The sequence below is a fragment of the Dipodomys merriami genome, unplaced genomic scaffold (assembly GCF_024711535.1).
Source record: "Dipodomys merriami isolate MVZ:Mamm:240054 unplaced genomic scaffold, mDipMer1.0.p SCAF_19, whole genome shotgun sequence".
In the NCBI taxonomy this organism is placed as follows: domain Eukaryota; kingdom Metazoa; phylum Chordata; class Mammalia; order Rodentia; family Heteromyidae; genus Dipodomys; species Dipodomys merriami.
The window spans coordinates 10,851,347-10,960,880 of NW_027203270.1; the positions used below are offsets into that span (position 1 = coordinate 10,851,347).

The 109,534-nt window shown below is 41.2% G+C and overlaps 2 protein-coding genes across 10 annotated transcripts in view; both read right to left on the reverse strand.

The window, feature by feature from the left end:
* Positions 1 to 12,017: 12,017 nt before the first annotated feature.
* Rhot1 (ras homolog family member T1) lies at positions 12,018 to 96,866 on the reverse strand. 8 transcript variants are annotated; one of them, XM_070027234.1, is made up of 23 exons: positions 96,630 to 96,688; positions 86,921 to 86,984; positions 79,656 to 79,714; positions 75,357 to 75,438; positions 69,796 to 69,839; positions 66,505 to 66,558; positions 65,357 to 65,409; positions 59,508 to 59,616; positions 58,552 to 58,653; positions 54,800 to 54,898; positions 54,198 to 54,306; positions 52,821 to 52,941; positions 46,886 to 46,970; positions 45,760 to 45,905; positions 43,006 to 43,106; positions 39,378 to 39,508; positions 38,245 to 38,328; positions 36,450 to 36,569; positions 33,479 to 33,681; positions 32,344 to 32,439; positions 30,588 to 30,710; positions 15,137 to 15,280; positions 12,018 to 13,697 (listed from the first exon to the last, which is right to left on the reverse strand). In XM_070027234.1, the coding sequence occupies exons 3-23, from the start codon at positions 79,686 to 79,688 to the stop codon at positions 13,580 to 13,582; spliced, it is 2,157 nt and encodes a 718-aa protein (XP_069883335.1). In that variant the 5' UTR covers positions 79,689 to 79,714; positions 86,921 to 86,984; positions 96,630 to 96,688; the 3' UTR covers positions 12,018 to 13,579. The 8 variants fall into 8 exon arrangements, with proteins under 8 accessions (XP_069883335.1, XP_069883333.1, XP_069883334.1 ...); XM_070027232.1 differs by lacking the exon at positions 86,921 to 86,984 and having other exon boundaries at positions 96,630 to 96,866; XM_070027233.1 differs by lacking the exons at positions 32,344 to 32,439; positions 86,921 to 86,984 and having other exon boundaries at positions 96,630 to 96,866.
* Positions 96,867 to 107,191: 10,325 nt separating this feature from the next.
* The window catches only part of Rnf135 (ring finger protein 135), a 13,562-nt gene continuing 11,219 nt past the window's right edge, over positions 107,192 to 109,534 (reverse strand). For both annotated transcript variants that reach the window (XM_070027242.1, XM_070027241.1), the window contains exon 4: positions 107,192 to 109,534. This exon is cut by the window's right edge and continues 1,376 nt beyond it. The gene's annotated coding sequence lies outside the window, so the exon portion shown is untranslated.

Genomic DNA, 109,534 nt, shown 5'->3' on the forward strand with positions numbered 1-109,534 from the left:
CTTCCCAGTCCCTTGGCATTAGGTTCTCCATGGTCCTGGCATGTAAGACACTACCTGCGACAGGCATCTCTTAATTATTTCTTACTGGTTGCTGGCTAGGCAGAGCTTTATTTGGACTTGGTCATTTTTGGCATCACTCCCCAAATGTGGCTGGATCCTGATGCCAATGGAAAGTGATATTATGTCTGCACATGACTGGCAGCAGTTGTAATCTATGTTTCAGCTGCCACTTAAACATAACAGCTGAACACAGCTTCCATGCTGCTGGAGATGAACACCTATTCTGTTCCAAGCATATCATTACACAGTATACTTTCCAAATTCAGCTGCTACTTTGACAGATTCTTGTAGAAGTGTGTCTCACGTTTTATATGCCAAATTGAGGTGATTCCTTTTATGAAACGGTTACTGAATTCCAGCCACAGAAGATACCTGAACTTTTTTTTCTTTCTCCATACTGGCACTTCAACTCAGAGCTTCCTGTTTGTCAAGCAGAAGCTTTACCACTTGAGCCACAGCTCTAGCTGCATCCGTTATTTTCAAGCTAAGTTCTTGTTTTATGGCCTGGCAGGACTATGGACTGTGATCCTCCTATTTGTGCTTTTTCTGTGACAGGTGCATACCACTGTGCTCAGCCACTGATTAAGATGGAACACCTCAAACTTTGATGCCAGGGCTGACCTCAAACCTCAATCCCCTGATCTCCACCTCCCACATAGCAAGGGTTATAGACCTAAGTTTTGATGCCTGGCTTGAGTTCTTTTTTTTTTTTTTTTTTTTTTTGTCGGTTGTGGGGCTTGAACTCTGAGCCTGGGCGCTGTCCCTCAGCTCTTCAGCTCAAGGTGAGCGCTCTACCACTTGAGCTACAGCGCCACTTCTGGTTTTCTGGTGGTTTATTGGAGATAAGAGTCTCACAGTCTCTCCTGCCCGGGCTGGCTTTGAACCTCGATCCTCAGATCTCAGCCTCCTGAGTAGCTAGGATTACGGGCGTGAGCCACCAGCGCCCAGCTTTGGCTTGAGTTCTTTAGCCCAAATGAAACTAACTACTCTTTATTATAAATTACTCAGAACATAAATTGAACATGAACTCATCAGAAAGATTTCTAAGATCTCCTCAACTGGAGAAAATCTCTCATTGTTTGAATCCCTTTGCACTGGATCTTATCTTCTACAGTTTGATCACAGGGTAGATATTTATGTACATATTATCTCTCGATATGGTAATGGAAGATCTTTGAATCAGGCATTTACCTGTAACTATTTCATCTTTACTTCCTACCATACCAAGCCCAGAATCTTATATAAAGGAGATTTCAAATACACATTTCTGGAGGGACAAATGACTGAGTAGTGCAGAATCGCTTTTGATAACTGAGTATAGCAGGAAGTGTCACTGTTGAGGAATATAAATGGGGAGAAATGATGTAAATAAATGGGGGAAGCCAGGAGCATTGGCTCATGCCTATAATTGTAGCTACCACTTGGTGCTCTAAACATGTTCCAGATGAGAACCACTTATAAAAGGAGCATTCAAGGGCTGGGAAGGTGGCTCAGTGCTAGAGTGCTTGCCTTGCATGCACGAGGCCCTGGATTCAATTCCTCAGCACGACATAAACAGAAAAAGCTGGAAGTGGTGCTGTGGCTCCAGTGGTAGAGAGCTAACCTTGAGCTGAATTGCTGAGGGACAGCACCCAGTCCCAGAGTTCAGGACCCATGACCAAAAAAAAAAAAAAAAAAAAAGGAGCATTCAAGCTGGTGACTCATGCTTGTAATTCTAGCTACTTAGGAGGCTGAGATCTGAGGATCACAGTTCAAAGCCAGCTCCTATTAACCACCAGAAAACCAGAGGTGGTGCTGTGGCTCAAGTGGTAGAGCACTAGCCTTGAGCTGCAGAATTCAGGGACAGCACCCAAGGCACAGAGTTCAAGTCTCATGACTGGAAAAAAAAAAAAAGGAGCATTCACCTGGGTGCTAGTGAGTTATGCCGGAGTAATCCTATTCAGGCAGCTTCGACCTGAGAGTCGTAGTTCAAAGCCAGACGGGGCAGGAATGTCTGTGAGGCTCTTATCATGAATTAACCACCAAAAGGCCAGAAGTGGAGCTGTGGTTCAAGTGGTAGAGTGTGAGCTTTGAGCAAAAAAGCTCAGGAACAGTGCCTAACCCCTGAGTTCAAGCCCCAAGACCAGCCCAAAATAAAGAACATAAATGTGGAAAAGAAGACTTTTCTTTTACAATATAATTCATTTAATCAAAGCAGGAGGAATAAGTGAAGTAGGAAATTTGGTAAACAGTATAGTAGTAATTATTCTGGGTTAAAATCAGCATTGGTTAAAATTACAAGACTATTCCACACTTACTAAAATGATCACTTACGGAAAAAGATATCTAATGGCAAGTGTTAGCAAGGATATGATGAAAATAGAAATTGATATGCTCCTGATGGAAATATAAAAATAGTGTGGCCACATTGGAAAATAGTTTAGCAGTTCTTCAAAATATTAAATAGGATGAGAGGTGTGGCTCATGTGGCATAGACATGTTATCATATGTTGTTGTAAACAAGAAAGCCAAGACAGAGTTCGAGGCCCTGAGTTCAAGTCCAGTTGCCAACACACACACACACACACACACACACACACACACACACACACACACACACACACAATGACATCATGATCCAGCACTTCTATTCCCAAGCATATATACTCAAGGGAAATGACAACATATGTCTACACCAAAACTTGCACATAAATGTTCATAGCAGCATTATTTCACATAAATGTTCATAGAAGCATTATTAATACCCATAAAAAGAAAAATATTCAAATACCAATAAAGAATATGAAGCAGTGAAGTATTATCCAGCAATAAAAAAAATGAAGCAGGGCTGGGAAGGTAGGGTAGAGTGCTTGCCTTGCATGCATAAGGCCCTGGGTTTGATTCCTCAGCACCACATAAAAAGAAAAAGCTGGAAGGGATGTGTGGCTCAAGTGGTAGAGTGGTAGAGCGCTAGCCTTGAGCTGAAGAGCTGGGGAACAGCTCCCAGGCCCAGAGTTCAGGCTCCACAACTGCCAAAAAAAAAAAAAAAAAAAGCAATGATATAGGCTGCAATGCAAATAAACCTTGAAAACACTTTTTGTTTTGTTTTTGTTGGTCCTGGGGCTTGAACTCTGGGCCTGGGTGCTGTCCTTGAGCATTTCAGCTCAAGGTGAGCACTCTACCATTTGAGCCACAGCACCACTTCTAGTTTTCTGGTGGTTAATGAGAGATAAGAATCTCATGGACTTTCCTTTCTGGGCTGGCTTTGAACTGCAATCTCAGATCTTAGCCTCCTTAAGTAGCTAGGATTACAGGCATGAGCCACTAAGCGCCTGGCCTTGCAAAGAAAGCAGTCACATTGTGTAATTGCTTTTATTAAAAATGCCCCAAATATAGACTTACTAATTTTGAAACTATTTTTAAAGTTTCAAATTAAGTTCATTTTAAGTTAAAAAAAAGTCAAGATACCGAATAGAATCATGTAGGGACAAAACAGAGATAGAAATGACTCATGGAAAAGATAGATTAAGGTATACACCTATAATTTCAGCTACTCTAGATTTGGAGATCAGAAAAATTTTAATTTGAGCCCAGTTGGGCTGGGAATGTGGCTTAGCGGTAGAGTGCTTGCCTTGCATGCATAAAGCCCTGGGTTCGATTCCTCAGTAGCATATAAACAGAAAAAGCTGGAAGTAGCACTATGGCTCAAGTGGTAGAGTACTAGTCTTGAGCAAAAGCAGCTCAGGGACAGTGCCCAGGCCCTGAGTTCAAGTCTCAGGACTGGCAAAAAAAAAAAGTGCACAAGTTGTCATTTCAATCAATGGCTAGGTCCAGTGGTACACACTTGCCGTCCCAACTATGTGGAAGGCTGTGACTGGGAGGATCATGGTTTCAGGGAAACCTGAGGAAAAAATGTTCGTGAGACTGTGTCAATAGACAAAGCTGGAGTGGTGCACACCTATCATTTCAGCTACAGAAGAAAGCATAAATAGGAAGATTTCAGTTTGTTCTGGCTCAGGAAAAGACAAGACCCTATTTCAAAAAATAATCCAGGCAAGAGCTGAGGGACTGGCTCATCGATAGAGCACTTGCTTAGCCAAAGTGAAGGCTTGAGTTCAAACCTTGGTACTTGAAGAAAAAAAAAAAAGCAATGAAGAAACTAGAGACAAAATTTTGGGGATACACTAACATTTTAGAGTTTGAGCAGAAAGTTCAATAGCCAATAAAAGACTAGAAAGTAGCCAGTAAAACAGGAAACTCAGCCATCTGTGCTGCCAAAAAGGGACAACTGGTTGGCCCTTGCTATTATCTAAATGTTCCCGCTCAAAATTCTGTGTTGAAATACTAACCTGCAAGGTGAAGGCATTAGGAGGTGATTAGACCATGAAGGCTGAGTCCTTTTAGCTGTGTTCTTACCAAATAGGCCCCGAAGAGCTTGTTTCCCTTTCCACCAAGTGAGGAAAGAGCTAGATAGTCCTGTCTATGGAGCAGGAAATGGGCTCTTAAAACACCAAATCTACTAGCACATTGACCTTAGTGTTCCCAATCTTCAGAACAGGGAGAAATAAATTTCGGTTGTTTACAAGCCAATCAGTTCCAATATTTAAGAGAATGGAAATACTTCTCAGACACACTGAGAATTGCAGTTCAAAGCTATGGCAGGAAAGTCCGAGACTCTTCTCTAATTAAACACACACACACACACACGCGCGCGCACACACACACACACACACACACACACACATGCACACACACACACACACGGCCAGGCACTGGTGGCTCATGCCTGTAATCCTAACACACACACACACACACACACACACACACACACACACACACACACACACACACACACACACACACACACACACACACACACACACACACACACACACACGGCCAGGCACTGGTGGCTCATGCCTGTAATCCTAACTACTCAGGAAGTTGAGATCTGAGGATCACAGTTCAAAGTCAGCTTGGGCAGGAAAGTCCATGAGACTCTTATCTCCAATACACTCCTAGAAAATCGGAAGTGGGAGGCTGGGAAGGTGGCTCAGTGGTAGAGCGCTTCCCTTGCATGCCTGAGGCCATGGGTTCGATTCCTCAGCACCACATAAGCAAAAAGAAAAAAGTCAGAAGTGGCGCTGTGGCTCAAGTGGCAGAGTGCTAGCCTTGAGCTGAAGAGCTGAGGGGCAGTGCCCAGGCCCAGAGTTCAGGCCCCACGACTGGACCCCCCCCCTCAAAAAAAAAAGAAAATCGTAAGTGGCGCTGTGGCTCAAGTGGTAGAGCACTTACCTTGAGCTGAAGAGCTGAGGGATAGCACCTAAGACCAGAGTTCAAGCCCCAGGACTGACAAACACCTAACCCCCCTCCACCCCCACAGAGCCAGACAGGGAGCTGCAGCTCAAGTGGTAGGTGATAGTCTTGAGTAAAAATGCTCAGGGAAAGCCCTGAATAAGCCCCAGGACAGGCACCCAAAACAACAAAATCTTATATACATGAAGGAAAAAAAGTATCTAGCAAGTCTCTCCAGTTTGCCTAGATGGTGGTTCAGTTCTGCTCAAGCACAAGGAAGGAGAACAGAGGCCTGCCATTTTGCAGGGCTCGCTATGGGGACACAGATCATTCTCCTAATAAAGAAGGTAATCACAGGCAAGAGATGGATCTCAGTGAATGTGCAACACTAAGCCTAATCCTCATTTTATAAAGAGGGACATAGAACCAGAAAGGTTGAGTCATTTGCACACGGAACACAGCAAAGTCAGAACTCAAACTTGGGTCTTGCTCTTAAGCTCAAGTTTGTCTACTCCCCCACCTACATACAGTCAAATATACTCACAGTATCAGTACACTTTTGTTTTCAGTATTGCTAGTCAGTGTTTCCACAATGGCTTGGTGATTGAAGACAGCTGCTTTTTAAATAAAGGTTGCATAAATCAAGGAAATTTAGCAAGCTGCTGGTGGCTCATGCCTATAATCCTATTCAGGAGGCTGAGATCTTAGGATCTGAGGCTATAATCTGAGAATCCTGGTTCAAAGCCAGCCCAAGAAAACAAATCCTCTTTCTCTTATCTCTAATTAGTTAGCCAGAAAGGGAGGAGACAGAGTAGAGGCATGGCTCAAATGGTACAGTGGTAGCTCTGAGCAAAAAAAGTGGAGCAAGCCGGGTGCTGGTGGCTCACGCCTGTAATCCTAGCTACTCAGGAGGCTGAGATCTGAGGATCGCGGTTCAAAGCCAGCCCGGGCAAGAAAGACCATGAGACTCCTATCTCCAATAAACCACCAGAAAACCGGAAGTGGCGCTGTAGCTCAAGTGGTAGAGCGCTCGCCTTGAGCTGAAGAGCTGAGGGACAGCGCCCAGGCCCAGAGTTCAAGCCCCACGACCGACAAAAAAAAAAAAAAAAAAAAAGTGGAGCAAGGCTGGAGACCCAGAATTCAAGCCCTGTATTGATAATAAATAAATAAATAAAAACTGAAAACAGAACAGTACCTGCAGTCCCAGAACTTGGAAGGGTGAGGCAAGAGAATCATAAGTTTGGAGTCAGCCTGGGTTTTACATATGAGTTCGAGCCAGCCTGGATTATATTGTGAAATAATCTAAAATATAAAAATAGTCAAACAAAAATTAAGAGCAAACAGAAAGGTAAAAAGATCTGGTACTCATGGCAGGAAGATAAAAATCTGGTACTCAGTTGAGTGCTAGCATTCCTCACTGGGCAGGATGCAAACTAGTTCAGTTTCTGTAGGGTAAAAGGAAAGGACAATTTGCCAATATCTGGCTAGTACATCACTACTCTGCTTTTTACTCTATGATGCAGTCTCTAGAAAGGATAAGAGAAGTGGACATAAGCACAGGTGAGGGCAGAGGTGCCATACTCAGTGAACAGGGTTGTGAAGTGACAGATATGTACCATAAGCCAAGACTCAGTTCCTGGATGTTGGCAGCCAATCCTCGACTTAAAGGATGAAGAGTTGGAGGACAGAGTTGCATCTGCAAAGGGCCCAACAGAGAATGAGCAAGGTGCACTCTTCGAGCTGAAACAAGTTCTCTAAGATAAGTGTGGTCAGACTGGGGAGAAAGTATAGATTTTGTTGCACAGGTCTGGGACCAGGTTTGAGGAGACTTGTCAAACATTTTTAAGATTTGAATTTTATCCTATGGGGAAGGGAGAGATATTGAAGGGTTTCTTCTAGTCATTTGTCAAAATGATATATATATATATATATATATATATATATATATATATATATATATACACACAAAATGTAATTATTATCTTTGTACTACTAGCAATTTTCTGACTTGGTTGCCTAGATTGTAGCCTCTTTGAAGGAAAAGGCTGTGTGTTGAACAGAAATATTTCTGTCTACAGAAGCTCTCAGACCTCAGTTTGCTACAGAATCAAAGGGCAGTTGGCAGGGTAGAAAAGGCAGGGAGTGGTGACTGCGATTTTGCTGGCAACTCTCTGATTTGGTCATCATGGATGGGAAGTGGGGGGTGAAAATTGTATCCTTACAAGTTCCCACGCAATGTGAACAGTTTGAGAATCTGCCAAAAATAAGTAAAAGCTCCACAGAGGAGTCAGTGAGAAGAGTAGTGTATATGTTGCATTCATGAACTGGATGGCATACAGAAGGGGCTGAGATGGAGGGAGCTAGAAATACAGAAAACTTAGGAGCAGATGGGAGTTAGTGGCTCACACTTGTAATCTTAGCTACTCAGGAGGTGGAGATAGGTTTGAAGCCAGCCAGGACAGGAAAGTCTCATGGGACGCTTAGCTCTAATAAACCACCAAAAAACCAGAAGCAGAGCTGTGGTGGCTCAAAATGGTAGAGTGCTAGCCTTGAGCAAAAGAGCTCAGGGGCAGGTCCAAGCTCCACAACTGAAAAAAATTTAAAGACAACTTAAAAGGCAGACTGCAGAAAGAAAGATAAAAAAAACCACTTAACTCCTCACAAGATACTATGTTGGAAATGAACTTTACAACTTGCAGGGGGGGGGGGGGAAGGGGGGGAATAAAGGGAGGTGGGAGAAGGGAGACAGGAGAAAAACAAGGAAGAAAAACAAGAAATGTACTCAAATGTACTCATACAACTGTAACCCCTCTGTACAGCATCTTTACAATCAAACAAAATTTAAATAGTGACAAAACTTACCCCTCTCTCCATTTATAAGTCCCCTTTTCATTTATAATAGGTGAAATAAATATTTTTTCAAGCTAATAATTTAAGAGCAATTAAACAAAATTCATAATGCGCTTTAATAGTTCTATCTCGCCATCCCTCAATTATCTGTGCCTGAACACTCTTCACAGACATCATCAATTATCTAGTAAGAGCCACCAGAAATGAAAGAAAATGCCTAGAGAAACAAAAGGCTTCTAGAAATCTGCTTTGTCAATTTTAACCCCTTTTAGTAGTACATAAATGTCAAGCCAGGTGCCGGTGGCTCACGCCTGTAATCCTAGCTACTCAGGAGGCTGAGATATGAGGATCTTGGTTCAAAGCCAGCCTAGGCAGGAAAGTCCGTGAGACTCTTACCTCCAATAAACCACTAGAAAACTGAAGTGCTGCTGTGGCTCAAGCGGTAGAGTGCTCGCCTTGAGCTGAAGAGCGCAAGGATAGCACCCAAGCCCAGAGTTCAAGCCCCACAACCAACCAAAAAAGCAAAAACAAAAAAAATAAGTCAAAACTCTTGTGTTTTTTTTCTTCCCCTTCAACCTGGCTTTTTAGAATGGCAAATTAAAATCAGAAATACAACAGCATGATTGCTGTCTACTATAGTTAAAGGGGAAGTGGCTTGGGAGTCAGCACCCATGGGCTCCCAGTCACAGGCTCAGCTCACAGTAGTGGTATGGCTCTGGCTAATTGCTTCCATGCGCGCGTGCGTGCGTGCGTGCATATGTGTGTGTGTGTGTGTGTGTGTGATTTGAACTCAGGGCCTGGAGCTGTCCCTGAGCTTTTCTGCTCAAGGTTAGCACTCTACACTTTGAGCCACAGCTCCACCACTGGCTTTTTTGGTAGTAAACTGGAGGTAAGAATCTCATGATCTTTCCTGCCTAGGCTGGCTTTGAACTATGACCTTCAGATCTGTCTCCTGAATACCTAGGATTACAGGAGTGAGCCACCAGCTCCTCATACTTCCATCTTTTGTGTCTGTGTACATATAGAAAAAGTTTGCAAGTTTTGAGCTAAACTATAGCATATGTATTTGTATCATTCTAGTAAGTTAGTAATAATAAACCTTCTCTGTTGGGTTATTTGATTATAAGACACAAATGTAAACTATGAATAGTAAAATACTAAAAAAAACTGTTCTTTCAGAATTTGGATTTTTGAACACAGAAAGATAATACTGGAAATGCTTTATTCAGTTTGAAAGCTGACCCAGATAAACTAATCATCTTCCAAACTCACAGCAGGTCCTCTACAACCTCTAAGGGAAATAGTAAAATCTATAGAAAAAAAGTACTACTGCAAAATATCACTGAGAACCAGAATAGTACTGTGAAGTTAGGCAGTGTTTCTTAATGATGTCAAAGTCTCATTTTCTAGTAAGGTGTTCATACTTTCTGAACCCAAAATAACAATTGGGACAAATGGTCTGACATGCCTGAGTGTGTCACCAGAGCAGTGGACCTGTTTCTGAAATTGGGACACACTGCAGCAACCTGAGACACACCACAGTAATACTCCCAGTGATACTCCCAGGTCAGATGGAGACTTTCACAGAAGGCCAAACAGGCTAACAGACATTCACTCTCAATGACAGACGCTTTGTACAAAGTTAAACAGAGAAGTACTACTACAACCTTCAGGGTTTAAAGAAGTGGGTTACTGCCAGGTGCTAGTGGCTCAGACCTGTATTCCTAGCTACTGAGGAGGCGAAGACCTGAGGATCACATTTGAAGCTAGCCTGGGCAGGAAAGTTTATGAGACCCTTAATCTCCAATTAACTACCCCAAAAAGCCCAAAGTGGAGCTGTGGTTCAAATGGTAGAGCACTTTGAGCAAAACAGCTCAAAAACAGTGCCCAGGCCCTAAGTTCAAGCCCCAGGACCGGTATTTAAAAATATGAAAAAAGCCAGGCACTGGTGGCTCACGCCTATAATCCTAGCTACTCAGGAGGCTGAGACCTGAGGATCAGGGTTTAAAGCCAGCCTGGGCAGGAAAGTTTGTGAGACTCTTATCTCCAATTAAACACCAGAAAACTGGAAGTGGCACTGTGGCTCAAGTGGTAGAGTGCTTGCCTTGAGCTAAAGAGCTAAGGGACAGTGCCCAAGCCCAGAGTTCAAGACCCACTACCAGAAAAAAAAAAGGAAAGAAAAGAAAGAAAAAGAAGCTATTAAAGCTAGATAAGCAGACTGAGAAAAGGCTAGTCTGAGCCACATATAATATGGACTAAAAAGTGGGTTATTAAGACTGTAGACTGTGAGTCTGGGCATCAAAGCATTTGAAATATCAGGCTTCCCGAGTAGAATACTCTCATACTGTGAAAATTAAATTTATATTAAATTTAGCATTTACATTGTATTAGGTATCCTAAGTAACTTAGAGATGAGTTAAAGTAATTTGCATGTATAAGGGACTTCAGCATCTGAGGATTTTTAAAATTCATCCAGGGTACTAGAACCAATCCTCCATGAATTCAGGTATTTTAAAGATGCCTTATGTTGACTTATGCTAGTATAATTCAGACAAAAGAGGCATCAAAGTAACCTTGAGTGCACCCTGAGGGCCCCTTTAGAAAACACTTATGACTGAGTTTGTACACTTACCTGTTTCTTCTCTGCTACTCATTTTTTGAGCTGCAGATTCACAGATCAGAAGGGCTTTCATTTCACTTAAGACTGGCTCTTCTTTGGTTCCTTTTGCTACCAGGTGATATGCAGATATGCAGAGATAAACGTCTGAGTGTGTGTATGTATGTATGTGTGTGTGTGTGTGCGCGCGCGTGCTAGTCCTGTGGCTTAAACTCAGGGCTTGAGTTCTGTCCCTGAGGTTCTTTTTGCTCAAGCTCTACCCACATGAGCCACAGCACTACTTTTGGCTTTTTTTCTGAGTAGTTTATTAGAGATAAAGCGTCTCATAGACTTTCCTGCCCCAGCTGGTTTTGAACCCTGATCCTCAATCTCAGCCTAAGTAGCTAGGGTTACAGGCATGAGCCACCAGTGCCTGGCTTCATAGTCCTATTTCTTTTATAGATAGTTCAAAGTGATTGTGCGTTCCCCAAATGCCTAATATCACAGCCTACCCCTATTCTGTCATTTATCAGCACCAACAATGTCTGAGATCACTCATTTGTTTTGGGCATATGTGAAGGAGAATAACATGAATAGCAAAAAAGCAGAAGACTCTTGGATTAAATAAGACTAAATTGCTGCACGATGCCTACATAAAGATTACGCCTTCAAAGTGATGTTGCTTCACAAAACCATCTCAGTACAACATCATAGCAAATAGTTTCAGATTGACCATTTACAAGATAATGCAACTGGTATAAAGTAAAAGATCTCCATTGGATACTCAAGTTCCCATTTTCCTCAACATTCTTACAGCATGCCTATCTCCAACAAGTTGCAAAAGCCAGAGAAGCTCATTATTATATTTCACCTATTAACTAGTCCCTAATGTGGATGTGAATAAAGGAAAATATGTCCTCAGGCCTGCAGGTAGAAGAGGAAAAGCAGTGTGCTGACAGACAGGAGACAGAGCAGCAAAGCTACACAGGGGCAACAGGCCACAAACAAGTACACGATGGGGCAGATGCCATTGTGTCTCCTTGTGAATCAAGCTCACTGTTTCAAATGAGATTACTGAGAGAGATAAGCTGAATATATAAATTTATCACTGTCACTTCTTGGCAAACTATGCTCTTTTCTCTGTTTCTTACAAACACAGCATCTACAAGTCATATTTGTTTAAAGCAATAGCAATCAAAACAGAAAAAAACAAGAAAGGAATAACTGTCACTGAAAGCTGTGTAACTGACACAAATTTATTTGGTACATGAGGAATTCTCAGAAAACAATAAAAAATAAGTATCATTAGAGCTTGCCTTTTCCCTTTCCCTCAAATTTAGAATGAATGAAAATGGGGCAGGGGGGGGAAAGGAGAGGGAAAAGGGAAGGAAAAAGGAAAGGATGGAAGAAAGAGACAGATACGGTGAAATATGCAAGTAAATACTAGCTTCTAGTTAGGAAGTTACACTGCTACTAATAGTTCAAGAAGTGTGATCTTAAAAAAAAAAAAAAAAAAGAAGTGTGATCTTGTGAGAAATGTACTTGTGAGAAAATGTGAAAATGTTGCCCAGAACACAGGGGGAAAAAAATCACGTTACAGGAGAAAATAAACCTGTAAATCATAGCAGAAACTACATGACTTAGAAATACATGGGGGAAACAATATGCATTTCCTTTTAGACATATAAATCATACTGGACTTCTTTCCTATGGAATATTATCTTTTTGTATAAAAATAATTTCCAAAACTAAGAAAGGTAGAAGCCAGAGGACTTGACTCACATCTGGGCACAAATACATACTCTATAAGACAAGAAACTCAAGATCACAGTACACAGCAGTTATTTATTTAAATACTTGAAAAGGTCAATGATGGAAAAAATAGGTTTATCATGAGTTTATATTCATTAGATTTATTTTACCATTTAAAAAAGTGCTGCCTCTAGGTTATCCTAGCCAGATATAGAACACTTCATGACACATGCAGCTACTGCAATATACTACAACAGACATAGCCATTAGTGAATGACTTATACTCTGGGAGGAAATTCAGCAGTAGTAAGGATGACTTGTTTATTTAAACTAAAAACATTGATAATATACAAATTGCTTTTTTCATTTGATTGAAGGGGCTATAAAATTCCACATACTGACAAAGGAGGCAACATAATCATGGAGATAATGCCTCTGCTAATTGCTTTTACCTTATTTCTTCCTTAAAGGGAGCTGCACATTTAGCTATATCACTCTCTAGACTTCAATGCTGGCCTACCATAAGTGACTACAACAAACAGGTTGATAAGCTGATGCAGGTTCAGATGAGTTCTTAAGAACAAAGAAAACAGCAAATTGTGTCTCATGTACTTACAGAACCCAAAGGATATTTCTGAATAAGTGTGAAATAAATAAGTGATCCACGAGTAAATACAATCTCTGGGCTGTTTTAAACCTAGAAGAGTGAGCCAAGTGAGCACTAACAATACCATGTAGAAATGTCTAGAAACATCATTTCTAGAACTCAGTTTGAGAGACCATATTTTGCCTGAATATGTACATTATTTACAAATTCCCTTTTGGCCTCTGAAATTTAGCCATTTTAGTTTGGCTATTAAGCTGTTTTTCTCCATATACTAGCCAATACTGCAGTTATTATCATTAAAATACTCTTATGCATGAATTACAAATATTAATAAAGTAACTCTGCATGTATAAATATCTCAACATTTCCAGCAGAATTTAAAGCATTCATAATGTACATAAAACATTTTTTGGTAGGCCGGTATTTTTTTGATTTTTAGATCATCGCTGTTTCAATAATGCTCTGTACATAGCAAAGCCCAAGACTGCAAAAACAGTAGCACCAAAACTTGCTCGAAGCCAAAATGTGGAGCTCTTGAGGTCAGCTTGTGTCACGTGCCTGTAGTCAGAAAACATAATTAATATTTAAAAATATGATTATTAGCAAAATCTTATACCAATTATATATGACAGTTTACTTTGAAGAAAGTATTAGCACACTTGTCAGGCTAATTGCATACAGTAATGCTTACCAAAAACATGTATCAATATAGCCTTGTACATACTGCTTAGACAACCACTGTCTTAGGAAAACAACATCATGTAAACATTAAAGACATATGTTTTTGCAATTAGCTGCTACTTGAGAGTTGATATCTAAAATTTTATACATTTACTTCACATGGGAAATGAAATTAGAAAAATCAGCCCATAGCTTTTTAGTTATACCACAGTCCTTCAGGCAGGGTTCTTAGAATTTTGAGGATTATATTAATGGAAGGTAACTAAGGTACAATCTTCTGTCTCCAGAAATCAAAAGCTACTTTGTAAGCAGTTAAGTGACAAGTGACAATACTTTTTAAAGATCAATGACTAAAGTCAACTGTGGAAACACTGAGTCCCATAAAAAATTTACCTTCCCCCCAAAAAAAACCAAAAGGGGAAGATTTATCAGATTGCATTAATTTGGTTACTGCTAATTAGAGAGAAAAAAATAAACAAAAGAAAAACTGAAACCCTGATGTTAGTCATACAGGCAGTGATAATGGTATCAAATAAAGGAGGACATAATGTAACATGATGAATTGAAAGGTAATGACATAAAAGCTGTATTATACATGACAAGTAACAAGGGCAGCCTGTACCACAAACGGAGTTTGTGAGCATGCTCAGTTAAAAACACTGCTAAGCACCCTCAAGAGTCTCAAGTATGACAGCTTTCTATAAAGAGGATAAAGCTTTACAGCCAAGGCTGGAACACTTTATTTCCAAGTGTCACTAAGTCCTTCATTAGTGAACACAAGTGAAGTAATATAAAAAGCTTCTGGAATTAAGAGCTTAGTAAGACTGTCTAGTTTAGGTGATTTTACAACTGAGTTAAATAGATTTGAAACAGAAGTCAGATATTCAAAGACTAAGACATAGGCAAAAAAGTTAAAAGATTTGAACGATTTCAAGAGCTTGAGATTTCAACTTGCACAAAACTACTTTGTCTCAGTTAATAGTCACAGAATGACTGGATTAGTTACCACAAAATATAATTGGCATATCCCTTATTAACAAGCCTACAAGCTGGTGTTCCATGCTTATCACCACTGCCAAACAACACATAACACACCAATTTCTCACCATCACCAGTTTCTATTTAAAAAGTCACTTCTTACATTGTATTTTTTTTTTACAAAGCAACATGACGACACAGATGCATTCTACCTTGCAAGTTAGTTCTTCCAACAGGCAATATTTATTTAAGTTAGGAAAGAGAATATTTAGATTTTTTTGGCTTTTCTAGTTGGAAGGGTTCCAACAAGGCCAACCACTGGTCATGGAAACTGTTACCTGGCTTCAAGAAAGAGTGGACCATGAGATGACTCCATGAAGATGGAATCTTCTACAGAGCTGACGGCGTGCACCTGGTGAGTAATACTGCCTTCGTCGTCGGCTAACAGCATGGCACCCCACTCAGCTACCCGGACTCTTAACCTTTCATACATATGCACACAGTTTGCAGTTCACAGCAGAGCTCAGGAAAGGGGACTCAGACAAATCTCTCTCAATTAAGTATCCCACATATACAGAAAGAATTGCCACCCCCATGTTTTCGACATTTCACTAAAATAAATGTATTCTACAGAAAATTACTAGGCTTAAAAGAACATCCACAATACATTTGCTTCAACACTCACACATCAGACAAGGAACCTAAAATTGCTATATAGCAATATATTCCCAATATAGCCTGCTGAGCCTGATCTTGGTATATTTGAAACACTGGGAGAAATCCTTGAAACTAATACTAACAGATACCAACAGGTAGCAATAGTATCTGACAACACCTGATAACCATGGTATGCATTTGAAATGAAGTTAACAAGTACTAACTATGAAGTTTATAGACGTTTATAATTTCAAACTATTACAAACTACAAACAGACATCTGTGAAAAATTGACTCCAACATTCCAAATTCCAACCACTAAGGATCTATGATGAGAGTAATCAAGTTTCTATCCCAATATAGAAGAATTTAAAGTGAGTCTATAGGTTTGCCACCCTGTACTGCCCACACTTGTCCAAATTTAAAGAGAGAAGCCAGGCTTAAAACAGTATTAAAGCTTTTGCTTCAGCTTTGGTAATCATTTTGACCGATAAGAGGGTTTTGTGTTTTTGAATTTTCACATTCTTTTAATCTATGGGGAGAAAGGAATTAACATACAAGCTAGCCAATACTCAAATGACAAATATTATTCGAATATGGATGTCTGTTTCACACAGCTCCCTTTGTTAAGGTTTTATTTTGTTTTGTTTTTGGGATAGTCTAGCTTGAAGCACAAGCTGGCCTCAAACTTTTGATCCTCACGCTTCAGTCTACCCACCATTCCTGACTTTCCTTTTGCTATGTTTTAAGTACTACCATTTATGAAATAATATATTCTGACACATGTATTGCTTGCTATTCTTCTGCATCTCAAGATGGTAATTATTATTTTCCCTAAACAATAGTACAGCTTTCATAGGCAAAAAAAAATTACTACAGATACATTATCAAGATACAGCTCGTGGCTCACACCTGTAATCCTAGCTACTGTAGCACTCCACCACTTGAGCCACAGCTCCACTTTGTTTTCAGGTGGTTAACTGGAGATAAGAGTCTCACTGGCTTTCCTGCCTGGGCTGGCTTCAAACCACAATCCTTAGATCTCAGCCTCCTGAGTGGCTAGGATTACAGGAGTCTGCCACCAGTGCCGGCATAACAGTATATATTCCATTATTAACAAAAACTGACCTATGTTTCAGGTCTCAAAAAGAACACAGGGTAACAGTTCTATTTTAAAATATGAACATAGTTCATCCCTAAACCCAAGCAGAAATAATCCTTGCATGTTCAAAAATGTAATACTTTCAAAATACTGACTTAAAATACCTTCTTAAAATAAATGATACTATCTTCTTGCATAGATTTCCTTTTTAAGTTTACTTGCTTTGTAACTATAAAAAAAGTAATGTACAATCCTTAGGAAACGCATGGCCAATAAAAATGGGGGGAAGGGAATCACAGATTCTCCTTATCTGAGGTAATTAATCAAAATTTCCAGTATTTCAACACAGGTGTGAGACAATTAACATATATGGACTTGGCTATTATTAAAGATACTTTTTAATAACACAGAAAGAGGGTGACACTGTTTAAAAAGAAATGTACTCATTACTTCACTTATGTAACTGTAACCCCTCTGTACATCACCTTTATGATAAGAAAAAAATTTCAAAAAACGGAGAGAGAAAAATGCCTCAAAATTCAGGCAAAAAGAGGGTTGAAGGAAAAGCTTCAGCACTTAGGGGGCTGAAGCTGAATAATAGTGAATTCAAGCAGGGAAATAAATTAGAGATTTCCAGGCAACCCTAGCCTGTATAGCAAGATCCTGTCATCAGGAGGGGGAAAAAAGTTAAATGAAGAACAATTTGTGCACAGTCACAGATCATATACATAATCATCGAAATTCTTTTTTTTTTTTTTTTTTTTTGGGTCCAGTCGTGGGGCCTGAACTCTGGGCCTGGGCGCTGTCCCTCAGCTCTTCAGCTCAAGGCTAGCAATTTACCACTTGAGCCACAGCGCCACTTCCGGCATTTTTCTTATGTGGTGCTGAGGAATCGAACCCAGGGCCTCAAACATGCAAGGCAAGTGCTCTACCACTGAGCCACCTTCCCAGCCCTAGCCATTGAAATTCTTATGCGCCCTGGTACTGAATATCACAAAGAAAGCACACAAGCCAGAGGCATATTGCAATGCTTTTTGCCAGTGCCAGTGCCAGAAATTTAACTCTAGCTACACAGGAGGCTGAGATCTGAGAACTGTGGTTAGCAACCAGTACAGGCAGGAAAGTCCATGAGATTCTTATCTCCAATTACTCAGGCCTACTCCCCCCCAAAAAACAAAAAAAAACAGGAAGCGAGCCAAAGTGGATCTATAGCTCAAGTGGTAGGGTGCCGACCTTGAGCACAAAGCTCAGGGACTGCGCCCAGGCCCTGAGTACAAGCCCCAGGACCGGTACATGCACACATGAAAGCTTTTTATTTACTCAGCAATTTCTAGTGATATAAAAATATGAACTAAAATCTTCATTGGCATATATATGTAAATATATATAGTAATTTGTCACATCCCTTTATTGTTATTTATATACATTAAACCAGTAAAGATTTCAGTTCATATGTAGATATAGATATAGATGTATATTCCCATACCCCTTTGTGAGGTTCTGGGGCTTGAACTCAGGGCCTGGGCACTGTCCTTACGGTTTTGTTCTCAAAGCTACTGCTCTACCACTTGAGTTGCAACTCCACTTCTGGCTCTTCGGTGCTTAACTGGAGATAAGAAGTCTCATGGACATGTCTGCCCATGCTGCTTTGAATTGTGATCCTAGATCTCAGCCTCATGAGTAGCTAGAATTATAGGTGTGAGCCACTAGCACCTGGCTTCAAGCATGAGTTTTCAAGAGAACACTGTAAAACAGTGTTAAACAGTAGTCATACTCACTTACTAAGACATGGTTACAATTTTTTTCTTGATTGTAATTTTTTGAATTTTAATATTTTATTAGACTCAATGAGCAGTATGCCACAATTTACCATTTGAGCAATTCAAAAATGAAAACTTGAGATGCTTAATATTCTCACTGTATGTATTCTATAACTGTATATATTATTCTGCATTATATTTCTGTACTTCTCTGGTATGTGTTTTCCAACTACAAGACATTTCCATTTGTTCTATTATATCTTTTTTTTGGTCGGTCATGGGGCTTGAACTCTGGGCCTGGGCGCTGTTCCTCAGCTCTTCAGCTCAAGGCAAGCGCTCTACCACTTGAGCTATAGCGCCACTTATGGTTTTTTGGTGGTTTATTGGAGATAGGAGTCTCATGGTCTCTCCTGCCAGGGCTGGCTTTGAACCGCGATCCTCAGATCTCAGCCTCCTGAGTAGCTAGGATTACAGAAGTGAGCCACCAGCGCCCGGCCCTATTATTTCTTTTTTTCCCAAACTGTCAGGTTTAATAACCTTTTCTTCTTTTTCAGTTTGTACTTTTTGACCTTTGTGTACTATCATAGTATATTAAAATACAAAAGGGAAAATTCACTGTTGCTGGTAGAGTACAATTTTTTTTTAATGCACAACTGCAGCAACATATGTTAAATAATGAAATAATTCACTTGAGGAAATAATATAAAAATTTCCTTAAAATATAAAGAACTATGAATAGGGCTGGGAAGGTGGCTCAGTGGTAGAGCACTTGCCTTGCATGCATGAGGCCCTGGGTTCGATTCCTCAACACCACATAAGCAGAAAAAAAAAAGCCAGAAGTGGCACTGTGGCTCAAGTGGTACAGCACTAGCCTTGAGCTGAAGAGCTGAGGGACAGCGCCCAGGCCGAGTTCAGGCCCACGACCAGACCCCCCCCCCCAAAACAAAACAAAACAAAACAAAACAAAACATGAATACTCTATAAGTCAGCATGAAAATATCAGATAATAGTATGGGTACACTAATATAGAAGTACTTTATAAAATAACATCACTATATGCTGGGGATGTAGTTTAATGGTAGAGTGCTTGCCTAGCATGTATGAAGCCTTGGTTCGATTCCTTAGTACCACATAAATAGAAAAGGCCAGATGAGGCACTGTGGGTCAAGTGGTAGCCTTGAGCAAAAGCTCAGGGACAGTGCCCAGGCCCTGAGTTCAAGCCTCAGGACTGGTTAAAAAAAGGTCACTAATGCAATAGTGACTAGAAAACTATGCCATCCATCCCTCCCCATCTTCCTTTGTAAAGAATTTACTCTTTGTAATAAAATCACATGGGCCTCTTCACTGGATTATTAGATATTCCTAGAGTTTGGGCCACTTCCCAGCAGCCTCTTGCCCTCTGTGGCCTGAATGTAACCCCCATTATAACAAGGCTGGAATTTCCCCAAAGTTCATGTAAGAGGACAGGAGCCCCCTTCTTCTCGAGGCAGTGGCTGCCAGGTCTATAGAGAGTAATTATCTCAAACTTATCATTTGCACCGGTCTGGAGAAGAAAGGAAGGGAGCGCTTGTTGCCAAAGCTTGCAAGCTCTTGGTGGTGCTAGATATTAGGCAGCAGTGGCACGATCTGCTCTGTGGTTGTACAGGAGGCAAGGTACCCCAGCCCTTCTTGGGCATCAAGTTGTACCTCTTCAATACCTTGCTGCTCCTCCATAACTTCCATCTTCGTGGGGCACTACAGGTCTGAGGTGACCTTAGCAGCAAGGGTCTGAGTGGCTGCCAGCATCTTATCCTGGCACTTGGTGCCTTCACCTGCAAGATGTAACAGCAGCTCCTGCAACTCCTTCTTCTCCCTCTTCTCCTGGGACGGCCAATTGACACACTGGTCTGTCTTCTGATATAGCTCATCCAGGACTTCCATTTGTTCTTTATTAAAAACTCTGGACTCTTCAATGTGTTCTGACAGCTGGCTCATCAATGTTGGGGCTTATCTACTTGATATTAGTAGTCTACTTTGTTGGGCAGGTCGTGGATGAAGCAAATTTTTAGCTGTTTCGTGGACACCTGTGTCATGCTTCCTGCCCCCCCAGACATACCATAGTTCCAGCTCTTAGGGAAAAGGGCCTGGTGCTCTAGCTTTATCTGGCACTGGGCTTCCAGGTTGGTCAGAAACCCACAGAGGTCCTGTTGCTTCTGCAGCTGCCATCTGTTTCACCTTTTTTGACTCAGCAACAGATAGTGCTATAAAGTAAAAAACCCACCCACATGATTTACTGATTGTCTATATCCTCTGGGATAGTCATACCTGATGAAGTCACCTCCTCACCCTTTTCTTCTTTTCTAACTCCTTCACTTTCTCTAGGGAAAGCCAGGAAGCTCAGCTGGGCCTGTAGCTCCTCATTCTCACGCCTTGTTGCTTCTAGGTACTTCAGTATGCCCTGTAACTTTTGTTTTTGTTGGTCCTGGGGCTGGAACACTGGGCCTGGGTGCTGTCCCTGAGCTCTTCAGCTCAAGACTAGCACTCTAAAACTTGAGCCACAGCACTACTGTTTTTTTTTTTTGGTGGTTAATTGGAGATAAGAGTCTCATGGACTTTCCTGGCCAGGCTGGCTTTGAACCACAAGTCTTCAGATTTCATTCTCCTGCGTAGCTAGGATTTCAAGCATGAGCTACCGGCACCCAGTTTGTCTTGTAACTTTTGAGGCACTGTCTGGTCTCCCAATTTGTTCTGCATCTGCTCCTGCTTCAGCTACTCCAGCAAGTGGGTCTGCCTCAGCAGGTGCTGCTGCAGGGCCTCCTTCTCTTTGGCCAGCTGTTGACTGGAGGCCCTGTGCTGTTCATAGGTGGCCCTGAGCTCCTGAAGCTGGGCCAGGTACTGATCATGCAGCTCCTGTAGCTCTTTCCATTCTTCTCACTTCTCCTCTCACTGGTCCAGCTTCTTCTACAGATGTTTCTTCATTTTCTGCTCTGAGTGCAGGATGCTGGCGAGCTCTTCCTCCCACAGCTGGGCCAGCTGATCTTTCAACTCTCGGATGTGACAAGAGTGCATCTCATGGTCTCGTTTTTCTCACTATCTTTTCAAGGATCTTATGTCATTCTTCAGCATGTTGATCCCACTCCTCAGCCTTCTGCTCCAGTATCCACAACAACTCCTTCTGGTCCAGGTTCTGGTCTTCCTGTATCTGGATGTGAAATGGTTCCCACAGGTTCTTTGAGCTCCTGAATCTTCTGGCCTGGGCCTTGAGCTGTTTCTCAGCCTGAGATGGTCCTGCAAGGGGCTGTGTGGGTGGCAGCTCTGCCAGGTGCCTTCTTAGTTCTACCAGGTTTGTCTCTAGGTCCAACACCTGCCTCACCCCTTGCTTTTTCTCCCCTCTCAGTTGGCTAATCTGCTCCAAGTGCTGCTGGAACTTCTCTTGTTACCTGGAACTCTTCATCCTCAGGTCCCCTGCAAAGTTGTCTCTCTCCAACTTTAATGTTGTCACCAACTTTTTCATGTTGTCTAGCTGTCTTGGTTTCCAACTCTGCTCTGAAGCTGCAGCTTCATGTTATTCAGGTCTTTAATGAGCTCTAGGTTGTTCTGGTTTGTCTCATCCTGCATGGTGGACACTGCAGACAACGTCAGCTCTAGCTCTGCAACGTGTTGCTGTGAAAATGCAAGTAGCAGTGGCTCACGCCTGTAATCCTAGCTACTCAGGAGGCTGAAATCTAAGGACTGTGGTTCAAAGCCAGCCTGGGCAGGAAAGCCCGTGAGACTCTTATCTCTAAGTAACCACCAGAAAACCTGAAGTGGCACTGTGGCTCAAGTGGTAGAGCGCTCACCTTGAGCTGAAGAGCTCAGGGACAGAGCCCAGGTCCAGAGTTCAAGCCCCATGACTGGGAAGAAGGAAAAAAAAAAAAAGATGCAGGCAGCTGGCACGACCTTCATGCACCATTTCTCTTTCATTGACCACTTGCTGCATGTGGGCCAGGGCAAATTGTAAATCAAAGTTTTCTGAAACCAATGTCTGTATTGATAGCTTGTGGAGCTCCAGCTTTGTTTTTAGTGCTTCCTGTGCACAGGCCATCTTCTCATTCTCTTTCCCCTGTTGATCCTGAAGGTCTTTCTTTTCCTGCTTCAATTGTTCACTCTCACTCCAGAGCTACTGGTTTGTATTCTGCTGAAGTCCGGTGCAAGCACCAGGTGTTGATAGCACCTTAGTGTTATTGGGGACCTGTGACACTCTTGACCCTGGCAGCTTTGACTGTGCCCAGAGGTGGGGAATGCTCAGGATCAGTGTGATTTTTTGCCGAACCCTCAGTTGAATTACAGTCCCCAATGGTGTTTGTCTTGGGATTAACTCCCTTTTTAGTTTTCTTCTTGTTCTTGGATTCTGCAGGTCCATCAGGACAATTCCTCTCGTGGTATTCCTGCAGTAGTTTCTTTCCTGAAGCTAATTTTTTTCCATCTTGTTTGCTCAGACATCTCAGTGCTGGGATAGAGAAGAGCCTGGCCACATTGCCAGGCTCTCTGAAATCACCATTCCTGCAATCACCAGCTGTGTCTACTTCCTACTCTATCTCCACAATCACCTTGATTCTCTCACTTACTTCTCAGCACCTCTGCCTCCCTCAACTGCTGGTAGTGGTGCAAGTCAACAGAGGCGATAGCAGTGCTACCAGGCAGCATGGACGTGAACATGGCCCTAATTCTTGGTATCTCACTGGTCAGAGAGAAATATGAAAAGTGGGGGCATGGCCAGAATATTGTGATCTAAGCAGAATGGGTGGTCATATGAGAGCTGCTCGTGCAGACCAATCCTGCATTCCCCTCCTCCCCCAATACAACCCTGTCTAGTTTGGTTGGGAGAAGGGTGGGACTTACTCTTGCTGGACAGGGGCACTGTTTTACAAATCACCTTTCTTGGCATCCATAACACAACTGTAGTTACCAGAGTTTCCACCAGACTTCCAGCTGCCCTTTAACAGCAGCACCAAGAAACATAGCTATCTGCCCATGTCTTAAAGTCTTTATCCTATGCATAATTACCTCTATTGTTCTGACCATATTTGCTGACACTTGTATTCTGATCAGGGAGTTACTGAGGTTCATAATGACTTTGATATAATCTGCTCTTGCAGTTGTTCTGGGACTGGAAGGCTCACGACATCACGGGTCCAGGGCTCCTCTCCATGAATATTGGCCATGCTGTATGCAGCACACACAGGCCATGCATAGCAAGTATTTCCTAGACTAATGAGAATCTGAGCAGTAGAGATTCATCTTCTTTATACATTTCAATGAAAGCTAGCTGGTGATCTCAGAGGATTCAGAAACAGTCATAGGAGGAATGTTGTCTATTAGCTGAGAAGTCAATTTTCTAACCAGCTACATCCAAATGATGTCCAGTGTGTCCAAATCCAGGAGCCTTCTACCACTCCAGGGCCCTTGAATATCTACTTCAACACTGGAGTGAGTGGTTGTCTTCCAGTGACCAATGAGTCTCGAACTAGGAATGTGGTGGCAAGGCCCAGGCATTTGTGCTGCATCACCATTTGCTGGTTGCACTCACCACACCTCCTCATTCCCACACAAGACACCATGACTCACAACGCATGCTCTCAGGTGTAATTTCATATCTCAAGTTGAGATATGAAACTGAGCAATGCAGTTGAAAATTGTATTGAGTTCACCAAAACAATAATCAAGCTTTTGAATCTGTAAATGTGAGTGGAAGGTTTATATTGTTTTTGGCAGTACTAAGGCTTGAACTCAGGGCCTTGTACTCTACGACTTGAGCAGCAACTCCAGCTCTCAGTTTTCTGTTTCTAGATACTTTCTTGTTTTCTTTTATTAAGATTTCTGGACCTCCTTGCTTTTATTCCTTGAAATGTTTCTGTTTTTTTCTGGGTTTACTTCTCATAATAATGCCATTTTTCCCCCCTTGGTGGTACTAGATATCAAACCCAAGGCCCCTTACATGAATGTAAGGAAGTACTCTGCAGCTGGGTGACATCCCCAGCCCTACTAACACTACCATTTAGTGTTAGTACTCTGCAGCTGGGAAGGTGGCTCAGTGGTAGAGCGCTTGCCTTGAGCTGAAGAGCTGAGGGACAGTGCCCAGGCCCAGAGTTCAGGCCCCACGACTGGACCCCCCCCCCCAAAAAAAAAAAAAGAAGGCATGAAACATTTTAATAGAAATTTCTGAAAAACGATTGAGAAATAAATATATAGTGTGTAGTAAAGATGAATTAGAACACAAACCATAAGCAAGCTATTAACTGAGCGTGACTAAATAGTAACATAGTTTGGAAAAAGACATAGTCAATGCACCAAAACCCAAAAATGCTTCACTGAGCAGTTAGAAGAATCCAAATTTATAGAGGATCACACATAGGAAATGCTGCACTATCAACATGTATACTAGTGAAATCAAATTAGGCAAACTCTACTTTCTCATATCCTAACCAAATACCAAATTTTTTTATAACATATAAGGAGTAACAGCAGCTTACTGATAATCAGTAACACAAATTCTTGCATAATTTTAAGCTTTATGTATACAAATTCAAAGAGTAATCTGAATTCAAAGGAAGGTATAAATAATCCCTTGAATTTAAGGGAAGGTATAAGTTTCCCAAGAAACTAAACCAGGAATTCTTTGGATATGCTACTGTATTATAACCTAGTATTCTAAAAAGTCTTAGATTTCCAGCATTTCTAACAACATTAAGATATTAAGAACTCAATCTCTTCATTAAACAGTCCTATGAAAAAAGTAGTTAATTTCAGTCTGAAAAGGTTCCTGTGCAAAGTAACATGAACTTAAACTATATAAAGAAGGAACTTAGGTAATTATTAAGGAAATATGAATAAATTAAGGACTCATTAATGAGTAGCTTAGTGTAAATGTCAACACATACCATCTAAAATAGTATAAAAATACAATAAGCACAATGATTGTTCACTAGATTTTTAGATCTCTGTAAGTATTCTGGGTGAATTATGTACTTACTTGCCAAAATGCTGCTACTGAACTTAAGAAAAAACATTAACAAGTAACTTATATGGAAAATGCAAACAATTAAATGGAATGAAAAAAAATTCTAAAGCAAAAATACGTGCTAAAAGAATTACACCAAAATAATAAATCTAAAACAATTTTTGATTAAATTATAGGTTAGAAGTAGAAGGATTATATATGTAAACCTAGTCATGAAAGAGATCCAGAGGATTAAAAAATGACTAGCACAGACAAATGAAAACAAACACCTAAAAAGGATAAATTTTTAGCACACTATAGTGTAACATTCACATACAAAGTAGGAATGTAAGATATACTTAAGAAATAATAATCTTGGGTAGTTCAAACCAACAATCAAGCTCATCCTACAAAACCAGTTTATCACTTTCATATTTAAAAATTAAAAGTTTCAAAAGGTGTTTTTATACTATTGGAAACGAAGTTAAGTCCCAAAGATTAAAAGTCATCTGACCACATGTTAATAAACCTCCTAAATACAAATAATTCTAGTTATTTACAAATTATTCTAAAGGAAAACATTACTCAGATTTTTGTGAAACTGTAATTACACAGAACAGTTAGATGCAAGATAGATGTAGGTATGATTTAACCCTACTTTCAAATGTTGAAGTCAGTATATATTCAATTAACTGAAAACTGATTCAAACTGGGGTCTGAATCCCAGACTTTGGGCCTGCTATGCAGGTGCTCTTACCACTGAGCCACATTTATTACCACTTTACTGTGCTGGTAATTTTTAAGATAGAGTCTCATTTCCCTACAGAGAACATCCTGGACCACTGTCTGGTTATTTTAGGCTTCTCATTGTTACTAGGATAACAAGTACCACCATGTCTAGCTGATGCTGGTTCTGGGGCATGAACTCAGGGCTGGGTGCTGTCTCTGAGCTCCTTTGGCTCAAGGCTAACACTCTACCACTTTGAGCCACAGCCCCAATCCTGGCCTTTTCTGAGTACTTTATTAGAGATAAGAGTTTCATGGACTAACAAATGACTTATTCATTCAGAATACTTAAGTCCTGTTTTGGACAGAACCCCAGTATGAATTGAGCCAATTCTAAATATGTTATGAAATTTTCTTCTTTTAAAACTTGGTTATATTTTCAGTGACATTTGTCTGTCATGCTAAAAGTCTGCCTTCTTGAACTCAGGGCCTGATCACAGTCCTTTACTACTACTTGAGCCACACTACCACTTCTGGTTTCTTTTGCTGGTTAATTGGAGATATAAGAGTCTCACGGACTTTCCTGCCTGAGTTGGCTTCAAACCATGATCCTCAGGTCTCAGTATCCTGAGTAGCTAAGATTACAGGGATGAACCACCAGCATTCAGTTTCAATAACATTTTTAACTGACTGAAAAAAATCTTCTCAAGAATTCTGAACCAGCCAATGGTAAAAGTTCTCTAACGGAATACTATAGGGCTTGAACCCTTTTCTCTCTCCAACTTATAGGTACTCAACATTATTTTTTATGAGTAACTTGAAAGATAAGACATACCTACCAAATTTAGAGAGAGAGTATATAATGGGACAAATGATAGAAAGCTTACTTGTTTTGGGTACTGGGTTTGAACTCAAGGCCTATGTTTGTTAGTCAAATGGTTGCGCCACTTGAGCCACACCCCCAGATCAACTTTGCATATTTTAAGTAGAAAGTACTAATAATTTTTTTTCTAGCCATGTACCAGTGGCTCATACCTGTAACTCTAGCTACTTGGGAGGCTGGGAGTAGGCAGATCTTGGTTTTGAGGCTAACCCATGCCCAGGCTGGCTTTGAACCATGATCCTCAGATCTCAGCCTGAGTAGTTAGGATTACATGTGTGAGCCACTAGTCCCTGGCGACATTTTCATTCTTTACATGTCCTTTATTTGCCTCCCTTAAGACTAGTGGCCTGTAAATATTTTGATTACTTTTAAAGCTTTAAAATTGCTATTCATCAATATCAGGAAGTTTCACAAAGAAATCTTATTTTCTAGTCTTTTGCAGACAGAGCTGGTCACAGCCTACAGTTCTACTGGTTTCTTACCACAATCATTTATATCATTTAGAAACTGAGTTTCTGGCCTCCACCCACCTACTTTGCTTACCTACTTCCTTTCCTACCTGGAATAGACTTCAATATAAAACCCCCCAAATTCCACTTCTATCAAATAAACAACTGAAGCACCTACAGGGATAAGAAAGGCATTTTGTGAAAAGTACACTGGTTTCCCTGCTCATTTGTCTATTCCTGATTATCAGATATTATCAGATGTGTGCTGCCACTACCATCAAGTCACTTCCAGTTTATAAACAGATATGACAAAATGTACTGCTTCCTCTTTGAGGAACATTGTAGAGTAATTTACTAAGAGCAAGCACATCAATTTAAGGCACATCTAACCTATTTCATCTGGAAGCTGATTAAACCAACTTAGGTAAAAAAACTGCCACCAACAATGAAGAAAACGAATCAATCTGTTATCATGAGCAATCAAAAGTTTCTAGAATAGGTATTAAAATTGGTAGTTTGTAATCAGCGATTACTGGGAGCCAAAGTATGTTTACCAAGATAAGACATTACTTTCTATGCCGAGTGTGGTAAAAATTATACAGTACTTTCAGAAAACCCTTCCTGAAATCTCTCATAAGAAAATAAAATTGGCTCAGGCTCATCTGGTGATTCTCTTGCCACAGCTTTCCAAGTGTTAGGATAACAGGTATATGGCACTACATGCCAGGCCTCAACAATCTGTATCTATCTGTCTGTCTGTGTGTGCGTGTGTGCACACCATGCACGCGCACACACGTGCATACGCTAGTACTTGGGCCTGAACTCAGGGCCTGATCACAGTCCTTTACTACTACTTGAGCCACACTACCACTTCTGGTTTCTTTTGCTGGTTAATTGGAGATATAAGAGTCTCATGGACTTTCCTGCCTGAGTTGGCTTCAACCATGATCCTCAGGTCTCAGTATCCTGAGTAGCTAAGATTACAGGGATGAACCACCAGCACTCAGCTTCAATAACATTTTTAACTGACTGAAAAAAATCTTCTCAAGAATTCTGAACCAGCCAATGGTAAAAGTTCCCTAATGGAATACTATAGGGCTTGAACCCTTTTCTCTCTCCAACTTATAGGTACTCAACATTATTTTATGAGTAACTTGAAAGATAAGACATAGCTAACAAATTTGCAAGTAACAAAATGCAGAGAGAGAGAGTATATAATGGGACAAATGATAGAAATGTTTGAAATGACTGCGCTAGAACAAATGAATTCAAAAGAATATGACACATAATAAATTATATATGTATCTGTATTTACATTCAAAAAGTCAACTAAAAATGTTTAATGCACAATTATAGAAGAAGGGACACCTGCCTTATTAGCAGTTCACAGAAAGAAAAAAAATCTGATTCAATTAACTCCAAAATATTATATGTCACAGTGTGATGGCCTGCTAAGAAGTGAGTTCATGCACCAGACAAATGTCCTCATTGCAGGACATGACTGTCCACTATTCTGGACTTGTCAGACTATATACGTAACACTGTTCTCTGTTCTGGGTGGCAGCTCTTAAGAGGTACTCTGGAAAGTTAATAGCTTTCAGACAAGGACCACCAGGAATAATGAGACCACTAAAGCATCTAATTTAAGAAAAGGCTGAAAGAAATGGGGATGTTCTACCTGGAGAAGAGAAAATTAGGGGAGACATGATGGTCGTCTTCAAATGTCTGAAGGTTTGCTATGTTGAAGAAGGGAGTAGAATAGTCGTATGTTGTTCTAAAGGGCAGAACTAAAACTAAAGGAGAGAAAGTTACAGGGAAAGCATTTTAGTTTAAAAAAAAAACAAAAGTAAAAACCCTCTCCAAAGAAGAAAGTCACCAGCAAATAAACAGCACTCTCTCAGGAAGGCTTGCAGGAAAGCATTCTAATAGGAGGTTAGGCCAGATGAATTCTAGAATCTCTTCCAACTGAAGATTCCCAACAACAGAGCTCCTGAATATTGTTTGGTTTGAACTAGCCTTGCATTTTCCCAGCCAATCATCATGAGGGGAACTGTCTGATTATTCCTTTACAAGAGTCATTAAAGGTCAGAGGCAGAACTTTACTACCAAATGAATGTAGTAATCCCTTCAAAGCAGTCCTGAGATGGCTGCATTCTTACTCCAGAGCTGCTAGTGCTCAAACTCTTTCGGAATGCCTTCAAAATCAGTATCTGACTCACTTCAGAAACAGTTTCATTATTTAACAGACCTAACTCTATTGGTGGACTCAAACTATGATTATTTGACATAGCTAGAGTCTAGTACTAAGTGAGTATACAGTGGTGGACCAAATATCTTCAGTCATTCCTAACCAAAATCTGTTATTTAGCTTGAGCATCCATTAAATCAAACCCAGCTGTCAATAAATGATTTTAATTCACCCTTAAACACCTGAAAATTTGATATCAGACACAAATTAACATTACATGAACTTTTAAGTTCTCAAAAAATACTGATTTACAAAAAACAACATGACACGAATAAGAATGTAACCTTCCAAGTTTGTTGCTTTGAGGGAATAAATGCATTCTTTCCTTTTTTTTTTTAAGCATTACAACTTTACAGGAAAATTTCATACTTTTGATCAAGTGTACAGAGCTCAAAAACCAGTGTTATAGATCTTGTTTTTTCTTTTTCATATACCTTCAAGTCCTTAAAAGTTGGTTATTATCCTTGTATCCAGAAAGCATGTTCTTTCAAGTGAATATTCTAGGTACTTTTTAAAAAGTAAAGGCAGATTAGGTTATAAGTGTTTTCAAGAATAGAAGGTTTTTAAATTCAAAACACTGTTGATATTAGTATGATTTTAATAAGATATATCAGGTGAATATAAGTGGAGTACAATGTAACACATAAGAATTTTTGTTTGGAATCCCTTTTTCTTACTAGAAAAGCTCTTATCTATTTCTACAATGCATAGCCAAAAGAATTTAATTTTCCCTACACATATTATCTTCTAATATAAAAGATAATTTAAGCTCTCTAATAAAAAATTTTTAATCTTATTTTGCAATCCTCAAACTAACTCTATTAACTGAAAAAAACATTATGAAGGATGCTTCCCAAAATAAACATTTCATCACAGTGAGGATTTTAGTGAAAGTTAGTTGGGCATCAGTTGGCATGTTGGCTTGGCAATGAGTATCTATATAATAAATATTGTTTTCTTTTGTATTTTAACAGAATGCCTGGTACCCAGTAAATAAAGTTAAGAACCTGTTAAGAACTGCAGTGAAGATTTTGTTCTTTACAGATTGCAGCAAGTCTGAGTTGAGGAAGTTCTGACAGATGCAAAATGTACACCTGTTGCAGGTGCACATACAGCGTAACCGGGCATGGCTGCGAAAACACACAGAAGGACAGGGTTGAGTTCTTACAAATATGGCACAGGTCAGGTGTGCCAACTTAAAAAAAAAGATTTAGGCATAAGCAACACTCTTTGTAGAAAGGAAAAGGACAGTGTGGGGCATGCTAAAGTTGTGCAGAATTCCACATTTATCAAAAACATAATAAACAGCAATAGTGTCCTCCTTCCTCCCTGTAGAAAATCTAGGGAACTTTATCTAACACTTATGTGTTGTGGTTTTTTTTTTTTTTTTGGAAGGGGGAATGGAAAAATTATTAGAGGAGAATCAGTGGAATAAATATGCACAGCAATAGATGGCACCCTCATCTAAATTAATAAAAACAAAAACTGAGTAAGCCATAGCATCAACTAAAAGGACAAGGCTAGCATTTAAATAATCATTCCTTCCTCCTTCTCCTCCCTCAGCACACACACATGCCTGGAAACCAGGAAGGAGAATAGTGACAAATACACAAAAGAGTCAAAAGACGAGTATATTCAACCCTGAGAAGATATGAACAACATCGTCTTTAATTCATCAAGCACCCTGGCTCCCGCAGGAAATCAAAGTGCTTCATAAATTTCCACTAGAACAAAATACAGGGTTAATTTCATCAGCTACCAAAACATAGCAGCTAAGTATGATAGTATGAAACTTCAGGTAAAAATGTAAAACTCAAAAATGGATCCAATTGAAATTGGTTATGAAATTTAGGGAGATTTCTGACTCCTTTCTGGTTGAGTGGAGGTGCACTACTAAGTACAGCACATAGAGCAACCCATTTCACCTAGGCCCTGACTAACAAAGTGGGGAGTCTCCATTGACTATTCAGTGGTCAGAGCCACTCAGACATACAAAGCCATCACACCACCCATGAAGAAGTATTGGCGCCGAACCCACTCAGAAGAGCGCCACCTGATGAATCAATGCCACCACTTCCTGTAACACCTCATCATTTAGAGGCCTCTCAGTCAAAGGACTGGCTCAATCTGACTTGGCTTAGCTTGTGAGATCTGACGACCACAGCACACGGTGCATGGTTGTAGAGATTAGCAGCATCCCAATAATGCCTAATTCCCAACATGAAGAAAAACAAGAATTAATTTTGAGAGTTAATGCTCAAGACATTCTTTTTTAAAATCTGACTTGTGATGATAAACGTTATCACTGCTACTAAGTCACTGCCAGCTGTCATACTGGAATCCATCTGTTATTTTAAAAACTGAATCTAACTTCAACATACACAAGCTCCACCCACCAAAAAGGAGAGATGCAAAGTATGCTTAGCAACAGCCAGATGCTTCATGAGAAGTAGTTTGGGATCAATTATATAAATAAGTGTCCATGTATGTACATTTATCATATATACACACATACAACAATAATTATAGTAAAATACTTTAAAGATATAGATCTAAAAACAGTTGGAGTTACTTATAGGGCTTTTAAAAGTATGTTTACATAGTAAAGAAGATAACACAATATACAGTTAGGCAGTAAGTCTGACCAAGCAGTGCGTTTCTAGATAATTACTAATGTAAATTATAGCAACAAAGGAGATTTGTTCATCCTATAAGAAAATGTCAACAAAGTCCCACAGAAGTCATAAAGAAAAAGTAACTTACAAAGCAGTTTTTAGAAAGACCCAGATTTTTCTCAAATTCTCTATTCTATCAGTGTTGCCCATGTCTCGGGAGAGTCTGCCTCTGTAATGATCCTCTCTGTAGATAACATACATGAGAGTTTTAAAGCAAAGGTAAAACATAAATAAAGTTTTGCTTATCTTATACTAATAGGTATGACTTGTTTTCCATTACAAATAAAAATTCAAAGGTTTGCTGCATATTTTTTAAAAACTATTAGCTAATGGAATACCAGTAAAGTTAACCCTGATTTAAAAATCTGTACAAATTAACATCTTTCTGGGAAGTCTCAGTCTTGGTTTCTAATAATGTTTGATTATTACTCTATTTGAGCTACAGTTATCATAAAAAGACAATTATTTAGAGAATAACCTAATAGTAATCAAAACAAGCTATTTGGTCCTGAGAAACGCACTGCCTGAAAAGCTATTTTGTTATAAAACAGAATTTATACATAAGGAGAATTTATTCTTGAGGAGAATGTCATTGAGAATCATGCGATTTTAAGGCTGTTAGTAAACTACAAAGGTAAACACAGTTACATGCTTATACATATGCATGTATAGATATATAATAAATGTACATGAAATTTGTGACTCATATAATGCAAAACGTTCATATGTGGAAATTCTGATCACAGCTACTTTTGATAGTACTTAAAAAAATACCATATTCTGAATTCAAACATAAAACAAGATAAATTTACAAAAGATATTTAAATCCTTCATATGCCCAAGCTCAATTAATCAGCAGAAAAATTGAAAAATGAATTTTGAGTTCATAATCAAAAATGCCTTATAAACATAAAATAATATGACGCCAAACCCATTTTATTGGTATGAGGCTAATTTTAAATTCTGAGTGGGAGGCTGTGTTAAAAGGAGAGCTAAAGCTTGCTCAAAAATACACAAATATTGCCAAAAGCACTCTTTACATTGTTTTATTATGACACCCAAACCAAACTTGCAGCTGCCCAAATTTGCACCTTCTCATTATGAAGTCTCTTTCTGTTGCTGAACAACTTCTAAGTGACAAAGAACCCCCTCATGGCTAACAATGGCATGCAATGTTATTATGAACCATGCAACATTAAAACAAAGACAGAGCAAGTACTTACGGGTACATGGCCATGGTTGTCAACTTAACAAAGATATCCTTACTGGGTGCATCAGCAGTATTGCAAGTGAAGGCTTGAGGTGGAGGCATTTTATGTTTCCTGCAGAAATCAGTAGGTGAGATACTGTATTCCTGTTTAACTTCATGCAGGTCTGACTTGGCAGCTACGATTAAGCAGGGTATTCTGCTGTCCATAAAGTGTTGCTACAGAATAAAAAATAAAATCAAAATTTGATGACAAGCCTCCAGGTTACTATTTTAACTAAATGTCAACTAAAAACTCTTAGGGGAAAACACAAAGGCCCAATGTGTATGTATCTCTAATCATATAAAATAATACTTAGTGAAATGAATTATAAGGATATGGAATGAATTATAGGGGAAAAAATAACAGAGTGGCAGCTCATTCAATAAAGTCAACTCTACTAAAAAAACAACAAAAGAAAAAAAAAAACCTTCCTCAGGATAGGCAAAGCAATAATTGTTTTTGTTTGCCTGAGTACTTGGCCCTGAGCTTTTTGCTCAAGGCGGACACTTTGTCACTTGAGCCAAAGATCTATTTCCAACTTTTTTGTGGCTAAATAGAGGTAAAAGGCTCTTGGACTTTCTTGCCCAAGCTGACTTTGAACCCGTATCCTAAAATCTGAATCTCCTGAATAGGTAGGATTGCAGATATGAGCGCCTAGCACTATAATTTTAAACAGGGAAAGTGAACTGAGAGGCAAAGTTTGTAGTAGGGTAAATCATTCTCATAGTAAATATGACTAGGATCACTTTTTTGGAGGTAGAGGTATAGTTCAAGTGGTACAGTGCCAGCTTTGAGTAAAACCACCAAGTGAGAACATGGACCTGAATTCAAGCCCTAGTACCACCCCTGCCCACAAAAAACATCACTTTGCTAACAAAACAGACCAATTCTAATTCTTTAGATTCACTGTATTTTTTTAAAGATTTTTTTAATTAAAAAGAAAAAACACGATGAAACAAAAAGTCCACCTTATACTTAACAAAGATTATTTTGACTATTTTTTCCATGATACTTCTAGTGTTTGAGTATATGTATTTATTTATATGTTTATACAGTCATAGTCATGCTGGTAATAATATTTAAAATGTAATACTGTATTGTCTATATTCATCAGAATTATTTGGAAATTCATTCTTCTACTGTTAGATCTCTGGTTTGCTACCTAAAACTATGCTAGATTAAATTACCTTTGTGCATACAGTTTTTCTTCCTATTGACTTTTTTTTTTAATTGTGAAAATACCGTATAGGGGGGTTACAATTACATGGGCAAGATAATGAGTACATTTCTTTGTTTTTTTTTTGTTTTTTTGTTTTTTGTTTTTGGTCTGGTCGTGGGCCTGAACTCTGGGCCTGGGCACTATACCTCAGCTCTTCAGCTCAAGGCTAGCGCTCTACCACTTGAGCCCCAGCGCCACTTCCAGCTTTTTTCTTTTTGCTTATGTGGTGCTGAGGAATCGAACCCAGGGCCTCATGCATGCAAGGTAAGCTCTCTACCACTGAGCCACCTTCCTAGCCCCAATGAGTACATTTCTTATCAAGCATTGTTGCCTCCTCCTTTGTTTCCCCTTCCCATCCCTTCCTATCTCCCACCCCCCTCACCCCCCTTCCTATTGACTGTTGTTGATAATCTAAAAAAAAAAAACATAAACTGATAAACTTTCCAAACCTCTGGTTTATTCCCTTGCCCTGGAGTTATTCTTGGAATAATTGGTAAAATATAATCCATATGTATTTCTAACAGCCAAGAAGACCTTCCCATTAATGCAAAAGTTGTTTGTTTTTTTTTTCCTTTTTTTTCTGCCAGTCCTGGGGCTTGAAGTCAGGGCCTGGACTCTGTTCCCGAGCCTCTTTATACTCAAGGCTAGCGCTCTCTCTACCACTTGAGTCACAGAGTCACCTCCGGTCTTTTCTGTTTATGTAGTACTAAGGAATTGAACCCAGGGCTTCATGCATGCTAGGCAAGCACTCTACCACTAAGCCACATTCCCAGCCCCAACAGTTCTTTTTCTCTTTTGGCAGCACTGCGATTTGAACTCAGGGCTTCACGTTTGCCAGGCCAAGTGGCCTACTGTTGAGCTATGCCTCCAGCCCTTTTGTATGCTGGTTATTTTGAGATAGTTTTGTTCCCTGCCCTCCCTAGGCATGAAGTTGGACCTCATGCTGTCTATTTTAGGCTTTCTGTCATAGCTGGAATGACAGGAGCATGCCACCATGCCCAGCTCTCCATCTTCCCTCCATTAAGATTGAGTCTCATAGATTTTTCTACCTTTGATGGCCTGGCACCATAATTCCTACCCCTCCCCCACTCCCACCCCCAGTATAGTCTGTCTCCAATGTAGCTTGGTATGATGGCTGTGCACTACTATGCCAGCTATGGGTTGAGATGAGGATCTTGTAAACTGTTTTGCCCAGGCTGACTCTGATCAGCAATCCTCCTATTCTTAGCCTCCCAGATAAAAATTACAGCCATGAGTCACAGATGACTATTTGGACATTCTTAACCAGGAATATATGAGTCATGTGTGGGAGGTAGGGAACCCCAACGTGATATTCTACCATTGTAGTATGAAGCAAGAAGGGGGAGGGTAAAGATCCAGGTTTTTTGTGGGTTTTTTTCTTTTTTTTTGGGAGGGGGGGTCTAGTCGTGGGGCCTGAACTCTGGGCCTGGGCGCTGTCCCTCAGCTCTTCAGCTCAAGGCTAGCGCTCTACCACTTGAGCCACAGTGACACTTCCGGCTTTTTTCTTTTTTTTGCTTATGTGGTGGCTGAGGAATCGAACCCAGGGCCTCATGCATGCAAGGCAAGCGCTCTACTACTGAGCCACCTTCCCAGCCCCTTTTTTTTAACTGTAGAAATGATTTTGTTGCTTCTTTTTGGGTAGGAAACATTACATTGCAATTCCATTAAAACACCACATATTATGTTTAGCGATAATCTACAAACCTTAAAAATCCTGGCACAGTACTCAAAGGACTTGGGATTAGTGACATCATATACCAGACACACAACATCACAAATGATTTCGGCCTCAGTTAGAAATTCCGATTCTGAGATATCATGCAACTTGTAAAAAGAAAAAGATAATGAAAATCATCAATACCATAATTTTAACATACAACATCATGATGTATTATGACTTGTTCAACTAGACTTCCTAATTTAAAAAGTGCTGTTAAGCACTATTATTACAAGCATAGTCTGAGACATGAAAAATATGACTTGCAAAGAATAGTGCATGAATTAGAAAAAAGGAAAATTAACATTCAACAATATTTACTGAATACCCAATATTTAAAACTACAAGAGAATAGGAAACTAACAAGGTTTACAACGAGACTGACAAACCTTTATCAGAAAGAGTAAAATGTTTAAAATATCCAATGTGATCATCTGGCAAAATAAACTATTTTTAAAAATTTGGAAAAAGAACTTTTTTCCAGTACTTAATATTTGTTAGAAACTTTTCACTGAAGAGTTAACAAAATAAAAAAATTTAGGCTCACAAAGAGTAAGTCCCTTGGTGAAAGTCACACAACTAACCAAAGGTGGACCAAAGTTGAAAATGCAATGACTAGATCTAAGGACAGCATATTACCATTTTCAACTATATAGCATGGTATCTTTTCAATCAGATCATTCTGTCATATATTCTTGTTTTTGTTTTTGTTTTTTTTAGTCAGTCGTGGGGCTTGAACTCTGGGCCTGGGCGCTGTCCCTCAGCTCTTCAGTTCAAGGCAAGCGCTCTACCACTTAAGCTACAGCGCCACTTCCGGTTTTCTGGTGTTTTATTGGAGATAGGAGTCTCATGGTCTCCCTTGCCCGGGCTGGCTTTGAACCGCAATCCTCAGATCTCAGCCTCCTGAGTAGCTAGGATTACAGGCATGAGCCACCAGCGCCCGGCTTTCTGTCATATATTCTTTTTTTTTTTTTTTTTAATTTTTTTTATTGTAAAGATACTATACAGAGGGTTACAGTTACATGAGTGAGGTAATGAGTACACTTCCACTTCCTCTTGAACATTGTTACCCCCTCCATTGTTTTCCCCCTACCATCCCCTCCCTCCCTCCCTTCCCCAAGGTTCTTTTTTTTTTTTTTTTTTTTTTTTGATTGTGATTAAGTGATTACTTAATTTCCGGAAATTCACAGTATTGTGGAATAATGATGCTCATTTAAAGTCACAAGTTCATTCTAACTTTCCTGGAGCAAATTGTCTATCACAGTCTGTAATATATAACGGTGCTCATATGTTATATACCATATATGTGATCAGCAGCATGGGGTTATTTAGTAGTGGTTCAACCAGATGAGTGGGGGTTCTTTGTTTCTGTCATATATTCTTAAGTTATCCTCTTCCCTAATAGATAAACTTGATTCAGATTACATATAAACTACCAAGCACAGCACTGCTTTCATGCTGATTTTTAGTCAATAGTGATAGAATTTTTTTTTTAATCCAATAGAACTTAAACTTTATTTTTGTCTTTATTACTGTGGTATAGCTACAATCAAGTATAGCTAAAACATACTATTAAGTGCATAAGTGTACAAATAGATGCATTATTGTTTCCATACCTGTTCAATAATCACGTAGATTGAAGGAATGAACATTACAATGAACAAACCAGGTAAAAAATACTGTACACAGTTTCTACAATATAGATGTTATATTAAAGCCAGTGTTTCAGTCATGGAAAAATAAGTTCAACAAATAAAATCTTTGTATCACAGAAATTCTTACCAACAAATATTTTTCTTGTCCATATACATAAACAGTATTAATTGCATAATAGGATTTATGATCATCATGAATTTTCTTCTGCCTCTGAAAACAGAACCAAAATCTCAATTTACAATAAGACATCACAGAAATTAGTTTTCATCAACACACATACCTTTGTATATGTACAAGGATAAATTACAAATAAAGGGCATTCTTTATGCTTGTATACAGTTCATCAGTACAAAAGGATTATTTATGTTTCTTAGTTCTTTGGGTCTTAACACAAAAGATGCATTTGTCTGCATAAGGTGAAAGCAGTACTGAAGAGAAAGTATACACTAGAGACACCTGCTGGCAATTGTCATAATTTGGTTACACATGAAATTATTCTGAAAATCAATCTTCTTATTGAACAAAGTAATCAGAACTAATAGCTATCATTACTAAATTTGAAATATTTTATACATAACAAAATACTATCATTATTAAGCTACCAGTACTAAATTTGAAACATTTTGTACATACATACATAAAATTATACATTTATGGCAAGGATTGTGTTAGGTACTTTCATATGTATAGTCATTTAATCCCCACTAAACAGTGAAACAAGATATCCCACTCTCAACCCATCTTTCCCCCTGTCTTGATAGGGTCTTACAGTGTAGCCTAGCCTGGTCTGGAACTTGTGATCCTCCTGCCTCAGCCTCCAAACCTTGGATTTCAGATGTAGTCCACGATGCTTGGTCCTATATTTTAGATGTATTTCTCTAATATACATAGGCCAATGAATTCTATCAGTCATCTAAAAAGATTCATGACTATAAAAACTAAGTAATCCAGCTGGGCACCAGTGGCTCATGCCTATAACCTTAGCTACTCAGGAGACTGAGATCTGAGGATCACGGTTCAAAGCAAGCCCAGGTAGGAAAGTCCATGAGACTCTTATCTCCAATGAACCACCAGAAAACTGAAAGTGGCGCTGTGGCTCAAGTGGTAGAGAGCTAGCCTTGAGCTGAAGAGGTGAGGGAGAGTGCCCAGGCTCAGAGTTCAATCCCCACGACCAACAAAAAACAAAAACAAAAACACAAAACTATGTAATACAATTACTATAAAATTTGATGAATGAAGTTTATATTCTGAGAACTCACCATTAAGTTTCTCCCAAGAAGAGCCTGAAGAACTCCACTTTTCCCACAGCCTTTCATTCCAATTACATTACATCTGAACACATTTCTTTGAGTTTGTTTTTTCTGCAGGTCTATTTTTTTATCTCTTGTCACTAAAAAGAAATACACAAAACAATAAATACATAAGACTGGGCTGGGAAGGTGGCTCAATGGTAGAGTGCTTGTCTTGCATGCATGAGACCCTGGGTTCAATTCCTCAGCACCACATAAGCAGAAAAAGCCGGAAGTGGCGCTGTGGCTCAACTGGTAGAGCGCTAGCCTTGGGCTGAAGAGCTGAGGGACAGCGCCCAGGTCCAGAGTTCAGGCCCTACAACTGGCAAAATAGTAATAATGATAATAATAATAATAACAACATAAATACATATATAACACTTAAAACTCACTATGCTTCCATTCCACCTTTTGCAAAACTAGGTCTTGCTCTTTATCACTTCTGTTTTTGTTTTTGTTGCCAGTCCTGGGGCTTGAACTCAGGACCTGAGCACTGCCCCTGAGCTTCTTTTTGCTCAAGATGAGCACTCTACCACTTGAGACTGTGTGTCTCTTCTGGCCTTTTCTGTTTATGTGGTGCTGAGGAATTGAAACCAGGGCTTTCTTTGTGCATGCTAGGCAAACACTCTACCACTAAGCTATATTCCCAGCCTCTTTATCACTTTTATGAAGTGTTTCATCTATACACATACTATCTAACACTCAGGCTGTATGTGCTATTAACTACTAAATATAATGCATATGGGAAAGTTGACTTAATGTAAATGTAATGACATTTATTTTACCATAAAATAAGTAATATACTTTCACTAAAAACAAATCCTAAAAAATGAACAAAGGGCGGGAAGTGTAACTCAATGGTAGAGTCCCTTCCTAGCAAGCCTAAGAGCCTGAGTACAAACCTAGTGTTGCCAATAAAGATAAAAATTAAAAAGATAGAAATTTTAAAAAAACTGTGAATACAGTTAACATTATACCACAATTATTTTTTGTGGTGGTCATTCATTGAGAATCTCTTATTTTTTGCTGGTATTGGGGCTTCAAGTCAGGGCCTCAAGCTCTTGCTTAGCTTTTCTTTGCTCAAGGTTGGTACTTTACCACTTGGGCTATACCTCTACTTCGCCAGTTAACTGGGGATGAGTCTCTTGGATTTGTCTGCCAGACTAACTTAAAGTTGAGGTCCTCAGATCTCAGCCTCCTTAGTAGCAATGATTATAGGTGTGAGCCTCCAGAACCTGGCCTGAGATAGGGACTTGCTTTCTTTACTGGCCAGCCTTAAATTTAATCCTCCTATTCTCCTATTTTTGCTTCCCTGTGTTGCTGGGAACACATACACACTCTCTCTCTTTCTCTCTCTCTCTCTCTCTCTCTCTCTCTCTCTCTGTGCTTCCTCTGTAACTGGGACTATAGGATTATGCCAGTGTGCCAAGAAGTGAGATGGAGTCTAGTGAACTTTTTTGGGCCAAAGCTGGCCTTGAATTGAGATGCCCAGATCTCTACTCCCCAAGTAGCTAGCTAGTATTAAAGGTTTAAGCCACTGTTCCCAGCTTTCCATCTAATTTTATTCTATGATGAATTACTGTCATAATAAATTAAAAATCAAGGCTGGGAATGTGGCTTAGCAGTAGAGTGCTTGCCTAACATGCATGAAGCCCTGGGTACGATTCCTCAGTACCACACAAACAGAAAAGGCCAGAAGTGGTGCTGTGGCTCAAGTGGTAGAGCACTAGCCTTGAGCTGAAGAGCTCAAGGACAGTGCCCAGGCTCAGAGTAAGCTCTATGACTAACCAAAAAAATAAAAAGAGTGAAAACCAAAAGATGTTATTTGAAAGTCTGTACCTTTTTGGGTGCTGTATCTATAAGTGGAGAAAAGATATAACATTAGCAGGCCTTTCAGATATACATGTAACTGGGAGGTAGTGGCTCATGACTGTAATCCAAGCTACTCAGGAGGCTGAGATCTGAGGCTCCTGTTTCAAAGCCAGTGTGAGCAGACAAATTCAAGGAACTCTTATCTACAATTAATCAGCAAAAATCTGGGAGTGGAGGTATAGCTCAAGTGGCAGAGTACAAGCTGTGAGTAAAAAAGTCAAGTAAGGCATAAAGCCTCTATTATTAGCACCAAAAAAAAAAAAGGCAGGCTAGAAAACAATGCTATATTTATTTATTTTGTCAGTTCTGAGGCCTGAACTCTGGGCCTGGGGGCTGTCCTTCAGCTCTTCAGCTCAAGGCGAGTGCTCTACCTCAAGCCACAGCCACCACTTCCTGTTTTCTGAGTGGTTTATTGGAGGTAAGAGTCTCCTGGGCTTTCCTGCTAGGGTTGTCTGAACCATGTTCCTCAGATCTCAGCCTCTTTAGTAACTAGGATTATAGGTGTAAGCCACCAGCACCCAGCTCAACAATGCTGTATTATCAGCACAATAGAATAATGGGACATCTCGTCTTGAGTTAAAGATATCTCTTTAAGATGTACCCTAAGATCCAACAGCAGACCTCACTAGAGACATTATTTATTTTATCAAGAACTGAAAATGATTTTTTAAAAAATACTACCCATAAGTATGAGATAGTTAAATAGTAACAGAACATCCATGACAACACACATGTAAGATGTGTAAAAGTATACTTATTTATATGTAATAAATTCTGTCTAACCAGTTAAGTACTTTTTTAAAGGGTACTTGTTCTATCAGTTTTAAAAAGGTTGTCTTCTTGGGCTAGGGTTTCCTGTAAAATATAGCAGATTTATAACAACTAGGATATAAGAAACTCCTGAAATAATTAATTCCCTAATTCATTATTTCCATAGCTATGGGTTTCTTTGAGTGAACACACTCAAGAATATATAGTTTATATTCAAAATCTATGACAGACAATAATGCCCATAGTTCCCCCTCATTTTCATCAATGGAGTACTCCCAGGATGTAGATTAGAAGTCTTCTTTTCTGTTCTAATGAACAATAAAATTGAGCAAGGAAAGCTAAAAGAGCATAAACACAAGAACTAATGAGAATGAATTTACTTTTATTCTTCGTAACATCTGAAACTGGAGTCTTAAAAAGCAATATTCCAGTTGGGCACTGGTGGCTCATGCTTATAATCCTAGCTACTCAGGAGGCTGAGATCTGAGGATCGAGGTTCAAAGCCAGCCCGGGCAGGAGAGACCGTAAGACTCCTATCTCCAATAAACTACCAGAAAACCGGAAGTGGCTGTAGCTCAATTGGTAGAGCGCTCGCCTTGAGGTGAAGAGCTGAGGGACAGCGCCCAGGCCCAGAGTTCAAGCCCCACGACCGACAAAAAAAAAAAAAAAAAAAAAAAAAAAATCCTAGCTACTCAAGAGGCTAAGATCTGAGATTCCCTGTTTGAACCCACCTTGGACAGATAAAGCTCTTATTTGTAACCACCCAAAAGCCAAAATTAGAGCTGCAGCTCAAGTGATAGGAGTGCTAAGGCTTGAACAAAAAAGTTAAGGGACAATACTCAGGCCTTGAGTTCAAGCCCCAGGAACAGCACAAAAAATAAATAAAACAAAACAAAGCCCATAAAGCCCCAACAATATTCCTTATCACAAACTGACTGAGTATCTAGACGCTTACCTGTAATGGCTGAAGCTTGAGATTCTTGTTCAGTCAATATGGAATAGCCTAGATAGCCCAAATATTCCAGGCACCTCTGTACATCTAAGTAGGTGGTAAGCCTAAGAAAGGGTAATGTTAACAAGATAGAAAGTTCCTAAATGAACATTCAGAGAAAAGAAAATTCCAACAACTCAGGAAATGTTAACCACTAGACTTCCTAAATAGTATTTATCAAGCTGCTTTAATTTCCTACAAACTCAACTATGGATTTGGCTACACTGACATTTTCACAGCAGAGAAGGGAGAATGCTTGCAAAGCAAGGGCAATTTCTTTTATCTCCCCAACATGAAGAAAATAACAAATCTATACAGGTGAGTTGAGAGTGGTCAGTAAGAACTACAGCAGGTGTCTCACACCTATAATTCTAGCTACTTCTGAGGCTGAGATCGAAGGATCATGGTTTGAAGCCAATCTGGGCAGGAAAGTTTGTGAGACTCTTTTTTTATATTTTTATTTTTGGGTCCAGTCGTGGGGCCTGAACTCTGGGCCTGGGCGCTGTCCCTCAGCTCTTCAGCTCAAGGCAAGCACTCTACCACTTGAGCCACAGTGTCATTTCCGGCTTTTTTTTCTTTTTTGCATATGTGGTGCTAAGGAATCGAACCCAGGGCCTCATGCATGCAAGGCAAGCACTCTACCACTGAGCCACCTTCCCAGCCCCAAGTTTGTGAGACTCTTATCTCCACTAAACTACCAAAAAAAAAAAGCTGGAAGTACAGCTGTGTCTCAAGTGGTAGATCACTAACCTTGAGCAAAAAAAGTTCAGGAGAGTGTTCAAGCCTCAGAAGCATGTGTGCATGTGTGCACACACATACTACAGCTGGGAGATAATATATTATCTGCTTCCAAAGTCAACATACAGTTTCTGGGGCTGGGAAGGTGGCTCAGTGGTAGAGCGCTTGCCTTGCATGCCTGAGGCCCTGGGTTCAATTCCCCAGTACCACATAAGCAAAAAGAAAAAAAGCCGGAAGTGGCGCTGTGGCTCAAGTGGTAGAGAGCTAGCCTTGAGCTGAAGAGCTGAGGGACAGCGCCCAGGCCCAGAGTTCAGGCCCCACGACCGGACCCCAAAAAAAAAAAAAACATCTAGTTTCCTAACCAATGGCAATCTTGATGACAATTAAACGGATCCAAAATTTTTGACAAAAGGCCCCAAATAACTGAAAGGTACCAGAAACTAGTTAGTCTTTCTGATACATCTGAAAAAAGAAAAGTTCCTAATAGTGAAAAACTTAGTCTCATCAAGGCTAAAGTAACAATGTCATCATAAAAATTAAAGGATTCCCTTAATGGCTTATACATGTCAACCACATCACAATTAGGATGTAGATAAATCTTTATTAAGTCTTACTACAAATTCATGAGTCAGAGTATGGTAATCAAGAATACCACATATATACTAGTTATACAGGAGGCATATAAAGGAGGAGCACAGTTTGAGGTTGGTTCCAGACAAAATTGGGAGACATTGTGTAAAAAGTAAGTAAAGGATGGAAGTGTTGTTCAAGGGGAGTGTAGAGTATTTGCCTACCAGTGTGAGGCCCTGAGTTCAAACCCTCATACCAGAAAAAATAAAGTAAAATAACAAGTCTTCAATAACCATTAAAATGTTTCTCCCATGTTGAAGGAGTAAGAATTATGCAACAGCATTATTTCCAGTTCTCTTAATCAAACAAAGAAGTACTAAAACAGTTTAGGGTTTTTGCTTGTTTGTTTTTGTTTTTGTGCTAGTCCTGTGGCTTGAACTCAGGTCCTAGGTGCTGTCCCTGAACTTTTGTACTCAAGGCTAGCAAATGGAGCCACAGCTCCACTTCAGGCTTTTTGGTGGTTAATTGGAATTAAGAGTCTCATGAATGCCGGGCGCTGGTGGCTCATGCCTGTAATCCTAGCTACTCAGGAGGCTGAGATCTGAGGATCGCGGTTCAAAGCCAGCCCGGGCAGGAGAGACCGTGAGACTCCTATCTCCAATAAACCACCAGAAAACCGTAAGTGGCGCTGTGGCTCAAGTGGTAGAGCGCTAGCCTTGAGCTGAAGAGCTGAGGGACAGCGCCCAGGCCCAGAGTTCAGGCTCCACGACCGGACCCAAAAAAAAAAAAAAAAAAAAAAAGAGTCTCATGAAGCCGGGCGCTGGTGGCTCACGCCTGTAATCCTAGCTACTCAGGAGGCTGAGATCTGAGGATCGCGGTTCAAAGCCAGCCCGGGCAGGAGAGACCATGAGACTCCTATCTCCAATAAACCACCAGAAAACCAGAAGTGGCACTGTAGCTCAAATGGTAGAGCACTCGCCTTGAGCTGAAGAGCTGAGGGACAGTGCCCAGGCCCAGAGTTCAAGCCCCACGACCGACAAAAAAAAAAAAAAAAAAAAAGAGTCTCATGAATTTTCCTGCCAGGCTGTCTGTGAACTATGATCCTTAAATCTCAGTCTCCTGAGTATCTGGAATAACAGGCATGAGCCAATGGTGCCCAGATTAGTTTAGTTTTGATATAAGACTTATGATTGTTTCCTAGTACTATCCTCTAAAAGAAAACCACCCTATACGGATAAATTCAAAGAACATCTATAGCTCAGCTTAAAAATATCCAGCATTACAAATCTTGAGTAAGGGTAATTACGAGTGAAAAATTCACAAGAACTGACAAGCTTACATGATGAATATAATACGCCATAATCTAACCTCCTTGTGACTCTAGAGGAAAAAGATAAGTGCTATACTCACGTCCACTGGGAAAGGAATCCCTGGTATGTTATCCAGCCTCTTTCATTTGTGCAAACTGTGTTATTCACATCTGGCCCCCAAGGTATGTAAGGAAAAACTTTAAACAAATCTTTAAGTTCATCAGGTGACAAAGCGCAGTCTCTATCCTGAAGATTACAAGGAAATTAATATTTAGATACCTAAAAGAATAATGTCTAGGAATAAATCCCTAGTCTAATAAAGCTATGCTAAAAACTGAGTAAACAAGCCGGGCGCCGGTGGCTCACGCCTGTAATCCTAGCTACTCAGGAGGCTGAGATCTGAGGATCGCGGTTCAAAGCCAGCCCGGGCAGGAGAGACCGTGAGACTCCTATCTCCAATAAACCACTAGAAAACCGGAAGTGGCGCTGTAGCTCAAGTGGTAGAGCGCTCGCCTTGAGCTGAAGAGCTGAGGGACAAGCGCCCAGGCCCAGAGTTCAAGCCCCACAACCACCAAAAAAAAACAAAAAAAAACAAAAAAAAACAAAAAAAAACTGAGTAAACAAATGATAAGAAAATTTATATTCTATCAAGAAAATTCTTCACATGGATATAAGATAAGCTTCGAAAGAGTGCATCACAAACTAGAACTTTACATTTTGAAAAAACAATAAAAGAGCAGAAAATATTTTTGCTGGTTTAGAAAGTTGAGTTTCTGGGGGTGGGAAGGTGGCTCCGTGGTAGAGCGCTTGCCTTGCATGCATGAGGCCCTGGGTTTGATTCCTCAGCACCACATAAGCAAAAAGAAAAAAGCCGGAAGTGGCGCGGTGGCTCAAGTGGTAGAGTGCTAGCCTTGAGCTGAAGAGCTGAGGGACAGCGCCTAGGCCCAGAGTTTAGGCCCCATGACCAGACACCCCCCCCAAAAAAAAAAAAAAAAAAAAAAAAAGAAAGTTGAGTTTCTCGCTACATATCTCACAGCTAAGACAACAGAATAACATCATTCACACAGATTTTTTTTCTTTTTTTTTGCAAGGGCTGGGTGTGGTTCAAGTAACGGAACATCTGCCTAGCATGTGCTAGGCCCTGAATTAAAACCCAATATTGAAAAAAAATTACCATATATCATGAAAATTACAGTTTAAATACAAAAATAAGTTTAAAAGCTTACCAAATCATGTTTGTCAAAGGTGCTTTGGAGAAATAAATATGCATGATGATTTAATTCAGTAGTGCAATCAGGAGGTATTTTTAGCCTGTTGAAAAATTTAAGAAGAAAATCATTAATCAAATATTAAAATTTAATTTAAAAAAGAAAAAAGTTGCAACAAAACTTTTTGTGGGATGACACCAAGTACATAACATCTTCTCTGAAGCCATTAAGAGCTTTCCAAGCAACATTTCTGGTGTGGTTACAGCATGCTCAAGAAGGGTCAGAATAGTCAGTTCAAAGTGACACACATATCATTCCTAAATATCAAATGAACAGGATGAAATAAAATCTTTATAAGTAATATAGATTAAACTGCAATAGGTTTGTTCTGCCAATAACCAAATTATAAGTTACAATTATGAGCTTAATTTTTTTTTCTGTCTTAACAGTACTGAGATTTTGACTCAGGAACCTAAGCTTGCAGGTACTCTACTGCTGAGCCACACTTCCAGTCCTTTTTTGCACTGCTTACTTTGAGATGGGGTCATGCTTCCTGGACAGGCATGCACTTGGACAAGTACTTGCTACTTTCTATTATAGCTTAATGGATGGACCATAGTCTCTCAAATTTTTCTGCCCAGGGCCGGCCTGGAATTGCTATCCTCCTGATCTCAGCCTCCCACATAACTAACATGCCCAGCTATTGGTTGGAAAAGGAGTCTTGAAAATTTTTCTGCCATGGGCTGGGAAGGTGGCTCAGTGGTAGAGTGCTTGCCTTGCATGCATGAGGCCCTGGGTTTGATTCCTCAGCACCACATAAGCAAAAAGAAAAAAGCCAGAAGTGGCGCTGTGGCTCAAGTGGTAGAGAGCTAGCCTTGAGCTGAAGAGCTGAGAGACAGCGCCCAGGCCCAGAGTTCAGGCCTCATGACCGAAACAAAAAAAAATGAAAAAGAAAATTTTTCTGCCTGGCTAGACTCAAACCACAAACCCAACTACATATTAAGCCCAACTATATAGGCTTAATATCAATCTCCATGTTGAAATGAGTTGAAAATAATGTGAAGAAGGATTTCTTCTTGGTCTCTCTGATCCACCTTAAATGCAGTTCAATGAACAGTGAAATGCAATGAGTTAGGTAACAAAAAGACAAAAACAAGGTAGACTTCAAGTTAAAAAAAAAATTTTCAGTCTTACACTGGTGCTTTACACACCTGTAATCCTAGCTACTCAGGAGGCTGAGGCTGAAATATGGGAATCACAGTTCAAAATTTGCCAGACAGGAGAATTTATGAGACTCTCATCTCGAAATAACAACCAAAAAGCTGGAAATGAAATTGTGGCTCAAGAGGTAACACACCAGCCTTGAGCCCAAAAAAAGAGCACTCAGGGACAAAGCCCAAGCCCTGAGTTCAAGTCTCAGAACCAGCACATCATACACAAATATAAACAGTTTAAACTGGCATAATATTTGCACTTATTTTATGAATCCTAAAGAAAGCAGAGTAACTTCCATTTCCATATCCTCAAATACTATCATTTTTATGTGTTGGAAACATTCAAACTCTTCTTCACTTATTTTGTTTTTGTTAATCAATCATGGGGTTTGAACTCTGGGTCTGGGCACGGTCCCTCAGCTCTTCAGCTCAAGGCGAGCACTCTACCACTTGAGCCACAGCGCCACTTCCAGTATTTTGGTGTAATCAGAGATAAGAGTCACACAGATGTTCCTGCCTGGGCTGGCTTTGAACAGCGATCCTCAGATCTCAGCATCCTGAGTAGTTACAGGCATAAGCCACCGGTGCCTGGCTTCTCCACTTATTTTGAAATCTATAATTATTACAGATTATAGTTATCCAATTATGCTATAGTCCATCAGAAATAATTCTTCCATCCCTAAGTGTATATTGGTATTATTACCAACCTCTACCTTCTCTCTCTCCAATCCCCTCTTGGAATCAGCTTCCACAAATGAGTGAGAACCTTCAGTATTTGTCTTTCTGCAAGTGTCCTATTTCATTTCCTCTAGTCCCATCCATGTGGCCACAAATAACAAACTTCATTTTTTATGGCTGAGTAGCTATCATATATGGCATTTTTGTCATTTACTAATCCACAGATGGGTATCTAATACCTTGTTTGATTCCATAGAATGACTATTGTGACTAGCAGTAAACATAGGAGGGATAGGTTATTTCCTTGGTATGATTTCATTTCCATATAAATGGTAGAAAGATCACAGATCATATGCTAACTCTATTTTTAGCTTTTTTGAGGAACCTCGATACTGTTTTCCATAATGATTGTACTAATTTGCACTGACATCAACAGCATGGTGAGTTCCCCTTTCTCTGTAACCTTCCCAGCATTTTTTTTTTTTGTCTTTTTGATAGCAACAGGCTCCCTACCACTATGAAATCATATTGAAGCCAGATCGTCAATCAGCTCTCTGTAAAATGAGTCAAGTGCTGAAGTATGTAAACTAAAGATGCTAAGGGGGCTGGGAAGGTGGCTCAGTGGTAGAATGCTTGCCTTGCATGCATGAGGCCCTGGGTTCAATTCCTCAGCATCACATAAGCAGAAAAAGCCAGAAGTAGCGCTGTGGCTCAAGTAGTAGAGCACTAGCCTTGAAGCTGAAGAGCTGAGGAACAGTGCCCAGGCCCAGAGTTCAAGTCCCATGACTGACAAAAATAAATTAATTAATTATCTTTAAAAAAAGAGCCAGGCAGCTGGGCGCTGGTGGCTCACGCCTGTAATCCTAGCTACTCAGGAGGCTGAGATCTGAGGATCGCAGTTCAAAGCCAGCCCGGGCAGGAGGGACCGTGAGACTCCTATCTCCAATAAACTACCAGAAAACTGGAAGTGGCTGTAGCTCAATTGGTAGAGCGCTCGCCTTGAGGTGAAGAGCTGAGGGACAGCGCCCAGGCCCAGAGTTCAAGCCCCACGACCGACAAAAAAAAAAAAAGAGCCAGGCACTAGTGGCTCACACCTGAAATCCTAGCTACTCAGGAGGCTAAGATCTGAGGATCACAGTTCAAAGACAGCCTGGGCAGGAAAGACTGTCAGATTCCTATCTCTAATAAACCACCAGAAAACCAGAAGTGGTACCATAGCTCAAGTGGTAGAGCACTCACCTTGAGCTGAAGAGCTGAGGGATAGTGCCCAGGCCCAGAGTTCAAGCCCCACAACTGACCAAAACAAAACAAAACAAAACAAACAAAAAAAAGATGCTAAGGAAGCAACTATAAAAAGGAACATCTCTGGACTAGAAGGTAGGGCAGTATCGACACTACTGATTTTGACACTATCCCTTCAACTGAAAATTAAAGGATGAAACCTTAACTACACTAAAGGTAATAGAGTTAAAATATACCACCGGCAAAAACCTAGATAGAAAGCAACAGATGTTTGGTGATCTATAAATAGTTTGTGGTTTACTTCTGGAATTAAGGTGGGGAGAGCATGGGCACAACCAGTAATGAATGACCTCAGCCATGTTAAGAAGCTTAAGATTTACCTTGTGTCTCAGGAATTAACGTGTGTGTGTGTGTGTGTGTGTGTGTGTGTGTGTGTGTGTGTGTGTGTGTGTGTGTGTGTGTGTGTGTGTGTGTGTGTGTGTGTGTGTGTGTGTGTGTGTGTGTGTGCGCGCGCGCATGCGGTATGTACGTGTGTGTACTAATTTAGCAGAGTTAATAATAAAGTTGGAGAGGTTCAAGTAGTGGCTCTAGGGAGTTATTTTTCAGGAAATATGAAATAAAGTATGAAAGAGATGATTAGTATACATATGCCACAGAGCCCTAACAGATAGGATTTACCATTTTTCTATCTTAAAAAGCACTAAATAGTTTCTTATAGAATGTATCCATTGCAAAAAGGACACAGAAAAGAAAACTTTGTGGATGTCCCAGGACAAATTCATCCATCATTACACAGTCAATGAAAAATCCTGGAAATAGTTGAGTGTCTATAATCCTATTTACTCAGGAGACTTAGACTTGGAGTACACAGTTCAAAGACAGGTTAGACAGAAAACTCCTTCAAGACTCCAGCTCCAAATAATCAGCAAAAAGCTAGACTAGAGGCATGGCTCAACTGGTCAGCCATGAATGAATGATCAAGGAAGTTAAGTCAAGTTAGTACAAGGCCCCTAGTTCAAACCAGTATTGGTAGGAAAATAACAACTACAAACAAAAACTGGGAAATGTGCCAAGAATAAGCAAGTTAGACAAATGAAGTTCCAACTTAGAACTGATTAGCGGATGAGAATCTAATCACAAAGAACTCTATTTCTTATTAATGAGGAAGAGAAAGTAACAAGTCTTTATGAACTGTTACACATACAGCCAGAGGTACTATTTTAAAATAAAATTTTAAAAAGACTGAAAGAGTAAGGAACAGAGTTGAACACCCAAAGGCCAGATAATGCAAAGTTATAATCCCTGAAAAACCTGCTTTTGTGGGTAGAAAAGGCACCCTGCAGCAAGGCATTCTCCTATGTGAGGGCAGCACTTGACACATTTTTAAACAGAGCTCACATAGCATTATCAAAGGAAAATAACCATGTACCAATCAGCTGCTCAGGAAAACTACTTATTTTATCCTGACAAAAGGAAAGAAAAATGCTAACCAACACATATTTGATCTTTGAGTCTAAAACAATGATTATCTGGCATCTTTTTTCTCCTTCAGCAAAATGCATTTTTTTTGGGGGGGGGCGGTCGTGGGGCCTGAACTCTGGGCCTGGGTGCTGTTCCTCAGCTCTTCAGCTCAAGGCTAGCACTCTATCACTTGAGCCACAGCACCACTTCCGGCTTTTTTCTTTTGGCTTATGTGGTGCTGAGGAATCGAACCCAAGGCCTCATGCATGCAAGGCAAGTGCTCTACCACTGAGCCACCTTCCCAGCCCCAGCAAAATGCATTTTAAAAAGATACTTGTATTTTCCATGGGAAGAGAAAAGAAAAATTGGAGCTATACTATAATTAGTGGCTCTCAATTGTGGATGATGTAGTTTCTAAGGGGATATCTGGCAATTTCTAGAGACATTTTTGGTTGTCACAACTGCAAGAATGGGTGTTACTGTTATCTAAGGATGTACTAAACACCCTATAATACACAGGACAGGTTCCATGATAAAGAATTCTAAGGGCTGGAGGCATGGCTTGGTGGTAGAACACTTGCCCAGCAAGTGCAAGCATGAGGCCCTGAATTCAAACTCCATTTCTGTCAGGGGGAAAAAAAAAAGCACAACATAGTATTCAAGGATTTGCCAGGCACAGTGACTCATGCCTGATACCCCAGATATTCAGGATGCAGTGTTGGGAGGATTAAAGCTCAAGAGCAGCCCGGGGAAGAAGTTAGTGAGACCCCCAGATCAACAAATACAATGGGTTTGAAGGTGTGTGCCTGTAATACCAACTATGTGGGAGGCATATATAGGAGATTTGCAGCTAGAGGCCTATAACAGACCAAGAGTAAAACCACATTATAAAAATAACTATAGGGGCTGGGAAGGTGACTCAGTGGTAAAGCACTTGCCTTGCATGCTCGAGGGCCTGGGTTCGATTCCTCAGCACCACGTAAGAAAAAAGCCGGAAGTGGCGCTGTGACTCAAGTGGTAGTGCGCTAGCCTTGGGCTAAAGAGCTGAGGGACAGCACCCAGGCCCAGAGTTCAGGCCCCACAACCGGACCCAAAAAAAAAAAAACTATAGAAAAAAGGGCTTAGGGTATGGCTCAGGGGGTAGTGCTTCTATCTAGCAAGTGAAATATCCTGAATTCAAATCCAAATACTGAAAAAATAAAAATAAAAATCTCTAGTCCAAACTGTCTACAGTGCAGACTGAGAAATAATTCTAAATTATTCCAGAGGAGGTTGAACTAAAACATGTGTTAAGTAAAACATTTAAAATTTGAAATTACTTGGCAAGTGAAATCAATAATAAAACTAAAGGTACGTACAGGGGGAATAAATATTCAGGTGTTAAATCCAGATCATCGTCATAACCAAATCGTCGAAGCACAGTCCAAGTAGTTTCGTGTCTCCCTCTCTGGATAAAAAGCGTGTGTAAAAAGAGAAAACCTGCAATAAAGTACATCAATAAATACAGTTGACATGAAGAAGGGTGCGCAGTCACATGGGAGAAAAACAAGGGAGATTTGAAAACACATATACGCCAGTGTTCATATTGAAGAAAAAAAGAGAGTTGACTGGTGTTTCAACAAAATAGCTCATTTTGAAGGGACCAACACATATACTCAGTTCAGAAGAGAAAGTTAGATGAAAAGGCCAGAATTATATCCCACGGAATATACTGACAGTCACAAAGTTACATAACAAAAACAACTGCAAATAATAAAAGAAAATCTTGTATATATCTTCAATAGAAAATTCTAGATTTTAATTTCCTTTCTTATTTCACTGAGATTCAATGAACTATAAACAGGAACATTCTAATACTTGATAAATTTGATTCATAGATAAATCCCTAAAAGTAATTCCTATTACAGGGATTTAAAGGAAGAATTTTTTTTTTTTTTTTTTTTTGGGTCTGGTCGTGGGGCCTGAACTCTGGGCCTGGGCACTGTCCCTCAGCTCTTCAGCTCAAGGCTAGCGCTCTACCACTTGAGCCCCACTTCCGGCTTTTTCTTCTTTTTGCTTATGTGGTGCTGAGGAATCGAACCCAGGGCCTCATGCATGCAAGGCAAGCGCTCTACCACTGAGCCAACTTCCCAGCCCTAAAGGAAGAATTTTAAGGTACATTTGTTTATTCCAGATTTCTGTGATGAACTTCTATGTTGCTGAGGATCCAACCCATTTCCTTATCTCTAATTTATATTACAAAATAATAATTCTCACCAATAGCATATTCCCCAGCTCAAATATCCAAGTCATATTTTAAGATATTAGTAAATATTAACACTTTCTTAAAGTTAATAATGCTATATAGATATTCATCTTCTGCAAAATTTCAGGCTGATTAATCATGCCTATAATCCTAACTACTAATGAGGATCTCGGCTCAAAGTCTGACAAGGCAGGAAAAGTCCATGAGAATATTAACTCCAATTAACCATCCAAAAGCCAGAAGTAGAACTGTGGCTCAAGTGGCAGAACGCCAGCCTTGAGTGAAAAAGCAAAGGGACAGTAACCAGGCCCTCAGTTCAAGTCCCAGTACTGGCATCAAAATAAATAAATAAATACAACTGAAAATTAAGTAATCTAAAAAGGTGAAAAAAAGGACTGAGGATAATGCTCAGTAGTACAGTGTTTGCTTGTACTTAAAACCTCTTGAGTTTAATCCCCAGCACAGGGGCAGAAAAACACCATTCTCCTACCTTTCAGTGTCAATCCACTGTCAGCTACACCATCACTTATATGTTTTCTGACTACATTCTTGACATCTTCCAGAGCTTGAGGAGCTAACGGAGTGTTGAAACAAATTCTCTAGCAAAAAGAAAAACAACATATAAATTAAATTGAAAACAAACACATAAATAATATTAAGCCAAAAGAAATAAATTAAGATAGGCTCTACTTGGGGGGGGGAGGGGAAGATAGGCTCTACTTTTTTAAGCATGTCATATTTAGAAGAAAAGAAACTTCCAGTTACTGGTATTTTGTTTCTATATCATCAGGCTCTTTGTAGAGCTATGTTACACAAAGCCAAGAAAGCAGAATGATTGAGGGTTTAAACTTCCAAGTTATCTTTAATACAACCATTGTAGACCATGAAATGAAACTATCAAAGAGTCTTCTTAGTTCCTACACATAAGAGTTTTTATATCCTAAGCAAGGACTTAAATAGTTTGATGCAGTAGTTTTACATGAAAAAGACAAAGTCTTAACAATGTATTGTTGGTTAAAGTAAGTTTTTATCGCTTTGATTATTAGCAAAGAAAGAAAAAGCTATACAAATATCTGAAGTAAAGAGAGCTACCTGAAAGAAGTTGAGTTCAGCATCATTGAGTGTACCGTCATTATCCTGATCAGATATTTTAAATATACGAGTAAGGGCTTTTATACATGCTGGTTTCATCTATAAAACATCAAGAAAAGAAACAATTGTTTTAATTAAAGTAAGTTTTTAAAAAATTACAACTTTCAGGGCTGGGAAGGTAGCTCAGCAGGAGAGTGCTTGCCACTCATGTATGAGGCCCTGGGTTCGATTCCTCAGTACCACATAAACAGAAAAGACCAGAAGTGGTACTGTGGTTCAAGTGGTAGAGTGCTAGACTTGAGCTGAAGAGCTCAGGGGCAGTGCCCAGGCCTAGAGTTCAAGCCCCACGACTGACCAAAAAAAAAAAAATTACAATTTTCCTAAGTTATGCTGGGAAAATGATCTCCATCTCGAGGTAGCTATGATTATAGACTTGAAGAACCTCGTCTGACAACATTTCAAACTACAATGACAAAATTTATGAGGCAAGGTCTCATTGATTATATAACATAGGATGGCCTCAAACTTGCAATCTTCCTTCTTAAGAAAGTCATGTGCTACTACCCCTGGCTTTAAAGCGATTTTTTTCTCCTGACACTGGCTACTGAACTCAGGGTCTCACACTCTCATTTTTCTTTCTTGCTCATAGCTGGCATTCTATCACTTGAACCATGACTCTAACCTGGCTTTCTACTGACTACTTAAAGATGGAGCTTCATGGACTTTTCTACACAGTCTAACTTTGAATCATGGTCCTTAGTTCTCAGCCCCAAGTAGCAAGGATTATAGGACTGAACCACCAGCACCCATCTTTAATGTGACTTTAAAGTGCTAACCACCAATCTAGGTCTGGTGCCTCAAACTTGTACATAAATAAAACAACGTAAAGTCTGAAAGTTTTTCAACTTTTACCTATTAAGCAGGTACACCTAAAAAATGAGCAACAGGGGCTGGGAAGGTGGCTCAGTGGTAGAGCGCTTGCCTTGCATGCCTGAGGCCCTGGGTTTAATTCCTCAGCACCACATAAGCAAAAAGAAAAAAAGCTGGAAGTGGCACTGTGGCTCAAGTGGTAGAGCGCTAGCCTTGAGCTGAAGAGCTGAGGGACAGCGCCCAGGCCCAGAGCTCAGGCCCCACAACCAGACCCCCCCTAAAAAAAAAAAAAAAAAAAACACAAAAATGAGCAACAGATGGTAACAATATCTTACTCATATGAGACTAGCAGAAGAGCCAGAGATTAGCAGATTAGCAGAACTAACAAGAGGGCTAAAAACAGAGCAGCAAATGAATAATGGAGACCAGACTTAGAGGGAACTTCAATGTATTACTGGAATAAGGCTTCAGAGGTGAAAACCTGTGGTTATGAAAGTACTTGGCAAATTTCTTTGCTTGTAAAATACAGCACTGGGCTGGGAATGTGGCTAGTGGTACAGTGTTTGCCTAGCATGCATGAAGCCCTGAGTTTGATTCCTTAGTACCACATGTCAGAAAAAGCCAGAAGTGGTGCTATGGCTCAAGTGGTATAATGCTAGCATTGAGCAACAAAAGCAGCTCAGGGACAGTGCCTAGGTCCTGAGTTCAAGCCCCAGGAATAAATAAAATAAAATACAGCATCATGCTGGATCAGGATGGAATGAGTTTCCAACAATGTACTTGGAGATATTTATGACAAGACAATTCAGAAAATACTGAATTAGGAGTAAATGATAGCTGGAATATAGTTCAGTGGTAGAACATTTGTATAATGTACAAAACTCTGAGTTTGATTCCCAGCACTGCAAAAATAAAAACCAAAAAACAGGGCTGGGAAGGTGGCTCAGTGGTAGAGTGCTTGCCTTGCATGTATGAGGCCCTGGGTTCGATTCCTCAACACCACATAAACAGAAAAAGCCGGAAGTGGCACTGTGGCTCAAGTGGTAGAGCGCTTGCCTTGAGTTGAAGAGCTCAGGGACAGCACCCAGGCCCAGAGTTCAGGTCCACAACCGGCCAAAAAAAAAAAAAAACCACACATGCACATCACATACACACAAAACAAAAAACAAAAAGCAGGGGGGGAAAAAAGAGGAAATTAAAAAGAAGCATCTCAATAAAGGAATAACAAATAAACCAAGAACAAGGAAGATAACTAAGGTCAGATTAAGTGCCAACTCAGATTTTTTTTTTTTAAACCAGGGTCAGCACTTTTTCTATAAAAGGTCATATGACAAATATTTTAGCCTTGGAGCCAATAAGCAAGATCATGGACTATAGAGAAAAAGAAAAATTTTAATTCCAGTGTTTTTACTGAAAAAATTAAAAATACAGTAGTCCTAAGATTTTGTTTTCCACTAGTCCAATTCTTTTTGGAGGAATAATGTTTTGTTTAATTGGAACTTAAAGTCAGCATTTGTGACTGTAAAATGTACATATGTTAATGGTAATCTGTAATGAAACTGTTTTATCTTTAAAAAGTGTCTTTTTAGCTGGGAGCTGGTGGCTCATGCCTATAATCATAGCTACTCAAGAGGTTGAGATCTGAGGATTGCAGTTCAAAGCCAGCCCAGGCAGGAAAGTCTGTGAGACTCATATCCAATTAACCAACAAAAAACCTGAAGTGGCGCTGTGGCTCAAGTGGTAGAGCGCTAGCCTTGAATCTTGAGCTGAAGGACAGCACCTAGGCCCAGAGTTCAAGCCCCACGACCAACAAAAAAAGAAAAAAGTCTTTTTCTACAAATCTACACTCAGTAGGGATACATATCCACAGATATGATTTTTAGCAAATTCATTACTTGGAAGGCATTTATAGAATTTTATTCTTTCCTTCGTACTTGCCATTTAACATGTCATTACACTGCAGATTAATCAGTTCCAGTTGAAGGTTTATAGCTAACTGGATTATGCAACCTTCTTTGGCTTGATGCTAGAATTGAAGGTTGATCTGTGTGTGTGTACGCGCATATATATACACACACACATACATATGCTTTGTCATCTAAAAATCTACTCTTTTCACTGAAACACACACTTGAAAGGGGCAAATTTTATGTGATTTATATTTAAAAATTCAATCAATTCTAAGTCTACGGAAAACTTTTGTTCAATTTTAGGTATTTCAGTAAGAAATTATTGTTTTCTTAGCTATAAAACAAAAAAAAGAAGCCAGGCATCAGTGGCTCACACCTGTAATCCTGGCTACTCAGGAGACTGAGATCTGAAGACCGAGGTTTGAAGCTAGCCTAGGCAGAAAAGTCCACAAGACTCTTATCTCCAATAAACTACTCCCCCAAAAAGCCAGAAGTGGAGCTGTAGCTCAAGGGTTGAAGCACTAGCCTTTGAGCACAAAAGCTCAGGAGCAGCATCTAGGCCCTGAGTTAAAGGCTCAGGAACAGTGTGCACATATGCACGCATGTGCGTGCGCACATGCACGCACACACACACACACACACACACACACACACAAGTATATTCAAATTGAATTATATATTATACCTAGGTCAAGAAACTATACAAGTAGACTATTTGTTAAGTTCTTGAAGTGTTTGTTTTTATTGTTATCAATTCTGTTCTAATAGAACTTCCTGAAATAATAATTAACCTAGAAAACATTCTGAGTATTTACTGTAAATGTCATTGAAGTGCCCAGAAAAATTTAACAATAAGCAATACATTTCAATTTCAGTAGTTGTACTTTTACAAACACATTTGATTTACTACAAACTACTAGCATACTTGAGTTATTCCTCTATACAGGCCTCTAGAAACAGAATATGAAATACCTCCTTTTCCTCTGGGCAGTACAAAGGTCCTGTAGGATGAAGAACAGCTTTCTGTGCATAGTAAAAGAGCTCTGATATATTCTTCAGGTTTTTTGCTGAACACTGAAAAAAAAGTTTTAAATTTTATATTCTGAAATCAACTATGAGAGACAAAAACTTTTTTTTTTTTTTTTTTGGTCAGTCACGGGCTTGAACTCAGGGCCTGGGTGTTGACCTGAGCTTTCTCAAGACTAGTACTCTACCACTTTGAAACACAGTGCCACTTCTGGTTTTCTGGTGATTAATTGGAGCTAAGAGCCTCATGGACTTTCCTGACTGGGCTGGCTTTGAACTGCAATCCTCAGATCTCAGCCTCCTGAATAGCTAGGACTATAGGCATGAACCACCTGTGTCTGGCCTCAAAAAAAAAAAAAAAAAAAAGAACACACACACAACACACACATATATATAATATATGTATATATATGTTGTGGAACTTGGAACTCAAGGACTGGGCACTGTCCCTGAACCTCTTTGTGCTTGCTCAAGGTGAGCACTCTACCACTTGAGCCACAGTGCCACTTCTAGTTTTTGAGTGGTTAATTGGAAATGAGAATCTCACAGCACTTTTCTGCTCAGGGTGGCTTTCAACCACAATCCTCAGATGTTAGCCTCCTAAGCAGCTAGGATTATAGGGGTGAGCCACAAGCACTGGTCTCAAAAACATTTTTAACTATTAATATAAAATATCAATATAAATAAGATTCCATTAATAACCTGAAAAATGCATTTTTCTTTAATAAATGCCTAGAAAAAGTTTAGAAGCCAACTACAAGTTTTCTTTGTCATTTGGTTCAAATGACTCACAAAGTACAGATAATTCGTTGCATCCCACATCATTACCCTCTCCTAATCAGAACCTCAAGTTAGTAAAAATTTGCCAACACTAAATTTCCAAATCAAATGATGAGACATACCTCCACACACGTTTCTATTTCTGTATATTGGTTCATAATAGGAAGGATGGTCTCCATGCTACTGTATTCCACCAAATCAGATTTGTTCCCAACTAGTATTAAAGGCAGCCTGAAACAAAGTAAGTTGCAATAAGGAAGGTAAGACATTAAACTTACATTTTAATTTATATCTTAATCTATCCTAACTAAAAACCTTTAATCTCCCCAACATAAAGCCTCTACTTTATTCAGGTCAAGCATTCCAGTGAAACAGGTTCATTAATTCATTCAACACATATTTACAGAGTATTTATTATAAGAAGCTACACACTCAGACAAGAACTCAAGACAGAGAAAAGTCCTCACCATTTGAATAATGCAAACCACAAAAATAAACAAATACAAATAATTTCCAAATCAGTATTATGAAAGAACTCCATAGGGGACCATAGAGTAATGGGAGGAAGCTAATTATCAATAGCAATCAAGGAAAGACTTCTCTGAGAAAGTGGCTTTTTAGGGGAAAAAAAAAAAAAAAGGACAAGATGGAATCTATCATGTAACAGGGAAAAGCTAACTGAGAAGAGACAGCATGTCCAAAAGCTCCGAAAGAACATTCTGGAGGGGTTAAATAACGGGGGAAAAAATGCCAAAGTGGAGAGTACTAAGTATCAAAAAAGGGTTATAATATAGGAATGGAGAATCAAAGGCCAAATACCTAATGATTTACAAGCTGCAGTAAGGAATATGGATTTTATTGTTAGTGTGAATAGGAAGCATTGAAAGGTTACAAGCAGGACATGAACAACATTTTAGAGATATATAATGAAATATTTACAGCTTGCTTCAAAATTGCACCAGTGGCTCACACCGGTACTTCCTAGCTATTCAGGAAGCTTTGATCTGAGGATCACAGTTCCAAGCCAGCCCAGGCAGGCAAATCTATTCGATTCTTATCTCCAATTAACTGCTAAAACAGTTGTAAGCAGAGCTGTGGCTCAAGTGGTAGTGTGCTGCTCTTGCACAAAAAAGAACAAGGCCCTGAGTTCAAGCCCAAAACCAGTACACACACACACACACACACACACACACACACACACACACACACACACACACACACACACACACACACACACACACACACACACACACACACACACACACACACACACACACACACACACACACACACACACACACACGGGAGGTAATGATTAAACAAGGTAACTGAAAGATCATCCTGAAGTTGACTGACAAGATAGATAGGAATCCATACACTATTCTCTCCATATGTTCGTTTTTGTGTATGTGGGTTCGGTCCTGAGGTTTTTACTGAAGATCTAGATAGAGATAAGAGTCTCATGGATGTTCCTGCCTGAGCTGACTTCAAACTGGGACCCTCAGATCTCAGCCTCCTAAGTAGCTAGGATTACAGGTGTGAGCCACCAGTGCCTGGCTTTCTCCATACATTCTCTCCACTGGTGCTTAAATTCAAGGCCTGAGAGCTTTATGTGAGCTTCTTTTGCTCAAGGCTAGTGCTCTACCACTTGTGCCACAGCTCTACTTCTGGTTCTTTTGGTAGTTTAGTGGAAATAAGAGCCTCCATAGACTTTCCTGTCAAGGATGGTTTTGAATCATGATCTCTAGGTTGCAGCCTCCTAAGTAGCTATGATTACAGGTGTGAGACATGGGTATCCAACTATATATTCTTAAATGTTTGATTTTTTTTTTCAAGAAAAGTTCTGGGTACAGGAATGCCTAATGACCCCGGCTATACAGGAAATATAGATTGGGAGGACTAGATTCAAGGTCTGTACTAGGCAAAATTCTGAGACTTTATACAAAAAATAATTAAAGCATACAAAGGTTAGGAATGTGGCTCAGTTTCGTAGAGTACCTGCTTAGCAAGCATGAGGCCCTAAGTTTACACTCAAGTATGAGAGAGAATGAGAGTGCCCAAGAGAGAGCAAGAGCAAGAAAGAGAAAGAGAGAAAAAGAGAGAGAGAAAGAGACAAAGAGACAAAGAGACAGAGAAAGAGAGAATGGATTAATATGGTGATCTGGATTAGAGAAGTAAAAATTAAGTTGGAAATATTTATATTTGTGCTATATTTTAGAAACAGAATGAATAGATTAAATATAGGATCTGAGGGAATGACAAAAATCAAGAAAAAATAAAGGGTTGAGAGTATAGTTCAGTTGTAGAGGGCTTGTCTAGCATGTAGGAAGCCCTGGATATGATTGCTAGAACTGAAAGGGAAGGGGAATAAGCACACACACACACACACACACACACACACACACACACACACACACACACACACACACACACACACACACACACACACGCACAGGCACACGCGTGCGCGCGTGCCTACACACCCACACACTATTTGGGGGCTAGAAAAAATGCGTAGATTTATAAGACAGAAGACTGAGGGGTTGTTTCTTGGTAGAGGGAGAAGACAGAGAATTAAGGATTTTCTTTTAAGACACATGATATCTGAGCGGCATATGGGAAATCCAAATGGGTTATCAAAAACCAGCCTAGTAGAGAAGTTACTTGTGAATCCTAAAGACAGTGTGGAAGTGAAGCAAATTCTTACCAGACTCCAGATTCCTTCAGAAACATTTTGCAGCATTAAGTTCACCCTCCTGGTATGACCAATATGCTTAAAAGGACTGACCCACAATGTCACTCAAATACAGATTTCTAACACAGCCAGGAGGATTTCCAAAAAAAAAAAAATAGTTGTTGATAACCACAGATATACATCAGAGTAATTTATAGAGCTTAAACATGTACATGTCCAAATCTCATTCCGAAGTTATAAATTCTAAAATTGCAGGTTGGGATGAAAGCATCTATATTTTTTTGTTTGTTTGTTTGTTTTTTTGTCGGTCGTGGGGCTTGAACTCTGGGCCTGGGCACTGTCCCTCAGCTCTTCAGCTCAAGGCGAGCGCTCTACCACTTGAGCTACAGCGCCACTTCCGGTTTTCTGGTGGTTTATTGGAGATAGGAGTCTCACGGTCTCTCCTGCCTGGGCTGGCTTTGAACCTCGATCCTCAGATCTCAGCCTCCTGAGTAGCTAGGATTACAGGCGTGAGCCACCAGCGCCCGGCAGCATCTATATTTTTTTTAAGTACCTCATGTGACAGTGATAGGCAACTATCACTAAAAACCATTGTGACAGTGGTCCAAAACAGAAGAACAGAATATAAAGTGTAACCACCTCCTATTTAGGAAGCTGAGATATAAAGCTAAAAATGCTTAATTCAGTGGCCCAAACTAGTGTTTGATAGATCCTGGCAAAAGTACCTTCTCTGAAACTTATCGCCTAGAAATGATTCAAACAAGAGCAAATATAAGGAGCACATGGATGCTACCCAAGGCAGATTTTCCAAGGTAGTTGGTCCAATACATGTAACCTATTACGGTGAAGGGAATATTCTTTATCTACAACATCCATTACTGTAACCACTACAACTACACCTAAGCTCCTGAAACATGGCTGAATATTCTTTATCTACAACATCCATTACTGTAACCACTACAACTACACTAAGCTCCTGAAACATGGCTAAGTGTGTCAGAAGACTTTCTGTGCTTGCTACCTTATCAATAATTCACCACAAAGTTTAAAATAGGATAAAAAGGAACTGTAAGGAACATATGAGGCCATCTCAGTCACAAAATGATCCTTCCATAAATATTTAAGATATACATACGTAAGACCACATCTGTTTAGAACCAAATCTTCAGTTTCAAAGCACAAACACACTCAACTAAAAGGGAAATCTAAAAAACTAAGGACCAGATGTGTACAATTAATAAATTATACATACTGAATTAATTTGACTTTCCTAACTTTTTTATTGTTATTATAAAGGTGATATACAGAGGGGTTTCAGTTACATAAGTCAGGTAATGAATAAATTTCTTTTTGGACAATGTTACCTCTTCCCTTGTTCTCCCCCAGTTTTTCCCTCCCATCCCCAGACTTTCCTAACATTTAAAAAAACTTTAAATGCTTTATAAATATGTCCATTTAAATAGTATTTTAACATTGTTTTCATTTTGGCTTAACATTTAAAACATTTATGCCTAGAACTACTATTCAGCTCAGAAAAATAGACAGACCATTCCCTATCACTTTTGTATCTTCCAAAGAAGTACAAGGAAATCTCCCTGCAGGAATTCCTAAATGAAAATCTCCAGGGTTTTCTTTTCTTTTTAAGATGACTTATAAAAGTGCTCATAAAGCCAGGTGCCAGTGGCTCACGCCTGTAAGCCTAGCTACTTAGGAGGCTGAGATCTGAGGGTCACAGTTCAAAGCCAGCCCAGGCAGGAAAGTCCCATGAGACTCTTATTTCTAATAAACAACTCAGAAAAGTGGAAATGGCACTGTGGCTCAAGTGGTAGAGTGCTTGCCTTGAGCTGAAGAGCAGAGGGACAGCACCCAGCCTAGAGTTCAAGCCCCACGACCTACCAAAAAAAAAAAAAGTGCTCATAAGCCAGGCACCGGTGGCTCACGTCTATAATCCTAGCTACTCAGGAGGTTGAGATCTGAGGATCATGGTTCAAAGCCAGCTCAGGCAGGAAAGTCTGTGAGATTCTTATCTCCAATTAACCACCAGAAAACTGGAAGTGGCACTGTGGCTCAAGTGGTAGAGCATTCGCCTTGAGCTGAAGAGCTCAGGGACAGTGCCCAGGCCCAGAGTTCGTCCCATGGCCAGAAAGTGCTTATATATTATTTCATTTGATTCTCAACATAATCACATACAGCCAACACAATTACTACCCCTATTCCTACTTTCAGATGAGGAAATTAAATGAAGTCTTGGAAATCGAATGAATAATAGAGTTTGTAAGTGGTGAAAACAAATTTCAAGAAGGAGGCAACAATGCTTGATAAGAAATGTATTCACAGCCGGGCGCTGGTGGCTCACGCCTGTAATCCTAGCTACTCAGGAGGCTGAGATCTGAGGATCGCGGTTCAAAGCCAGCCCGAGCAGGAAAGACCGTGAGACTCCTATCTCCAATAAACCACCAGAAAACCGGAAGTGGTGCTGTAGCTCAAGTGGTAGAGCGCTCGCCTTGAGCTGAAGAGCTGAGGGACAGCGCCCAGGCCCAGAGTTCAAGCCTCACGACCGACAAAAAAAAAAAAGAAATGTATTCACTATCTTGCCCGTGTAATTGTAACCCCTCTGTATGATAATTTCATAATTTACAAAAAACAAACAAATTTCAAAGGTTGCTAATAGTTTTTCAAGGACTACGCTCTGACATAAACCATGGTGAATACAATCAAGAACAACTGCTCACACTGTGAGTAAAATTATCAAACTAATCTATCAGTAATTGTGAATCTTTATAGTTCCAGAGCTCGGTTATTTTTGCTTTGCTTTCAAATGTATTTACTGCTTCAAGAAAGGTGTGTGGGGTGTATGGAGGCTGAGTGAACAGAGAGATAAACTGACAATGCAGATATGGCAAAATGTTAACAAATGGTGGAGCTAAGTGAAAGATTCATAGATGTTCTCTATTATTTCTTACATCCTTCCTCTAAGTTTGAAACTTTTTTTTTTGTCGGTAGTTGGCTTTGAATTCTGAGCCTGAGCGTGGTCCCTTAGCTCTTCAGGTCAAGGCTAGCTCTCCACCACTTGAGCTACAGCGCCACTTCCGGTTTTCTGGTGGTTTACTGGAGATAAGAGTTTCACGAACTTTCCTGCCTAGGCTGGCTTTGAGCAGTGATCCTCAGATCTCAGCCTCCTGAGTAGCTAGGATTATAGGTATGAGCCACCAGCGCCTGGCCCTAAATTTGAAACTTTTTAATATAGTTTAAGAGGAAAAAAAAAACTATACATACCTGCTGTCTTTGTCTGTTCTTTCATTTATGAGAGGAATCCATCGACTTGTAACCTAAAATGAAAATAAGAGCTAAACAATGATGCCTATTAGAAAAGCACTTTGTCCATAAATTTCCAAACTGAAGATCAACTTTAAAAGTGCCCCATCAACATGAGTGGTAGGTAGCACTTAGAAGGCTGGGGCAGAAGTTACATAAGTGCAAGGCCACCCTGGGCTACATAATTAGAGTTATGTCTCAAAAATCTAAAACAGCTGGGTACTTCTAGTGACTTAGGAGACTGAGATCTGAGGATCATGGTTCAGAGACACTCAGGGAAGAAAAGTATAAAGATTCTTTTATCTCCAATTAACCAGCAAAGCGCTGGAGGTGGAGGTATACCTCAAGTGGCAGAATACCACCCTTGAGCAGAAAAGGCTGAGATGGTGTTCAGACCCTAAGTGCAAGCCCCAGTACCAGCATCAAAAAACAAAAACAAAACAAAACAATAAACCACACAAAACAAGTCAACCAAACTAAAAAGGAACTCAGAACCAAAAAAGAAAAGCAAAGCCAGGCGCTGGTGGCTCATGCCTATAATCCTAGCTACTCAGGAGGCTGAGATCTGAAGATCAAGGTTCAAAGCCAGCCTGGGCAGGAAAGTCTGTAAGACTCTTATCTCCAATAAACAACCAGAAAACCGGAAGTGGTGCTGTAGCTCAAGTGGTAGAGCACTCGTCATGAGCTGAAAAGCTGAGAGACAGCACCCAGGCCCAGAGTTCAAGCCCCATGACCAATAAAAAAAAAAAAGAAAAAAAAGAAAAGCAGAATAAAATGCCTCATAGAAATTTTATTTTATTTATTTATTTATTTGTTGGGAAATTTTACTACATGGGGCTGGGAATGTGGCTTAGTGGTAGAGTGCTTGCCTAGCATGCATGATTGCCTAGCATGCATGGGCTTGATTCCTTAGTACCACATAAACAGAAAAAGCCAGAAGTGTCGCTATGGCTCAAGTGGTAGTGGGCTAGCCTTGAGCAAAAGAAATTCAGGGACAGTACCCAGGCCCTGAGTTCAAGCCCCAGGACCTACCAAAAAAAAAGAAAAAAAGAAAGAAATTTTACTAAATATAGTTGAATATAGTGGGGTAAAAAGTTATACATTCATACCTTATCAATAGAATGTTTATTGTTAACAGCATAAACTATGCAGATGACATTTGCCTAGAAAAAAAATTAACAGATTAATGATATTTAAACAATAAAATACCAACAGTAGCATTTGACTAACAACCAGTTAATATTTTATGGCCAAAGGAAGACAAATATTGGGGGGAAGGTAAAAGAAGCTGGGATGTAGCTCAGTAACAAAGTGCTTGCCTAACAAGTTCAACATCCTGGGTTTGATCCCCAGTACCAAAAAAAGAAAAGACAAAAAAAAAAAAATGGAGGAAGAAAACAAACTATTAGAGGAAAATATTCCCAAGGACTTAGAGCAAAAAGTACATACTCAACAGGTGTGTGTGTATATGCATGCACACACAAGCACATATGTGTGAATATGATCAAAGTAATTCATATACATGTATGATTACAGAATAATAAAACCCATTAAAAATTGTTTTGAAAAGAAGAGTGAGTTCAACAAAGGATCAGACCAACTGAAACATTTCATTCTGACAGTAAGGAAAGACTCACCAGGACAAAGCTCATCCTATCAATGGTAGCCTGAGAGACCATTTAAAGAACAACATTTTAAAAACAATGGTCAGGGCCAGAGGCATAGCTCAAGTGGTAGAATGCCTGCCTAGAAAGGAAGGGCTCTGACTTCAAACCGCAGTACCACACCCCAAAAAAGTTCTATATTAAAAAAGTTCAGATAAGAAATGATTTTCTCATACTCCAATGGAGTTGTTTGTGACAACCTTTCCAAAAGAAACTAAAAACTGGGTATCTGACACTAAAGCCCATCCATGCCTGTCTACCTTCCAACTGGACAGAAACTTGTACCCTCGCCTTTCTATTACCTGTTTTTTGTTTTTTGGGGGGGTTTTTTGGGTCCAGTCGAGGCCTGGGTGCTGTCCCTCAGCTTGTCAGCTCAAGGCTAGTGCTCTACCACTTGAGCCACAGAGCTACTTCCAGCTTTTGTTCTTTTTGCTTATATGGTGCTGGGGAATCGAATCCAGGGCCTCATGCATGCAAGGCAAGTGCTCCACCACTGAGCCACCTTTCCAGCCCCTATCAGTTATTTTTATTGGTACAAAAAAACTTATATATAGCCCCGTGCTATATATAAATACTCACAAAACAAAAACAACCTTAAAATAAAAGGACATTTACTTCATGCCACTCCTAATAGCCCTAGGCATTACATAAGGAGGAACTGGAATTGAAGGAACTGTCTTTTCTTCCTGGTTTACAAAAACTATTACTTGAAATAGCCAATGTTCTGGATAACCTAGGCCAAACTCTCACTAATATATAAAAACAAATTAAATTAACTCTTCAGTGGCAGTACCTTAACAAAACATTAGACATGCTCACTACTGTCCAAAGGAAATGAAACCTGTGCTATGTTGGGGAAAGACTAATGCTTTAGAGTTAAAAAATAAGGACAAATTCAAATAACATTCATAAATGGTCATCAAGTCTCTTCACTTAAAGAACAAGCCACCCAAGGATGGCTCTCATGGAAAAATACCTAGTTGTAGTTGTACTAGCTCCTCCCTTCCTTGGACTGCTAGTATCTATTTGACATCTTTTTGCCATTGGAACTTGCTTTATTAGCCTTTTAAGCAGATTTGCTTCTACTTACTAAGTTACAAATGATGCTACAAGTGGCTTTCATCCCCTACCATCTGACTCTCCAGTGCTGCTTAAACCCCTGGATCTAGCTTCCATATACATTCTTTTTGTTGTTGTTGTTGTTGTTGTTTTGTTTTTTGTTTTGGGTCTGGTTGTGGGGCCTGAACTCTGAGCCTGGGCACTGTCCCTCAGCTCTTCAAGCTCAAGGCTAGAGCTCTACCACTTGAGCCACAGCATCACTTCCGGCTTTTTTCATTTTGCTTATGTGGTGCTGAGGAATCAAACCCAGGGCCTCAGGCATGCAAGGCAAGCACTCTACCACTGAGCCACCTTCCCAGCCCCTATATACATTCATTTTGATAATCAATGAGATCCTGCTGTGTTCCCAAGGACTACTCCATAAGACTCTGCCAGAACAACAAATATGCAGGCAGGGACACCTCTACAACTTTATTCAGCTCAAATAAATTATAAGATGAAATATTTTCCACACTAAAACTAGGATTGGTTTTATTTGGTCAAGGAAGATGTGAAGGAGATAAGGAGACATGGCAAACAGAGAAATATCAAGTCCAGGTGAGCCAAGTGCACAAAATAGGCTAGGGTAAAATGAGGAAGCAAAGTCAAACCTGGGAAATGGGGCTGGGAATGAAGCTTAGTGGTAGAGTCCTTGCCTAGCATGAAGCCCTGGGTTTGATTCCTCAGTAACACATAAACAGAAAAAGCCAGAAGTGCCACTGTGCCTCAAGTGGTAGAGAGCTAGCTTTGAGTAAAAGAAGTTCAGGGATAGTATGTAGGCCCTGAGTTCAAGCTCCAGTACTGGAAAAAAAAAAAAAAATCCCTCGAAATGGGCAAGGTGGAATGCAGATATGAAAACTGAGCTGTCAGGCACATGCAAAATTTGAACCATGGTCTGACAAAAGGACAGCCAGTCAATAGGGTCCACAAATAAGATGGAAAGCTAATCAACAAAATCCCACGAACCCCACAAAAGCCTGTTCACAACCATGTATTAGTGCAGTCAAGGTAGCAGAAGCAGCAATAACAGCAACAGCACTAATTCTCTTCTACTAGCTGTCCATTGTATCTCTCTTGTATCAGCATCCTAATAAACATTTGTTCCTCAAAAATGATAATAAAACAAAAACAGGAGGAGAAAATGAAGAAAAATAAATTGAGTGAATTTGATCAATGTACATTATATGTATTTAAGTTGCTCAATGATTCCTCCTTATAGAATAAATGTATGCTAATAAAAAATACTCAAACCTGGTAATCACAACAAGAAACTGAAATTTCTTGGTGAGAGAATATAAATAGTAGATTCACAGAATTATTATTCTCCCTCAAAAAAAAAAAAAAAAAAAGAAAAGAAAAAGAAAAAAGAAACCAGGGCTGGGAAGGTGGCTCAGTGGTAGAGCACTTGCCTTGCATGCATGAGGTCCTGGGTTCGATTCCTCAGCACCACATAAGCAAAAAGAAAAAAGCCGGAAGTGGCGCTGTGGCTCAAGTGGTAGAGTGCTAGCCTTGAGCTGAAGAGCTGAGGGACAGCGCCCAGGCCCAGAGTTCAGGCCCCACGACTGGACCCAAAAAAAAAAAAAAAAAAGAAAAAGAAAAAAGAAACCAAAACTCTATAATTGCTTTTTCAAAACTTACCTGGGATATTTCTTGATGAAGTTGTTCATCACTCTGTTCTGCTTCTACAAATGACCAAAAAAAAAAAAAAAAATCAGTGTTTTAAACATTTTTATAACAAATAGGCTATGTAACATCCACCTAAGAAAATGACATTGTATAGTAGCAGAGACAAGGGCAAGTCAGGGAAAGAAAAAGTTGTTCTGAGATAAGGAAGCTGGCTAGCAATGAAAGACAAGTCTACAAGAGGATAACTGAGGCTCAGAAGGGCAGAGGCATTGTGAGATAAATCTAGGTCAGCATCTGATCCACAGTTCAAACAGGTCAAGCAAAAGAGATCAGCAACCTAAGATAAAAGACTGAGAGCTTGAAGGGCACTGGAAGCTCACGCCGGTAATCCTAGCTACTAAGGAAGCTGAGATCTGAGGATCAACGTTCAAAGCCAGCACAGGCAAGGAAAGCCCGTGAAACTCTTATCTTCAATTAACCACCCAAAAACCAGAAGTGGCCCTGTGGCTCAAGTGGTACCCTTGAGCTGAAGAGCTCAGGGTCAGTGCTGAGGCCCAGAGTTCAAGCCCCACAACCGACAAAAAAAAAAAAGACTGAGGGCTTTACAGTTAGCTCAGACAAGAATCTACAGACATAGAGTCGAAAAGGCCAGAGAATCTGGGTAATACAGGGTAGAAATCTAGATAGCAGGTAGGGGGTTGGCGGCATGGCTCAGGTGGTAGGACATCTGCCAATGAGCAATAACTCTCAGATACCAAGTTCGAGTCCCAGTTTCAGATAAAAGAGAGAGGAAAAAAAAGAAATAATGGGTTGGAAGTGTGGCTCTGCTAGATTGCTAGTAGATGAGCGAAAGCATTAGGTATTCAATTTGTGTTCTGGTCTAGGACCTAAAAAAAAGACAGTAGGTGAGAGAAATAATAACCAGGGCCTCAAAGCAAAACTACAGCTTGCCCATGAATGATCAAGAATTCCCTCTCTAGCCATAATTGCTCTCAATGGGTAAATGAACATGCAATCCCACAAGTAAATGACATGCATAAGGATCAGAAGCATAGATATGAAGAGCAAAATAATCACTGACATATTTAGGTCACCTTAGGTTATAAACCCCTGCTCCCTGCCAAATGTGTGCTGTTTTTGCACATAGTTTAATACTATTTTATACTATGTTAAATAATTGACCACATCTTTAATATTTTCTATATTTTGAGTAACCAGTGGGCTAACATTGAAGTGAATTAATTATGTGGCTGCATAGAAAAGAAACTGTAAATAAAGCTAGTTATGAGACTGACTGAAGCATGAAGTGTCACTTTGCCTCAGCTACCAGTATAATGCTGACCAACAGATATAATCAAAGCAACAGTTATCTTTAAAAAGGCAAAACAAGCTTAAAATTTCAACATGCCTCCAACTCAAAACTTAATGAGATACTTCAAAGGAGTGCCCAGTAAAATCAAGAAGAGGATCAAAAGTGGTGATTCACCTGACAATCCTAATGCCTGCAACCTGGCCTGATTTTCTTTCCAAACTCTTCTACACTATTCAGTCTTCAGACTGGTAGCCTTGGTAAGCAAAACCATGCCTTTGGGAAGAGCACGGTGGTGGTGTGGTGAGGTAATCTTAGGACTTAGATAAGCCTGAAAGTTGAATCCTTGTTATATGTGATCTTGGGCAAAGCTGATTAACCTCCCTGGGCCACATTTTCCTCAGCGAGTAAAGGAAGTCAACACCTACTCCTTGGCTGGGTAAATGAAATGGATGCATAGGAGCTGTGGCCCAACCACAACAACTTGATAGTTTGCATAGTACTTAATCTCACAGGACACACAAATATATCACTGTCCTTCCCCAGTTTATTTTATTTACTTAAGTTATTCATTCATTCATTTATTCATTTATTCATTGTGCTGGCCCTGGTTTAAACTCATCCAGGGCACTGTCCCTGAGCTTTATTGCTCAAGGTTGGCACTTTACCACTGGAGCTGTAGCTTTTATGGTGGCTAATTGGTGATGAGGGTCTCACAGACTTTACTGCCCAAACTAGCTTCAAACTGTGATCTTTACATCTCAGCCTCCTGAGTAGTAGGATTACAGGCATAAGCCAGCAGCGTCTGGCTCTTCTTGTCTGAAGAGCAACCACTACTTCTTTCCTGAATCAAATGCAACTAACTCATTCACTTGGCCACTTACTATGTGTTATGACTATGGCAAGCTGGAGATGGGGACATTTTTATGGATATCAAAAGGACATAGTTCCGAACTTCAAGGACCTTTTGGTTTAACTTTTTCTTAAAAGGAAGACATCTGGAGAATTACAACTAGCTATAGTACATAATGTCTCAACAAAAACCAAAAAAAGTAAGGGATTAATGAAAGCTTTTATCTGCTTTGATGTGGTTGATATTACAGTCAGTAACTTCTCCTTTTGACCTGCAAATAATCCTGTGCACACAATCATATTACTCATAAACTTATAAAAAGTGGGATAGTAGCCAGGCACCAGTAGCTCACACCCTTAATCCTAGCTACTCAGGAAGCTGAGATGTGAGGATCACAGTCTGAAGCCAGCCAGGGCAGGAAAGTCTGTGAGACTCTTATCTCCAATAAACTACTCAGAAAAAGCCAGAAGTGGCGCTGTGGTTCAAGTGGTAGAGCTACTAGCCTTGAGCACAGAGAGGCTCAGGAACAGAGCCCAAATATAAGTTCAAGTCCCAGGACTGGCAAAAAAAAAAAAAAAGGGGGGGGGAGAAGTGGTAATAAATACAATTTCCTAGATTTATGCAAGAGACAGATTAAAGAATTTTAAAGAAAGAAAAATTAATGAGAAATTTTATATTCTTTCTTTTTTTTTTTTTTTTTTTTTTGTCGGTCGTGGGGCTTGAACTCTGGGCCTGGGTGCTGTCCCTCAGCTCTTCAGCTCAAGGCGAGCACTCTACCACTTGAGCTACAGTGCCACTTCCGGTTTTCTGGTGGTTATTGGAGATAGGAGTCTCACGGTCTCTCCTGCCCGGGCTGGCTTTGAACCACGATCCTCAGATCTCAGCCTCCTGAGTAGCTAGGATTACAGGCGAGAGCCACCAGCGCCCGGCTTCTACTGAGATTCTTATATCCAATTAATTAGCAAAAGCCAACTGCAGTTCAAATGGTATAACAAAGCTCCTGGAAAAAAAAAGCTAAGCAAAAATGCAAGGCCCTGAGTTCAAATCCCAATACTAAAAATGAATGAAAAAATGCATATTCTAGAAAAAAACAGTACTTTAATGATTGAAAAGAAATGAAAAAGTAAATAGTAGTTAGATATAGTGGAGCACATCTGTAACCCCAGATACTGGTATAGAAAGAGGTAAGAAGGCAGAGAGTTTGAGGCCTGCTTAAGCAATTTAGCTGAGACTCTCTCAAAATAAGAATTTAAAAATATGTTGGGGATGTGGCACAGTGGTACAGTGTTTGCCAAAAACATGCAAGGCTTTGGGCTCCATCTCTAACACTACAAACAAAACAAAAGAAGCTGGGCACAGGTGGCTCACACTTGTAATCCTAGCTACTCAGGAGGCTGAGACCTAAAGATCACAGTTTGAAGCCAGCAACGGCAGGAAAGTCAGTGAGACTTGTCTCCAATTAACCACTAAAAACTGGAAGTGGCAAGTGGCACTATGGCTCAAAGTGGTAGAGTGCTAGCCTTGAGCAAAAAGAGCTCAGAGACAGCATCCAAGCCCAAAGTTCAAGTCCTATGATTGGAGGAGAGAGGGAGAGAGGGAGAGAGGTAAGGGGAGGGGGAGGGGGAGAGTAAGAGAGTGGGAGAGTGAGAGAGGAAGGGAGGGAGGGAGGGAGGGCGGGAGGGAGGGAGGGAGGGGGGAAGGGAAGTGGGACAGGGCAGAAGGAAGGAAAAGAAAGAAGCAATATATAGAGTTTTTACATTTCATTAGAAGCAAAATCACAAGCTTCTAATATATAAGCAAGCTAATATCTGTTTGAATTATTTTATTTGTGACAAAGGTTGACAAATTAAAAAATTAATTTGAATTCAATAAATTCTTTTTTTTGTTGTTTTTTTTTTGTTTTTTTTTGGGGGGGCCCAGGCGTGGGGCCTGAACTCTGGGCCTGGGCGCTGTCCCTCAGCTCTTCAGCTCAAGGCTAGCGCTCTACCACTTGAGCCACAGCACCACTTCCAGCTTTTTTCTTTTTTTTTTTTTTTTTTTTTTGGGTCCGGTCGTGGGGCCTGAACTCTGGGCCTGGGCGCTGTCCCTCAGCTCTTCAGCTCAAGGCTAGCGCTCTACCACTTGAGCCACAGCACCACTTCCAGCTTTTTTCTTTTTTTTTTTTTTTTTTTTTGGGTCCGGTCGTGGGGCCTGAACTCTGGGCCTGGGCACTGTCCCTCAGCTCTTCAGCTCAAGGCTAGCACTCTACCACTTGAGCCATAGCGCCACTTCCAGCTTTTTTTCTTTTTGCTTATGTGGTGCTGAGGAATCGAACCCAGGGCCTCATGCATGCAAGGCAAGCGCTCTACCACTGAGCCATCTTCCCAGCCCCTCCAGCTTTTTTCTTTTTTCTTATGTGGTACTGAGGAATTGAACCCAGGGCCTCATGCATGCAAGGCAAGCGCTCTACCACTGAGCCACCTTCCCAGCCCAATAAATTCTTTTTTTTTTTTTGCATGCCAATACTGGAGGTTAGACTCAGGGTCTGGCTGTTGGTAGTTAATTGGATTATAAGCATGAGCTACTTGCACTTGGCTTCAATAAATTCTTTTTTTTTTTTTTTATGCTGGCCTTGAGGCTTGAACTCAGAGCCTTGGTATTATTCTTGAGCTCTAGTGCTCAAGGCTTAGTGCTCTCCACTTGAGCCACAGTCCAATTCCAGCTTTTTGGGGGGTGGTTATTTGGAGATTAAGAGTCTCACAGACTTCCTGCCCAGGCTAGTTTGTTTTTTTTTTTTTTTTTTGGGGGTCCGGTCGTGGGGCCTGAACTCTGGGCCTAGGTGCTGTCCCTCAGCTCTTCAGCTCAAGGCTAGCGCTCTACCACTTGAGTCACAGTGCCACTTCCGGCTTTTTACTTATGTGGTGCTGAGGAATCGAACCCAGGGCCTCGAGCATGCAAGGGTGCTCTACCACTGAGCCACCTTCCCAGCCCCCTGCCCAGGCTAGTTTTGAACCACAATCCTCAGATCTCAGCCTCCTGAGTAGCTAGGATTACAGGTGTGAGCCACAGGTTCCCATCTTATCAATAAGTTCTTAATTCAAAATCCTTTCTAAATAATGTATATGCCTGGATGCCTAAAAACAAAGTTGACTTACCTCTCTGTAAACATTTTAGGAGGGTAATGGTTTATCCATTGGTTTATCCTCTTATTATTCCAACTTATTTCACATTATTATGGAACCCAACTAGTATTTTGGAGACAGAGAACAAATGGAGGAAAGGGGTAGAATACAGGTTGGTAGAGATAATAGGAAAGGATCATATACTACAATTTAAAAAAGACCATTTCTGTCTGAATATTTAGGAAAATTCACTGAGTCTGTTTTCAAGAATACTGAAAAATGCTATCACTTATAAGAGGCCATTCATTACCTGAATAATCTACAATGTGTGTTGGAACCCTCTCTGGGGTGACATCAGCTGGAATGGTGATTTCTTCGGCCCGAGGAGGAACCTTTGTTTACAAATAAAGAAAAAAAATGGATATTCTCAAAGTTGTTAACAGACTATGTAAATTTATCCACATTAACCTTTTTCATATAAAGCTATTCTCACAAGTATTTGTTGTACTTATAAATGCTTCTTTTTGTGCTTTCCCAAAGACACAAATATATATATATATATATATATATATATATATACATATATATATATATATATATATATATACTATAGAATAAAACATTTTAAGCAATACAAATAAAAACAAAAAGACTTGGGCTGGGAAGGTGGCTCAGTGGTAGAGCACTTGCCTTGCATGCATGAGGCCCTGGGTTCCATTCCTCAGCACCACATAAGCAGGGGGGGGGGGGGAGCCGGAAGTGGTGTTGTGGCTCAAGTGGTAGAGTGCTAGCCTTGAGCTGAAGAGCTGAGGGACAGCGCCCAGGCCCAGAGTTCAGGCCCCACAACCGGACCCAAAAAAAAAGACTTTTTTATTTAAAAAAAGCTCATTTCTGCCTTTGCAGGCAAGAACATACTAAGGTTTATCAGACAAAAACAATTTCGAAGTTAATCTGGTGTTTCAAATATTAGACTTTTTAAATACATTGTTTTCATTCTGTTCTGCTTAAGGCTTAAGATACTTTACAAATTAGAAGCTGTATTAATCCACAAGGATTATCAGAGACTAGGGTATGGCTGAATGGTAGCATGCTTGCCTACACGTGTAAGGTCTATGGTTCAATCCTCAGCACTGTAAAAACCCACAAAATAAATTAAGATGAAAAGCACTCCACCAGGCACAGGCTGTTCATGCCTGTAATCCTAGCTACTCAGGAGGCTGAGACCTGAGGATTGTGGTTCAAAGCCAGCCTGGGCAGGAAAGTCAGTGAGACGCTTTACCTATTAATAACAGAAAAAATCAGAAATAGGGCTGTGGCTCAAGTGGTTGAGTGCTAGCCTTGAGCAAAAAGCTGCCCCTGGGACAGCACTCAGGCACAGAGTTCAAGCCAAGGACTGGCAAATAAGAAGAAAAGCATTCCAATCTTCAATAAACTAATAAAATACCAAAATAGTTTTCTTCTAGAAGAGAACTTGTTGGCTATATCTTATATTTAATAATTCTATGTTTCAAAAAGATTGTATGACTTTAGTTAATTACAAACCCCTTCCTTATCCACACTCAAAAGGCCTAGGATAAAACAGTTCTAAACTAAAACTTTTATAGGAAGTGGTTGTAAATTAATGTTACAATGATTCTACAAATGAAAATACACTTCATTTTTCAAATTAAATAAGTATTACTTAACCACCTTTCTTGAGTTGAGGAGAAAAGCAAAAGAAATAATGAACATAATATCATAGTTGTAAATGTCAAAAATATTACCACATGGAGAATGTAGATCACATGCTTAGCAGGCACATGGCCCTAGTTCAACACCAGAAATACTCAGAAAATACAAACACATGATACATCAAATTCTTATATGAACAATAAAATTACAGTTTAGGTAGGAACCTAAACAAGAATAAAGAGTAAATAGAAATTACAGTATTAACAATAATTGCTATGTAAGAAAGAAAAAGAAAGCTGGGCGGCAGTGGCTCACACCTGTAATCTTAGCTACTCAGGAGGCTGAGGTCTGAGTGACATCGTTCAAAGCCAGCCCAGGTAGGAAAGTCCATTATCTCCAATTAACCACCGGAAAACCAGAAGTGGCACTGTAACTCAAAGTGGTAGAGTGAAAGCCTTGAGTGAAAGAGCTCAGGGACAGCGTCCAGGCCCTGAGTTCAAGCCCCACAACTGAAAAAAAAAAAAAAAAGTATAACCCCTGTTTTCACTGTATTTTATGTCAGTGCCCTGCATCTTGTATATACACTTCTCTAATTTGGGGAGGGGAAGGGAAAAAACAAAATGCTTACATAGGGATACAGGTTGACCAATTGTAACAATGAGATGTACAAGACACTATATTGAAAAAATGAACTTTACAATTTAGGTGCGGGGGGGGGGGGTTGTGGGGTACTTGTGGAGGTGGGAGTTGGAAAGGATGGTACGGGAAAAACAAAGGAGGAGGCAACAATGCTTGATAGGAAATGTACTCATTACCTTGCTAATGTAACTGTAACCCCTCTGTACAGTATTTTTACAATAAAAAAGTATTTAAAAAAAAAAAAGATACAGGGGCTGAGAAGGTGGCTCAATGGTAGAGCGCTTGCCTTGCATGCCTGAGGTGCTGGGTTCGATTCCTCAGTACCACATAAGCAGGAAAAAAAAAAAGCCGGAAGTGGTGCTATGGCTCAAGTGGTAGCATGCTAGCCTTGAGCTGAAGAGCTAAGGGACAGCGCCCAGGCCCAGAGTTCAGGCCCCACAACCCGAACAAAAAAAAAATTATATATATATATATATATATATATATATATATATATATATATATATATATATATTCCCATTTTTTAAAAAAGAAAAATCATTTTCATCCCACTGCACTAACGCCAGTCCTCATAACAAGGTCCTAACTTTATAAATGGGCTTGGCAAACATCCTCCCATACTGGAACCTCAAAATATAACTAAATATATGTCAGTGGTAATAAACCCAATATTGGGTGGATGGGATTTCACTATGATTAAAGTCATCTTACTTGAAACCACAATTCTTTTGAAGTAAGCAAGGTTAGAACAGATTAATTTCTTTGCAATTCTGGGAAATGAACAAAGGACCTTTGTGCATAGCAGGCAAGTGCTTTCCCAATTAAGCCATTACCTCAGCCATAGTTTCCTCATTTGTAAAATGAGAGGTAGGTACATACTAATCCAGGATTCAGATAAATATGTCAGGATCCAAGTGGTTTCAACAAAACACACCTCAAAGACTACTAGATACTGTCAGGCAGAAAGCAAGCAGGGATCCAGACCTTTCAATCTAATTTCAACTCAGGAAACATATCTTTTTTTTATCTTTTGGGCTTCTGAGTAATTTATTCTTAAGAAAGAATGGGCTGGGGTATGTATGGCTCAGTGGTAGAATGCTTAATAGCATCCTAAAGGCCTGGGGTTCAATCCCCAGCAATGCAAAAGAAAGAAAGAGATAGGCCAGGCACTGGTGGCACATGCCTGTAATCCTAGTTACTCAAGAGTCTAAGATCTAGCCGGGCGCTGGTGGCTCATGCCTATAATCCTAGCTACTCAGAAGGCTGAGATCTGAGGATCGAGGTTCAAAGCCAGCCCGGGCAGGAAAGACCGTGAGACTCCTAACTCCAATAAACCACCAGAAAACCGGAAGTGGCACTGAAGCTCAAGTGGCAGAGTGCTAGCCTTGAGCTGAAGAGCTGAGGGACAGCGCCCAGGTCCAGAGTTCAAGCCCCTCAACAGACAAAAAAAAAAAAAAAAAAAGTCTAAAATCTGAGGATCATGGTTCAAAGCCAGACCAGGGAGAAAGTTTTTGAGACTCTCCAACTCCAATTAACTACCAGAAAACCATAAGTAGAGCTGTGGCTCAAAGTGGTAGAGCATAAGCCTTGAGTGAAAGAGCTCAGAGACAGTGCCTAGGGCCCTGAGTTCAAGCACCATGACCAACCAAAAGAAAGAGGGAGAGAAAAGGGAGGGGAGAGAGGGAGGGAGAAGGAGAGAGGGAGAGAGGGAAGAGGGGGAGAGAGAGAAAGAGAGAGGGGGGAGAGGGAGAAAGGAGAGAGGGAGAGAAGCAGGAAGAAGCAAGAAAAGATCACACCTTTTAGAGAAGATAAATATGTTCTAGGCAAAGAGCAGGAAATGAAAAAGACTTAAGCAAACTTAAATCTAGTTGGTTCTTTCTTTAAGATAATCTCTTTAAACTAATACCTTTTAAAAAGTTAGAATTGTTGGACCAGGTACCAGTGGTTCACGCCTATAACCCTAGCTACTCAGGAAACTGAAATTGATAACCATCATTGGAAGCCAGCTAGGGCAGGAAAGTCCTGAGACTGTTATGTCCAATTAACCACTAAAAAGCCAAAAGTGGAGCTGTGGCTCAAGTGATAGAGCACCAGCCTTGAGCAAAAAAACTCAGGGACAGAACACAAAACCCTGAGTTAAACCTCTAGGACTGGCACCAAAAAAAAAAAAAAAAGAAGAAGAAAAGAAGTTATAATTGTTGAAAGGAAACACATGCAATTAAAGATAGAATATATTTTACTTTAACTTACTTTTGATTAAAAAATCTTAACATATAAAAAACAAAATTAAAATTTTTACCTCTTCTGGGAATTCTTCACTGACCAGAGACATAATCAGTGATGTCTTTCCAACTCTAGCTGTGAAAAGAAAAACCATGATTTTATTGATGTGCTCAGGTTCATCACAAGCTCAAATCCAGCAGTCATAGAGGGAGTATGTTACTTACTAGCTAAAATCAAAAGCATGCAAACTTAGTACACTACTTAATAGTGTGTATTCAAGACACATTCTGGTGGCTCATATGTAATCCTAGCTACTAAGGAGGCTGAAATCTGAGGATCACAGTTTGAAGCCAGTTGGGGCAGACAAATCCTGGAGACTCTTATCTCTATTTAGCCAGGAAAAAAAAAGTGGAAGTATGGTTCAAAGTGACAAAGCACCAACTGTAAGCAGAAAAAGTCAATACCCTAAGTTTAAACCCCATTACCATCACTATATATATATATATATATAATCTATCTCCAGGGGCTGGGAAGGTGGCTCAGTGGTAGAGTGCTTGCCTTGCATTCATGAAGGCCCTGGGTTCCAGTCCTCAGCACCACATAAGCAGAAAAAGCCAGAAGTGGTGCTGCAGCTCAAGTGGTAAAGCACTAGCCTTAAGCTATAGAGCTGAAGGACAGCACCCAGGCCCAGAATTCAAGCCCCACAACTGATCAAAAAAAAAAAAAAAATCCAGCCGGGCAACGGTGGCTCATGCCTGTAATCCTAGCTACTCAGGAGACTGAGATCTGGGGATCACAGTTCAAAGCCAGCCTCAGCAGGAGTCTATGAGACTCTTGTCTCCAATAAACCACCAGAAAACCAGAAGTGGTAGAGCAGCAGCCTTGAGCTGAAGAACTCAGGGACAGTGTCCAGGCTAAGAGTTTAAGCACCACCCCTCCCCCCAAAAAAAATCTTTCTCCAAATCATGCCTATAATCTTAAATATGCAGGAGACTGAGATCCAGAGGACTCTGGTTCAGAGACAACCCAAGCAGAAGCAAAAGTCTATCAGATTGTCTCCAAAAATAACTAGCAAAAACCCAGGCCCAAGTGGTAACACATGGCTCAAGTGGTAGAGCACCAGCTGAACAAGCTAACTGAGTAAGCTTAGTGAATTCAAGGCCCTAAATTCAAGCCCTAGTAAAAAAAGAGAGAGGGGAAGAGGGAGAGAAAGGGAAAAAATGGAAGGGAAAGGGAGAGAAAGGAGAGGGAGAGAGAAAAAAATTTCCTGTGGCTCAGACACACTGCATGCTATAATCCCAGCCCTTTAGAGGCTGAGGCACAGTGTCTCACTTAAAAACACACCATCACTATTAAAACAACAACAACAAAAAAAAAACTACAGCATTAGTTTTTGAGACTGCTATGAGGATTCATTGGATGAAGACTGGGGCATGGCTAAATGATAAAACATTTGGGCAAGCAAGCTGGAGGCCAAGTTCAAACCCTAGTACTGAAAAAACAAATATTGTATTGTCTTATCTTTCTTTTTCCTTTTTTTCTTTTCTTTTTCCCTCCATCCTTTCCTTTTTTTGGGGGGGGGGGGGTCCGGTCGTGGGGCCCGAACTCTGGGCCTGGGTGCTGTCCCTCAGCTCTTCACCTCAAGGCTAGTGCTCTACCACTGAGTCACCTTCCCAGACCTCTTTTTTCTTTCTTTTTGAGACAATATCTCACTATGTAGCCTATGCTGGCCTGGAACTCATGATCCTCCTGCCTTAGCCTCCTGAGTTCTGGGATCCCAGAAGTGAACCCACATGTATGGTCTAAATGAATTTATTATCCTGACAATAAACACTACACTGTTTCTAAGTTTTCACTTTTATAAATAATGCTGTAATTAGTATTTCTACAGAATAAATTACTTAAAGTGAAACCTAAGAGCACATATAATCTCTTCTGTTAATGTTGTTGAACTGCTTCTAATAAGGAATAAAACAATTGATATTTTCAACAAAAAAAAATAATCAGTATGCTTATTTCTATTTTTTATGCTGATTCTTTCTTTGCTTCCTTTTTTGCCAGTCCTGGGGCTTGAACTCAGGGCCTGGGCACTGTCCTGAGCTTCCTTTTGCTCAAGGCTAGCACTCTATCACTTAAGCCACAGCATCACTTCCGACTTTTTCTGTTTATGTGGTACTAAGGAATCAAACCCAGCCTGGGCTTCATACATGCTAAGCAGGCACTCTACCACTAAGCTACATTCTCAGCCCCTATTCTTTCTTTTTATTAGAGATAAAAACAAAGATAAAAACAAAGAAACCTTGTTACATTTACTACTTTACTAATTTTTTTGGGGGGAGGGGGTCCGGTCGTGGGGCCTCAACTCTGGGCCTGGGTGCTGTCCCTCAGCTCTTCAGCTCAAGGCTAGCTCTCTACCACTTGAGCCACAGCGCCTCTTCTGCCTTTTTTTTCTTTTTGCTTATGTGGTGCTGAGGAATTGAACCCAGGGCCTCAGGCATGCAAGGGAAGTGCTCTACCACTGAGCCACCTTCCCAGCCCCTACTTTAGTAATTTTTTTAACCTTTGCTTCAAACTTTATCCCAGGTCTCTTCAGCTTAGCAAGAAAGAAAGAAAGGAAAGAAAGAAAGAAAGAAAGAAAGAAAGAAAGAAAGAAAGAAAGAAAGAAGAAAGAGCGAGAGAGAGGGAGGGAAGGAGGGAGGGAGGGAGGGAGGAAGGAAGGAAGGAAGGAAAGAAGGAAGGAAGGAAGGAAGGAAGGAAGGAAGGAAGGAAAAGAAGAGAAAATGAAGTGTGTATGAACAAAAACTGAAGTCTAGCTGGGCGCTGGTAGCTCACACCTGTAATCCTAGTTACACAGGAGGCTGAGATCTGAGGATCTCGGTTCAAAGCCAGCCAGGGCAGGAAAGTCTGTGAAACTATCTCCGATAAACCACCAGAAAACCAGAAGTGGCGCTGTAGCTCAACTGGTAGAACACTAGCCTTGAGCTGAAGAGTTGAGGGACAGTGCTCAGGCCCAGAGTTCAAGCCCCACGACTGACCAAAAAAAACTGAAGTGTGTATGAACAAAAACTAAAAAGACAGCTAGGTGCCAGTGGCTCATACCTGTAATTCTAGCTACTCAGCAGGCTGAGATATGAGAATCACAGTTCAAAGCCAGCCCAGGCAGGAATGTCCATGAGACTCCAATTAACCACAAAAATAACCTGGAAGTGGGGCTGTGGTTCAAGTGATAAGAGTGCTAGCTTTACACAGGAAAAAAGGCACAGGGACAGTGCTCAGGCTCTGAATTTCAACCCCTAGGCACACACATGCACGCACTCACATAGCTTATATATATATAATATAATATTATATAACATAACATAATATAGCAGCTTCTATAGCTACTAATTGTATCTTCTTCAAAGTTGACTCTGTTGTTTGCCTCTTCTTGGAAGTCTCATTAAAATTCCCCACAAGTGCCAGGTGCTGATGGCTCATTACATACACCCCTAGCTATTCAGGAGGCTGAGATGAGAATAGTGCTGTGAAGCCAGCCAGGACAGAAAAGTCCATGACACTCTTATCTCCAGTTAATCACCAAAAAGCTGGAAGGAGAGCTACAGCCTAAGTGGCAGAGTACGAGCCTTGAGCAAAAGAAGAGACAGTGCACAGGCCCTGAGTTCAAACCCCAAGACTGGCAAAAAAAAAAAAAAAAAGTAGTACTAGATATTTACATTTAGTAGTACTAAATATTTATATTGTATGGTTTATCTCAGAACATCTAGAAAACATATATAATTTAAGAAAAAGTACACTTTAAGTAGTAGCATATCACTAGAAATGATAAATTCCACAAGTTCTATCTATTTTAACTGTGTGTGGGGAAATGATTTGGCAGGGACTTTTATCTAAGAACAAAGCCAATATAAGATTCAGGAATGGGGCTGGGAAGGTGGCTCAGTGGTAGAGCGCTTGCCTTGCATGCATGAGGCTCTGGGCTCAATTCCTTAGCACCACATAAGCAAAAAAGCCGGAAGTGGTGCTGTGGCTCAAGTGGTAGAGTGCTTGCCTTGAGCTGAAGAGCTGAGGAACAGCGCCCAGGCCCAGAGTTCAGGCCCCACGACCGGACCCAAAAAAAAAAAAAAAAACTTGCTTACTTGTACCCACCTTTTCACAGATTTCTTTTTTAATAGCCTCTTCATTGTAGCTTTACTTAAGGTCTCAGCAATTCTAGCCCTTCATCTAGCTCAGCTAACATCCATAATAGTCACCCTAATTCCACATGATTATGATAATAAAGGCAAAAGTATTACCTTAAAAGTGAGCCAAGTCACTAGTGATAAGAATGCCTATCCAGTAAGTAAAAGACCTTAAATTCAAACTTCAGCATAACACTCTCTCTCTTACACACACACACACACACACACACACACACACACACACACACACACACACACACACACACACACACACACACACACACAATTCTCTTATTCCAGCATCAGGAATCCTATACCTTGTACCTCTTACTTTTTGTTGTAGGCAACTGATGCTTTAGTAACTGATACATCTGGAAAAGAGAAAAGAGTATGTGTGATAATAACACACACTGAATAACAACCAGAGCTCTCTGTGGACCATCTTACAGGAGAATTCATCTGCTGTGTAGTCTCATATCAAGTCCTGTACTTTCTGAAATTTATTTTAGTAGTAGTATAATTCCCAGGTATTCAAAATAACAAGCCTTTCAAAAGATCCAATCCCTGTATAACTCCTGTGACCTTTGAATTTGTGGGCCTTACTGGTCCCAACAGCAATGAATATTTTTCCCTAGTCTCCAAAATGTCACCACTTCTGCCAACACAAATATTCTCAAAAACTCTCCCATTATGAAGAACCCTCCTGGTATCTTAAACATTTCTTTTTTTTCTTTTCCCAGTCCTGGGGTTTGAACTCAGGGTTAGGGTACTGTCCCTGAGCTTCTTTTGCTCAAGGCTAGCACTATACCTCTTGAGCCACAGCGCCACCTCCAGCTTTTTCTGTTCTGTGGTACTGAGGAATCAAACTAAGGGCTTCAAGCATGCTAGGCAAGCACTCTACCAATGGGCCATTTCCCAGCCTGTATCTTAAACATTTCTATGTTCCAACTCTTAATCTACTATGTTAAGAATAGAGGAAGCCAGGCACAGATGGCTCACACCTGTAATCCTAGCTACTCAGGAGGCTCAGATCTGAGGATCGCAGTTCAAAGCAAACCCAGGCAAGAAAGTCTGTGAGACTCTTATCTCCAATTAACCATCAGAAAACTGGAAGTGGTGCTGGGGTTCAAGTGACAGAGTACTAGCCTTGAGCTGAAGAGCTCAGGGACAGTGCCCAGGCCCTGAGTTCCCATGACCAACAAAACAAAACAAAACAATACAAAAAAAAAAAAGAAGAAAGAGGAGGAAGAGGAAAGATAAAGAAACAGATACTATTCAATAACTAAGATGCTCCTCAGTAAAGAAAAACAAGTCCCAGGCTGGGAAGGTGGCTCAGTGGTAGAGCGCTTGCCTTGCATGCATAAGGCCCTGGGTTCGATTCCTCAGCACCACATAAGCAGAAAAAAAAAAAAGCTGAAGTGGTGCTGTGGCTCAAGTGGTAGAGGGCTAGCCTTGAGCTGAAGAGCTGAGGGACAGCGCCCAGGCCCAGAGTTCAGGCCCCACAACTGGACCAAAAAAAAAAAAAAAACAAAAAAACAAAACAAGAAAAACAAGTCCCACTCTTGGTCCTTGAGAAGTGTGCCTACCTAAATACTCTTTAAGATCTTGAATCTTCCCATAATCCCCTTTTCAGAAAGGCACTGTGTGTGTGTGTGTGTGTGTGTGTGTGTGTGTGTGTGTGTGTGTGTGTGTGTGTGTGTGTGACTACTCAAAGACTATCATGTTATCATGTGACTTTAAAATCACTTCTCAAAAAAATTACTAAGAAGCCGGGCGCTGGTGGCTCACGCCTGTAATCCTAGCTACTCAGGAGGCTGAGATCTGAGGATCATGGTTCAAAGCCAGCCCGGGCAGGAGAGACTGTGAGACTCCTATCTCCAATAAACCACCAGAAAACCGGAAGTGGCGCTGTAGCTCAAGTGGTAGAGCGCTCGCCTTGAACTGAAGAGCTGAGGGACAGCGCCCAGGCCCAGAGTTCAAGTCCCACAACCGACAAAAAAAAAAAAAAAAAAAAAAAAAAAAAAATTACTAAGAGCTGGACACTGGTGGCTAACGCCTGTAATCCTAGCTACTCAGGAAGCCAAGACCTGAGAATCACGGTTCAAAGCCAGCCAGGGCAGGAAAGTCCGTGAGACTCTTATCTCCCATAAACCACTAGGAAACCGGAAGTGTCGCTGTGGCTCAAGCTGTAGAGCTCTTGCCTTGAGCTAAAGAGCGCAAGGACAGAGCCCAAGCCCAGAGTTCAAGCCCCACGACCGACAAAAAAAAAAAAAAAATCACTGAACCAGGGCTAGGAATGTGGTTTAGAGGTACAGTGCTTGCCTAGCATGCATGAAGCCCTGGGTTCAATTCCTTAGTACCATGTAAACAGAAAAAGCCAGAAGTGATGCCATGGCTCAAGTGGTAGAGTGTTAGCTTTTAGCAAAAGCAGCTCAGGGTCAGTGCCAAGGGCCTGAGTTCAAGCCCGGACTGGCAAAAAAAAAAAAAATCATTGATCCACAAAGCAATCAAAACTGAGTTAATCACCAACACTGCAAATATAGTTTCCTCAGTAAAGAAAGTCAAAGACTTGGGGCTGGGAAGGTGGTTCAGTGGTAGAGTGCTTGCCTTGCATGCATGAGACCCAGGGTTCGATTCCTGAGCACCATATAAGCAGAAAAAGCCAGAAGTGGCCCTGTGGCTCAAGTAGTAGAGCGCTAGCTTGAGCTGAAGAGCTGAGGGACAGCACCCAGGCCCAGAGTTCAGACTTCATGACTGACAAAAAAAGAAAAAGAAAAAAAAGTCAAAGACTTTCTTTTTAACCCCAGTCAGGCAGGACCCCTTCACAAAATTCAGATTTCCAAAAGGCATTCCCTATTACCTTCCCTCACTATCACTCTCAAAACTTTTCCTCATCCATACCACATGCTCCTGCTTGGGATTAAACCCAGGGTTAGGTCATCCCTCAAAACTTATTAGAACAACCTTTTTCCTGGTTAGTTTCCTGCTTTTTTCTGTACCTCCTCCATCTCCAGTGATAGTTTCACAACACATTCTTACAATATTGGGGTTTGTACATAGGGCCTTGAGCTTGCTAGGCTGGCACTCTGCCACTTGAGCCACCCCTCCACCCAAACATAGCTTTCTTCCCAGCTCAGTTCATTAGTCCAAAGGGCAGTTCTACCTGTCTGAGCAGAATCCTTCCAAACCACAAATCAGTCACCAGGTATATTCTAACAGGCAAGTACCTGAGACAAGAAAGGAAACATTCTGAGAAGGCAATGTAAATACTACAGTTAAACAGTTGTACTTATGTGTGAACATACAGACAAGGAGTGGAGATATCTTAGTTTGAGTTAACTAATCTCAGTTACCTCTTACCATATAGTATTTTTATTTATACATATTCTGTCTCATCTGGAAAAGAATTTAAGGCCATTTGCCACTCAACACAATATAAAAATTCCACCAGCTATGTAAAGTAAAAGACTTTTTAAAAAAATCAACATACAGGGGCTGGGAAGGTGGTTCAGTGGTAGAGCGCTTGCCTTGCATGCTCAAGGCCCTGGGTTCGATTCCTCAGCACCACATAAGCAAAAAGAAAAAAGCCGGAAGTGGCGCTGTGGCTCAAGTGGTAGAGCATTAGCCTTGAGCTGAAGATCTGTGGTAGAGCGCTAGCCTTGAGCTGAAGAGCTGAGGGACAGTGCCCAGGCCCAGAGTTCAGGCCCCACAAAAAAAAAAAAAAATCAACATAAAAATTCAAGAATTGCTAGGCTCCAGTGTCTCACGCCTGTAATCCTAGCTACTCAGGAGGCTGAGATTTGAGGATCACAGTTCAAAGTCAGCCCAGGCAGGAAAGTCTGAGACACTCTTATCTCCAATAAGCCAATAGAAAACCGGAAGTGGTTCTGTGCTCAAGCGGTAGAGCCTTGAGCTGAAGAGCACAAGGACAGTGTCCAAGCCCAGAGTTCAAGCCCCATGACCGACAAATAAATAAAGAAATAAATAAAGTCAAGAATTATTTCCTTTTTATTTTTCGGTTCTTTTTATCTCTTCAAGTAAAAGCAAAGTCTGAGGTATAGGCTAGCATTTATTTTAGAAGACAACTTCCTGAAATCATTTTAGTCATTGCTTTTTATTCTGTGTTTTCTTGTTGAGTTATCATACTTAAAAAAAAAAATTAAGGAGCTGGGTGCTGGTGGCTCACGCCTGTAATCCTAGCTACTCAGGAGGCTGAGATCGGAGGATCGCGGTTCAAAGCCAGCCCGGGCAGGAGAGACCGTGAGACTCCTATCTCCAATAAACCACCAGAAAACCAGAAGTGGTGCTGTAGCTCAAGTGGTAGTGCTAGCCTTGAGCTGAAGAGCTGAGGGATAGCGCCCAGGCCCAGAGTTCAGGCCCCACGACTGGACCCAAAAAAAAAAAAAAAAAATTAAACTGGGGTCAGGCACTGGTGGCTCATGGCTATAATCCTAGCTACTCAGGAGGCTGAGATCTGAGGATCACAGTTCAAAGCCAGCCGGGACAGGAACATCCGTGAGACTCTTATCTCCAATTAACCACCAGAAAACCAGAAGGGGCTCTGTGGCTCAAGTGGTAGAGCCTTAGCCTTGAGCTGAAGAGCTCAGGGACAGCATCCAGGCCCAGAGTTCAAGACCCATCACCACCACCAACAACAAAATTAAATTGAGTAGAATAATAATAATCATAAACTGATATGATAAATGGAAACTCCTTTGTACAACTACTTAAGATCATAAAAATATAATTTAAAAAATAAAGATTAAATTCCAATTTAAATTATACATTTATGGGCTGGTAATGTGGTTTCATGGTAGAGTGCTAGCATGCATGAAGCACTGAGTTCAATTCCTCGGTACCACATTAACAGAAAAAGCCAGAAGTGGTCCTGTGGCTTAGGTGGTAGAGCACCAACCTTGAGCAAAAGAGCTCAGGAACAGTGCCCAGGCTCTGAGATCAAGCCCCAGGGCTGGCAACACAAAAACAAAAACAAATTATACATTTACATCTGGTATATTTGGGTGGTATTTTATTGCCAAGGATATTTGAACACACAGAGTCCATTCTCATGAAGAGCTTATTCTGTTCACCCTCACCTATGAATATTGAAACCTACTCTCTACTGTCATTTTTGCTTCTCCAGCACTAGCTGAGCTCTAATGTTGATCGGGCTTGAAGGAGAGTAATAGGTTATAGATGTGAGACTGCTTTGATCTACAGACCACATCACCAGCATATGGTCAAAGAAATCTTCCTTGGGAATAATGCTATTATTTCTTCAAATGCTAAGGATTACCAATTAAAAATATAACTCCAGGGGCTGGGAAGGTGGCTCAGTGGTAGAGCGATTGCCTTGCATGCATGAGGCCCTGGGTTCGATTCCTCAGCACCACATAAGCAAAAAGAAAAAAGCCAGAAGTGGCATTGTGGTTCAAGTGGTAGAGCACTAGCCTTGAGCTGAAGAGCTGAGGGACAGCACCCAGGCCCAGAGTTCAGGCACCACGACTGGACCCAAAAAAAAAAAAAAAAAAAAAATATATATATATATATATATATATATATATATATATATATATATATATATATAAAACTCCATAGTCACCCTACTCCCTTTAGTGTGTTTTAATTACAGTTACTTAGGAAGGGTTACTTAGACAAGGCTTATTAATAAATAAACAGATAAAATGAGTCAATTCTTTTGATCTTAGGTGTTTAGTAAGAAAAATTGCCAATATATCTGGTAGATCAGTAACTGGAACTGTAGAATGTTATTTCTGCTTCATGAATATCAGGAATTTGCTGCCATATCAATGCTTAAAAAAATGTGATGAAAAGACAAAGGAGTTTGTAGCCTGTATAAACCCAGATAATTTATTCTATAGTAATGAATTATGTTTTCCATGGATGACCTACTTAGAAGCATGGAGTCTCAGACAGGAGATATGTTGTGTTGAACTGGATCAGAGACTGTCCTTGGGGATAACTGTGGCCTTGCTTTTTGTAGATCATTTCAACATTTCTCAGGCAAAATGAATAGAAAATAGACTGGGGGGGGGGGGGAGATGGGAAGGGATGGGAAGGGGAAACAAAGGAGGAGGCAACAATGCTTGATAAGAAAGGTACTCATTACCTTGCTCATGTAATTGTAACCCTTCTGTATGGTATTTTCACAATAAAAAAAAAACTGAAAAAAAAAAAATGAAAGAAAGAAAATAGACTAGAGAACACAAGGTGTCTACCCCCTCCTTTTTTTTTTTGTCAGTCGTGGAGCTTTAACTCGGGGCCTGGGTGCTGTCCCTGAGCTCTTCAGCTCAAGGCTAGCACTCTACCACCTGAGCCACAGCACCACTTCCAGTTTTCTGGTGATTTATTGGAGATAAGAGTGGACTTTCCTGCCCGGGCTGGCTCTGAACCTTGACCCTCAGATCTCAGCCTCCTTAAATAGCTAGGATTACAGGTCTAAGCTACCGGCGCCCAGCAAGATTAGATGTCTAAAGAACAATTTTTTTATCTTTCAAATTAATGCTCATATTTATATTAATATATCAAATAAAATTATATTCTATGTATTTGATTATGAATTCATTGTAAATTATTTTATTATAAAATATACTTTATATGTGATATTTGTATAATTACAAATATAAAAATCTTTATAATAGGGGCTGGGAAGGTGGCTCAATGGTAGAGTGCTTGCCCTGCACGCATGAGGCCCTGGGTTTGATTCCTCAGCACCACATAAGCAAAAAGAAAAAAGCCGGAAATGGTGCTGTGGCTCAAGTGGTACAGTGCTAGCCTTGAGCTGAGGAGCTGAGGGACAGCGCCCAGGCCCAGAGTTCAAGCCCCATGACTGACAAAAAAAAAAAAAAAAACAGTCCAGGCAGACAAATCTGAAAGATTCCTATCTCCAATTAATAAGCAAAAAGTCAGAAGCAAAGGTATGACGCGTATGGCAGAACATCAGATGTGAATAAAAAACTAAGCAAGAATGCAACCCCTAAATTCTAGCCCCAGTAATAGTACACACACAAGAAGCTTCATATAAACTGAAACTAATATGCACTTACATGGTTTGGATAAAATAGTAAGACTCATGATAATTCTACTGTAAAAGGTACATTTGTTAAGCACACTAAAAACTAACCTAGTTCCCAGCCAAGCAATTTCTTCTTAGCATTACTAGGGTTTGAACTTAGGCCTTCACACTTACTAGGCAGGTGCTCTACCACTATTCCGCCAGTCATTTTGTGTTATTTTCAAGATAGGATCTCAGGTTTATGCCTGGGCTAGCCTAGACCCTGATCTTCCTACTTGTGCTTCCCTGCATAGCTGGAATAATAGGCTCATACCACCACACACAACTGCTGGTGAGACGGAGTCAAGAGGACTTTTTTTTTTCATTGGTCATGGGGCTTGAACTTGGGGTCTAGGCACTGCCTCTGAGCTCTTTTTTGCTCAAGGCTAGTTTTCTATCTCTTTGAGCCACAGCGCCACTTCCAGTTTTATGGTGGTTAAATTGGAAATAAGAGTCTCACAGACTTTCCTGCCGGGGCTGGCTTTGAATTATGATCCTCAGATCTCAGCCCCCTGAGTAGCTAGGATTACAGGTATGAGCCACCAACACCTGGCTCTAGAGGACTATTTTGAGCAGACTAGTCTTAAACCAAAGTCCTCTAAACCTCTGTCTTCCAAGTAACTATGATACAGCTTCAGCTAGAGCACCCTGCCTCCAGCCAATAAATCTGACCACGAAAAATTATGATCTGAACAAGGTTTTATTTGAGTGCATTTTCAAAGGTATTTTAAATTTTGTTTTGTCTTAAGAATAGTAATTGACTTTTGATCTGGTGTGAATGGTATTTGTTATGTCAATAATCAAGCTAAGATATGAATAATATTTAAAGTACTTTTTCTCTGAAAACAAAATCTTAAAATTTTACAGACAGCTTAACTCCTTTGATCTAAGCACTAAATAAATATTACACAATTGGTTGGCATTAATGCCTGGATGGATCAGAAGTAGGCTGAGAAAAGATTCATTTCACCTCAGTTTCATGTAAGGGTTTTGCAACAAAACATTGAAACCATTCAGAGCTACTTCAGAACTTCAGTGGTGAAACTGCTACAGGAACAGACACTGAGAGCAGTAAATGTAATGAAAGAAAATGAGTGAATGCACTTTAAAAATCATAATACCAAAAAAAATTTTTTAATTAAAAAAAATAAAAATCATGATACCAGACAGAAAGCTTTTTGTTTGCTCTTCCCTGCCTCTCAGTCAACCATCTTTTTTCTTTTTTTTTTTTTTTTTTTGTCAGCTTGAACTCTGGGCCTGAGCACTGTCCCTGAACATTTCAGCTCAAGGCTAGTGCTCTACCACTTGAGCCACAGCACCACTTCTGGTTTTCTGGTCCCTTATTGGAGATAAGCATCTCATGCCTCTCCTGCCTGGGCTGACTTTGAATCTCAATCCTCAGAGCTCAGCCTCCTGAGGAGCTTGGATTACAAGCGTGAGCCACCAGCGCGCAGCTTCAGTCAACCATCTTAAAACAAGAGAAAAGTAGACTCTAGGAGCAAGTAGCAACTCAAAATCACTACAACAATACTCTAATATTAACAATGGAGATATTAAATCCATAAATCAGTATTAAAATAGTATTGGATTGGGCTGGGAAGGTGGTTCAGTGGTAGAGCACTTGCCTTGCATGCATAAGGCCCTGGGTTTGATTCCTCAGCACCACACAAGCAGAAAAAAAAAGCCAGAAGTGGCACTGTGGCTCAAGTGGTAGAGCACTAGCCTTGAGCTGAAGAGCTGAGGGTCAGCGCCCAAACCCAGAGTTCAGGCCCCATGACCAGACCCAAAAAATAAATAAATAAATAAATAAAGTCTCAAACATTTCCCCTACAAATACTAACCTTTAAAACAACTGAAAGTTTTAATTAAATATAATTCTATATCTACTTTTTTTTCCCCCAGACCTGGGACTTGAACTCAGGGTCTGAACACTGTCCTTGAGCTTCTTTTGCACAAGCCTAGCACTCTACCACTTGAGCCACAGCACCACTTGCAGCTTTTATCTGTTTATGTGGTACTGAGGAATCAAACCCAGGGCTTCATGCATGCTAGGCAAGCACTCTACCACTAAGCCACATTCCCAGCCTGCCATATCTACTTTTATGGTAGGTGGCCTAAAGTTTCAGTCTCAACCTTTTTATATGCAATAGTAAAGAGTGAGGTTTGAATCCAAGGCCTCATGAATTCTAGACCTTCTTTATATTTTATTTTGGGATACAGTCTCACTAAGTTGCCTAGAGCTGGTTATTTCAGCCTTAGCATCCTGGGCAGCTAGGATTGCAGGTGTTCACCACTAGCTCAGCAGTACTAACCTGTTAAGTACCTTCCTCACAATCTGAGGCTTCTGAGCCAAGCACAGTGATATATGCCTATAATCCCAGCACTTGAGAGGTGGAGGCAGAAGAATCCTGAGTTTGAGACCTGACTGGGCTATACAGTGAGACTGTCTCCAAATAAATAAATAAATAAACCCTAAGATCCTCAGATCTCAGCCTCCTGAGTAGCTAGGATTACAGGCGTGAGCCAATGGAGCCCAGCAAGGCTCAGTTTTTAAGTAGGACATCTGCTCACTTTCCCTTGTCTTGTCTAAATGCATCAGCATGAATCATACGCTAATAACACCTTCCTGAACTTCTTCAAAAAACTTCATGCAAAATACAGATAAAGTTATAAATAAAACCTAAGCCAGGCGCCAGTGGCTCGCGCCTGTAATCCTAGCTACTCAGGAGGCTGAGATCTGAGGATCATGGTTCAAAGCCAGACTGGGCAGAAAAGTCCGTGAGATTCATACCTCCAATTAACCACCAGAAAACCAAAAGTGGCACTGTGGCTCAAGTGGTAGAGTGCTCACTTTGAGCTGAAGAGCTGAGGGACAGCGCCCAGGCTCCAAGTTCAAGCCCCATGACAAAAAAAAAAAAAAAAGTTATAAATAAAACCTAAAACTCAGTGCTAGGGTTGTAGCTTAAGTGGTAGAGCACTTGCCTAGAATGCACAAGGCCCTAGATTCAGGCTTTAGGACCACTCCCCACTCTCAAAAAATCTACAAGTCCTGTGCTGGGCGCTGGTAGCTCACGCCTGTAATCCTAGCTACTCAGGAGGCTGAGATCTGAGGATCGCAGTTCAAAGCCAGCCTGGGCAGGAAAGACTGTGAGACTCCTATCTCCAATAAACCACCAGAAAACCGGAAGTGGCGCTGTAGCTCAAGTGGTAGAGTGCTCGCCTTGAGCTGAAGAGCTGAGGGACAGCACTCAGGCCCAGGGTTCAAGCCCCACGACCGACAAAAAAAAAAAAAAAAAAAATCTACAAGTCTTAACTGCAAAGTAAACTATGTCTCACAAAGTTTACTTCCAAATTCTGATTTTTTAAGGAAGATTTACCCAAGCAGCAGGCAAAGAGAACCAAAATGTTAGTGAACATCAAAAAACACTGCAGAAAATAAATTTTTTAATGTGTTACTTTCTTCCTTGGCACAGGAGTGACCTTATTGGGACTGCTCAAAATGGAATGTGAAGACAGGTGCAGGTGGCTCACACCTGCAATCTTAAACTACTCAGGAGGCTGAGATCTGAGGATCAAGGTTCAAAGCCAGCTATGGCAAAAAAAGTCTCCAATTGGAGCTGGGAAGGTGGCTCAGTGGTAGAGTGCTTGCCTTGCATGCATGAGGCCCTGGGTTCGATTCCTCAGCACCACATAAGCAGAAAAAGCCACAAGAGACACTGTGGCTCAAATGGTAGAGCGCTCATCTTGAGCTGAAGAGCTGAGGGACAGCGCCCAGGCCCAGAGTTCAGGCCCCATGACCAACAACAACAAAAAAAAGTCTCCAATTAACCAGAAATAAGCTGAAGTGTAGGTGTGGCTCAAACAGTAGAGTACCAACCATGTGTAAAAAGTCAAGCAAGAGCTCAAGCCCAGACTCCAAGCCCCAGTACCTGCACAAAACAAACAAGGAATGTGATTCAGAGTAAGATGCTTCAAATCAACAATAGTAAGGCATTAACTAATATATTTTTTTTGGGAGGGGGTCCAGTCATGGGGGCTGATCTCTGGGCCTGGGCGCTGCCCCTCAGCTCTTCTAGCTAGCACTCTACCACTTGAGCCACAGCACTACTTCCAGCTTTTTTCTTTTTGTTTATGTGGTGCTGGGGAATCGAACCCAGGGCCTCATGCATGCAAGGCAAGCGCTCCACCACTGAGCCACCTTCCCAGCCCTAACTAATGTATTTTAATAAAGCCAGTCCTCCCTAGCCCACATTTTTATTTCAGTTCTAATGACTGAATAATATAACTGCACAATGATATCTAGAAGTCCCTGCTGTTCTGTCCTTAGGATACTCTGTTGAAGTATTTCTCCTTTATTTTATAGGCAAGAAGAAGGAGAAGGAGGAGAAGAAGGAGGAAAGAAATAAATCAATCTTAAAATCTCCAGGAGCTCCTATTGGGAGTCTCAGGTGCCTACTTGAAATGTGTGTGTGAGTGTGTGTGAGTGTGTGTGTACGTGGTGTGTGTGTGCGTGTGTGTGTGTGTGTGTGTGTGTGTGTGTACACGTACGTGGTGTGTGCGCCTGCCTCAGTCCTGAGGCTTGAACTCAGGGCCTGGGCACTGTCCCTGAGCTTCCTTTGTTCAAGGCTAACAATCTACCACTTGAGCCACAGTGCCACTTCTGACTTTTCCTGTTTATGTGGTACTGAGGAATCGAATGCAGGGCTTCATGCATGCTATGCAAGCACTCTACCACTAAGCCACCTTCCCAGCCCCTACTTGAAAATTTTAAATTAACTACCAAGTAGTTATAGAAAAAAAGGAGGGGAGGAACTTTTGGGCTTAGTGGTAGAGTGCTAGCCTTGGGCAAAAGCAGGACAGTGCCCAGGCCTTGAGTTCCAGCGCCCCAGGACTGGCCAGAGAGAGAGAGAGAGAGAGAGAGAGAGAGAGAGAGAGAGAGAGAGAGAGAGAGAGAGAGAGAGAGACCTTTTAGAGTAACAATCATTGCTTCAACTAAAGGACAACGTCCTCCTCCCGCCCCCCCCAATATAATTTTCATTCATATTTGAAACTGACCGTCGATCTTGGAATGACACACCTCGAGTACCAGGCGTTATTTCAAAACACAAGCACTGCTGGCTAAAAGACGCTATCTTCAACTTCCTCTCCCCCTTGCCCCCTGCACCCCCCCACTCCCGCTCCCCCCGCAGATGGCTAGGGATTGAACCTGGGGCCTCGCACTTAGCTAAACCAGTCAAAACTACACTCCCGGCCCAACCATCGATGCTTTCTAGCTTCACGTCAGCGCACAGGAAGAGCTTTACCGAAAAAAAGATGAAAAGAAAAATGGCAAAAAAAAAAAAAAAAAAAAAAAAGCTAGAGCAAAATGTAAGCAATCAATCACCCGACCTTGCCCTACAAGTCCACGAGTTCGGTTCCCCCCCCCTCCTCCCTACTCTCCCGGAGCCCCATTGGTCAGCCCCACCTCTGTTCCCCCCCCCTCCCGGACCCTGGTGACTGACAAGGTGTCTGGGGGGGGAAGGGGATCTCCTGGGAAGACGGCGGGCGGGCGGGCGGGCGGCCTGGGGGGCCGGCGAGGCCCGGGCGCCGAGGACTGGAGAGGGAGGCAGCGGGACCTTGGCCGGGGACGAGGCCGGGGGGTTCTGGGGGAGCCCGTGGGGGTCGGGGCGAGGGCGGTCTCGAGGCGGCCCAGGGGAGGCGAAGGGCAGGGGGTGAAGGGCCGCGGGCTGGCAGGGGGCGGGGGGGGGTGGAGGGGAGGCCACGGGCCGGCCAGGCCCTCCCGGGCGCGCTCACTCACGTTCCCCCACCAGCAGGATCCGCACGTCCTTCTTCATGTCGGAGGCTCGCAGGGGCCGGGCTCGGCCCGCACGCATGGACGGAACACCTCGCGTCCGGAGCGCCCGCCCCTCCGCACCGCGACACCTGCCAGCCTCTCCAGCCGCTCGGCCCGAGCTTCGGCCGCCCGGGCCCGACGCGCCGCCTCCTAGGCTGCCACCCGGCTCCGGAGCCCGGACGGCACCAGCTCCGCCTCCTCGGGCTCTGCGGGCGGCGGCGGCGGCGGCGGCGGTGGAGGCGGCGGCGGCCGCGGCAATGGGGACGACGGCGGGCGGTAAGGGACACACACATTTGAAACGCGGGCTGTAGCAGTGTCTGAACAGCGACCCCCGCTGTCGGGTTTGCGGTAACGCAGGACAAGGAGAGCCTCGCCCACTCTCCCCAGCGACCACTACCCCCAGGATACACCTAGGATTCCTAGGTAGGGGATTCATTAATCTAATCACACCTGTTTTACAGAAACAGGAACAGAAGTTCCTTGTCCCATGTCAAGAGCTTGGCAGTGACTCAAAGCAAGAATGTTCTGTCCAGGAGGGCAGTGACCCTGCCTACCTGGTTTTCAATTGTCTCCCCATCTTGTTGGATATAACCATCAGAAAATGTTTGAGTGAACAAGATGATTGCCTCTCAGGATCCAGCTCTGCACAATTCCTAGAGCCCAACACTCGAGCTGCTTCTCATCTGTGATGTTTATAAAATACAACTGTGAACTAAAGTTAGTTAAGCAAGGCAGTGCATCCCTGTAATCCAAACACTTGAGAAGCTGGAATAGGAGGATGTTGAGTGGCTACATAGAAAGGCACTGATGCCTAACAAAACATTTTATTAGTAGGGCACTGGTGGCTCATGTCTGATATTCTAGCTACTTAGGAAGCTGAGATCTGAGAATTGAGGTTTAAAGCCAGCCTGGACAGGAAAATCTGTGAGACTCTTTTTCTTTTTTCTTTTCTTTCTTTCTTTTCTTTTCTTTTTTTTTTTTTGTCAGTTGTGGGGCCTGAACTCTGGGCCTGGGCGCTGTCCCTCAGCTCTTCAGTTCAAGGATAGCACTCTACCACTTGACCCACAGTGCCACTTCTGGCTTTTTCTGCTTATGTGGTGCTGAGGAATCAAACTCAGGGCCTCATGCATGCAAGGCAAGCACTCTACCACTGAGCCACCTTCCCAGCCCCTGTGGGACTTTTAACTCAAATTAACCACCAGAAAACTGGAAGTGGTGCTGTGGCTTAAAATGGTAGAATGCTAGCCTTGAGCAAAAGAGCTCAGGGATAGCACCCAGGCCCTGAGTTCAAGACCCATGATCAACCCAAAAAAATCAATAATGGACCACATATACCACAATGGCTATACCATATAGCCTAGGTATATAGTGGACTATAATATGCAGTTTTATGTAAATATAATACTCTATGATGTTTGCACAATGACAAAAATCACCTTAAGATGCTTTTCTCAGGACATATACCTGTCATTAAGTGATGGATGACTGTATATTACATATGTATCATATATTCAATATATGTTAAATTAATAAGGAAAAGCCAACTGCATAATTTCCTTTTTTGCTTCTTAAATATTACATCATACAAGTTTATTTTTTATTGTTATTATAGAGGTAATATACAGAGGGGTGGCAGTTACATAAATTAGGTAAAGGTTTAGGAAAACATTACCCTTTCACTCTCCCAGTTTTCCCTCCCATCCCCATCCACAAGTTGTATAGTTCATTTTCAACAGTGTCCAGTGAGTACCATCCATTACTGCATTTGTTCACCCTTTGTCCCTCCATTTAAGCTACATCATCCAATTTTTTTAAAGATTAAAATGTGCCTGGCACAGGTGTCTGACACCTATAATCCTAACTACCCAGGAGGCTGAGATCTGAGAATTGGGGTTCAAAGCCAGCATAGTTTGTGATACTCATATCTCCAATTAACCAGCAAAAAAAGAAGCTGGTAGTATAACTGTGACTCAAATAGTAGAGCTCCAATCTTAAGCAAAAAAGCTAAGTTACAGTGCTCAGACCCGCTAGGTTCAAGCCCTAGTACTTGCACACACACACAAATGTGCCTAATAACTATCTCCCTTTCTCCTAAGAGAAACCATGGGGTCTCTTGAAGCAGTTTGGCGTTGCTGGCCAATTTTCTGGATTAGAATCCAGATTCTATCACCTAGTAGTTGTATGATCATGAGTACATTCCTTTATTTCCCTGAGCCTGTTCTTCCTTTGTGGCATAACAATGGCATAAGGATGGATACATTTTAGGTATGTCAGAAACAATAAGATCATGCAGGCCAAGAATTTGAACCATGACAGACATAGTATGCTCTCAAATGATATCAGTTATAATTGTATCATACAAATTCACTGAACAGTTATAATCACAGGCTCTAAGGTAAATATATATTGCTATGTTTACTACAGTGTTTCACCATCAGAAACTGTCTGATATCCTAAAGGAAAATAAGAGAGGAAACCCTTTCAAAAACCACTTGGATGCTTGCCTAGCATGCATGAAGCCCTGGGTTCAATTCCTTAGTACCACATAAACAGAAACAGCCAGAAGTGGCAGTGTGACTTAAGTGGTAGAATGCTAGCTTTTAGCAAAAGAAGCTGAGGGACAATGCCCAGGCCCAGAGTTTCAAGCCCGTCCCCCCAACACACACACACAGAGCCTTGAGTTAAGGACTTTAGGAAGGAGACAGCAGTTTCAATGAGCCACAACTATGACTAGTATAAACTAAGGTGATGGAAACAAGCCAGTTTCCCACCCCAGCAAGCTAAGTTTCTTTTCACAGTGCCTGGACATGTCCTATCAGCTATGCTGGTGTCAGTTTGGTCCCCTGACTTACCTTAAATTTTGTGTCCTTCTTATGATAGTAACAAATGTCCACCAGAGGTCACTCAGACTTTCTACTAGAGACAGCACTGATCAGTGTTAAGAGCAGTGATTCTGGAATCCACCAGAGAGGTCTGAACATCAGCTCTGCCAACAGTTACTAGTATGCCTTATCTGCCAAGCAGAGTAATAGTATCTTTGAGATTGTTATGAGAATTAAATGAGTTAAAATAATGGGAAATCCCTAAAGATGGTTGTGTGGTACATGGTCATGGATATACAAAAATGAATTATGAGGGAAATATCCTTTGACTATCTCTCTGTGTCTGAGGATGGAACTCTATGATGAAATACAGTGTAACTCACGCCTGTAATCCTAACTACTCAGGAGGCTGAGATCTGAGGATCACGGTTCAAAGTCATCCCAGGCAGGAAAGTCTGTGAGACTCTTATCTCCAATAAACCACCAGAAAATCAGAAGTGGCACTGTGGCTCAAGTGGTAGAGGAACTCAAGCCCCACAACCAACAAAAAGAAAGAAAGAAATACAGTGCAGCAAAAGTCAGAGAATGGAGTTGTTGGCAGTGAAACTTACTGCTGAGATATTACAGATTTATTACTGTATATTAAATAGATTAAACTAAGCCAAGAGGAAATATTAGTTAATGGCAGGCACTGATGGAATTTTCCTCTAAAAAACTAGGCTAGGGGCTCCACTTTGACAAGACAGTCTTCATTATTCTGTACAGGGAACACTGAAAGAGTCTCAGAATAAAATGATTTCTTCCAGGAGATGAGAGGACTGATCTTTAATGCCAATCAAAGGGAAAACTTACAAGCCACACAGGGGTGGCTCCATACCTGTAAATCCTAGCTACTTAGGGGGCTGAGATCTGAGGATTCTGGTAAGAACCTAGCCTAGGCAGACAAATCTGCAAGGCTCTTACCTCCAACTAACCATCAAAATGTCATAAGTGGAAGTTTTGTCAAGTGATAGAGCACCAGCCTCGAGCAGAAAGAGCTCAGCAAGAGTGGCAAGGCCAGGGTGGGGAAGGTGGTTCAGTGGTAAAATGATTGCCTCGAATGCATGAGGCCCTGGATTCAATTCCAGCACCATATAAACAGAAAAGGCCAGAAGTGGCGCTGTGGCTCAAGTAGTAGAGCGCTAGCCTTGAGCAAAGGAAGCTCAGGGACAGTGCCCAGGCCCTGAGTTCAAGCCCCAGGACTGGGGGGAAAAAAAAAGGAAGGAAGGAAGGAAGGAAGAAAGAAAGAGAGGAGAGAGAGAGAGAGAGAGAGAGAGAGAGAGAGAGAGAGAGAGAGAGAGAGAGAGAGAGGAAGAAGAAGAAGAAGAAGAAGAAGAAGAAGAAGAAGAAGAAGAAGAAGAAGAAGAAGAAGAAGAAGAAGAAGAAGAAGAAGAAGAAGAAGAAAAGGAACCTGGCGCTGATGGCTCACGCCTATAATCCTAGATACTCAGGAGGCTGAGATCTGAGGATCGCGGTTCAAAGCCAGCCCAGGCAGGAAAGTCTGTGAGACTCTTATCTCCAATAAAGCACCAGAAAACTGGAACTGGTGTTGTGGCTCAAGTGGTGGAGTGCTAGCCTTGAGCTGAAGAGGTGAAAGACAGCACCCAGGCCCAGAGTTCAAGTCTCACAACGGAGGAGGAGGAGGAGGAGGAGGAGGAGGAGGAGGAGGAGGAGGAGGAGGAGGAGGAGGAGGAGGATGAGGAGGAGGAGGAGGAGGAGGAGGAGGATGAGGACGAGGACGAGGAGGGCAAGGAGGACGAGGAGGAGGTGGTGGTGGTGGTGGAGGGTGGAGAATTTGCAACCCAGTCTCTGAGTCAGGCAGTAGGCGGACCTGCTGAGTGGAAGAGATAGTGTGGTAAATGACTGACATTGGGTGGGACAAGGACTCCAACGCTGATTGGTGAGTTCAGTATATTCCTGGGCAGAAGGCCAATTAAGACTTGTGTTGGCATCAGTCCCATCTTACAGGCCTATCCATCTTGGGTCTCTCCATTTAAACCCAAAGCAGCATCCATCATCAGCATCACCCCTCTAAGAAGCCTTCCTCCTTTTCCTTATATGCTTGTTGTATTGAAGCAGAAAATCCCAAGGCCTTGAGACCAGGTAAATATTCTATCTTTTCTTTTCTTTTCTTTGTTCTGGGGCTTGAACTCAGGGCCTGAGCACTGTCCCTGAGCTTCTTTTGCTCAAAGCTAGCACTCTACTATGTGAACCACAGCACCACTTCCAGCTTTTTCTAGTTATGTGTTGCTGAGTGCTAGGCAAGCACTCTACTGCTAAGCCACTTTACCATTCCCTCTATCTTGCTTTTCAATGTACTTGTTCTTAGTTTGTTGTTCAAACATCAATGTCCTCTTCATAGACCCAAGAGTCAGTCTCTTGGGGACACGAGGTCTGTTTGATTTGGCTTGAAGTGTACATTACTCAGCACAATTACTTATTAAAAGGCACTTGTTCATAACTGTATTGAAAGGGAATTTCCAGAATAAAACATCTGTAGATGAGATTATATTCAGTTGTTTTTTTCATTTTCTCAGGCTCTTTTTAGATGCCTCAAAAATCTTCCCCTAAAATCGCCTGAATTCCTTTATGGAATGGTTAAGCACACATAGACTCTGAATTCTACTTTTTTTTTTCTTTTTGGTCAGTTATGGGGCCTGAACTCTGAGCCTGGGGGCTGTCCCTCAGCTCTTCAGCTCAAGCTAGCACCCTACCACTTGAGCCACAGTGCCACTTCTGGTTTTCTGAGTGGTTTATTGGAGATAAGAGTGTCTTGGCCTTCCTGCCTGGGCTGGCTTTGAACCATGATCCTCAGATCGTGAGCCCCCCAGCACCTGGCCATCTACATTTCTTCTCTAATACTTTGCCAGTTGTGCAACACCGGCAAGTGACATAATGTTTTTGAAATAAATGGAGCTGAGTACCAGTGGCCATGCTTGTAATCGTAGCTACCTAAAAAGCTGAGATCTGAGGATCATGGTTCCAGGCTAATCTGAGTGGGAAAGACCGTAAGTCACTTATTTCCAATAAACTACTAAAAAAGCCAGAAGTGGAGGTGTGGCTGAAGTGGCAGAGTGTCTTGGGCAAAAGAAGCTCATGGACAGCACCCAGGCCTTGAGTTCAAGCCCAGGACCAGCAAAAACAAAAAAGCAACAAGCAAAAAACATGCAGACTTCATCTGTAAAAGAAGCTATCCCCTAGGGATCTATTGAGAATGCAGTGAAAAGTGCTAGTGAAGCACTGGTCACATTGCTCACCCTCTAGTCCAGGCTCACATACACACCTGACAACTGCCTTCTACATTTAAATCCATTTGCTGACTTGCATTGTCCTCACAAGGACAGATTGAATATTAGTCTGCCCACCAGAACAGAAACTCCGAAAAGCAAAAAAAAAAAAAAAGTTCTTGAAGCCGGGCGCCAGTGGCTCACACCTCTAATCCTCGTTACTCAGGAGGCTGAGATCTGAGCATCCTAGTTCAAAGCCAGCTCAGGCAGGAAAGTATATGAGACTCATCTCCAATAAACTACCAGAAAACCAGAAATGGCACTGTGGCTCAAGTGGTAGAGTGCTTGCCTTGAGCTGAAGAGCTCAGAGACAGTGCTCAAGCACAGAGTTCAAGCCCCACAACTGAGAAAAAAAAAAAAAAAAAGGTCTTGATATAACTATTAGACCTCAAGCTCTTGCTTATTTTTTTTGCTCAAGGATGGTATTCTAGGGGCTGGGAAGGTGGCTCAGTGGTAGAGCGCTTGCCTTGCATGTATGAGGCCCTGGGTTCGATTCTTCAGCACCATATAAGCAAAAAAAAAAGCCGGAAGTGGTGCTGTGGCTCAAGTGGTAGAGTGCTAGCCTTGAGCTGAAGAGCTGAGGGACAGCACCCAGGCCCAGAGTTCAGGCCCCACAACTGGACCCCCCCCCTCCCCCAAAAAAAGGATGGTATTCTACTACTTGAGCCACATCTCCAACCATGGTTTTTGCAAGTTAATTGGAGATAAGAATCTCTCAGAGGGGCTGGGAAGGTGGCTCAGTGGTAGAGCGCTTGCTTTGCATGCTCAAGGCCCTGGGTTCGATTCTTCAGCACCACATAAGCAAAAAGAAAAAAAAGCCGGAAGTGGCGCTGTGGCTCAAGTGGTAGAGCGCTAGCCTTGAGCTGAAGAGCTGAGGGACAGCGCCCAGGCCCAGAGTTCAGGCCCCACGACCGGACCCAAAAAAAAAAAAAAAAAAAGAATCTCTCAGATTTGTCTTCCTGGCTTGGTTTGAACCTTGATCCTCAGATCTCAGGTTCCTTAGTAGCTAGGACTGCAGGTATGAAACACTGGTGCCAGGCTAATGGAATTTGTGTGCATGTGGACACACACATGCATGTGCGTGGGTGCACACACATGTGCCTGTGTTCATGAATGGCACCAGTATTGGGGTTTGAACTCAGGACATGGGCACTATCCTTAATCTATTTTGCTTAAGGCTGTTACTCTACCACTGGAACCACAGCTCCACTTTTGGCTTTTTTGGTGGAGACAGATAGATAGACAGACAGACAGACAGACAGACAGAGATGTAGCTACCTTGGACTTGCCTGCCTAGGCTGGCTTTGAACCATGATCCTCAGATCTCAGCCCCCCAACTAGTTAGGATTATGGGCATGAGCCACTGGTACCTAGCTTGTTGGTTTGTTTCCAAAGTTAGCTAGAAAATAAAATCTTTAATGTTTCCAGAAAACAAAATGTATCTGAAGGAGAAGCAAAGGCTAGAGGGGTATAACTATGTGCACAGTTATCTCAGTACCAAAAGGGGGGTGGTTTCCTACTTAGCAGGTGACTCTTAGCAGGGAACCCAAAGCTCTAGACCCAATGGAGAGCATAACAATACTACTCTAACAGCTGCCTCATCTGGAGGAGGAGCATGTGTCCAGGAGATGGGGGCAGGGTATGGAGGAAGGCAGCCCAGCTCATACCTATAATCCTAGTTACCCAGGATGTTGAGATCTGAGGATGGAGATTTGAAGTCAGCCTGGGAAGGAAAGTCTCTGTGACTTTTATCTCCAATTACCAGGGGAAAAAAAAAAAAACAACTGGAAATGCAGGTATGACTCAACTGGTAGAGTGTCAACCTTGAACAAAAAAAAAACAAGGTACAGGGCTGGGAAGGTGGCTCAGTGGTAGAGCACTTGCCTTGCATGCTCAAGGCCCTGGGTTCGATTCCTCAGCACCACATAAGAAAAAAGCCGGAAGTGGCGCTGTGGCGCAAGTGGTAGAGTGCTAGCCTTGAGCTGAAGAGCTGAGGGACAGTGCCCAGGCCCAGAGTTCAAGCCCCACAACCGGACCCAAAAAAAAAAAAAAAACACAAAAACAAGGTACAGCACTCAGGCCCTGAGTTCAAGCCCCAGTACTGACCACACACACACACACACACACACACACACACACACACACACACACACACACACACACACACACACACACACACACACACACACTACCACCACCACCACCACCACCACCACCATTAACAACAACAAAAGCTCAACAGCCCACCTTGCTCACCAGCTACTCATTATCCTCAACTCCCAAGAAAAAAGCACTTACCACAGTTCAAGACCAGAAGAAAGCACAGGTTTTTGAAAGAAACACCTCTAGATAAGGCAAGCAGCTGTTCAGAGTCCCTGGTGCTTTTCCCATAAACCTTTGGTCCCTGTTACTGGATGTTTGTATCCCTCATATACTAAATTCCCCAACTCCATGTGATGGTAATAGAGGGAGTGGGGGTTACATCATGAGGGCGGGTCCCTAATCATAGGATTGGTGCTGAGAGAGAGAGAGAAAGAGAGAGAGAGAGAGAGTCCTCATTCCCAGAGAGCTCACTTAGTAGACATCAAATCTATCTGCTGGTGTCTCCATTTTAGACTTCCTAGGCTCTAGACTGAGAATTAAACTTCTATGATTGATAAGACACCCAGCATGTGGTTTTCTGTTATAATAGCTTCAACAGACTAAGTAGTCTTTATGATCTTTCCAGCTTAGTTCCTGGGCGGGTGATTTCCTCACCCCCACAGTGCAGACCCAGTGAGAGGTCCTTCACCCACTGGCATTTTGGCTATATTTTTTTCTATGGAGAATGTTATGTTTTGATTAAGGAAGAGTGTCACTTTCTGGTGTACTGGAAGGGAGGTATTGATAGTAAAAAGGGAACAAAAGCAAGGGACCCAAAAGTGGCAATGTCCATTCCCACCTTTGTGACCTTGTGTTTTGGCTCCAGTTTGGAGAAATCATGTGGCTGGCAGAGAGCTATCATAGAGACCTCATTATCCAATTCCCATGAGAACACAGTATTTAACTAACAGAAATCAATTCTTTTTTTTTTTTTTTTTTTTGTCGGTCGTGGGGCTTGAACTCTGGGCCTGGGCACTGTCCCTCAGCTCTTCAGCTCAAGGCGAGCGCTCTACCACTTGAGCTACAGCGCCACTTCCGTTTTTCTGGTGGTTTATTGGAGATAGGAGTCTCACGGTTTCTCCTGCCCGGGCTGGCTTTGAACCACGATCCTCAGATCTCAGCCTCCTGAGTAGCTAGGATTACAGGGTGAGCCACCAGCGCCCGGCTCAATTCTTAATCTCTATACAAAAGGCAAACATCAAGGCCAAACTGGCCACCTAAACATACCATGATACAGAAAGAACAGAGAATCATTTTTTCAAGGGAAAGGTACTGGGGATTGAACCCAGGGCCTTACCCATGCGAGGCAAGCACTCTCCTGTATAAGCCATGCAACCAGCCTGAGAGTCTTTTAATAACACATAACACCAAGAGAGAAGTCCTCTTCCTAGTTAGACAACCCAACCACTAACGCTCACAGAAAAATAAGAGCCTCATGACTGCAGGGGTAGCTGTGTTCCATCAATGGAGAAGACCAAGTTCTGGTCTCAGTGTGGAATCTTATCAGAATGTAGCAGGAAGATTAGACACTCAAAGAGAAGGGAAAGTAGACCTAGTCCCACTTCTACCATGACCAACTTGACCCTACACAAACTGATAATTCTGTGTGGGCCTCAGCTTCCTTTGACCATTAGGGATAGAATAAAGCCCATCGAGCCTGAAGAGAAGAGGCTCACAGCCAATCGACAGATCTGGTGGAATAATTCTACTGACTTATCATTTCAAGAATATTCATAAGTTGGGCACCAGTGGCTCACGCCTATAATCCTAGCTCCTGAGATCTGAGGATCACTGTTCAAACCCAGCCCAGATCGGAAAGTCATGAGACTCTTCTCTCTAATTAACCACCAGAAAACTGGAAGTGGCACTGTGGCTCAAAGTGGTACAGCGCTAGCCTTGAGCTGAAGAGCTCAGGGACAATGCCCAGGCCCAGAGGTCAAAGCCCCACCAGACACCTGTGGCTTCCACCTTTAATCTTAGCTACTCAGGAGAATAAGATCTGCCAGCCTGGGCAGACAAATTCTTTTTTTTTTTTTTTTTTTTTTTGGGTCCGGTTGTGGGGCCTGAACTCTGGGCCTGTGCGCTGTCCCTCAGCTCTTCAGCTCAAGGCTAGCACTCTACCACTTGAGCCATAGCACCACTTCCAGCTTTTTTTTTTTTCTGCTTATGTGGTGCTGAGGAATCGAACCCAGGGCCTCAGGCATGCAAGGCAAGCGCTCTACCACTGAGCCACCTTCCCAGCCCCTGGGCAGACAAATTCTTGAGACTCTTAACTAGCAAAAAACCACAAGTGGTACTGTGGCTCAAGTGGCAGAGCTCCAGACTGAGCCAAACAGTTAAAGGATAGCACGTAGGCCTAATATCAGCACAAAAATAAATAAATATAAAACGGAAGGAAAGGCACAAAAGTGATCAGTGTAGGGTTCTACTTCTTTACCTGAGTGGTAGCTAATAAGGGTTTTTAGGCTCCATATGTGTTTTGTTATATAATAAAATGGTTTTTCCCAACTAGAACTGAAACTCTGTACAAGACAAACTGCCAGGCAGACTCCCTGGTCCCTGCCTCCTGGTCTTTGTGCCCTTTACTTATTTGCTTCTTTGAATGTGGGTATGATCCTCGACTGGCTTTTAAGCAAACAATAAAGCAAAGACCGATGGGCTATATGCAATTATGTATTTATTTGTTATTATATAAGATTTCCATGTCCATTTAGGAGACTTTCCCTTGCTGGTTTCAAAGAAGCAAAAATCGCGGAGTAAGAAACTGAGGGTGGCCTCCAGCCAAGAACCAACAAAAAAAGCTGACATTGTCAGTCTAATAACTGAAAGGAAACCAATGCTGCCAGTAACAGAGTGAGAATAGAGGCTGATCTTCCCCCCAACTGAGCCTCAGAGGACACTGCAGCCCTAAGCACACAAGTTAATTGTAGCTTGTGAGACTCAGAAGCAGATGCCACAGTGAATCTGTGCCCTGATTTGACCAATAGAGATCAAGAGCTAATCAATGTGGGGTGTTGTTTTTTTTTTGGGGGGGGTGTTGTTTCTTTGCTTTGTTTTTTTGACTTTTTCACAGTGCTCGGCATCTAATCCAGAGCCTTATACATATCTTTATATACACTAAAGGCATGTGCTCTACCACCACAAACCCAGTTTGTACATTATTTTTGTTGGTTTTTTGGTTTTGTGTTGTTGCCAATACCAGAGCTTGAACTCAGGGCCCGAGCACTTTCTTCTAGGTGTTTTGTTCAAGGTTGAGGCTCTATCACTTGAACCAGAGCTCCATTTTCAGCTTTTTCTTTTTTGAGGGTCATTAATTGGAGATAAAGAATCTCATGGAACTTTCCTGCCCAGGCTGGCTTCAAATCACTATCCTCAGATCTCAGCTTCTTGAGTTGCTGGGATTATAGGCATGAGCCATCTGCACCTCACACTTTCGTGTTGTTTTAACTAAAAGAAATAGTGCCAGGCACCAGTGGCTCACCCCTGTAATCCTAGCTATTCAGGAGTTTGACATTTAAGGATCACAGTTCAAAGCCAGCCCTGGCAGGAAAATCCATAAGAGTCTTAACCACAAAAAAGCAAGAAATAGAACTGTGGCTCAAGTGATAGAGCAGTAGCCTTGAACATAAAAAGCTCAGGGACAGTTCAGGCCCTTAGTTCATACCCTAGGACTAGCACGTGCGCACACACACACACACACACACACACACACACACACACACACACACACACACACACAAAGTAAATTTATAATATTACCCAGCAATTGATAAGTAATCCATGCTTCTTTTCTTTGGAAGTCCCTAAGTGATTCATTACAAGCACTCAACTGAGCATGGCAAAACTGTGATACTCATAGTTCTAGCTTATTACAATACAAAGCTCCAGAATAAAAGCAGCAGTAAAACTAACTTATTCAGAACAGGGTATAGGAGATCTCACCTTCATCCTCTCCCAGCAGAGTCATGAAAACAACCCAACAGGTAATTCTCCCAGTGGGATGTGCAGGAACATTCATGGAGTTCTGCTACCAAGGAAAGCTCACCCTAGCCATGGTGCCCAGAGCATTTATTGAGGGCCAGTCATGTCTGCCTGTGTCATTGGCCACAAGGCTGAGTTTCCCATCCTGTTGATACCAAGGTATTACTACTTAGCGCAAAGCTTCCAGGAAAATGAAGGCACACTTATTAGGCAGCATCAGAGGTAGGGAACCTTTTTTCTGCCAAGGTCCATCCAGCTATTCATAACATCATTCATGGGCCATGCAAGTGCAGTACGGGCAGACAGAGGGCCCTGGAAACTGATGGAAAGCTTATCTGTCTGGGGTGTCTTCTACCAAATGATGTCATGTGCTTATACAGCCTGATCTGCAGGCTGGACAGTCCTTACCCCTCAGAGAAGTCATCTCCCAGGAGCTGGTCAGAGGTCAGTTATTTCTTTGATAGGTTTAGGGCTCAATGTCCTCAATCTTGTACCATGAAAAAAGATTAGCCTCAAAATGCAATTTTTTTTTAATGAGATGCAACTACAAGTAGAGCATCACAATTCAAAGGAATCTTTTATTCTTGGGTTTTTTTTG

Bases quoted from the DNA above. Each gene is read 5' to 3' on its own strand.
- Rhot1 (XM_070027232.1), bottom strand. From the start codon at position 96,705: ATGCGTGCGGGCCGAGCCCGGCCCCTGCGAGCCTCCGACATGAAGAAG. The intron at 45,906-46,885 runs GTAAGCTTTTAA...TGTAATCTTCAG, and splicing joins CCTTTGACAAACATGATTTG to GATAGAGACTGCGCTTTGTC. The intron at 39,509-43,005 runs GTAAGCGTCTAG...ATTTCTTTTTAG, and splicing joins TCAAGCTTCAGCCATTACAG to TGACAAGAGATAAAAAAATA.